Here is a 144,179-nt window from a genome sequence, read left to right as displayed (position 1 = left end):
ATTAATTGAAGTAGAAATAATTCTTTCATTGGTACCAACATTAATATATAGATTCCAAAAAGCTCCTGAAAGACCAACTGCATCTACCCCCAACATCCCCATCTTGTGAGGATTTTTAATCTTGTTTGACAACTCTAGAAGTGAACATTTTGTTTCCATAAAAAATATAATATCCGATTTTAATTCTCAAATTACTCTTTCTAAGGCTTGAGCTGTCAAGGGGGAGCCCAACATTGTGGCTGTGGGGGCTGAGAAAGGGCAGCCACTAACACTCTATTATTCCCAAGGCTATAAAAAAAATTAAATACCCCACCCAAACCAAAATATCACCCCCACCATTGACAATTCTTGGCCATAAACTATCAGATGTATTCACTTCCTATTGGATGTTGCAAGAAAATCTTGCGACCGCGGTTGCAGGAGATGTGGGGGCATCCCACTACTTACATTTCTAACTACAAAGTACGCTCACCTACTTCTATAGAGTAGGTCTGTTAATGATACTAGAAAATTTGAGGTCCGATCCAACATCTAATCTGATTATATCAGATTTGGATGTTGTATTTATGTAATTGGATTGAATTCGGATGATACGATCTACATTCGATTAATAATCGGATCGGATTTGGATTTGACCCCATCCAATCCGATTAAAATCCAAATATGATTATATTATACTATTTATTAATTTTAATATATAATTATATTTTAAATTATAAAAATATATTCTATATATAAATTTAGTATGCTATATTTATACTAATTTATTATATATAAAAGTTGAAAAATAAAATAAAATTTTAAATTTTTTGATATTTTAGAAAATTTAGAATGAAAATTGTGAACAAATAGGTCCAAATTCATTCTCATTCTTACTATAAGAAGAAGATTCCAATTATAGTACAAAGAAATGAATACATGGTCTACACACTTTTCATTGGTTCTTGTTTCACAAGGTATACTTGTCAATCATGTTAAAGACTTTTACAATGTTAAAAATGTCAACCGAGACATCTCACTTTATTACTAATTCATATTTTTGCTTCACAGTGCAGCTTTGCACCATAGCATTCGCCCATGAAGGATTAAGGCTTAATCCAAACAACTTTTTCTTATTCTACTCATTCTTGATCAATATTGATAATTCTAGAATTTCATTCAGTTCAAGAATGAAGAAAAACCTTAGCTGAATCAAACATGACTTTACTCTCATCTATCCAACAAAATACAATAAACCCGATGAGCATTGCCTTTGTTCACGCTGGGGTTTTCACTCAGCTGATCTAGTAGGGGTAGGGCCTTTGTATTGGTGAGTCCCAAATCTAATATATATACATTAAAGGAAAGCCCTCATACTAGAGAGCTTCCCCTAAAACAAGTGAAATCATATTTTTGGTTACTCCTACTTTCAAATAAAAACTTCTTTCGTTAGACACGTGTCAAAAAAGAGCTTTAAATGGAAGTTACCTTTACTAAAAAGGAAAAAAAAAAAAACAAAACTTATTTTAAATAATGTAGGATCCATAAAGTGGATTATTATTTAGAATAAACCTTGATTTAATCTCTTAAATTAAATAACAAATTTATATAGAAAAAATATCAAATAAAATAATAACTTAAAATTTTAACATAAAAAAAATAAAAATGGGCATCAAACAAAATTTATAAGAACAAGTTATTGGGGCTCTAGTCCCCATATTTATACATGGATCCCTTTGTCCAAAGAAAAAAAAAAACAATATTATGAACATATTGTTAACAAAAGAACATTATATGGATTCTTTCCCCTAAAAAAAATTCTCTTAATATACCTACTTCGCTCTTAGCCTGTTGGCTAATAGTTTGAGCTGAAGATAGACCTGTTGGCTAAAGTTTGACCAATAACATTTTTATTGGCCAAGGAAATAGCCCATGAGCCGCCTTGTGGCCTAGCCTCTTGATAGGTCTGTAAACGGTATCTAATTGTCTAAATTCAATTTTTTTGGTAAAAAATTAGAATTTGATCCTATTAAGGATGATTCAAATTTGATCCATTTACTAACAAAATTGGTCTGAATGTTGTGTTTTTAATTCATTTTATTAATAATATATTATAGGGTAAATTACAAAGACCTTCCGTCCAAAAAATCCATTACAATATTTTTTAATCCCCATACTACCCTTTAATTAGACGAGAAAAACACTGTTCATCTTCCCTGACCTTCCCATACTATTCTACAGTTCGAGTTGCAGACATAATCGAGTCTATATCGATTGGTTATGGTGGGCTGGCCAGTGTAGAGCAGATCAGGAGCGTTAATGGGGTTGATGGCCAGGGACGACTGTGGAGTGGTCAGAGCCTTGTCAATTTGTTGCCATGCACATGCTTCAATAACACTAGTAATGGCATTACGACGATTTATTTGTCTTATTTAGTGCACGCAGGGGAGAGCTTAAGCAGAATCGGAGCAACGCATGGTACGACTATAGCAGAGTTGGTGTCCGTTAATGGGTTAACACATCCATCCTTTAAACTTCAAAGCTTCAACACACCCATTGTTGAATTTAAGACGGCAAACGAGCAGTAGCACAGAACATCAACAGTTTGGTCAGATCAAAGGATCTGCAGGTGGTGGAGCATTACTTCCTAACGATAAATGCATCGTTCTGCAACTAGAGAGCGAATTCATTAAGATAAGTACCATGTCACCATCATTTCCAATACGTAGACATGCTTTGGTGCTTTAGTTTGAGATAAGTTTTTGTTGTTATTTGGTTCATGAAAAGGCAAAAAAAAAAATCGACTCTTTGTATTCTTGCTTTTTTTTTTGAAATTATATTGTTTCTGCTATTCCAAATCCAAAACCCAATATGAGTTTGTTGGAAATCTTGTTAACTCCCCTTATGGAAGTGGTAAAATGCGTACTAATCTCTGTCAGGAGCCCTAGAAGAACCAGGCAGGTCTCACCGCGCCATGGGTTGCTCCTCCTCCCTTCCAGAAACCACGTCTTCTGGACGGTTGGATGGTTTCAGTACTGAGAATGTTGAAGCAACTGACTCAAAAAATTTACAAGTGAAGCTGGTGCTTTTAGGGGACTCTGGTGTTGGTAAAAGCTGTATTGTTCTTCGTTTTGTTCGTGGTCAGTTTGATCCATCACCCAAAGTGGCTGTTGGAGCTTCATTTTTATCACAGACAATAGCATTGCAAGATTCTACAACAGTCAAGTTTGAAATATGGGACACTACAGGGAAAGAGAGATATGCTGCATTGGCCCCCCTTTACTACCGAAGAGTTGTAGTTGCGGTAGTTGTGTATGACATAACAAATCCACAGTCATTCAACAAAGCTCAGTACTGGGTTAAGGAGCTACAAAAACATGGGAGCCTCGATATTGTCTTGGCTTTGTTAGGGAACAAAGCTGATCTCCAAAAAAAAACGAGAAGTATCCATTGAAGATGGTATGGACCATGCGGAGAAGAATAGGATGTTCTTTATTGAGACACCTACAAAGACGACATATAATATTAATCAGCTATTTGAGGAAATTGCTAAAAGGTTGCCTCGTGCTCCCTCTTCATCATTGCAGAAAGGACACCAATTGCACTATAGATTACAGAATTCCAATACCTATCTTTCTTCTGCACTGTACTTCTGAATTTGTTTATATCGTGAATTACCCTGTTATCTTTGATCTATTTATAATGGGTTTTCGGTATGATTCAAAAAAAAAAAATGTCTGTCAGGAAGTAGATTGGTTATATTTTTCATTATAGAAGGAACATCAACAACCTTAATGAACTTACAAAAATCTTAATTTCGAGGAGAGATCATATACAACAGCTATTGAGTGCAGCTCAAACGAGAGGAGAGGAAGCCAACCGGTCGGTAATGCAAACCTAGGTAGAAAGAGTGGATGCCATATTAACACAAGTTCATAGTTGGTTTCCTAACCCTGACAATGCAGAGAGAAATAACAGTGAATGTTTTATTGGATATTGTCCTGCTCGTTACGTTTTGAGTAAAAGAGCAGAGTTGAAGACAGTGGAGATCAATTCTTTAATTGGCAAAGCAAAACTGTTTATGAATGAGAGTTGAAGATAGTGGAGATCAAGCAAGATAGTGGAGATCAATTCCTCCGTCCTTTCAGTTCGGAGAGTTGGGAAAGAGAAAGAATGAGAGAGGATTGTGAGGGAGGGGAAAAGAAGATAAGAAAGGAAAAACCATAGGTTAAATAGGTTTTAAGAGAAAAGGGTAAAAAAAGAAGTTAGAAAAAGTTTAATGGGGGTATTTTGATAATTTAACGCATTCTGTCATCTAACTTAACTTAACGGTAAAGGGGGGTCTTTGTCCCATACCCATAGTACAGGGGGTTTTTGTAATTTACCCTATTATATTTTGATGAATTTTAGTTTAATTTATTATTACCATTCTATCGGGTTCGGTATCCTCTTTTTTAATAACCAGTTCGGGTTGAGGCAAACCGTGTCAAACCCGACCCATTGAATCCCATGAAGGGCATGCATGATGCATGATCCACCCTCCTCACATTACAATATGCCAAAACCAATTTGGCAATTTGGGATTTATTCGACTTCGTACCGGAGAAGGCAAGTTTCGGACTTTCGGTATTATCCGTAAACACGGTATCATAGTCATAGAAAGCTGTAAATTTGTCTGCTTTGGAATTGGAGGTCACGGACTCAACTCTTCCTATTAAAGGGCTTTCCTTTCTCCTCTCCGTTCGTGCTCGTCTTCTCTAATTCCCTTCTCATTTTCTCCATCCGATCTCTCTTTTTCTTCCCAAGGTATGCCTCTCTCATCGCTTCAAATTCTTTCTTTTCTTTGTCCTCTGTTCTCTTTCGATGATTTTTTCCTGTTTATTTGATTGTTTCCCTGTAATTACTGTCATATGTTCTTATTTTGTTAAGTGGATTTTGTCTTTAGATGGCGATTGGTTTGCCGATGTCTTCTTTTCTTTCTTTTTATTCCTTTTTATTTTGATTGATGGTCGTTGTGGATTCATGCCTTGTTCTCTCAGATTTTATTGTTCTGGCTTAATTTAGATGTTTAGGTTTTGATGAATGAATTATTGTAGGCATTTGAATTGTTCAGAAATGTTTTGTTTCGTCAAGTTCTTTTTCTCCTCTGATAGATATGTGATTCGTAAGGGTTTGTGATCTTGTTGGTTATCCTCCATACTCGAGATTTCAATCGCTTCTATGTGTTTTTGAGATTACCGATCTTCTGGGATGAAATTCGAAGTTAGGGTTTTGATCTTTTAATGACGCTTAGCAATATGGGTTTCCATCCTGAAGGGATCTGTGCATGTGATGGATATAACCCTCATGATCCTTTATGTTATTGATTTGTCGTGGTCTTAGGGATTACTGTGGGTACGGCTATATTTTTATGAAATTATTGGACATTCAAATTTTCTTTCCTTAGCTTCCCTATCTGTATACTTTGATAATTTTCTTTACTTTAAATGGTGCTTTATTCTAGAAAATTAATCTTATTCATTTAGTTTTTATTAAGTTGGTTGATTAGTGGAGATCATGAATGTTCAGATCTACGTTTTGATATCGTTTTCATGGGGATTCTGGCATTGATTCTTCAGTTCTGGTTTTTATTTGATTTGTAGTTCTGTGGGAGGGTGAATTAAAAAAAAAAGGTATATTATTTTCTATGAATGGTTTGGCAATTGGTTGAAGGCTTGGGAGGTTTTTTTAGCCTTTACCTTATTATTTCTAATACTGGGTTTTGGTTATCTTCCATTTTTTGTCTGGATTGAATTTAGGTTTTCCTTTGCTACAGATGCAAATTTTCGTTAAGACCCTCACAGGAAAGACCATCACTCTCGAGGTCGAGAGCTCTGATACCATTGATAATGTTAAGGCAAAGATCCAAGACAAGGAGGGAATCCCCCCAGACCAGCAGAGGTTGATCTTTGCTGGAAAGCAGCTTGAGGATGGCAGGACATTGGCCGATTACAATATCCAGAAGGAGTCTACTCTCCACCTTGTTCTTCGTTTGAGGGGAGGAATGCAAATTTTTGTCAAGACTCTCACCGGAAAGACGATCACTCTTGAAGTTGAGAGCTCTGACACGATTGACAATGTCAAGGCAAAGATTCAGGACAAGGAAGGCATTCCCCCAGATCAACAAAGGTTGATTTTTGCTGGGAAGCAGCTTGAGGATGGAAGGACCCTGGCAGACTACAACATCCAGAAGGAGTCTACCTTGCACCTGGTCCTCCGTCTCCGTGGGGGTATGCAGATCTTTGTCAAGACTCTCACTGGAAAAACCATTACCCTTGAAGTTGAGAGCTCTGATACAATTGATAACGTGAAGGCGAAAATTCAGGACAAGGAAGGCATCCCACCAGACCAGCAGAGGCTAATCTTTGCCGGGAAACAGCTCGAGGATGGTCGGACACTTGCTGATTACAATATCCAGAAGGAGTCTACCCTGCATCTGGTTCTTAGACTTCGTGGGGGCATGCAGATTTTTGTTAAGACCCTCACAGGGAAAACCATCACACTCGAAGTTGAGAGCTCGGACACAATTGACAATGTCAAGGCTAAGATTCAGGACAAGGAAGGCATTCCACCAGACCAGCAAAGGCTTATTTTTGCTGGAAAGCAGCTGGAGGATGGACGGACTCTTGCAGACTACAACATTCAGAAGGAGTCCACTCTTCACCTCGTCCTCCGTCTTCGAGGTGGTATGCAGATTTTTGTGAAGACCCTGACTGGGAAGACCATCACTCTAGAGGTTGAGAGCTCAGATACCATTGACAACGTGAAGGCAAAGATTCAGGACAAGGAGGGGATCCCACCAGACCAGCAGAGGCTGATATTTGCTGGGAAGCAGCTGGAGGATGGTCGCACCTTGGCTGACTACAACATACAAAAGGAATCCACATTGCATCTGGTGCTCCGTCTTCGTGGTGGGATGCAGATCTTCGTGAAGACCTTGACAGGGAAGACGATCACACTGGAGGTGGAGAGCTCTGATACCATAGACAATGTGAAGGCTAAGATTCAGGACAAAGAGGGGATCCCACCTGATCAGCAGAGGCTCATCTTTGCCGGCAAGCAACTTGAGGATGGTCGCACCCTTGCGGACTACAACATTCAGAAAGAGTCCACCCTTCATCTTGTCCTCCGTCTTCGTGGCGGTCTTGACGATTTGGCCTGAGTAGTGCCTTCGTGTCTCCTCCAGTCCAGTCTTATATGAATCTCGGTTTGTTATGTTTTGATTTTTCAACTTTGAACTTCGTAGCATCCATTAGCTTTGGCTTACTATTATAATATTCTATTACTCGAAAGTCGAAGCTGTGCCTTATTTCTATCCTATGTTCAAGTTTGTGTGTTAATGGGTGATCAAGGAATTCACATTTAAGTATCAATTGTAGTAATTTATGGTCATGGTTATTAGTATCTTGTTACTAACATCTTTTCTATGTGATGATGCTTAAAAACAAAGTATTAGTTAAAATTCTGCTTCTGCTAAATGGCTTAAAGACGAGCACAGGAAACAGTTTTGGGGAACGGATATTTTGGTAGTCGGTGAACGAGGTTAGGACGATGAATGTTCTATTGGTATTTCCGACTCAACGTTTCACCCATTTTTCTTCGTTACGTAAAATGTTATGAATTACTTTGATTAGGTAAATAACCTTCAGAAAGAGAAATGAAGCAATTATTTGTAGCGTATACGTTATGAATTACTTTGATTAGGTAAATAACCTTCAGTAAGAGAGATGAAGCAATTATTTGTATGTTATGATGTACTCAATTTATTTATGCACGGTATTCCTTACTAAACCAAAGACATTGGGATATATCATTATGCATATATATGGTGAAAAGAATTAGGGTGCAGTGATGCACATTGATGTTAATAACTCAACTTCAATAATAAACTATTAGGACTCACTTGAAAAATGTCAAAAAATTATGGAACATTTATTTTAAGAAAATAAAAAGAATTAAATGTTAATTCTTGGGGGATTAATATTGTTCTTACTAGTATTTATATATTTTAAATGAATATGCACAAACAAAAATGGATTAAATGTTAATATGTAAAACAATTTTACGCATGCTTTCACATTTATACTAGACTTACAGTGGTGTACTTTGTCTTGCAGCCTATTTATCGCATGTTTAAGTCTTTTGCTTCTTTGTAGCCTTTTTATTAGACGTGCCAACAAGTGAGTGTTAATAAAGGATACATAAAAAAGAGTTGCATGGTATGGAACATTTTATTTTACCCTTCACATAAAAAGATTTCAAATGGACCATCGTTGTCACTCGATACTCTCCAAATTCAAGAAATCTGTTGTCACACATCACCCAATACCTTCAAACCCCATCAAAACCTCCTGATCAAACAATTGATCAGATTTCAGACCCTAAATGACCATTTTATCCTTTACATAAAAATATTCTAAATGGACCATCTTCCTCGCCCAATACTCTTCAAATTTAAGATATCCGCCACCATCCTATATATCCAAACCCCATAAAAACCTCCTGATCGACAACACAAATTTTAGGTCCTAAAATGACCATTTTATCCCTCATCCAAAAAGATTCCAAATCAAAGGCTCTTATTGGCTATAATTATCCAAATTCAAGATTTGCATTACAGTATGCCCTCCGATATGCCTAGACCATACCGTCACCTTCCTATACATTTTGATCGACCATCTTCATTTTTTTAGACCCAAAATTGACCATTTTACCCCTTTATCAAGAAAGATCTCGATTTGACGCCCCCATTGATCGATACACTCTAAATCATGATTTCCTACTCTAACACACTCCCTGAGGTTGTCAAATCCAATCACTGCCCTTTTCAAACACCTTAGAACTCCCATGGAATTTTTTGTTACAAAATTCTCCATTTTACCTATCCATCCATGAAGATTCCAATTCATGCGATCTCATTGGTTGAGACAAACCCTAACATCTTGAGGTTTAACCTAAGCCCTTGAATCCTGCACACCACACCCCTTAGACTTATCCCTTCATTGCAAAAAACCCCCTTGCACTTTTTCATTTAGGTCCATGCACATTCTTAGAAATCATCCAAAGTCCTCATCTAAGGGTAGAATCAATCCTAGCTCTAAATTTGAGCCCACACTTTCTCCACCCTAGGGTTGGCTCAACCTCTAGCAAACACTCCCCAAAACTCTAAAACTCAAAACCCTAGCCACCTTTCTCCATATTTACCTCTTAGTTTTGAATTTTGAATTTCAAATTTCAAAATTCAAATTTGAATTTTAAACTTTAAAGCTCAATAAATGGAAGAGACAAGGGGGAGCCTTTTAAGGAAGGTTGTTTCCTAGTGTTAATTGTGGTCAAAAGGGAGAACCAATAGGAAAAAAAGGAAAGAATAAAAATTAAAAAAATCTAGAAGCCTCTCACCCCTTGGATTGGAACCAATAAATCCCAACCTTCTATCTTTTGGACATTTCACACTAAAAGCTTAAAACCTAACCATACACTAACAAAACTCCCCCCATTCAGTTCAAACTCAACCAACTCATCCCAAACCAACCCAAATCAAACCAGCCCCTCACCCATTTGGTTTGAAGAAAAAGGCCAATAAAAAATCAAAAGAAAAGAAACAAAAAACCTAAAACTAAACCAACCCAACTGAACACTAATTCATACACACACCTTCTCTCACACTCACCTCCCACCAGCGAACCAAGCTCTCTCCATCTTTCCCATTATCTTCGTCAACCTCCCTCTGCCCTCCATGAAACTTCTCACCATGACCTGAACCAAACCTCCATCCTATCAACCTTCATCTACTTTCTCTCCATCCACTATTTTCTTCCAAAAAGAACAAAAAGAAAAGAAGAAAACCCTAAGAGAGATCGGCCATGGGAAGAAGAAAACAAGAAGGGTGAAGAAGAAAGCAAAAAGGGAGGAAGAAGAAAAAACAAAAGGTAATGGAGCAAGCTCCTTCACCATTTTTTGACCAAGGTAAATCTTCTCTCTCTCTCTCTCTATCTATCTCTATCTCTCTCTCATGAAACTCATCTCTCCAACACCCAACCAAACCCCACTCTCAGACTCTCATCTCCTTCCCTCTCTCCTCCCCTAAAATACCATGACCGAATCCCTCTAGCCTCCATCTTTCCCTCCAAACACCACCTTCTTTTTCTCCATTATCTTCCATCATAACAGAACCCCCAAGCCCTTCATCTTCTTTCTTCTCTTCCCTTCAAATAAATCTGAACCCAAACCCTAGAGACGTGCCCCATTCAACCATGTAAATCAAACCAAAAAGAAAGAAGACAAGCCTTGGTAGAGTTCAGCCAAGAGAGAAGAAGAAGAAGAAGAAAAGGGAAGGAAAAATGAAGAAATCCGACCCAAGAACCCTAGGGCCAAATCGGTCCAAGGTAGAATGCAAAAAAGAAGATAGGGAATAATCAATAAGTAAGGGGAATTCGAGCCAGATCCCTTGCCTAGTTGATTCAAACAAGACCTCACTCAAAGTGGACTGAGAACATTTCAGCACCATCTTTTCTAACAACTTTTGTCATTGCCCTCAACACATTTGCTTAAAGGCCACAAAGAGTACTTTTATTTCCTTGAATCTCATTAGTGTTCTAGGCAGTCCTTTATTTTCAGCATTAAATTATCTCATTGCTGGATGGTGTATGTCTTCTTTTGAAATCAATTTCATTATTATTATGTGTAGGGTATATGTTGAATAACTTAGAAGAATCAAATGAATATTGTATATCTTCATCAATGTCTCTTTAATCTAATTTAGATCATTATCATGCTCAAATTGTGTAACATATATTGGAATCACTTGTCTAGGTGTTAGAATTATGCTAGGCCAATTTAGTTTCATTTACCATCTTCTTAGCATGTCTTAGTTGCATAGAAAAGTGTAGGAGTGCATTTGATTTTGGTTTTGGCATAGTATGTTTCTTTCTATTTATGTGTTTGCTTCTTTATCTTTCTTGTGGAGTCAATTGTGTAAAGTCTTCTCATGATGGTAGTGAGTTCCTTGAATATCTAATTCACTTTACTCACTTGTAGAAAGTCTAGGAGTGGATAAAAAGGGGTTGAGAGAAGATCTCTCCATCACCTTGCTTCAATGTGTTCATCATTCTTTTGATATGAGAAAATATCATCATAGAGTGAGTAAAAGTCTTTGGTTGCTTTAATTTTTCTCCTTGCTTTATTTCTAGGGGAATTGGTACTACATATTAAGTATGGGACTGGGGTGCCATATAGCCATTTGGTTTGAAGAAAAAGACCAATAAAAAAAACAAAAAACTCTTGACAATAAATTTGATTGAAATATGAGAAAGTAGAGAAGAAAAGGAAAGAAGAGAGAGGATAAGGAAGAAAGGAAGAAGAAAAAAGTTTGGAGCAATAGAACTGTGCTGGTGGCACCAACTTTTATTATATTATATAGGGCAGTAGAAATAAGAAGGGAAAAGATCCTCGTGCCCCTGCTGTAAGTGAGTATAATATCAGACATAACAGAAATAAAAAACGCTTTAACTAGACAAACAAACCCTAACACAAATAACTAAATTATTTCAACACTCCCCCTGAAGTTGGAGCATACATGTCAATCATGCCCAACTTGTCACACAAATCATTGTGCCGCACATGATGAATACCTTTGGTGAAGATATCTGCAAGTTGTTCTTCTGAGCTGACATATGGAGTACACACTTCTCCATTTACAAGTTTCTCTCTAATAAAATGCTTGTCTACTTCAATGTGTTTCGTCCTATCATGTAGGATTGGATTAGCAACAATATTGATGGCAGCTTTATTGTCACAGTAGATTGACATAGGATTGTTCACTGCAAAACCCAGTTCACCTAAAAAATTTCTTATCCACATGATTTTAGCAACCCCATGAGACATCGCTCTATATTCTGCTTTAGCACTAGATCTAGCCACCAATTTTGTTTTTTACTTCTCCATGTGACCAGGTTTCCTCTTACAAAGGTACAATACCCACTGGTAGACTTCTAGTCATCAACTACTTCTGCCCAATCAGCATCAATATATACTTTCACCTTTAAGTGACCATGTTTCTGGAACAACAAACCAGCTTCGGGAAACTTCTTGAGGTATATAAGGATCCTCTCTACAGCTTCAAAGTGAGTTGTCCTAGGATTGTGCATGAACTAAGGACACCCACTGCATAAGCAATATCAGGCCTGGTCATAGACAAATACAAGAGTCTCCCTACGAGTCTTTGGAACTTCTTCACATCTTTCAAAAACTCTCCCTGACTATCTCCCAGATGATGATTAGATTCAATTGGCGAGTCAATTGGTTTTACCCCAACTTGCATGTATCTTCTAGTAGATCTAGTACATATTTCCGTTAGGAAATAAAGATGCCCTTCTGAGAGCGGGCAGCTTCAATTCCAAGGAAATAACGTAAGGGTCCTAGATCTTTCACCTCAAATTGAGTGGCTAAGAATTTATTTAGTCTTTGTATTTCAGCCTCCCAATCTCCTGTGGTCACTATGTCATCCACATTCACAATAAGAGCTGCAATTTTTCCTTCACCTCTTATCACAAATAGAGTGTGATCTGACTAGCATTGTTTGAACCCCATCTATTGAACTGCTAAATGGAACTTACTAAACCAAGCCCGAGGTGATTGTTGCAACCCATATAAAGATTTTTTTAATCTGCTCACCTTTTGTTCACTGCTTTTGGCACAGAAACCTGGAGGTTGGGTCATGTACACTTCCTCTTCCAAGTCACCATTCAAGAAAGAATTTTTTATGTCCAATTGGTGAAGTTCTCAGTCAAGATTTGCTGCCAATGAAAAAAGGATTCTGATAGAGTTCATCTTGGCTACTGGAGCAAAAGTCTCTACATAGTCCACTCCATGTACCTGTGTAAAACCTCTTGCTACTAGTTTAGCCTTGTACCTTTCAACAGTTCCATCAGTCTTGTGTTTCACTGTGAACACCCATTCGCAACCCACTGGTTCCTTTCCTTCAGGAAGGTCCACCAACTCCCAAGTGCCATTTTTGTGTAATGCATCAATTTCTTCCTGCATTGCATCTATCTATTCAGGTTTAGATAAAACTTCTGCCACATTCTTAGGAACGGGGACACTGTCCACAGAAGAGAGGAATGCACAGAATGAAGGTGAAACGTGATCTTAAGACATAAAATTAGAGATAGGATGATTAGTGGTACAAGATCTAACACCCTTTCTCTTAGCAATAGGAATATCAAGATCATTGATGACAGGTGAATCAACATTTAGAGGAACATGCATATCAATAGGAGCAAGTGTACCTGGCTGATGAGACAGATCTGCCTTTGGTGAATCCGATGGTATTAGTTGCATAGTGTTAGGTTCCACGACTCTTGAACTCTGCTGGCTTTTATAGCGATGATGAAAAACCCGAAATGGAGGAGGATTGGGTAAATGAGGTAGTTGAGTTTGAGTTGCCTGTTTCTCCTCAATTGAGTAAACTTGCGAGAGATAGGATCATAGTAGCGATACCCCTTTTGAGATAAAGGGTAACCAAGGAAAACACAAGGAATAGCCCTAGGATCAAGCTTACCTCGAGTAGGGGACAAGTTATGGGCAAAGCAACGACACCCAAAAGCACGCATCGGAATGGTAGACAACGGAGCTGTAGGAAACATAAGCTGATGTGGGGCCTTATACTCTAGTAACTGAGATGGCATACGGTTGATGGTGTATGTAGCACACAAAACTACATCCATCCAAAAACGCTTTGGCACATTCATATGAATTAATAAGCCACGAGCTACTTCGAGAAGGTGACGGTTCTTTCGTTCAGCAACACCATTTTGTTGGGGTGTCATGGCACAAGAGCTTCGCTAAAGTGACCCACTCGAAGTAAAAAACTCTGTGAGATCACTATGAAAGTATTCCTTCGCATTGTCTGACCGGAAGATATGGATTTCAGTTTGGAACTAAGCGAACACCATGCATTGAAAGTCTTTCACAATTTTAGGCACTTCATCTCGAGATCACATAGGGTAAACCCAAGTGTATCTAGAGTAATCATCAATCAAGATAATGAAGTACTTATATCCAGTCTCAGTGGGTAGAGTAACAGGGCCCCAAACATCAGAATAAACAATATGAAATGGAAATCCAGATCTTTTATTTCTCAAAAGGTAAAGAACTTCTACAATGTTTACTCAATTGACATGTCTGACACTATAACTGACTCACTTACAATGACTCAAACAACTTTGGGAACATAACTTTTAATGACTCAAAAGAAAGATGACCTAGACGACTATGCCATGAATAGGCTTGACTCTCACTTGACAAACTCATGGACTCTGTAGCCACAAGACCAGCTTTATTCTCCAACACGTAGAGGCCATCCACCATGCTTCCTCTACCAATCGTCTTCCCCGAGGCCAAATCCTGAAACACACATGAAGACGGAAAAAAAGTGACTGAACAGTTCAAGGAGTGAGTTATACTACTAATGAACAACAAATTAATAGGTAATTTCGGAACATGCAGTACATTAGAAAAGGTAAGGCCGAGTGGGAGAGGTATGGTACCTTGGCCAGCTATGGTAGAAAAAGAACCATCAGCTAGTCTCACATTCTCTCTCCCAGAGAGAAGGTTATATGTCTGAAATAAAATTGACTTACCGGTCATGTGGTTTGAGGCTCTGGTGTTAATAACCCAAGGAGAATCAGTGGTATGAGATAACACATGGAAGGCAATGGCAGCGTTACCTGCTGTAGACGCGAAAGAGGTAGAGGGAGTAGGACCATAATCCATCTGGCGGAGAGTCCTACTATACAATTCCAAATGGTTATGAAAGGAGTTAATAATTTCTTCCTTAGGGTCAGAATTGGGATGCCTCTCCTAAGTTACCAATGGATAGTCTCTATCGACGCCATATTAGCTGAGTTATACTTTTTCTGATTCTATTGGCTTGGTTTCTTGCCTTGATCAGGTGTTGACTTCTTACCCAAATCCTGTGCCCATTTAGGTTTTCCATGGAGATCCCAACATGTATCTCTCGTGTGTTGTGTCTTCTGGTAGTGAGTGCACCAAAGTTTACTCTTATCATCTGTTCTTTTCTAAGAGTCATCTTTCTTAAAAGCACCTCCGACATTTGTATCTGAATTTCCCCGGACAGCTAGGGCAAGTGACTCCCCCTCTACACAATTCATCACACTTCTTCTACTCTCTTCTAACTGCACTAGGGCATACACCTCCTGAACTGATAGCAAGTCTTTACTACCCAAGATCTACACCCTGATGGACTCATATGAAGGATTCAGCCCTAGGAGAAAGGCAAAGACCCGTTGCTGAGATATAAGTGACTTATACGCCTTTGCATCTTCATCACACTTCCAATTCACATTTTGGTAGTGATCAAGTTCTTTCCACATCGATGTCAAATCAAAATAGTACATCGAGAGACTCCTCTCCCCCTGCTTGCAAGTAGAGGATTCAACTTGCAGTTGATATATCTTGGCATAGTGTCTCTGCTCTGAATAGGTGGACTTTGCTTGTTCTCATATCTCATAAGCAGTTTCAACCCACATAAAAGTTTTCCTTACCCGTGGCAACATGGAAACCAAGAGCCATGACATCACCATACTATTCTCTTGGTTCCACCTATCATATTCAGCACTTCCATTCGGTTCCTTCATTCTCCCATTGATGTATCCTATTTTCCCCCTAGCAGTGATGTAGAGTTTTATTCCCCTAAACTACTCAAGGTAGTTCAAACCATCAAAGGGAATAACAACCATGGGGAAACTCATATCCATTCCCCCACTCACTCCATTGTGGCTCCCTGGAATCTCTGAAGTAGTAGAATTCTCATATGACATGGTAAGCACAAGTTTTTTTTTTTTTTATCTAAACTCTCAACTTAGGATCCCTCCTTATATCGACAAAAAACTCCACACACAACAATTCAGTTCTGGACTTAATCTGAGCACTAAAAACAAACAACACCAACTTCCAAAGAAGAACTATGACGAAACTGATTTTCACCACAACATTAATCAATAACGTGTAAGTTCCACCACAACATTAATCAATAAGAGTGATCCTAATACACATGAAATCAAACTAACGAGCAGAGAAAACATGTCATCTACGACCTACAGTGATCCAACAAATAACAGATATAACCCTCACAAAAGTCTGTCGACATTTACCGGATTACACGATCCAACAAATAAAAGATATAACCCTCACAAAAGTCTGCCGACATTCAGTGGTTTAGATTCATTCACTCTCCACTTGGTACACAACCAAAGAAAGAAATAAAGGAAGAAAGAAAGCTATAGGGTTGTACTAGTTGCAAATCTGATTTGATTAGCCCAAATTCAGTCCTCTGTTCCGCCCAGATTCAGCAACTTGAAGAGAGAAAACTTGGTCACCCAGATTCAACAGACTTGCTCTGATACCATCTTGACAATAAATCTGATTTAAATATGAGAAAATAGAGAAGAGAAGGAAAGAAAAGAGAAAGGAGAAGGAAGAAAGGAAGAAGAAAAAAGTTTGGAGCAATAGAATAGTGTTGGCGGCGCCAGATTTTATTATATTATATAGGGTGGAAGAAATAAGAAGGGAAAAGACCCTTGTGCCCCTGCTGTGAGTACAATAACAAACATAACAGAAATAAAAAATAAAAAAAATGCTTTAACTAGCCAAACAAACCCTAACACTAATAATTAAATTATTTCAACAAAAACCTAGAACTAAACCAACCCAACTGAACACTAACTCATGCACACACCTTCTCTCACACTCTCCTCTCACACTCACCTCTCACCAGCGAACCAAGATCTCTCAATCTTTCCCATTATCTTTGTCAACCTCCCTCTACCCTCCATGAAACTTCTCACCATGACCTGAACCAAACCTCCATCCCATCAACCTTCCTCCATCTACTTTTCTCTCCATCCACTATTTTCTTCCAAAAAAGGACAAAAGGAAAAGAAGAAAACCCTAAGAGAGATCGGCCATGGGAAGAAGAAAACAAGAAGGGTGAAGAAGAAAGCAAAAAGGGAGGAAGAAGAAAAAAGAAAAGGTAATGGAGCAAGCTCCTTCACCATTTTTCGACCAAGGTAAATCTTTCTCTCTCTCTCTCTCTCATGAAACTCATCTCTCCAACACCCAACCAAACCCCACTCTCAGACTCTCATCTCCTTTCCCCTCTCCTCCCATAAAACACCATGACTGAATCCCTCTAGCCTCCATCTTTCCCTCCAAACACCATCTTCTTTCTCTCCATTAGCCTTCCATCATAATAAAACCCCCAAGCCCTTCATCTTCTTTCTTCTCTTCCCTTCAAATAAATCCGATCCAAACCCTAGAGACGTACCCCATTCAACTATGTAAATCAAACCAAAAAGAAAGAAGACAAGCCTTGGTAGAGTTCGACCAAGAGAGAAGAAGAAGAAGAAGAAAAGGGAAGGAAAAATGAAGAAATCCGACCCAGGAACCCTAGGACCAAATCAGTCCAAGGAAGAACAAAAAAAAGAAGATAGGGAATAATCAATAACCGAGGGGAATTCGAGCCAGCTCCCTTGCCTGGTTGATTCAAACAAGACCTCACTCAAAGAGGACTGAGAACATTTCAGCACCATATTCTCTAACGATTTTTGTCATTGCCCTCAACACATTTGCTCAAAGGCCACAGAGTTTTTATTTCCTTGAATCTCATTAGTGTTCTAGGAAGCCTTTTATTTTCAGCATTAAATTATCTCATTGTTGGATGGTGTGTGTTTTCTTTTGAAATCAATTTCATTATGATTATGTGTAGGGAATATGTGGAATAACTTACTAGAAGAATTAAATGAAATTGTATGTCTTCATCAATGTCTCTTTAATCTAATTTAGATCATTATCATGCTCAAATTGTGTAACATGTCTTGGAATCATTTGTCTAGGTGTTAGAGTTATGCTAGGCCAATTTAGTTTCGCTTACCATCTTCTTAGCATGTCTTAGTTGCATAGAAAAGTGTAGGAGTGCATTTGATTTTGGTTTTGGCATAGTATGTTTCTTTCTATTTATGTGTTTGCTTCTTTATCTTTCTTGTGGAGTCAATTGTGTAAAGTCTTCTCATGATGGTAGTGAGTTCCTTGAATATCTAATTCACTTTACTCACTTGTAGAAAGTCTAGGAGTGGATAAAAAGGGGTTGAGAGGAGATCTCTCCACCACCTTGCTTCAATCCTAGAATGTTCAAAAGGAGCTAACCCTTGTAGAAGATTTATTGCATAAAAAAGAGAAGGGAGGAGACCTCAATCTTTCTTTGTTCCAATGAACTCTTTGAAATGGTATTAGAGGATTGGAATGTTCAATGTGCTCATCATTCTTTTGATATGAGAAAATTTCATCATAGAGTGAGTAAAAGTCTTTGGTTGTTTTAATTTTTCTTCTTTCTTTATTTTTAGGGGAATCAGTACTACATATTGAGTATGGGAGTGGGGTGCCTAACACCTTCCCTCTTTCCCCTAAAAGGTACTTACAATTGCTTTATTTTGCGCATATAAGAGTCATGCTTGCTTTCTTGAACATGGGAGGCTCATCACTCCCATGTTTCTATTCTAGGTGGGTGGTGGGTCCATACATTTCAGCCATGGAGTGAGCTCCAAACTAATTTGGATATCCACAACAAGAAGACAAATTGTTGGTCAAATCTTAATAGCCAATGAAAATTTAGAGGATTTTAAGAGTTCATGAAAGAAAACGAGTGGTTTATAATCATGATCTAGAGAAAACTTTTGACTTGGTGGATTGGTCTTTCTTGGTTGAGGTGTTGATGAGATTTGGGTTTGGAGATAGGTGGTGCAAGTGGGTGATAGGGTGTGTTAGACATTGTCATTATTTTGTGTTGGTTAATGGGACAATAGCGGATTTCTTTCCAGCCTTGAGGGGTATCAGGTAAGGAGACCCCCTCTCTCCTTTTTTGATTAGCTTGGTGGCTAATGTTTTAGGTAGATTGATCTCAAGGAAAGACTCCAAGATTTTAGTAAGAGGTTGGAGAGTGGGTAGGGAAGGGGTTCCAATAACTCACTTGCAATTTGCATATGACATGATACTCTTTTGTGAATGGGGGATTTGAGTTGGATTAGGAACTTGAAGCTTACTATCAGGGGCGGAGCCATGAATTTTTTATGAGGGGGTCCAAAACTTATAGATGGACCATAGGGGGGCCATGGCTCCTTTGGGTCCCCCCTAGAATCGCCCTTGCATACTACACAACTTTTTGAATAGTTGTCTAATTTGAAGGTGAATGTTGAGAAAAATTGTATAGTCAAGGAGGTAACTGAATATGTAGTTATTTTGGGGTTTGTAGTGTCCAATTGGCGACCTTTGATTTATTTAGGATTGCACCTAGGAGATATAACCCAAGGAAAGGAAATTTTTGAAATCTGGTTGTGGAAAGGTTTAAAAAGAAACTTGCATCTTAGAAGAAGAATTATTTATCCTTTAGGGGAAGAGTTACTTTGATCAAATCAACTTTAGTTAACATGCTTGTCTATTTTTTGTTAATTTCTATGATTCTAGAAAGGGTGGGAAGAAGATTGGAGAAGTTAATAAGGAATTTTCTTTGGGATCTAGGGAAGAGAAACACACCCATAGGGTGAAATGGGAGTTGGTTTGTAGAAACAAGCCTAGAGGTCTTGGACTTGGAACTATTTAGAAGATGAATTTGGCTCTACTAGAGAAGTGGTTATAGAGATTTTCTCTGGAGAAGGAAAAGTTATGGGATAAGATTGTAAAGAGCATGGTTGTTAAGGCAACTAAGCATAAAAAAACTTAATCTTTGAGGTTTCACTTTGGCAAAAGAATCGAATTGAGGAAGAGGATAGAACAATAACACTCAATTTCCACATAGTCCTCTAAGTGAAGGTAAGTTAATCGTTTTCTTCTTCTTCTTCTTTTTGTTCTTTATTTTCTTTCTTTTTGTTGGTCTAAAATAGTGGTTACACCCCATTTTTATCATCTTCCTTTTTGTATCTTTTCCCCAAGCTTTTTGAATCATTTTATTAGACTAAGATAGGGGCTTTGCCCCCTTTTTTTGTTCTTAAATTTCTTGCATTTTCAGATTCTTTCCCATTATTGGTGTCAGAAATAGGGGTAGAATAGGGGCTCCGCCCCCACTTTTCTTCTTCATTTTCTTTTTTTATTTTAGTATTTGTTACTTTGATTTTTCTTGATCTAAAACTTCTCATTTTCTTAAATTTCTTGCATCTCCAACTTTTTTTTCTCATCGTTGGTGTCTGAAATAGAGGCTCCACCCCTTCTTTTCTTCTTCATATTTATTATTTTATTTTAATATTTATTCACCAACTTTTTTGGGTTTAGAAGAGGGCTCCACCCCTTACTTTTCTTCTTCATATTCTTCTTTTATTTTAATATTTGTTCACTAGCTTTTTTGGGTTTAGAACAAGGGCTCCGCCCCCTTCTTCTTCTTAGGTTCTTTTCCTTTCTTGGTCTAAAATAGGGGTTACAAACCCCATCAATTCTTTTTAAGATTAAATTGTAAGTTGTAACTCTAATATTTTTTGTTTTGCCTACTTGAAGCAACACTCTAAGCAGCACAAGCACAAAAGCAAGTGTAGAAGCATAAAACCAAAAAAACTAGTTCAAAAGGGAAAAAATCCATTGGCTTATTATTTTTAAATTCCACCGCCTAGGCGAAGGCTAGGCACCTAGGCACCCCATGGTCACTTAGTCTCACCTTGCCACCTTGAAAACTATGGTAAAAAATATTCATGGGCTTGCGGATAATGGTTGGGATGTTGGAATTTTGGTTAAGACTACAAAAGCTTCACCTTGGAAAGCCATACAAGCTATCTTGCCATGGATCAGGTATGATTTGCACTTTCATAACTTATTAAATTTTGGGAACAAGTTTGGGTTGGGGACTCCCCTTTCAAGGACTAATTTCCTATTTTTATTTGCCTTATCTAACTTGAAGATGAGCCTATTGCCATTCCATTCAAATTTGGTCTCGGGGTTTGGTCTCCTAATTGGTGTATTCTGTGCAAAGCTAATGGTGAGAATGGCTATCACTCATTAATCTCTTATCATTTTGCAAATTGTATTTAGGAATAGATCTTTTCATTGTTTGGTTGTAGTTGGATCTCATGCGCATGTGCAAAGTTTGCTTGCTTCTTTTTTTTTTTTTTCAAGTGGCTTGTGCAAATGAAAAGAATTATCTGAAGTATAAGGGCTCCAACATGTTAGATGATTTGTGAAGAAAGGAATTTGAGAATTTTTGCTGGTAAGGAGAGAGAACTACATTCCATATTGGAGGTGATTCATATCAAAGTGGTGCATTGGCTTAAGTCTTTAGAGCTGTTTAATGACCTCTCAAATGATGGTTTGTTAATGAATTGGAAGGAAGCTGTAGGGTCTACTCCACCTATTGTTTTTTCCACTGTTTTAAAACCTAGGTGTACCAAAAGGTTAAACCATTTAACCCAAGAACTGGTCATGTTTTCGGGTCCATTTTTAAATTGGACTACTTTAAAAAAACATTGATTTGATCAAAAAACCATTGACCTAGACGGTCTAACTGTAGGGTCTACTCCACCTATTGTTTTTTCCACTATTTTAAAACCTAGGTGTACCAAAAGGTTAAACCATTTAACCTAAGAACTGGTCATGTTTTCGGGTCCATTTTTAAATTAGACTACTTTAAAAAAACATTGATTGGATAAAAAAACCATTGACCCAAATGGTCGAACTGTTAAACTGCTTGAGGGATTGAGAGTTTGAGACGTGATCTTATATCTAAGACTAATTGGATGTGTAAGAGAGAGAGAGAGAGAGAGAGAGAGAGAGAGAGAGGTGAGATGTCAAATCTAAGATCTCAGAAAGAGAGAAATGAGCTAGATCTTAGAAAGAGAGAAACAAGCTAGATCTCAGATATGAGATCAAAGAAAGGTTGTCGTTGCCATCTCCATCACTATTGCCATTGCCTCCTCCTTTTTCTTTTTTTCTTTCTTTCTCAACCAACAACCATCGTAGCACTAACTCTCTCTTTTTTCATAAAAGAAGAGAGATAGAACCCTAAACCCTAATATTCTAAAGGTCAAACCACTTGAACTGTTCGGCCTGAATGGGCGAACTGTTGACCCAAAAACCGATGGTCAAAGTGATTCCGTTTTCGAATTGGTTTTTAAAACCTTGGTTTCTTTCTTTTGTACATGTTTGGGCCCCTCCTAGTGGGTTCATTAAGTTGAACTTTGATGGGAGTAGCTTGGGAAACTCAGGGCCCTCGAGTATTAGGGAGTATTAAGGAATGATGATGGGAATGTGATTGCTCTCTTCTCTATCTCAATAGTTGTGGGTGACTCTAATAGGGCTGAGATTTTGGTGGCTTTGGAATGTGTACAAAGGGCCCAAGACTTGAACGTTAAGAAACTCATTATGGAAGAAGAAGTGCAAATTCTTTTGGGGATGGGTTAGCTAAGCAAGGGGTAAATAGGGATGTTTTCTTTTGGGCTCATATTTCCTTTGGTGGGGAGTTAAGAGAGTTTATCTCCCCCCCACCCCCCATCTTGTTGTGCCTCTTCTTATTCTTATTCTTTTAGTGAAAGTTATTCTGTTATTGATAAAAAAAAACTATCAAAATGAAGAATAACAAAATGTAAAAATGGCATTTGATAAAAGTAACTAGCCTTCTCAATAAAAAAGGGAAAATTCCCAATCAATACCCTATACTTTGGCTCTAGTGACAATTTGGTTCCCAAACTTCAAAATGTGACAATCCAGTACCTACCATCATGTGATACCATATGTGGATTAAATAATTAGAAAATGTCAAAATTACCCTTGTTAATTTTTGAACCATTTTACCCTTTCTCTTTAAACAAATAAACGAAGGGAAAAAGACTCTTTCCTCTTCAATCTTGGGTTGGAAGACTGACGACGGAGGATCTCCAATCTTCATTGCTGAGCATGCAGAGGGCTCCCTATTGCCTTATCCTCAATTTGCAGTTGCTTTGTGATAATATTATGGTAAGCTTTTTCCATCATTCCCGAGCTTTTTTTTTTTTCTTTTTAGTGCTACTGCAGAGGGCTCCCTGTTTCCTTTTTGCAGTAAGTTCTTACCATCACTCCTACGAAGGGACGGACTAACGCCTGATGGTTGACGGAGGATGATCAATAATCACTAGTTAGGCATTAACTTCTAATTCTTTGCACTAAAATTATTAAAATACTTTTTTTACCATAAATTTAACTCTCGAGTCGACCTGTTTTCCTTCCTGGTTAAACAACTTGACCAGAAACCCAATACATCCTCTCATCCTCTCTTAAGCATGACCTACCGTTTTATCTTCTTCGCATCTAATGGAGCTCCTCAAAACCTGAGTTTGCCATAGTTCCTCACTCATCTCTTCCTCCTAATGCAATGCAGTTGCACTTGCACAAACCCAGATGATTCTTCTCTTTCAGCCTCTTCCTTTTCTTCATCTTTAGATTCATGGAAAGAAAGAACTTCTAAATGGTCCAATTCAAGACTCACTGGCCGATTATCCCTAAGGATGCCGAATGATTGATGGAGGATGGTCAATGCTTGACCAGTGACCAGTGACCATCCTCTGTCAACCATCACCCCAGTAATTAGTTACATAGAAAAATAATAGAAACAAAATAGCAAAAAAAAAACTTGTTTGTCTTCTCCGACGCTAGCAACTAGCGTTCGTCTTCTCTTGCGCTAGCAATGGCGGTAAATGATCTCCAGCTATGTTTTCCCATTGATTTCAGATTTTCCAGTGTTGTGGGGAGAACTGATCTGTTTGGAACACTAGAGCAATGAACAATGGTTCCGACTCGCAAGGAAAAGTTAATATGGTAGAGGTCATTTTCATCATTTCAAAAAATCATCCCAATCAGTTATTGAAAATGTGATGGATAATCATGCTTGTTTACATCCTGGTTAATAGTTAACGGTCACATTTCGGAAGTTCGGATATTAGATTGTCACATTTTAAAGTTCAAGAACCAAATTGTCACTAAAGCCAAAGTATAAGGTATTGATCGGGAATTTTCCCTAAAAAAACGAGGTTAACCTATATACATTATAATTATTAAAAAATAAATTTAAAAGTTAGATTTATGATATAAAACATTTCAGACTAAGAAAAATGGGAAATTTCCCACTTTTCCATATTTAAAATTATATTAAAAATATAAAATATTAATATATATCTTTAGTTAAGTCATTCGATTTTGGTTGGTTTACAAATGGCCAAAGTGAAAACTGATCCAACTTGGTTGAATTGGAAAATTTTTTAACCAAAGTTGACTTAAAATACTTGAAAACCGACCTACTCAGGTCGAGTTGATCGGGTTGGTTAGTTTCAACAGTTTAATGAATAAACCTAACTGAAATTAATTATTGTTACTTTTGTATTATAAAAAATTATTAAAAATAATATATAAAATATGAATAATTATTAATTATTTAAAATTTTAAAAAATATAAAACAATTGTACTCTTATGTGTTTCTATTAGGGTCCTTTACTAGAACACACCTTATGGTTTCACATTTACTTAAACCTACCTTATAGTTTTCATTTTACTAAAACATCTCATATATTTTACAACTTATTTACTTAATCAACATTTCATTAAGGAGTGTTTGTTTTGCCATTAAACCCATGATTTTTATTCCAAAAATACCCTTAACACTTTCTTTTACAAATAACAAAGTTGACCAAATATATCCAATAGTGTTTTTCTGTCTTATTAAGGGAATTTTATTTTATTTTATTTCGATTAAATTTATTTAAATGAACATTAAGGTCAACACTGTCATTTCCACTATCATCTAATTGAAGATTGATTAAATCCATTGCAATTTATAAGTGGTGTTTTAGTAAAATGCTAACTAATAGGATAGATTTTAGTAAATCCATAAAACTATAATGGGTATTTTGGTAAATGACCATTTTTATTATTTAGCTTACGCTTAATAAATCCCATGCATCACACGGGTCCCCGCTAATAATAGAATATAGAAAGGATAATCGATTTTGCTAAAATTAAATGGGATGAAAATCAGGACGCAAGCTTAAGATGACTAATTACACACTTTGATTTAAATAGATCAGCTTTAGGTTTAATACAAGGTTCTCTCTGTTTTTCCATGTTGGGCACTAAGATTTCTTATAAAGGGGGCATAGCCCTAATATCACTCGAAGAGTACATGTCTAAACACAAAATCGTCTCCATGCTTTACCAGAAAAAAAGAAAAAAAAAATCATCCCCATGCTTTGGCTTCTGTGATAACAAACTGTGGGTTCTGTCTTTTCACTAGGGATGTGCCAGTTCAAAAATGGATATCAGTAATCTCTCCATTTCCTTGGCTACATTCATCATTGCTTCAACTCCAGAACCTGGTGGCGAAGTGACGTAAACTCTGGTTTTGTTGGTCATTGCAAACTCCGCTGATACATAGAAGACGACTACTTTGCACTTTGAACCATGCCAAATTTCAGACATGGCCTTGCTTTTGAACAAATAAAGTGATATGCTCTTCACATGATCATATCTACTTAGTTTGCTCAAAGTTTCTGGTTCATGGATTACAATTTCATAGATGATAACAATAGTACTCCTCAATGAAGAGAAGATAAATGGTTAGTAAAGAAACTTAACCATAAACAAATGCTAAGAGACTGAAGGTGTGCTGAGGTCATCAATTACCTCTTTGTCTTGGCATCTCCTGAGGAATTTAAGTTGCTGTCGCAAGTGCAGCACCTGTCACAACCATAAACGACAATGAGAATTCTACAATACACCATCTCGTCTGATTCAAAAGCAAGCAAGTAAACCAACGTGAAATTCTCTTCTTTGCATATTTCTTTTCTGGGTTTGGGTGGGCAATGCAGTTTTTGTTATTTCTTTTCTGGGGTTTCATTTTCTTTTACATTCAATACAGAACACATGAACACCTAGAGAAAGCTCAAGAACATCTTAACACCAATAAAAGGTCATGCTTAAAAATAAAAAATTAAATAAAGTTTATTTTTTAATCTGCAAAAGTGGACCTGTCCTTTTGGTAAGTGATTTAAGTTTTGAAATCCAAGTTCTGTATAATATTGATACAACCAAGTTGCCAACGAACAAAGATGAACTAACTTGCACAAACTTGTAGAAGCTTTAAGGCCAAATTGCATTAAGGGAGATATTAAAGATGAAAGGACGGAAAAAACTAAAATCTTTGTGTGGGGTGAAAGGTAGGATGGGGACAATTACATCTCATGAACCGAAGGAGAAGATGGTGCCTTGCCATCAAAACAGAGGAAAATCCCTTCTCTTGATGCATACTAATTTGCAGAGTGCCCCTCTGTACACTCTATTAATTTAATAAATCAGTTACTGTTATTCACCAAAAAAAAAAAAAAAACTAAGTTGTAGAGTGAAAGGCCTTCAATACCTATTATTTCAATAAAGATGAGGAAGTGTGTATATGGCTTTCATAGGAAAAAAAAAGAGGGGAGTGATTTTAGCACATCCCTTTTTATGAGGGAAGCTACCCCTTACGATTAGTCAAAAGACACTTCTATTAGATAAAAACAATCCCGTGTTTTGACTTTTGTTATATTTCTTTCTCTTTTTACCATGGTGTGCATGGCTTTTAAAAATGGGATGTTTAACAAACTCCCCAAAAATAAAGGTGTAGCAAGAAACCCTAGCTTGTTCAACAAGCAATCTCTTTAAGAAAACTAGTAATTTGCAAGATTAAAAAGGATGATAAAATATCTTGACAATGGAGTCAATAGACACTGCATGGTTCATCCTTTTTCTTGATGACAGAACTCTGCATCCACTTAATTGTGAGTATTGGATGCATATTCATGTAGAGATCTTGAATCAACATAATTAGAAGTCTGCACAAGTGATATGGTGTCAAACAACCACTCATGTTCCATGAGTTGTATCTAAGTTGGGCATTGAGAAAATTTGCCTGATCTATTCCATCAAAGTTAGGATCAAGTCAGAGGGTTCCCAAATGGCCAGATCTTGACCAAGCATAGTACAATAGTTGTCAAAGTTCCCCTATTTCAAGTTTCAATATAACCAGACAAGAAGGAAAAATAGAAGCCATCTTTCAAGCTCTGAGGAAAAAAAAAAAAATCTGGGGCAGCCTCTATTCTGTTCTAACAGATGAAAGACAGATAAAAACTAAAGGTCTCCATAGTGAGAATGGGCCAAATGGACCTTAGTGTTTTTATTTCTTTTAAGTCCAAGTTTATGTTCTTTCAGTTATGGGCCTCTTGTTTTGTTTTATTAACTCTTTAGTGCTGGCCTCCCTATTAAGGGCATCCAGGGAATTGTACTCATTTTAGAATTAAGAGAATAAAAGATGTCTTGGGGGTGGGGCTAGAGAGAGGATCAAACTCTTCTCTTCTTCTTCCTTCTTTCACAAGTTTACACTGAAACTTATTTTCCTTCTTTCTTTTCTTCTCTTTTCTATATTTTCTAAATTATTGCAAGTGTGTTTTACAGCTTAGTATCAGCTTAGTTAGGGAGATTTTTGGAGAGTTTTTGTGGAGATTTTCATCCTTAGTTGAAGCCCAAGGCAGGTTCTAGGAGATTTTTAACCCTATATAACTGAAGAAATCTTGAAACAGGTCTCCTAGAGACACTTTGAAGCTGGTGCTTAGGGATCAAAGGGGAGATCTTTGATTTTTATCAAGGGTGGTTTGTGTTGGATAGAGTTCTGGAACCTCTAAAAGAAGCAATTGAAGTTTCTCTCCTCCCATTCTATCAGGTCCTATGAAACCCTAGTTTTGGCCTTTTGGGTGGTTGAAGAGTAGTTCTTTGCTTGGAATAGCAAATCTAGTTTAGTAAAACCCTAATTTGATTCTTGTTTGCATCTATTCATTCAATGGAGCAAACTGGAGGAGAAACCAAATATCCCACAGATTCCAGGTTTGAATATGGAAGGCCAGTGGAGACTGTTAGGAGCAGTAACCACTATGAAGCTGGATGGAACCAATTATTTAGCTTGGTCTCGGTCAATTAAAATACATGTATGTAGTAGAGGGAATTGGGGTTACATTACCGGGAGAAAGAAGAAAGGGGCGGAGGATGACCCCAGATATGAAAGGAGGATGCAGGAAAACTACACAATAGTGGATTGGTTAGTGAACTCTATGCAACCACATACTAGTCAGCATTAAATGTGGATCGAAACTGCAAAGGAAGTGTGGAATAGTGTCACGAAGACCTAATCCCAAAAGCTGAATGTTGTTGCCCAAGCCTACAAATTGAAGAATGATGTGAATAATCTAAGACAAGGGGGAGAAGACCTTAGCTGCCTACTTCTCCATGCTGAAATCTCTTTGGCAGGAGGTTGATTTAATGGAGACTGTTGTTTGGGGTAATACAAAGGATATAGACACACATAGGAAGTTGGTGGAAAGAAATTGGGTCTTTAAGTTCGTCACCAGACTCAACCTGGAGTACGATATTGTGAGGCAAAATGTTTTGGCAGAGGATGAGGTGACTTTGTCTCAGGCTTATGCCATGGTGAGTGGTACGGAGAGCAAAAGACAGGTTCAGTTTGTAAAGCCACAGGTTGATCACTATGCGAATGCCAGGATGAAGCCAAAGGTCAACACTGGGAAGAAAGATGTTATCTGTGAGTATTGCAAGAAGCCTAAACATAGTAAAGACACCTGTTGAAAGCTACACCTAGAGCTTATTCTTGCCAGACTCAAGAATGGAAACAGTGGAAAAAGGATTGAGAATGAAAAGGTGGAAATGCAAATGTAGCCACCTCCTCATAGAATGAATAGGGGCAAGGTGGTGAGAAATCAGTGAGAGAGCAACTTTCAGTTGTTAGGACTAAGTATGAGAAGTATTGCCGAATAATCAATCATCTGATGTCTACTGCTACAACATCTACTTCATCAGAGAAATTCCTTCCTCTACATATGCACACTCAGGTATTCGTGCCACTGCAAATCGTGCTACTATTTGAGGTACTTATAAATTCCCTTGGGTAATTGATTCTGGTGCCTTTGACCATATGACCAACATTTCACATTTATTCACCTCTTACCAACTCCTTTTTGGCGAGACAAGATATCCCTTGTTGATGGCTCCCTTGCTCTACCATGAGAAAGGGAGACATCAAGGTCTTACATGCCTTGACCTTATCATCTGTTCTTCGTGTACCTAAACTTAATACCAATTTGCTCTTGGTAATTTGACTAAATCCCTAAATTGCAGGACTTATTTTCCCTTCATATTGTGTTTATCAGGACAATGAAATTTCAGTAGGTGATTGGAAGTGGCCATGAGGCGAATGGGATATATCTAGACATGTCTGAACAGAGCCAAGTACAACCTCAGAGAACTATGTTTGTTTCAAAGTCCACTAGTCGTATCATGTTATGTCATAGTTGTTTAGGTCTGTTGAAGTTCGGCCTGCCCTAGAAGTCTGTTTTGTTTGTTAGCTGAAAAGTAAAGTAAACAGCAAGAAGGAAGAGAGGAAAGAAGAAGGAAGAAAGAGGAAGGAGAACAGAAAAGGTCTGGTTCGAAAATAGGAAGAAAGTCAACCCTCGTTTCGGCCAGACTTGTTATTATATTATTAATGTAATTGGAAAAGACATAAGTGCCCTTATTCAGGTATGAGGCACTCGAACTAACATAATAGTACATATCAACACTATCAACATGTACAAAGACCGAAATACCCCTTCACTAACACTCCCCCTCAAGTTGGTGAGTATATATCATATAATTCCAGCTTGTTACATATGTAGTCCATTCTCCCCCGACTCAAACCTTTTGTAAACAAGTCTGCCCACTGATTTCCCATATTAACATATGCAGTCTCTATCACTCCATTCAGCACCTTCTCTCTCACAAAATGACAGTCAGCTTCGATGTGCTTGGTTCTTTCATGGAACATCGGATTGGAAGAAATATGAACCGCTGCCTAATTGTCACAATAGAGCTTCATTGGAGTACTGATGTCATATCCTATCTCCTTTAGAAGGTTCCTTAGCCACACTAATTCACAAGCAGTATGTGCCATGGCCCTATATTCTGCTTTTGCACTGCTTTTGGCCACAACTATTTGCTTCTTACTTTTCCACATTACCAGGTTACCCCCCAAGAAGGTACAATAGCCTGTGGTAGATCGTCTATCAGACATGGAACCTGCCCAATCAGCATCAGTGTATCCTTCTACTTCTAGTTTTCCACCACTTTTGTACAGTAACCCACAGCCAGGAGCTTCTTTCAAGTACCTCACAATCCTTAGCACTGCATTCCAATGTAGGACCAAAGGTTTCTGCATGAACTGACTCACCACACTAACCGCAAATGAAATATTTGGCCGAGTAAAGGTTAGGTAGTTTAGCACGCCTACAACACGTCGGTATCTGCCAGGGTCTTCAAATACTTCACCTATATCACTGCTCGGCCTATATTTGTTTCCATAGGTGTCTCAGTCGGTTTAGTACCCAACAAACTTGTTTCTTCTAGTAAATCAAGCACATATTTCCTCTGACACAAATTAATGCCATGCTTAGATCTTGCTACCTCTCTGCCCAAAAAGTATTTCAATTTGCCAAGGTCCTTTGTCTGAAAGTTGTTCCTAGGAATAGCCAAGGAACATACACTTAAGGGGTCGCGCATCTAACTTGTCAATCCCGAGACCCAAATTATGAACGAAGCAAACACACTCAAATACCCAAGGAGGAAGCGGAAACAGAGACATGTTGGGTAACAAGACACTAAAAGGAGAACGACCATCAAGAATAGACGTAGGCATCCGATTAATTAAGAAACAAGAGGTGAGCATTGCATCACTCCAAAAGGGTTAGGGAGCATTCATGTGGTGCATGAGTGAGCGTGCCGTCTCTACAAGATGTCGGTTCTTTCTCTCAACAACCCCATTTTGTTGTGGGGTGTAGGTACATGAAATTTGGTGTATAATGCCATGTTGGTCCAAGTATTCTTGAAAAGATGAAGACAAGTATTCATGGCCATTATCAAAACGGAAAATTTTGATGTGAATGCCAAATTGATTGCGGATCTCAGCATAAAATTTCTGGAAGATGGCAAATAACTCACGTCATTCTTGAAAAATCAACAAAAATAACAAAATATCTGTGTCCATTATATGACATCACTTTATAAGGACCCCATGAATGAATTAAAGAAAAAGGACTCGACACACGGTTATCAACCCTAGAACTAAAGGGAACACGATGGTGTTTCCCAAATTGACACGACTCACAATCTAGAACAGAAAGTTGACTCAATGAAGGGACCAAGGACTTCAGCACTTTCAGCGAAGGATGACCAAATCTGAAATGCCACTAGAGAGGAGAAATAGATGACTGAAGGGTCGTTGACGTTCTTCCACCACCATCAAGATAATACAGTCCACCGGCTTCATGCCCTCCACCAATCTTCATCCCCATCTTGAGATCCTGAAAAACACACATAGAGGGGTAAAATGTAACGGAGCAATTAAGGGACTTGGTTAGCTTACTAACAGACATAAGATTAAATGGAAGCTTAGGTACATATAAAACAGAGGATAGGGACACAGGGTCTAGGTCAACATTACCAACACCACGAATAGATGATGTGGAGCCATTAGCAAGGGCAACAAATTGTGATGTTGAGCAATGAGTGAGAGATGAAGACACACATGGAGTTCCCATCATGTGATCGGAGGCTCTAGAGTCAATAATCCAGGGATTGGGTGTGGATGCCAAACAAGCCATACCTGAGTGTGCAAAGGTAGTTGTGTTCTGTTGCGACGTGGATTGAACAAACCTTTCATACTCATCACGAGGAACACTCACCATCTCCTTGCCTGGACCATCTGAAGAGGTAGAAGGCATCTGGTCAGCTGACCGGTTCTCCTGTCTAAAGCTGGAACTAGTGTCACTAGTCATGGCATGGTTGGCCCACGTCGAGGGTGGACCATGTAAGTCATAGCAGTAGTTAATAGTATGTCCATCCAAACCACAACGAGTACACCTCTGTGGACCCAAGCCATGTCCTCTACCACGAGCTCCCCCTGAATCTCTACCTCCAATACGACCACCACCACGAATATTTGTAGATCCACCACTACCACTCCGGCCATACACTGGACCACTACTACCACCACAGCCAGGCTGGGCTCCTCGAGCCCCACTTCTGCCGCCTCGTCCTCTTGACACTGCAAATGTTGATTTATCTGAGATATTAGAGTTGTCCATAGATGGAAGTCCTCCGAAGACGAGCAAACACCTCCTCTAAAGATGGAAGGGCAGATTCTCCTAGTATTTGGGCTCGTACTAGTTCATACTCAGACTTCAGCCCCACTAGCAACCGAGTCGCATCAAGCTGCTCTCTCTGTTGTTGTTGAACCTTGACATCAGAAGTGAGAGGGTGATAGACATTTAACTCATTACGAATATTTTTCATACTGGCATAGTACTCCTCAAGGCTCTGATTTCCCTATTGCAGATTGAAGTATTCCTAATACAGTTGATATACCCTAGTTTTATTATCCTGACCAGAATACAATTTCTTAGCATGATCCCACACCTCTTTGGGTGTGTCAAGAAACATGAAGTTCACACTGATTCTGGGTTCCATACTATTCCACAACCATGTGATGATCTGTGCATCTTCCTGTTCCCAATCTTCATACTCCTAAGAACTAGTGGGGGGTTTCTCCTCTCTTATGTGCTTTACCTTCTTCTTCGCCTTTAGAAAGACCTCTACAGACTTGGCCCAAGGGACATAATTCTCTCCATTTAGTTTAATGGAGGTCATTTGGACATTCAGGTAGTCAGTAGATATCATCACACTACGTTTACTATCACTGTTATCTACCATTGCCGAATTCCCTTATCACTGAATCCTAAGCACTACACACTGCACACAGACACTTCACCGAAATCTGCACACTGATTTCAGCAATAACAAAGGCTAAAGCCATACTTGTAACACCACAAACCCTACTCTATAGCTACCGGAAGTTTCATCATTAAGTAAACACTACTTCCCTTCGAATCACACACAAACCAGCATAAACCCTAGCATAAACCCTAGCATACTGCAATCTGAAAACCCATGTTATGGGCCTGGGCGACTCCTAGCCTTCCCTTGCCCTTCCCTTTGCGTGTTGACCCTATTGTGGCGAACGAGGGGGTGGTTTGTCCAAGAGATCACCCTAACTCTCGTAAGCTCTTTTCTTCATAAAAAATTCAATGTCTTTTCTTCAATTCGTGGCTCCTTAAATAGGAGATTACAGAAGGAAATTCCTAATTAAACTCAAACTCCTAATTACCTACTCCTAATGGTAACACAACTCTTACTTAAGATAAGATAAGATAAGGATAAGGATAAGGGTTGAGGGCTGGTGTAGCTGGCGGCGAGTTGGCGAGCAAAGCTGATGTGGCAAGATAAGTGTGGACCCACCCTGATGAGCTGTCATGTGGGTCTCGCCCTACCGCTGTTGCCTGGCGGCACACGCGTCTCACAGTGCTGCTACCGTGTGGTGCGTGCTGCTGTCGTGCGGTGTGTGCTACGCGCTGCCGGGCGGTGCGTGCTGCACGCTACTAGGCGGTGCGTGTTGCGCGCTGCCGGGCAGTGCGTGCCGCGCTCTCTCAGGCGGTGCGTGCTGCCGTGCGGCGTGGCCGAGCGATGCGTGCTGCTGTGCGGCCTGTTGTGCGTGCCGCTTCCTGTGACTGCGTCGCAGTGTGCTGCCGAGTAGTGTGTCCATAACATCACACCCCTCTTGGACAACGAGCTTGTCCTCAAGCTCGAGGGCTGGGTAGGAGTTGTGAGGGTCGGTCTATGGAATTCAGGTGGCCTCCACTGAGGGTAATCCTTCCCATTCTACGAGAACCTCAAAGGTACCCTGATTGATGCGTGACCGGACAAGAGCTCGAGGGTGGAGGATGGGTCTACCATCCTTTAGAGGGGGTAGAGAAGGCACGTGCTCAGGGAGAGTCCCTGTAAAAGGCTTCAGTAGGGACACATGGAAGATATCATGGATTCTACTGTGCTCTGGTAGCTCGAGTTGATAGGCAACCTTCCCAATCTGCCGTAGAACCTTGAAGGGTCCGTTAAATTTTGGGGCTAGCTTGGGGGGGCCTCGACGCCGGAGGGAGAGCTGACGGTAAGGCTGGAGCTTCAGCCAAACGAACTGACCAGGCTCGGAGGTGACTTCACGGTAGTGCTGATCGTAGGCTTGCTTCATGCGCGCCTGTGCCTGCTGTAAGCATAGGGAGACTTCGGCCAGGAGGGCGTCGTGGTCTTGGAGACTGCGCTCTACTTCTTCCAACCGTGTGGAGCCTGGTTCGTAAGATAAAAGATGGGGTGGTTCTCGGCCATACACAACCCGAAAGGGAGTCATGCCAAGGGAGGAGTGGTAGGACGTGTTATAGCAGTATTCGGCCCAAGGAAGGCAATCCACTCAGCGTCGTGGTTGGTCCCCTATGAAACAACGGAGGTACATCTCTATGGTATGGTTGACAACCTCTGTTTGCCCGTCTGTTTGTGGATGGTAGGCAGAGGAGAAAGCTAGGGTCGTGCCCTGTAATCGGAACAGCTCCTTCCAAAAGGTGTTGGTGAAGATTGCGTCCCTGTTGCTGACGATGGACTCGGGCAACCCATGCAGGCGAAAGATGTGTGTGAAGAAGGCGTGGGCCACAGAGACTGCGCTATATGGGTGGGACAACGGAATGAAATGGGCATACTTGGAGAAGCAGTCCACCACTACGAATAAGATTGACTTCCCTCCGACCTTAGGCAAGCCTTCAATGAAGTCCATGGAGATATCGGCCCAGATCTGTGTTGGAAGTGAGAGGGGCTGCAGGAGGCCTGCCGAGTGTAAATTCTCCCATTTTTGTTGCTGGCATGTGGAGCAGTTCTGGATGAATTCCCTAACTGAGCTGCGCATACCCTGCCAATGAAAATCGGCGCGGACGCGGTGTAACATCTTCTGAACCCCTTCGTGGGTGGCATTGTGGATGCTGGCGATGATGGCTGAAATCAATGGGCAATTTGTCGGGAGATATATCCTCCCTTTGTACAGCACAAGTCCCTCGTGGAAGGACTAGTTCGGGTTGGTTGTTCCAGACTGTAATTCTTGCACCCGATCCCTCCATGTTGGTGATTGGGGCAGTATGCTCCTTAGGTTCTCCAATAGGGTAACACGGGGCTGGTAGATCACGCAAAGGTGTATCGTCTCTTCATCATGCCTAGATAGCGCATCTGCGGCCCGGTTTGAAGACCCTGCCTTGTGGTCTATGCGGAAGTCAAACCCTAGCAGTTTACTTGCCTAGTGCTGTTGGGGTGTAGTAGTAAGCCGCTGCTCTAGAAGGTACTTGAGGCTGTAATGGTCTGTCTTGACGACGAAGGGTCTGCCCCACAAATATGGCCTCTAGTGTTGGACGGCCTTGGCAAGCCCGATCAATTCACGCTCGTAGGCTGGTATCTTTAGGTGCCGGTCTGCTAGCTTGCGGCTGAAGAAGGCTATGGGGAGCTCTTGCTGTTGCAGCACTGCGCCGATGCCTATGCCCGAAGCATCACACTCAACCATAAACTCCTGGTTAAAGTTTAGTAATTGCAGCACAAGGGTTGAGGTGAGTGCATCTCTTAAGTTTGTGAAGGCGGTGTCCGCTGCTTCATCCCACTGGAATGCATTCTTCTTTAACATCTTGGTTAATGGGGCCGCCAGGAGTCCTTAATCCCTTACAAACTTGCGGTAGTACCCGGTGAGACCTAAGAACCCGCGGAGAGCCCTAGTGGGCTGAGGCTTGGGCCATTCCCGAATGGCCTGAATCTTGGAGTCATCTACCGAGACTCCTTCCTTGCTGATTATTCCTAGATAAAGGACCTGTTGCTCTCCGAAAGAACATTTGGTTCGTTTTAGGAAGAGCTTATGTTGGCGTAGCAGCTCCAGAACCGTCCGTAGGTGACGAACGTGCTCCACCCACGACGTACTGTAAATCAGGATGTTGTCAAAGAATACTAGGACGAATCTGCGGAGGTGGGGTCGAAATACCTCATTCATCAAGGCCTGAAATGTGGATGGAGCGTTGGTGAGACCAAAAGGCATAATCAGGAATTCAAAGTGGTCGTGATGCGTTCGAAAGGCTACATCTTCGGGGACCATTCGAACCTGGAAGTAGCCTAACCTAAGGTCCAGTTTAGAGAAATATTGAGACCCGTGGAGCTCATCTAGCAGTTCGTCCACCACAGGAATCGGAAACTTGTCCTTGATGGTCCTGGTGTTGAGCTCCCGGTAGTCTACACAAAACCTCCAGGTGCTGTCCTGTTTTGGCACCAGCAAGACTGGCGAAGAGAATGGGGAGCGGCTTGGGCGGATAATACCCTGCTTCAGCATTTCTGCACACTGGTTCTCGATCTAGTCCTTCTGAAGGTGTGGGTAACAGTACGGCCGAACGACCATGAGTCCAATCCCTAGCATTAAGGGGATCCGATGGTCACATGATCGGACAGGAGGAAGGCCCTTGGGTTCTAAGAACATGTCTGGAAAATCGACAAGAAGTCTCTCCATATTGGTCCCTTTCCATGTGACTTGTTTCCCATGTAGGTTAAACGTCATGCTCAAGGCGTTGAAATCCCATAGGATAGGGCCGAGGGTGATGAGCCACTTAATTCCCAACACTATATCGACTCGTCTAGGGGCAATACAAACAGATCAGCGAGGAATGGCTCAGAATCCACTCGTATTTGGATGTTTCGGCAGATCCCTGGGCTGTGAACTCTCTCCCCATTTGCTACGGCTACCTGAAGCCGCGGTCTATCTTCCACTGGTAGGCCGCCTACCATTCAATCCTTACCTCATCGCCTAAAGGCCAACCACACGAAGGAGTGAAACACCATTGTACCACACGCACCAGCCCTATATTAATTAGGGGAGGGCTTAGAAACCACGGCAACCAATCACCAACGACACCACCGGAAGCATAGAAACCTCCAAGGGAAGAGAGCGATCACTCCTTTTCAGCCCGTTTCCCAGTCTCCAACCAACGGCTGAGAAATCCAAGAGAAACCCTAGTTCAAATGCGCAGAAAACAGAATTCTAGCAGGTCTGATTTGTTTAATGTTGCTCTGATACCATGTTGAAGTTCAGCCTGCCCTAGAAGTCTGTTTTGTTTGTTAGCTGAAAAGTAAAGTAAACAGCAAGAAGGAAGAGAGGAAAGAAGAAGGAAGAAAGAGAAAAGGTCTGGTTCAAAAATAGGAAGAAAGTCAACCCTCGTTTCGACCAAACCTGTTATTATATTATTAATGTAATTGGAAAAGACATAAGTGCCCTTATTTAAGTAAGAGGCACCGAACTAACATAATAGTACACATCAACACTCTCAACAGGTACAAAGACTGAAATACCCCTTCACTAACAAGGTCATTTGTCTTTCTCTTCATTGAGTTATTTGTTTCTAGAACTATTTAAAGGAATAAGTCAGTCGAGTCTACATTGTGAGTCTTATGAGTTCTCAAAGCATTGTAAGAATACTTATTGTTCAAGTAATAAAAAGATCGACTATTCCTTTTAATATTGTTCACTCTGATGTGTGGGGGCCTTACCATTTACCTTGGTTATAGATATTTCGTCCTATTTATTGATGACATTTCACAATATGCCTGTATTTACCTGATGCACTCTCATGCTGAAGTGCCTAAATTTGTGTTCAATAATTCCATAAATATATACTCACTCAGTTTGATACCTACATCAAAATATTCTGATTGGACAATGCTAAGGAATACTTTGAGAAGGATCTTATCTCATACTTTGAAAAATTTGGGGTTGTTCATTAGAGTTCTTGTGTCCCTACTCCAAAACAAAATGGAGTAGCAAAGAGAAAAAATAAACATATTGTGGAAGTTGCAAGGAGTATTCGTTTTTCTATCCATGTTCCTGTGAAATTTTGGGGTGAAGTAGTTTTAACAACCACTTATTTTATTAACCATATGCCTTCTGGAGTCTTGGGGTTAAAGACTCCTTTTGGAGTCCTCTTTCTTGATGTTGAGGTTTTCGTCATTCCTCTGCCTATCTTTGATTGCACTTGCTATTTCCACAACCCCAGTTCCAAGAGACATAAGTTTGAACCCAAGGCTCAGAAGTGTATCTCTCTTGGTTATGCCTCCGCACAAAAAGGGTATTGTTGTTTTTATCCCATAAGTGGCACCTGGTTTGTTTCCATGGATGCCACCTTTGCAGAGTTAGTCCTTTCTCATAGTCATCCTTCTAAGGGGGAGAGTTCTCTTGAATTGTTCTCTTCATCCCTACTTTTGCTAGCTCTAATTGAGTCTTGTGCTGAGCCCTCCACAATTACCTCCACTCTCGTGGAGGGATCATCTCCTTCGAGGTCTTCCATTCCTGCTCCTCCCCCTCCTCCTATTGGTCCTCTAGTTTTTACCACTCATCTTATTGTCTAGAGGTGGTATCAATGGCAAAATCTAAGGAAAACATAGGTTGATCCCACATCTCTAGTTGAGTCTCAAGTGCTTCCAATCACCAAAGAGAGGGCAGGTCTGACATCTCCACCACTAGCACCCTCGCTTTCAAACATTGACCTACCCATTGCTTTAAGAAAGGGTAAGAGGAAATGTACAACTCATTGCATTTCCAAACACCTTTTTTATACCTTATTGTCTCCATCCCAAATTCAGTGACTAATGCCTTAGCCAAACCAAAGTGGAGGGATGCTATGAGGACTGAAATAAAAACACTTCATAAAAATATACTTGGGATATTGTTGACTTTCCAACTAGGAAGGAACCTGTTGAGTGCAAGTGGATTTGCACTATCAAGTATCATGTAGATGGGTCAGTTGAGAGATATAAGGCACGTCTTATTTCCAAGAGATATACCAAGGTGTATGGGATAGATTACATAGAGACCTTTTCTCTAGTTGCTAAAATGACTTCTGCGAGGGTTCTTTTATCTTTAGTAGTGGGTTGTAATTGGCCTCTTTATTAGTTTGATGTTAAGAATGCATTCCCGAATGGTGATCTCATTGAAGAAGTATATATGTTCATCCCTCCTAATATATATGGTAAGGAGATGCATGGTAAGGTGTACAAATTGAAGAAGTCACTTTATGGATTGAAACAATTTCCACATGCTTGGTTTGACAGGTTTAGGGCTGTTTTGGTTCAATTCAGCTACACTTAGACTCGATCAGATCATACCGTCTTTGTTAAGAGGAGAAATACTCGAATCACATTTCTTATCATTTATGTGGATGATATTATTGTTACTAGCAGTGATACACAAGAAGTTAATGATCTCAAGAAGTTCCTCAATTATGAATTTGAGATTAAAGACTCAGGGGAGTTGTGGTATTTTCTGGGCATTGAGGTTGCTAGGTCCAAAGAAGGTATCTTTATTTCTCTGTTGGATCTTCTTACTAAGACTGGAAAACTTAGTGCTAAACTTGCCTCTACCCCTATTGATGTGAATCATAAACTCACAACTAATAATGGAGAACTTTTAGCTGATAGGAGAGTGTTTTAGAGATTACTGGGAAACTTCTTTACCCATGTATGACTCGTCTAGACATTTCATATGCTGTAAGTATAGTCGGTCAGTTCATACATGCTCCCAGAGACACACATATAGCTGCTGCAAAAAGGGTATATACTATTTGCTAAACATGGTCATATGAAGGTAGAAGCATATACAGATGTTTGATTAGGTAGGTAATGTTGATGATAGGATCATAGGAGGTCTGCATCAAGCTATTGTGCAATGGTAGCTGGGAATATTGTTTCCTAGAGGAATAAAAAGCAGACAATGGTTGCTAGATCTTTAGCTGAAGTAGAGTATAAGGCTATGGCCCATGAGGTTTCTATGTTGTTATGGCTTAGATATCTCCTTGATGAGATGGGTCTCTCATGTGACAAGTCATTGATGTTATATTGTCATAATCATGTTGCTATTAACATTGCCTACAACCCAGTTCAATATGATAGCACTAAGCAAATTGAGGTAGACAAACACTATATACGGGAGAGAGTGGCTTCAAGAGAGGTGTGCCTTCCTTTTATTGCATCAAAAGAGTAGCTAGAAGATTTTCTGACTAAGGGAGTTCTAAAAGCAAAGCTTTAACATTATGTAAGCAAACTGGGCATTATTGACATCTATGCACAGCCACTGATTTAAAAGGCACACCTAGGTGCATAGGAGAGGTGTATTTTAGGGTAGATGCCTCATCCAGGTCCTAGGCACAGCCCTTTAAAAAGGCACATGCCTGGTGTGCCTAGGTGTGCACTTGATGTCCTTTCAAAAGGCATACACCTGGTGGATGTGTTTGGACTTGTCTCGAGGGGTGTGACACATAGGCGGCTCATAGAATCAGGAATGTAATATGTTTTACATCACATTAGTTACTTGAAGTAATGCAATTGAGGAAAAAACCAGATTGTGGATTTGACATGCTTGAAAATTTTTTATATGTTTGCTTTTATTTTTAAATTCTCATTTGAATATGCTTTACATGTTATGTTTATGTATTTTAATTTTAGATAATAGGTTTTTTAAAACATTTATTTTAAATTTTAAATTTATATTTTTTATTAATAGTGTTTAATATTTTTTAATATTTTTTGAATTTTTGGCTTTTTTATTTTCTAACATTTTTTTTTTATTTTTTAGCATTTTTGTTAATTTTTGCGCCATACTTCAAAAAGGTATGCGCCTCGCCTTGCGCCTCGTACACAAATTGACCCCTATGCCTTTTTTGCACCTTGCCCTTTTAAAATATTGTGCTCAACTTAAGGGGGAGTGTAGTGAGAATGGGCCTTAGTGTTTTTATTTCTTTTAAGTTAATGTTCTTTCAATTATGGGCCTCTTTTGTTTTGTTTTATTAACGCTTTAGTGTTGGACACCCTATTAAGGGCATTCGAGGAATTGTACTCAATTTAGAATTAAGAGAATAAAAGATATCTTGGGGAGGCCAAATGAGAAACGAATTCTTAGAAAATGAGAAGAAGTGCAACTAAATGGCATAAGAGAAATAAAACTAAATGGCATAAGGAAAGAAAAAATGAATTTAATGACAAGAACATTTAGATCATAATAGTGAACAAGGTCATAATATTACAAGTAGAGGGAATCTTACAGTGGTTATGAAACTTGTGAACAGACTCGTAATAAAACTGAGTAGCACAATTACAAGGACTTAGGAACTGAAAAACGACTTGGGAACTCAAAATATCACTTCTACAAACACTCTAACACACCAAAACAACTCAAGAAAACAGGCACTCCTCTATTGAGGTTCCTCTAGAGGGGCATGGCACATAGGCGGGTCGTAGATTCAATGTAATATGTTTTACATCACATTAGCTACTTGAAGTAATGCAATTGAGGAAGAAAAGAGATTGTGGGTTTTACTTGCTTGAAAATTTTTTATATGTTTGATTTTATTTTTAAATTCTCGTTTGAATATGCTTTAAATGTTATGTTTATGTATTTTAATTTTAGATAATAGGATTTTTAAAACATTTATCTTAAAATTTAAGTTTATATTTTTTATTAATATTATGTTTAATATATTTTTTGCATTTTTTGAATTTTTGCATTTTTTTTATTTCCTAACATTTTTTTTTTGTGCCTTGCTTCAAAAAGGCGGGCACCTCACCTTGCGCCTCGGGCGCAAATTGACCCCTGTGCCTTTTTTGCACCTTGCACTTTTAAAACACTGTGCTTAAGTTGAGGGAGAGTGTAGTGAGAATGCGCGAAATGGGCCTTAGTGTTTTTATTTCTTTTAAGTTTATGTTCTTTCAATTATAGGCCTCTTTAATTTTGTTTTATTAACTTTTCAGTGTTGGCCGTCCTATTAAGGGCATCCGGGGAATTGTACTCAATTTATAATTAAGAGAATAAAAGATATCTTGGGGAGGCTAGAGAGAGGATCAAACTCTTCTCTTCATCTTCCTTCTTTCATAAACTTCTACTGAAACTTTTCTTCTCTTTTTCTATATTTTCTGAATTATTGCAGGTGTGTTTTACAACTATCTCAACTTCTGTTCTAATCATAGAGAGAGGTCATATTGAATAGTTCTGCTGAGGGATGTCATCCTCCCATCTCTTTTTTCCCAAAAGATGCCCAAAGTCTAGCAGACTAAAGCTTGTGAATTTCCATAAGCCCATAAACTTCTTCATTTCATTTGGATAAGCCCATAGAGCTGCAAATATATTCTGTAGACACCATAACTTTCAGTCACTTTCAATGATTAATCCCATACATGTTCACGTTCCTTGTCTGCTGTACTTTGTTTAGTTTTGTTTCAATTCCTTCTGCTTTGACAATGCTCATACCAATCAGAAGTTGTGGCTTAATGAGATAGCACTTTCTAATGGACAAGGAATTTGTGAGAATGGGTATTCTTTTGTTGATTTAGGTGCCAAATATGGAATTGTTGACAATCCTGATTAGGTGTGGAAGGACACTGCTTTCCAAACTGGAGGCAATTCATTAATGATGGATAGTGGCAGAGACATTCCTGTGAATGTTGGTCTAAGAACGTAAGAATTATTAGGTTTTTGTATGAAATATTGAACAAGACCACTTTTAGATGGAAGGTTAATGAGGATGAAAATGAAGAACAAAGGAGTTGTTGAAATGAAGATTTAGGAGAAAGAAGATGAAGTCAAAAATGGCGAATGAAATTAATTAACTAAATAGAAAGATTGATCTGGAGAAGGTTGTTGATACAGAGGTCCATGTAGCTAAAAATTTGGGCTTGTTCTTTTGGGCAGGAGAAAGTGTATTTTCAATTGGAAGAGAATGACAGAAACTAAGAGAAGTGAAAGAAATAAAAAGATAAGGCAGGGATTATAACAGGTATGGAGATTTATGACAAATGGCAGGGGGGGATGCAAGGCGGTGGCGGGGGTTGAGGAAGTTAAAATGTTTGATGGAGTTGTGATTGAATTGCTTGTTTATGGACAGAATTGGGGGATTTAAGAGTGGTAATAAATGGAGGGATTGGAAGTGAAAAAATTAGGGAGAAGAGGAAGCAGTGGAAATTGATGATGTGGGAAGGTGAAGAAATTAATAGAGGAGAGAGATTAATAAATTTCTTGATGAGGGGAAATGCAGATGGGGGATCTTGGTTTTTTTCTTTTGTTTTTTTTTTATAAGTATATTTTATTGAATGTGCTACTTCAGAGATGCATGCCTGCAGCTGTCTTCATTGAAGGGTTACATGTGGAGTATTTAAACAGAAATTATCATGTTCAGATTATTCTTGTCTAGATGGGCAATTTAGTTGGAGATTGTGTTCAGGATTTCTTTACATTTCTTTTATGATTTTGAGTTCACAGAGATTTTGGTTTCAGGGTGGGGCCAGGTTTGTGTAGGAATTAGAAATTTTGTTTGTGTCTTTTTGACACGCTTTCTTCTATATGATTGTAATAACATTGTTAATTATCAGCAAGCATCTAAGAGTAGAATATATTTCCTTTTTATTATTAAAAAAAGAAAAAAAAAGAGGTGGGAGTCAACAGTTCTAGGTCGGATTTGCACAAGTACATTTAGACTTTACCTAATTAACATCAGGGTGTAAGTTTTTTTTTTATCAGCAATCAGGGTGTAAGAAAATAGAACCAATCTACCCTAATTGTGTAGGATTTGTACATAAGACTTTACAGGGAATTCAACCAAATATTAGTATTACTCAGGTTCAAAAAGATGGACCAAACCAAATTGGTTGGTTGCCAATTGACACCTAAAAATAAAACAAGGTATAACAAATACCTCTTCTTGAAGCAACAAGGGAAGACTTTCAGTTGAAACAAGGCTAGAAATTTCTTGTTTTAACTTCTCTTCTTTGATACCAGACCATGTACGTGGAGGCAAGGCCAGTAACAGAACAGTTACAACATCATTGCTCACTGGATGCATCCCAAAATAGTTACTTGAACTAGAACCACAGCATACCCTGCGCCTTGTTGGAGATGAAGGAACCAGCAATTCAACCCCTTGCTCACGGCAACCTGATAAAACTGTCCCTGAGACAACTGTAACAGGCATGTCACCATTAGCTTTCAGGCATTTCACACATGTTTCCTTACAGCAGAACTCATTAGAAGTGCTAGAGTTTCCTGTCAAAAGTTCTGCTCCTTGGCAACAAACACTTGCCGCAATTTGAGACAAAGTGTCATCACCATCCAAAAAAGGGATATTTTGGCAACATGAATTTGCAGAAGAGAACCATTCTGTCACATGCTTATATAGTCCAGCTTCACGTACTTGTTTCAACACCTCTTCCTGAAACCAAAAGGATTGGTGTTTCAAGCTTGAAAGTATTACAAATATGACAAACTTATGATTCACCAAAAATAGATGAGGAAACTGAGAAGGGATTAAAAGTGAAACTAGACCTTGACTGCATGTCTCTCTTTCTCCTCTGTACTTAAACTTGAATTCCCATCTTCTTGTCTCCTAACTTCTGCAACCCACTTGATGAACTCCCCAAAGTTGTTAGGAAGTGATGTAAATACAACAGAGAGAACCTGCTGAACATTTTTTATATCCTCTGATTCCAGGAGGAGGGGAACATCATCCATTAAGTACTTTGAAGTACTGACCCAACTCTCATGCTTACAGCTCTGGAAAAAAAAACAACAAAAAAAGAGGTAAATATGTTGCTATTATCATTTACAACCACAATCTGTTAGCAGTTTCAGATAACTACAAGTATCCAGCAATGCTCAACCAAATAAGGTTATAGTAATGGCATAAACTGTATCTTGTACTTCACAATATGAAAACTGCGATGCAAGGCAAACAAAAGAAGGAATGGGTAGTTTCCACTTTTCTACCATAGTTGGGGCACCTTAATGTAGGTAACTAAGTATTCCACACATCTCTCGAACTTAAACCTAATCTGATCCCTATGGCCAGTGTCTTACCAAGTACCAACCAAGAGGAGTGAGGCAACAAAATCTCACCATTGTAGTGGAAGCGTTATACCTTTATAATACAATTATAACCATTATTTTTGAAAAAGTAAGGTTTTGTATTGTATTAATGTCAAAAAGGAAGGCCGTATATATCCAGTGATTAGCAAAGTTATACAATTTGTTAGCTAGACATTAACAAAGAAACAAAATGTCCTTGTCAAAAAATCTGTGATAGTCCAGCAGACTGAATTCCCTATGAGATGACAACCATGAGCAAAGCATCCCTTTGATGTTGGACAGCAGGGTTTGATAACTTTGATCATCTGAACTCATATTCTTAAAGATCTGAGCATTCTTTTCCCTCCAAATATGCCAAAAAACAGCCATTGGACTCAGAATCTATTAAATTTTACCTCCCACTCAAGCCTTTCAAAAACCAGCTTTCAAGGAAGGAGGATAGATGATGAAAAGCAGCCTGACCAATCAAAAGTCCCCAGAACTACACTCCACACCCTATATGCATGCTGACAGTGAAGAAAGATGTGATTAGCTGTTTCTTAATAAGCAGAACAGAAAATACAGCCTGCCTGGTCCAGTGTCAGCCCTCCGTTCAGGAGCTTATCCTATGTTAAGCATTTTCGCAAAGCAGGAGCTTGTAGAAAGACTTCACGGAGAAGAAACCATTATCCTCACCCACCCATATTTTGGAATCTTGTGAGTCCAAATAGGGAGAGTGGTGTTGCAGCAGATGGAGCATTTCCATCGTCGATCAACTCCCAATTATTCAAATTCCTTCGGAAAATTAGAAACCAGTTGACTACACCATTGGAGATAGAGTAGCAGTCCCTAACCAGAACCCCCCATCCTGAGCAGCCAAGAACAAAGCCAGAAAGACCTCCACAAAAGGTTGCTGTTCACACCATTATCCAACTGGAATTTGGTTCACTCTAACCCCATGAGAAAAGGATGGGTAGAGCTTTTCTATGCCTTTCCAAACCGAGGTACCATATATTCATTCTTATTGCAATGCATTTTATAAAACGATCTGATTTATTGATATAATAGCAATCTCAAACTACATATTACATTGAAAAATAAAAGGATTTTTTACTCTGACAATCCTTGAACTTTATAAAAAAGCCACTTTAGACCCTAAACATTGAAAATAGCCATTTTCACCCTTAATCTATGATAGAAAATCCATGTTAAGCCAAAAATGGACGACGTTAGAGACGTCGTTGACAGTTCCGTTAAACAATTTATAAAATAATAAAGCATTGAATCTCACACATGACCAAGAATAAAAACAAATTTTTTTTAATGTATAAATTAAACACCTGTTAGAATTCAGAGCTATCTAAATTCCAAACCACCTTTGCAGCTTAGCCTCCATTTTATTAAATACTTACACGGGTTCTCTATTATATTTACAATTGATTAAATTTTAAAGAATTTGTGTGAGACAACTGTCTTTTCCCACAAACAAACCAAAGCAGGACCTTTACACCATCCCAAGCTATTCAAGCTGGTTCACCTAGGGAAAAACTGGCACTGAAGGAGTTCTTTGATGGCAGCTCCATCTCAAGAACATCCAAGATATACAAGGAGTACAGGGGTTTGATTCACATGGTGGTACACAAGTACTTGATCGGTAATGTATGTTTGATTCACATGGTGTTTTGGTTATTGGAAAAATGACGATTGATTAATTTTGGAGTTCCAGTGGAGGATTTGTTTGGTCTGGTGATGAGAAGTTGAAGGGTAGAATGGAGGAAGGACACCCAATGGAATTCTAATGGTCTCTGTTATATGTGTCTACTATTGGGAGATTTGTAATGTCTAAGATGCTTCAAAAATGAAAATTATGGGGAAAGAATGACAACAGATGATTCCTCCCTACATTTTCAAGATTATCTGGCACCCATAAACAGTAAATTCCCTATGCAGCTGTAGGCTGTGTTTGGTCACCTATCCCTAAGGTCTTTCTCCTTGCAGAACTTGGGTTATGGTCCGTATTGTAGTGGGGTTTACATGTTGACCAAACATGCCCCCTGCATATGTGGTGGATTATAGTATTAATTTTGTTCAATGAGATCTTATGCTCTTGTATTTCTGTTGACTGTGGATCTACCAAAAAGATACATAGATCCAGATTTCAGGACCCACCAACCCCACCATTTACTTTCTTCATTGTTTCAACACTATTGGTATGCCTTACAAACAAACATCTCTTGAATCCCTAGTTATATTCTTCCTCTGAGATGGGGAGGATCTCTGGCTCTTATCCACCAAATCATTCTAGCAAAAACTGCTTTTACTATTGGTGGTGGTTTCAGAATTGCGGAGGTAGCGGTGGGGGTGGGGGTGGAACTGTTTGGATTGGTGGAAATCTGCAAAGCCCTTCAAGCCTGGAAATCTGCAATAACAGATGATCCACTTGGAATTCTACACGGTTGAGTAGGAAATAATGTCTGTTCGTATAAAGGGGTTTTCTATGTGGATCCTAAAGAAGAAATGTCCAGAGCACCGGGGCTTGTTGGTGCAGGAACAGATTCTCAACCATGCCAACCTCCAAGGCACACTAGTCAAGGAATTCTCTCTCCTCTCAGACGTAAATCTCCTTCACCTTAATTTTTGTCTCTTAGTCACGTGTGAGATTCAATGGTGGGAGTTTCAAGTGCGATCCACCTGTAATTTCTCAGATTTCTTGACTTGAGTAGTGCCAATATACATTTTTTTTATCAACAATAAAGATTGATTTATTAAGGAAAAACATATGGGATTAGTATAAAAAGATGATCAAACTGTCATCCCCAAGAAACAAACCCAGAATTACAAAGAGGCCCAATATAGATGCTGCCTTGCAGATCCTCGTTTGGCTAAAGTATCTGCTAGCCCATTCACACTCCTTCCAGATTTTAGCAGCAGGTATATCAGCTCAAGTTCCATCTGCTAGATTTCTGGCAAAAGAACTCACTGAAAAAAGCCCATCTGCACTCCAGTTCCAGGTCCATGTGTCTTCTTCCAACAGATTCAGATTGATTGGACAGCAACTCAAACAGCTCAACCACTTGATCAATTTCCCAGTCTCGAAAGTGACTTCTGAAAGAAGGGCTCCAGGAGATGCTATTGTCTCTTACTTCACAGCAATCAGCCACCATTGCTTCCTGATTCTCTGAAAGTTGGAATAACTGGGGGAACAACTCTGCTAATGGCCTACTATTACACCAATTATCCTTCCAGAAATTCAGTCTTTGTCCATTTCCCAACTTTGGAGATAAGCCTCTACTGAGAAATGATTTTTCATAATTTTCTTCCATAGGGAGCACCCAAAAGAGGTGACATTAGTAGTTACCCAATCACCTCTGTCTGTGTCATATTTGGCTGCTAATAATTTCCTCCAGCAGCTCTCCCTTTCTTTTCCAAATCTCCAGATCCACTTCCCCAAGAGGGCCTAGTTAAAAATTTTCAATTTCCTGACCTCCAATCTTCATCTCTTTTGAAGCACAGACTTGACCCCAGCTGACCAAATGGATCTTCTTTTGCTCCTACCCATTCCATAAAACATCCCTCTATAACTTTTCCATTCTTTGAGCCACTTTTGTTAGAATTGGGAATAGAGAGAGAGATAGTAAGAGGGTAGGTTAGATAGGAACCTCTTAAGGAGAGTGATCCTACCACCCAAGGAAAGATATTTGGCTTTCCAAGAGGCCAGCTTCCTTTCTGATTGTTCAACCACAAGATCCCACACTAAAGAGGAAGTGCACTTAGCTCCCAGAGGAAGCCCTAGATATAACAGTAGGAAGATTGCAGAAAGCCAATCTGACAAGCTAGCACCTCTGCTTGAGCTTCTAAATTCTATATCCTTCCTACTGGAATTAATCTGCTTTTGGACCAGTTAACTCTCAAACCCGGCACTACTTCAAACCAACTCAGAACCCCTAAAATAACTCCCAACTGATCCACATCCACATTAATGAAGCAGAGAGTATCATTTTCAAATTGGAGCATTTGTACCTTCTCCCCCTGGACTGGACTCAAATCCATTCCACAGACCCCCTTCCCCTACTCGGTTAACAAAGGCAGCTAGGATGGAGAGAATGGCCAAGGGTTGGATAACTTGAAAATGGTGATTAAGCTTTTAGAAAGACTCAAATTTGAAGGTAAATTTGGAGAAAAGTGTGGTAGTGGAACAAAATGCAGAGAAGAAATAGACTTAATTGTTGAATCCATGGGGGGTGTTACAATATCACAGCCAATAAATTATTCATGTCTCCCTTTAGGTGCCAATCCTTGGTCTAATACGTTTTGGGAGCCATTGTTAAAAAGGATTGCTAAAAGGCTGGTAGTGTGGAGGAGAAATTATATCTCCTTGGATGAAAGGGTAACTCCTATAAAGGTGATGCTAGCTGATCTTCCAATTACTACATGTCGGTGTTTAGAATGCCTCAATTTATGGTGAAGAGAGTAGAAAAGGTAATGAGAGATTTCCTATGGGGCACGAGGGAGAGTAAAAGAAACCATCTAATAAAGTGGAAAAAGGTGTGCACTAGGAAGGAACTGGGTGGATTGGGGAATGGGAATGTAAATAAGAAGAATGTGACTTTGCCAAGGAAATGGCCATGGAGACTGCCAATTGTGAAAGAAAAATTGTGGCACAAGGTGGTGGTAAGAATTTATGGGCTGAATAAAAATTGATGGGATGTTGGACTCTCACTTAGAGCTACTCTTGCCACTCCTTCGAAATCTACTCATGGTATCCTTCCTATATTTTCTAATCTTGTAATATTGATGTTTGTTCTGGAGATAAATAAAATTTTGGGAGGATTTATGAGTAGGGAAGTAAACTCTGAAGGATCTTTTCTGCTCTACAAGAGACAAACAAGTTTGACATCTGGTCATTCAGACATTCTGCCCATCCAATTATGTGGTCCTTTCTCACTTCTTTGTAACTAGGTGCTAGGTGCATGACCATGCCATCAAGAGAAATTTCAGTCAAAAGACCTATGCAATACATTAATCAATCACAAAAATTTTGCATAAACACATATTGTCTTGTAATCTTTTGGAGTTTTCCATGTGCTGTGTACATCTCATGTACCTCCTTGTTATCTAATGGAAGTTTGTTACTCTTTCTCAAAAAAAAAGGTACAAAGTTTGACTAATAGCATGGCTGATGCTTTAGCCAAACAAGGGGTGGGGCAATAGTTTTGGGCTCAACTGTAAAGGGATAATACGGGCTTGGGAGTGGTTATTTTTTACCCTCCTTAAAGATCTCTTGTAATCTATGGACGTTATGTTCATAATTAATGCAAGTTGTAGTTACTTATCAAAAAAAAAAAAAAACATAGTCTTGTCCTGCATTTATGGGTGGCAATTTCTCACCCAACCCATTGAACCCACCCAACCCGCCCATTTACTTGAAGTTGGAAATGGGTTGATCACCCATTGGGTCAATATAAATGGGTTGGGTTGGGTCATGGATAACCATTGGGTTAACCACTAATGGTACAGGTGAGAATTCCTTAAGCCATTTTCCTTTAATTTTCTTCATTTGAGTGAAATAATTTATAATTAATGCATTAATTTTCTATTAGTTATTAACTAAAATTATTTTTTACTTGAACCAACATAGTTCACCCAAATTGACATAAATCCAAATCAACCCGACCCAAATCCGGACTGGTCCACCTCAGTTCAGCTTGGTTTGAATATGAACAAACCCGATCACCTCGGTTTGATCCGTTTGGGTCGATCGGCCGAATCCAAACCCAACCCGAATCCGGGCTGCATGGGTTGATTACCTTGACCCGGTGCGGACCGACTGGTTCAGACCCGAATCTTGCAAGACCCCATATAAACCGGTCTAACTCAACCCCGGCTTGTTACCTTGACTTGGTTCGGACTAGCCGACTACATCCAGAACCCTACGCAACCCAATATAGGTCGAACTAGTTTGGACTGCCCACATTGACCCGGTTCGGATCGGCTGGCTCAGTTACGAACCTTTTGCACAACCCGATATGGATTGTTCAAGTCAACTCGTCATATAGTGAACCTGTCTGATTTGGTCTAACCGGACTGATCGAATCCAAATGGTTCAACCACTCTTGATGTAATTAGCTCAAAGATAAATCCAGTTAGATAATTCAAGTCAGTCTGACCAATTTGAACCTAAGTGGTTCGGTCAAACCTGAAACCCGAAAATAATCAAATGGCTTCAAGTGATTAATTTCTTTTTATTCTCCTTGTAAAAAGGATATGCATATAATATGATTTGAACCTTCACCACTTGTGTAAACAATAGCTTCCATGACCACTAAGCTACGACCAACTTATTTGTGAAAAGGGAGTTAGTTTTTACTTTTAAGTACATAAATATAAGATTAATGGGTTTGGGTGGGTTGGATTGGGTCAAGGTGGGTTTGGGTTGAACCTAACCCATTTAATTTTATATAACTGGGTCATTAATGGGTTGCTGGGTTAGATGGGTTGGGTTCAAGCTCAACCCAAACCAAACCCAGCCCAACCTGCCCAATTGCCACCACTACCTGCATTGTCCACACAAGGATAAGAGAAGGTATCAGTATCAGTTTGGCAACCAGCATAACCCACTGTGGGAGTGGTTATTTTTTACCCTCCTTAAAGATCTCTTGTAATCTATGGGTGTTTATGTTCATAATTAATACAAGTTGTAGTTATAAAAAAACATATTGTCTTGTCCTACATTGCCCATATCCATACAAGGATAAGAGAAGGTGTCAGTATTAGTTTGGCAACCAGCATAAACCATTGTATACATGTTTAAGAGAGTTATTTATCCTTTTTTTCTCTTTACTTTTTCTTGGTGGGGGTGACTAGAATATTAGAACCATACCAGAGTATAAAGCAACGATGGTGCTCTGTGCAGCCTTGAAATGAGCATGAACCTGAGAAAAAATGAAAAATGTTAGGCATATAGGTAAGTGGAAGATCACTGGAAACATGAACAGTTGAGAATTATACCCATACTAAAATTAGAATTAACATATAATAAGTACAAAGCAGTGTCATAGCATAGCCAAACTTAAGTAGTGTTTAAGTTTATGTTTGTTAGTTACTAGCCTTAGTTATGGGCCCTTTTTGTTCTCTTTAATTAGTTCTTTAGTGTTGGCCGCCTCATTAAGGGCATCCTAGTAATTGTACTTAGTTTTAGAATTAAGTTAATAAAAGTTGATCAAGAGGGCTAGAGAGGAGAGATCAAACTCTTCTTTTCTCTCTTCCCTTCTCTTCTTCTTCCACAACCTATTGCTGAAACCTCTTTCTTCTTCTTTCTCCTCCTCTCTTCCTTTTTCTTTCTTGCATTTTCTGAATTACTACAGGTGTATTTCTCAACTCGAACATTTACAAAACACAGGTTTTCTAGCAGAGTCATTTGGAGAAGAGTCTAAACAACCCATGGACTTTTTATTTATCAAAGGTAAAGTGTAGTTGATTTTTTTTTTTTTTGATAAATGAGTCATATTTTATTCAAAGGAAAAAATATGATGTTACAATACAGACTGCCCGAGGAGAGGCACAAGCTGGTACCTCTCCTCAACAACAACAATGTACTACATCAGACTCGGAAATTAAAGTTTACAGAGCTGCCCAGAATAAATGTTCCCTTTTTCTTAGCTAACCCATCCGCTATGGTATTAGCTGTTCTACCCACCCACTGAGAATTAACAGTCATGTTCCTTGAAAACCAATTAACTTTCCTCATAATGTCCCTGTAGTACCAAATAACTGAATTTGGATTTTTTAACCAACTCACAACTTTGGAGTCTCCTTCAATAAGCAAATTCTGAACTCCTAACTGATCTGCAATCTGAATACCTTGTACCGCCACTAGAAGCTCAGCTCTAATAGTCTCCTATACCCAAGGAGCCTGAGAATAAAGCTAAGATATTGCTGTCTTTATCTCTCAGCACTCCTCCTATCCCTGAAGGACCTGGATTTCCTTGGCTGCTACCATCAAAATTCAGCTTTGTCCAGCCTTCAGAAGGAGGCACCCACACAGCTGGTACCCTGTTCTTCCTAGTACTGCTACTAGCCACAACTATCCAATTCCTCCAAATGTCATCAAAGGAGTATATTTTAAAGGAATCCAATGACCTCACCCAATGGATTGCCCTAGTCAAAATACAATCCTTTACAGTCTGAATATTTCTCTCATTCTCTTGGAAAATCCTCACATTTCTTTCTTCCCAAATTGTCAACAGAGCAGAAGCTCTAATGCACCTCCACATTGTTTTACCATTTTTTGTGGGCCACACAAAGAAGGAAGGGTCAAAGAGATGATCTACAGTTGTAGTCAAATTCCACCTACACCCAAACAAGGCAAAGATCCAACCCCAAATAGCATCAGAAAAAGAAGTTAAAAGTGACAGCAATCCTCACCATTAGCCCTGCAAAGTACACACCAGTTAGGAGACAAACACATGGAAGGCCTTCTCTTCTGCAATAAGTCTGAAGTGTTGATTTTCCTATAGAACACCTCCCAGCAGAAAATAATGATTTTAGGAGGTACAGGTCTAGACCAGATCTCCTTAGCTGGAAAACCCAATTGTCCCAAGGAAGAGCAAAGGGACATAAAGAAGGACACACACGTGAAATAACCTTTTGGATTAGGGGACCAAAGTCTCACATCAGATCTGAGAGGGTCCAGAAAAAAACTTTCAAGTAGTGACAAAAGGTCTGAAACACAAGAGAGTTCATGATCCCTCAAGCCCCTACGAAACCCAAAGTCCCAATTCAGAGAGGAAGGAGAAAGAGATGTTGGAAGAAAGTGTGAGATTGCTTTATTCTTGTAGCAAGGGAATAAAGAGAAGGGAAACTATCCTTAAGGGCAGAATTGCCCACCCAGATGTCTTCCCAAAATAAAACAGAAGTACCAGAATTGACATCATACCTGATAAAGTGGAGGAAAAACGGGAGGATACTCTGAATTGCTTCCGAAGGAGTTGCCAACGTGGCTTGACGCGATACACCAGCATCCCATCCATTTCCCGAACTGCCATGTATACTATCTATAACCTCATGCCACAGCCTCTCCTGTTCTAAGGGCCACCTCCACAACCATTTACCTAAGAGAGCTTTATTCTTCAAAACTAAGTTCCCTAGTCCCAGCCCACCCTCCTCTTTCCTTCTACACACTATTTCCCAGTTTATTAGATGACCCTTTTTTTCCTCCCCTGGCTCCCAAAGAAAATTTCTCATTAATCTCTCCAACTTCTTGGCCTCCCTAACAGGAAACTCGAACATAGAGAAGTAATATATCAGTAGATTTGCTAAGGAAGCTTTCAGTAAAGTTACTCTACCCCCTAAAGAAATATAGTTCCTTTTCCACGAAGCTAACCTTTTCTCAAACTTTTCCAAAACCGGGGCCCAAAAGGTGCTCTCCTTAGGGTTGGCTCCAAGTGGTAGACCTAAATATTGTAAGAGCCAAGAGGAAATGGGACAACCTAGAAACTTAGCCACAGACTCAATAGCCCTCTCATCCAAATTCACACCCACCACGCAACTCTTATCCATGTTTATTTTCAGATTTGATACTCTCTCAAAGTACTTTATCAGAGACTTAAGGTTCCTTACTATTCTCCTATCATCACCCCCTTCACAAAAGATTATTAGGTCATCAGCAAACTGTAAGTGGGTCACCTTGATTCTGTTCCTTCATATCTTCCAACCCCTCACTACTCCTTCCATGTCTGCCTTAGAGATCAAACCGTTGAAAACATCTGCGACTAGGGTGAAAAGGAAAGGGGAAAGGGGGTCACCTTGCCTTAATCCTCTAAAAGATGGGAAAAAATCCTTGACTACCCCATTAACCAAGACCGGAAAATGGCAAGAACTTATGCAGCCCTTTATCCAATTACACCATCTAACTCCACAACACCCTAGGACCTCTAATAAAAAACTCCAATTCACAAAATCATAGGCCTTTTTCTAAATCCAGCTTACAAACAAAACCTTGATTTCCAGACTTTCTCATATCCTCCACACACTCATTAGCTATTAGGATCTGATTTGTTATTTGTCTCCCTTGCACAAATGCTCCTTGGGCTTGACTAATGATGGAGGGTAGCACTACTTTAATCCTCAAAGATAGCACTTTAGCCAGGATTTTGTAAGTGCTGGTCACCAAGCTGATTGGCCTAAAATCTTTAGGATTTTTTACTTCTTTCTTCTTAGGGATTAGAGCTATGAAAGTAGCATTAAATCCAGGACTTAATTTGTTATTGTCCTCAAATTCCTTAAACACAGCACAAAGGTCTTCTCTTACCAAATTCCAACAGTCCTAATAAAAAGCCATGGTGAAGCCATCTGGCCCAGGAGCTTTGGATCTGTCCATTGAAAACACTGCTTGCCTAATTTCCTCTTCTTCAAAACTTCTCTCTAACCAGATTGCTTGCTCTTCAGACAGCCTGGGCCAATCTAGACCTTCCAGCCTTAGTCTATTATTCAATGGCTTCCCTACAATTGATTTAAAGTGATCCACCAACACTTTGGCTATCTCATCTTGGTTTGTTACTTCCTCTCCATCCACTTCTAATTTGGCCATACAGTTTTTTCTTCTCCTCCCATTAGCCAACGCATGGAAAAATTCTGTATTGCCGTCCCCTTCTTTGATCCATTTATGTCTTGACTTTTGCCTCCAGGAAATCTCCTCTCTAAGAAGAACTTCTTCCAATTCCTTTTTTAAGATTCTTCTCAAATTCCTTTCTTGCTCATACATGATTCGTTGGGATTCTTTGGAATCTAGATCATCAATCCTAGACAACAAATTATTCTTTTGATCCTCTATCCTTCCAAAATGCTCCCGATTCCACTTAACCCCTCTCAAGTCTTCATTCCACCATTCACCCACCAATTGTTCAAAGTCCGAATGAGTCAGCCACATATTCTCAAATTTAAAGGGTTGTGGTCCAAAGCCTAGAGTTTCTTGACCTAAAAGGATAGGGCAGTGATCAAACGTAACTCTAGGAAGAGTTCTAGCCACCAAATTCCTCCAATGATCCTCCCACTCTACAATAAAAAGGAACTTATCAAGTTTGGAGCACAGGGGGTTTTCTTGGAAATTAGACCATGTAAAATTAGCTTGTAGAAGGGGTAATTCCTTTAGACCATAGGTGTTAATTAAGTAACTGAAATTTCTCATGCTTGTAGTAATCGTTCTTTGGGGATTATTTGATTTATTACAAAACCTGATTACATTGGAATCCCCCCCAAGCACCACGGGCCATCCCACAAGCCTTGTATTCCATACAACTCCTCCCACATTTCCTTCCTTTCTCTATAACTATTTGACCAGTAGACATTAGTTAACACCCAAGTGAATCCGTCTTCTACATTTCTGAATTTTAAAGACACAGAGAATCTCCCTATAAGTTCTTCCACTGATTATACAACATCCACCCTTCACAAGGTAACTATCCCTCCCGAGGCTCCCCAAGAAGGAGCTAAAGTCCAGGAAACTCCTCTTTATTTCCACACACTTCTGACCCATCTTCTATCAAAATCTGCCAACTTGGTTTCCTGTAACATGACTATATCAGGTTTCTCTCTTCTCAGCAAGTCTTTAATTTCCCTTCTTTTTCTTGCACTCCCTAACCCTCTCACATTCCAACTAATGATTTTCATTGTAAGACTCCTTCCTGACACCCCTTACTAACCCGGTTCCATCTCACAAAGAACCCTTCCTTCTCTCTCCCCTTCCACTAAACTCGATATCACCCTCTATATCTGAGATTAGCCTCTCCACTTCTGATCTCTTTTTCTTTTTCCTTTGCACATCCCCCTGTCTTTTTAGCTGACCCACTGACTTCACCCACCTCCCCCCCAACCTAGAGCTTCTGTAACACTCCTTGTTTTGAGGATTTGCTTCATGTTCCCCGCCATCTAATCCCTCCTCCTTTGCTTTACATTCCTCCAATAATGCACAGATCTGCTCACATATTCTTTCTAACGCTTCCTCCCCTCCTAATAATTCCTCTCGGGACGCTGGAGTATCTGTTTCAACCACAGGAAGAGCATCAGTAACTAAAACCGAATGAACAAAAGTACCTACGTTGTTGGGGGCCAGGTGATCATCTTCCAAGGGAGAGGGACCAGCATAGGGAAGCAAGTCTAATCCTGTTTCCTGTGGTCTGATCTGCAATAGGAGGTTTTTCGTAGGAGATCAACACCTTGTCACCTTCCACTGCTGTCTGGCTTCAAGAGATACATTACAGACCATTCCGGTAGTCTTTCCTTTCCAAACCAAAAAACTGTTCTTCCTGGGATAAAGGGCTGATCTCCCTTGCAAGTATAGACATAACGTGAGTCCCAGCCGTAGTAGCCTTCTGTCGTTCCATCGTAAACTTCAGGTCTCCCTCAACTTTGAGAACCAGCTCCCTCCTCCTCCTGAAATAATACTTCCGTTCCGAAGTTGTCTTCCCCAGTGATGTCCTTCGATCTGCATAGGTCGATGCTACCCAGGCTCACAGAATCGTCTAATTCTGAATCGCTAAAGTCTTCATTCTCAGAGAAGTCCTTCCTTCTTTCCTCTAGATCACTTCGTCTAACACATCTTGGGTTACGCTTTTCTGGTGACGGTTCTTTTAATCTTGTCGTCGCAATCCACTTTTTTTAACCTCCAACATGCGTAGAGGTCAAACTTCCTACTACTCAGTCTGTTGAACTCAAAGAGGAAGAAGATAGATGGTAATAATCATCTATCGAAGGCACACCCTTAGTCACGTGCCTCTTTAAAAATCTCTTTTTAGGTTGGGCCCCTGAAATGGTCTCCTTGTGTCCACCTGACCCACCTTATATGGGCTTGAAGTTTGCGGCCCATTGAAGACTTCCGCCCCTGATCTTTCATATGGGCCTCCTTTAGAAAGCCTAGTACCCACCACCCCCGGTTTAGCCAGCACAATTTTTAAAATTCTGGGCCCCCCAAATCTAGAAGACCAGAAAGGGTTAGGAAAATATGCTGAAGTGTAGTTGATTTAATCACAAGGTCCTTTGTACAATGAGAAGCTTTGCAAAAAAAACTATCGAGAAGGACCTCAAAAAAAGGTCATCCTCAAAAAAGTACAATCAGATGTATCATCTTTAAAATCTGTATGAATAGACAACCAACTCCTAACAAACCCTGTTGCCATATTGATGACGTTGGCTTCAGAGAAGGCTTTGTGATAAAAAATCCTACTGTTCCTTTCCAGCCACACAGCCCAAAGAAATGCCAAATGAATGGAGGACTAGCAGACTCTTCCTTTCTTTTTCATCCGGGGTATGTGCCATGCCTCCAAGCAAACTTTCATTAAGGCAAGCATGCACCAACTTAACTTCAAGGTCTTCAAAAAGTAGCCCCAAATTTTGGGGCCAAACTTGCAGTGTAAAAACAGATGATTAACTGATTCCATCTCAACACTTCAAAGGCTGCATCTCAGGTCATTACAGTTAAAGCCTCTTTTCAGCAACATATCTTTTGAAGGAATTTCTCTAAAGCTGCAACCCAGACAAAAAACTTGACTTTTGAGGGTGCCACTGTCCCCCAAATGGCCCAGCTAGGAAAAGGGGCTCCATTCTCTCCTAAAAAGCTGTAAAAGGATTTGACCAGGAATTCTACTGACTTGTTCCACTTCCACACTCTTGTATCCTGAGTTTGTAAATTTAAAACCTACTTTTGGAGGAGAGCTAAAAGATTTCCTACCTGATGAATCTCCCCAATCATTAACATTCCTTCTAAAAGGAGTCCAGCAAATGCTATTATCCCTCCGCACAAAAGAGTCAGCTACCAGCACCTCTTTATCACTTGCCAAATTGAACAGAGTAGGGAACTACTCCTTGAGAGTGCTCTCCCCTGTCCAAGGATCTAACCAGAATCTGATCCTTCTGCTATATCCTATTTTAAATTTGATGCAACTTCTGAAAAGGGTGGAAGCCCTACAAATTCCTTTCCACAAGCTGCACCCATATGTCGAAGGGGGAGAAGAACCACTGTCCCAACCATTATTGTCTAGCCCATATTTCTCAGTTATTACCTTCCTTCATAGGTTATCTGGCTCAGTAACAAACCTCCAATACCAACTACCTAATAAGGCTAGGTTAAAGGACTTTAATTTCCTTATCCTTAGACCCCCTTGTGATTGGGGTTTGCAGATCTGCCCCCCAATTCACAAGGTGATACTTGTGAGAGTCTTTCCAACCCAGCCAAAGAAAATCTCTCATTTTTTCCAACTTTTCCAATACCTCCGAGGGTATAGGAAAGAGAGCCATAAAATAAGTTGGCAGGCTTGCTAAAACACTTTTAATAAGAGTCGTGTTCCCACCTTTTGAGAGATACCTTGCTTTCCAAGAGGCCAGTTTTTAATCCATCCTCTCTAAGATTGGATTCCAGATGGCTTTGGATGTACATTTGGCACCTAGTGGCAGCCCCAAGAACTTTTGATATTTTTAAGGGCCAAAAAGTGCCGTATTTGATTTCTTTCTCCATCTGTTATTCATGGGCAAACATTTTAAGTTCAAAGAACCTACCAGGTTCCTAAAAAAAAGCTGTTATCCGAACAACTTTTGGAACAAAAAACATGAACTTAGTCAATGAAAACCCCAATGCATCTAGTGTGATGTTGACTGGAGAAGTTAACACATGTTCCTCTATCTGATGGCCAATAAGGATTTGCCACATTGTCCCACAACATCACAGAAATATGGTATGTTTTGCAGAAAAGAAGTTTCATCAACCCTATTTGAATATATTCTTCCCATGTATTTACAATTTTTAACCTTGAAAGAGGACAGAATAAGGGTAAAGTGCTAAACATGCCTTCATAATTGAATGAAATGTCACTCATCAAAAAAGAACTCAATGAAATATCATAATACAGAAGAGTCCCCAAATGGGTTACAAAAAAGATGGCAGGAAGCAAATGATAACCAAGACCACTTCCAATCAAATTTAAAGAAACACTTAGACTACTAGAGTGAAATGCTACAGACTTCTCAAGTGGATTGTCTAGAACGTAGCTTCCATTAGCCTCACAACCACTTCCAATCATAGTGACACCTAGGCGACAAAATGAGCTTAGTGGGGACACCTAGCCTAAACATCATGACTTGGATCAAAATAGGCCCCATCTAAGTGACTAGGCAGATGCCCTGCTTCCCAGGTGATAAGGTGATTTCCGGAGAACAAAACACACATACACACACATAAGGATACATGTTATTAATATGGTTGCATGTTTGTTAATACATCCTATCATATAACACTGTCTTATATCCAGAGTTTGAAGCATCATTAACATCCTACTTTTTTCACCTTGAATAAGAGAATATGCCAGAGGTGGTGGTGGGCTGGCTAAAAGACCCAGATTCAGTGATGTGGTGCTATCAAGACGAAATTAAGAAATTCAGATGGTTAACACAGCAGATGAGCTTGATTAAACAATGTCTGGGTGGGAAGCTAATGCTATGGCTGATTCATTGTATAAACAAGGGGTAACTAGGGATCAATTGTAATTCTTGTGCTGTTTTTTCTTTATTAGTGATGCTGCATCTTGTGCCTCATCAGGGAAGCTTGTAACAGTTAAATATCTTTACTGATTTAATGAAATATTAGAATTTTTACTTATCAAAAAAAAAAGGAGAATGTCAGAGGAAGACTAGTAACCAAATGACTCAAATATGATGTCATGTAAAATTACACTCAAAATTTAGACCAATAAGGTATCCAAACACCTGATTCTTCTCAGCTGGATTCTTATATTACTTGGGAATCATTAACGTCTGTCCACCCCATCACCTCATAGTGATCAATTTCCTCCCACAAAGCCTATGGAGAAAGCAATAACAGGGATACGGACTCCACCTGCCATATATTACTAACTTCCCTTCTTGACTGATAGACCCCTCACGATGTTTTGCACTTGGGAGTAGGCTTCAGCCATCCTATCCTAAACCTCCTTCATTATAGAGAAGAAATATATAACTCCTAGCAATTTATGGCTGCATAAAAACAAATTAACCATAATATCACCTCACCATTAAAGTTTATTGTTCCCATTTAGAATATAATTCTTCTAACTTAGGTCGGTTCTCCTTTCCAGTGAGGCAACCTAGCTTTTGATCTACCACCCACATAAAACCCAGTTGATTGAGACCATTACAAAAGAAATATTGTCATTAAGCTAAACTAAAATAATCTGGATATTAAGCCTGCTACTGTAGCCCATTGAAAGTTCCAGAGTCCAGACCTGCCCCTTACTCTATTCAGCGATAAACAAAAATCAGCAAGTATCCACCCACTGACAAAAGGCAACTTAACATCAGAATTCTCTCAAACTGTAGACCTATATAAAGTCTAGAGGAGGCAAATAATAGGTTGAACCCATATTAACAGATAAGCAACAAAATAGGACCAATGCAAACATCCAAAGAACATTATCTCAGGCCAACATAGAGACCATGGAATACCAGAACCTCAACTACCAGATCAGCACCACCAGAAATAAAACAAAAAAAGGATGACCTATAAGAAGTTGTTACTTTCCAAGCACTAAAAACAACTCCAAACTATATGAAACTTGCTCCTATGCTTGTATAAAAGGCAGATAAACCAGAAATTTCAAGCTCCAAGGACTCAAAGCTTACACAGATCAAGCACCAATCTGACTTATCAAAACCTCAAAACTGAACTTTTCCAAATATCAAATCAATTGAAATCTGCTACTCCTTAAATTAACACACCAGGAGAATCTAGGGCTTTTCATCAAAACTAGCAACCTGACCACAAGACCATATGCCTGCTAATACCATTCTATGACCTGCTGATGTCAGTAGGTTCTTCCATTCACTCAATCAGCAACAGTAGAAGAATAATCCTCCTCTAATACCAAACTGTAGGATTGAGAAAGTGAGAAAGGAAGAGAAGGTAAGGAGGAGGAAAGTTCAAAAAAGCATATGGCTCTCAGTCCATAGCTACTTTTTATAGAACCAATTGGACAAAAATACCCTCCTAAGGTACAACATACTAAACAAGAAAAGCAATGCTTGAAATTGTTGAGCAAAAAGGTGATGTTTATTGGCATGGTAGTGATCTAGTACTAAAAGCACTAGTTTTAATTGTCAACTGTCAAACCTCTATTTTTTTTACTTTCTATGGTCGTATATGTGTGAAGATTAATGTTCATTACTTACAAAAAAAAGGCATCACTAGGTTGTCAATAGGAAATATAATATTGCCCGTGTACAGTAGATAATTTCCGGTAGGCACAATAGTATATCTGATCTGATAAAATACTGAGATTCAGTTACAAGGAGAGCACCCTCTATAGTGTCCTGTTGTCTCATCAACAGTATTCATGGCTTCCCAAAGAATCGGAAGTGGAACCCAATGTGGAGGATACTTAAAACGTGCAACATCTAGAATCAGAACCATATCCCTTCCGGCATGATAACCACCAATAGGCGAAAAGTGGCCACTCCCAGTCTGCACAAAAGAGTGAGACAGTTTGATCTACGAGAAATAATATGGCCACAAATGAAAGCCATTTAAAATTGCACAAGACAAAACAATGCATTGATGATAAAATAAAAAATCAGATATATGTACTGTAATCCATAATTAGTTATAACAGACGTTTCTGATAATATTCCATTTATAAACTTAACATCTAGGCACAACCGCACAACTTCCAGTATCCCACAAAAAGGCCTGACAGTAATAAATAGTCCAATCATCAAATGCCAAAGTGGTGATCAAACTTATAGTTGACTGAAAGATCCAAATAAAAATGCCAACATGCTGAAAAAGAATTTCAACATAAACCTAGATACAAGATTAATAGAAAAGGAGGGAAAAGTCTAATGGCACATATCACAAAGATGATTTCAGTTATCTGTATTGGTAGCAGCAGCTAGTCAACTTCCAAACACATCCACAACTCAGCCAACCAGCCTGACCCCTACAATACCCAGATCTAAACATATTGGTTCTTTTTATTCTTCATGAGTAATGAATTCCATCAATGAACTCATTTTCTTTTATCAGTAACAATCAAAAAATTTATTAAAGATATAAAACCATGGTTTCAAATGTCGCTAATGTCGCCCGACATATGTCGATGTCAAGGCTCACCGACATGAAAATGGATAGTAATATAAAAGTTGCATTATTTTGGTCGACATTTCCTATATTTTGGAAATGTCGACCAAATCGGTCCAAATAACCAAAAAAAAAGACAGTTTTTCCTATTATGTCAACAGGATGTCGACTAATATACATTAATAATATAATATATTAGTATATTATGTTAACATAAATTATTCCATTAATAATTTTTATTTAATATTTCAAATAAAATATTTACAAAAAAGAATTAACAAAATATAAAAACAAAAGAATAAATTAATTACTTTATGATATAAAACATAAAATATTTTTCAACTAATAAAATATTAACTAGTTAGTATTTTTTAAAATATTTATTAAAATCAGAAAATGTTTATTAAATTTTACAATAAATCATATTCTACATTTACTATAAAAAATCAGAATAAATTTATTAAATTTTATACTAAATCATAATTTATTATAAACTTCGTATTAAAAATCATAATAAATTGACTAAGTTTTATAAGAAATCAAAATTTATCATAATCTTAATACTACAAAAAGGAGAATCAGTTTATTAAATTTATAATAAAACACAATGTATTATAACTTTAATATTTAAAAAATCAGAATAAATGTATTTCTATTTACTAGTGTGAAAAAAATATATTAGAATTTATAATAAATCAGAATAAAAAATAAGAAAAGAAAATATCAGATAACCTTGTAAAAACATCAAATGCAATAAATCAGTAAATCATCATTTACTAATTTGTTATTAAGCTTAGTTTCTTAGCTTTATATAATGGTTGGGAATAAGATAATAGTCTAGAAATATGTATTAATGCTTCTTTTATCATTTTACAAAATATCATTGCATATTTCCACATATTTCATAATATTTCCACAATGTCTCTAATTTTTACAATATTTCCCCTCGACATTTCCAACATATGTCCTATATTTTGGTAAGTGACATTTCCATCGACATTGACATTTTAAACCTTGTATAAAACAGAATATACAAATGTACAAGAGAAGGTAGACTAGCATGTGTTATCTACTCTATTATCTCTTACATTAGGTTCACCTCGGCACCCACTTCTATCAATGAAGACTTAGGACACACTAAGGGGCCATTTGATAATAGTTGAAAATGCAGAATATGTAATAGTGTTCATCATCTTACAAAACCACTCTACAGATAACCTTGCTAAGTTCACCCAAAATGAAATGTGTAAGAAAAAGAACTGAAGTCTTTGTTCCATGCAGATATTTATTCATGTGGGGTGGAATTGGGGAAGGAAGAAATATCATTTAGTGAAGTGGAATTGGATTTGTACTTTGTAGACCAAAAAGTGTGGGGAGATAAGATTTAAGAAGAATTAGAATTATAAACAAGCACTTTCCAGAAAATAGCTTTGGAGGTTTAGTTTGGAAAGAGAGACATTATGGAAAATAGTGGTAGCATGTAACTTGAAGTGGTCAGCTACTCAGATTTTAGTGGGGTCATAGAGAAGTGTACTTCATTGAAGATGTATGTATGGATGGAGATTGTGCATTTAAAACTTTTTTTTGTGGGATTTACAAAATTCAAGGTGGGCAAGCAAAATTCAAGGTGGGCAAGGGGTCCAGGGTGAGATTTTGGGAGGACGATTGATGTGAGATTGGCAAGCTGTGTGAGTTATGTCTAAGATCACACAGCAGAATGGAATGCTATGGACCTATCGTATTTGGAACACAAAAAGCTTTCGAAATAGGGTCAATAAACTGATGGTTGAAGGATATTCAAAAGTAGTCATCAGTTGGCTGAAACAGTCTGCAAAAGCCCCATGGTACTTTCAATATGAGATCAAAAAGGTCAGAAGACTGTCAAGAAACATGCAGGTGGATTTCCATTGGGTACCAAGGTCAGCTAATAGTCTTGCAGATCAACTAGCAAAGTAAGGGGTTAACAGGGATAGTGTTTTTGGGCTCCATTATAATGATTAAGATCATACTTATTGGTTTGCCTTTCTTGTAATGCCTATCTCGTAATGGGGTAGCCAAGGCTACCCAAATTTGTATCTTTTCCTCCCATTAATTAAATCTTTGCTTGGTACTGATCAGAAAAAAAAAAAAAAGATTATACAGATTGTGCTCTAAAGACCTTTGAAGTAAGAGGCAATAAGGTGATTTCACATCCCAAGTTTAGAAGACCTTTGTTGGACAGGGAATATGAAGAATATATATTTTTTCTAAGGTTAAAGCACAACAAGCTGCACCTTCAGAACTCGATTCTAGATGGTGGAAGGAATGTAGTAAGGGATGTTTTATTGTTAGATCCTACTACAATGCAATTGTTCAGAAGTGCAGAGTCTGAATATTAGAGGGGTTTGGGGATATCCTATTCCTCCAAGGATGGAAGCATTTGCACGGTTGGTTGCTCTGGATAATATTCTTACAATAGATCATTTGAACAAGAGAGGCTTCAAATGGGCTAGTCTAAGTTACATGTGCAGTGACATTGAGAATGAAGAGGTTATCAGGCATCTGGCTATCCATTGTGGAATGACAGCTTTTATTTGTGGTTTCTTCTTTTCATTGTTCAAGGTTCAACTAAACAATCCCTGGGAATTCTTTTGATTGGTCAGATCTGCAAGGAAGCAAAAAGGCAACTCTTTCCCTGGAGTTCTGTTCCTTCTTCCATTTGTTGGGGAATTTCAAAAGAAAGAAATAGAAAACTGCTTGATGGAAAGAAGAGATGCTGAAAAAATATATGCTGATATTGGCAACATGATTGTGGACTGGATTTTGGCTTTTACCAGAATTTGTAGTGGCTTCTAAAGACTCTTTTGTCCTACACTTCTGGTCTACCCTTGAATTGGATTAGTTTGTACTCGGATATTTAGTAATGTCTGCAGTTGATGTCTGCTCCTTTTTCCTTGATATTCTGGTTGTAATTTTGTTCTGTTTCTTTGTGGTTCTCATTGTACTTTTTGTTTGTGGTGTTATCTCATCACCCTATCACCTGTTCTACACTTTTTTTTTTTAATTTCAATAAAATCCTCTTTTGAATTACTACCATTAAAAGAAACTTGTTATTCGAGAGTAAATGCAATGTAACATTGCAAGCATAGAAATTTAACCATTTGCATTGTGAATACAGATTATGACAGGGTAATTATTTGGAGTTCTGCCTGGGTAGAGACTGTTTCTGAGATTCCCACTAAAGAAATCATAAATTCATCAAGGCTACAATTGTTTCCAAGTCATGTATATATGCTATAAATAGCCAATACATTTCTAGGCAAGGAAAACAAGATTCCCTTTTGCACACAACAATATTATTTTGATTTTGCAAAGCATAAAAGAGTCAAAATGTTTTTATTAACATTTAGACAGCTAACAAGGCATCTGGATCATAAAGAACAACTCTGAGAAATAACAGAGGCAGCTGAATTATCCTTTGTAAGGCTAATGGTGAGAGCTGCTATTACTTATTAATTTCCTGCCCTTTTTTTTTTTTTTTGGTATTCGCCCTTATGTTTTTTTTTTCGGTATTTGCCCTTTTGTTTTAGTTATTTGGAATTGGTTTCTCTCTTTGTTTGGTTGCAGAAGGATACCCCCACAAAGTGTACAAGGTCTGTTTGCTTCTTCCTTTCTTAGGTGGCCAAAGGAAAGGGGCAGAATAATGTGGAGGTGTGTTAGAGCTGTCATCTGCCAGACAATTTAGGAAGAAAGGAACTCACACATATTTTCTGAAAAAGAAGAGGAGTAAAGAGGACATCATTGAAGCAGTCAGTATTTGGGTTGCACATTGGATAAAGTCATTGGAGGTATTTGAAGGGGTAACCACAGATATGTTGTCAAGGAGCTGGAAGGAAATGGCTAATTCAGCCCCATTTCAAATGAAGACTCCGCCAGCATCTAGTTCTTTGATGGAAGTAGTAAGGGCAATCTGGGACCCTCAGGCATTGGAGGAACATTCAAAGATGAGGAAGGGAAAGTTATTGCTATGTTTTCAGGCCCAATTGGTGTAGGGGATTCACTTAGAGCTGAGGCTATGGCAGTAATGGAAGGGTTAAAGAAGGCTAAAGAATTAAATATCAGAAAGTTAATTGTAGAAGGAGATTCAAAATTGGTTATATGCTAGTTGAACGAGGAAAATTAATTATGGAAGTTCGCAAACAAAAAAAAAAAGAAGGTTCAATTCACTAACTCAGAATGTAGAGATTCAGCTACAATAGGTTAAGAGAAATGCTAACTCTTTTGTGGATGCTCTTGCTAAACAAGGGGTGGGAAGGGATCAAATGTTCTGGGCTGTATTGTAATTCTGTTTTCTGTATTTCTCGGGGAGGGTTAAGAGATTTTATCTCTCCTTCCTTCTTCTGTATCTTTCTATTAATTCTTTAATATAAGTTTCTGTTATTGATAAAAAAAAAACAGAGGCTGATAAATTGGAGAATTTGCCAACTAAAAGTAGAGCAGGTCATCTAGAAAGTATAGAAGAACAAATAACAAAGAAAGAGGTCCCAAATTCACAGAAGATAACCAAACAAATAAGTGGCTTAACTACTAAACACAACATCAAACATGTTCAGTATCATCCGAGGTTTTTTCTTTTTATTTATTTTTTTGTTGAAGTATCATCCAAAGTTAGTTCCTCTTAGTCATACAAATATCAACTAGAGAAAGTTAATTGTATTGAACCACTAACTGACCTCATAATTGCTTAAAAGAATCAAATTTGCAACACATTCTAACTAAAAAATAAATCAATGACAAATTAGAGGAATTGAGACTAAAGCACCTTCAGGGATTGAAATATAATCTCAGGTTAAGTTATCCCTGTATTGTAAATTCAAGCAAAAAAAAACTAAAAATTGGAAATAGATTTGCTAGTAATGCATCTCATTAAATTAAGACTATAACTTCGTCAATATGGATGCAGAACGCCATTGATTATGCCAATCAAAATGAAATTTGCTAAAGGTTTATCCCATAAACAAAATTAGAGACATGAGAAACTGGTAGAAAGGATCATAGACTTCTGCATGATCCTCCACCTCAATGTATCAAGAAGTTAAAGCATCACCAATAAGTATGCATAAAAATTTAAAAAAAAAATTGAAAAACATAAGAGAAGAGAACAACTAAATGTTAAACCGAAGAAGAAGATATAAATTAACTAAAGCCAAAATTAATTGAGATAAGTAAAAACCTGCTTAAAAGATGCTCTGTGGTAGGACGTGATTACGTGATTATCTTCAGAAGAAGTACACGTTATGACATGTTGACGGAAATCATTTAAAGTGCTCTGGTTTGTGCGAAAAGCTTCAACTTTAGCACCAGCACAGTGAGCCAGACATACAACCTTTCCAAATGTGATGCCTTTAGCTTTAATCTTTTCCAAAGGTTCACAGCAATCCAACATAGATTCATCAAACCATCTCCAAGGACCTAGAGAGAAATCTATCATCAAACCATCTCCAAGGACCTAGAGAGAAATCTCATTGATTATATGGGGCTATGAAAGTGACATTCCAAAATAAAGTTCACTGTCTGGGAGTTTGATATAGCATTTAGAAATGGGGATTCATGGATGATTAAAATAGGCCTTTCATGGAACTTTTTGCATTTTCTAACATTATATATAGCTATTGGTACTTTAGCCATAGAAGTTCATACATGTGTAGTATTATGATTTGCAGATATTCTTGAATGTCCTAGATTCTCCTACAGAATCATCATTAAATTAAACATTCATCTTTTGTATGATCTTCAATATAATTAGAAGACATAGGGCCACTTCACCATTACAATGTCTTTAGGTCTTTCAGAATGTCATTTACAGAAGATGGGTCATTTCTGAATTTAGAATTATCTTTACTGGATTAAGTTCAAGAGATCACATTACCATTCTCTGAAGATGGCTCAACAAAATTTTACTAACTGATGTACCTCAGCCTTCTAAACCAATAAAAGATGCAAAAAATCAATTTCTAAATAGATTTGACCATCCCAAAGTTACAAAAACATAGTTTCTACTTTAAAAAAAAATAGCTGTTATTTTCTTTAGGAGTTCCTGTTTTTTGTTAGAAGGTATACAATTAGTTATTTCCTATTTTGTCTAGTAAACTATTAATTTAAATCAACTACTATTTTGCTGAGTTTCTAATTTTAGGAGTTTCTAGGACTAGATGCATTTTTGGTAATAGCCAAATTTCTATTTCAGTCAAAGCTTTGAGGAGTTCTATTTATAATGTATATCTGTCCAGGACAACAGAAGTTGATTTCTTCTTTTTTCTGTTTTATCTTTTAGTAGTTCTCTGCTACTAGTCTAGAAGAACGCCAGCAACCATTCTCTAGATTTCCCCCAGATTTAGAGCATACTTTGCTAGATTTTGAAGCAAGGCTTCCCATCAACCTTACTTTCTATTTACCAGACCCTACATTATTAACGAACAAAAGGAAAGAGGGAAGAACAAAAGAAAAGCAAATCCCAGTCCATAAACCAACAAAAGCTGGGATAAGAAAGCAACAGTTAAAAACTTTATAAGCAAGCCTGCAATATAGAACTCCCAAGAAAAAAAAAATACTCCTTCCAACTTCACCCCCAATGAAGTGGTAATAAGTAAGTTAACTAACCTAGTAAAGTATGAACAAGTCAGCAAAACAAAGGAAAAGGGAGGTCTAGGATTGGGGAACTTAGTTCACAGAAATGCTTCTCTGTTAAGAAAGTAGCTTGGAGGTTTCCATTGCAAAGTAACAGGTTGTGGCACTGGCACAAGGTTATAGAAAGCATTCACGGGCTGATGAACAACGGTTGGGATGCAAAGGTAGCCCCCACATCATCCTCGAGCTCTCCGTGGAAAGCAATACAAGAGGTATACCCAATCTTTATTAATCTCATTAGATTTGATGCGGATTGTAGTTCTAGGGTCTTTTTTGGGATATTCAGTTTCTGACTACAAGTTATTACCTATATCAAACTGTCACTTTTTCTCACTTTGGACCAAGTTGGGATTTTTCTTTCAAAAGGGGTTTGAGAGATAATGAGTGTGAGTCCCTTATTTGTTTGCTTGACAAGCTTAAGACAGCCTTTTTGGTTCAATATTTGGAGGACACTAGATCTTGGTCTACTTCATTTGATGGCACCTTTACATGTGCTTCCTTTTTTAATACTCTTGTGCAAACTCCAGATGGGGGAGAGCATTTCCTAGTGAAAGAGATTTGGAGCAATCACATTCTACCAAAAATCCAAGCTCTGTGATGGGAGATTTTTCTTGGGAAGGTGAACACCTATGACATGCTTCAAAAAAGGAGTCCAAACAAATGCCTCTCCCCTCATATGTGCATTCTTTGCTCTACAGATGGTGAATCCCTACCCCATTTACTGATCCATTGCCCTTTTGTGCTCTTTGTTTGGGAGTCTTTTGTTCTCTATTTGGTTGCAAGTGGAGTACTCCCCATGATGTAGTAAGCCTCTTCAACCCAAACTTTTTAAGGCAGCCAACAAAAAGAGGAAGAGTTATGTAGAAATCAGTTAGGGCAGTGGTGGTATGGACTGTATGGGAGGAAAGGAATGTAATAATTTTCAACAAGTACAAGTCAAGTGAAGATCTAGTGGAGGCCATTAAGATAAATGTTGCACACTATGTGATAACACTTGAGCTCTTTCAAAGTTTCTCGATTATTGATATAGTAAGAGTAGAAGTTCAGGACTGTTATCAGTCTTGAACCCTAATGGATTTCAGGATCGAAGATAAGAAGAAAGGTAAGAGGAAAGAAGAGGAAGAGGGAGGAGAAGCAGTAGAACACAAGGGTTGAAAGGAGGAGCAGAAGCTTAGTGTTCTGCCGCCACCACTTTAATTAATATTTATAGGTTATGCTCATTACATGGAAAGGACAGATCTGCCCTTAGTCTTTACATAACAAATAGAGCAAAAAATAAGATTGAAATAAATAACTGAAACAACTAAATGACCAATAGCCAACCCTAGGCAGACTAGAACATCTTCTACCCTACAAACACAGTGGGACCGTAGCTGTGGGGCCCACATCAGTGTTCTCTACACTCCCCCTCAAGTTGGGAATAAATGTTTATCATTCCCAACTTGGATAGATCTGCCTCTAGCTTCTTCCGTGGTACAGCTTTGGTGATGATATCTATCAGCTGCATATTGGAGGTGATGTATGGGAGACACACTTCTTGTGATGAGACCCTCTCTCGTACAAAGTGTCAATCAACTTCAATATGTTTAGTCCTGTCATGCTGCACTGGGTTGTGTGCTATATTAATAGCCGCTTGATTATCTCAATACAGCATCAGGGGCTTCTCATACTCAATACCCAACTCCTCAAGTAGTGATCTCAGCCAAAGAATTTCAGCCACTCCATTAGCCATTGACCTGTACTCAGCTTCAGCACTGGATCGGGAGACAACACTCTGTTTCTTACTCCTCCAAGAAACCAGGTTACCTCCCACAAGAGCACAATATCCAAAGGTAGACCTTCTGTCATCAACACTCCCAGCCCAATCGACATCCGTATAGACTTCCACCTTCATGTGGTCATTGTTCTTGAACAGTATACCTCTACCCGGGCATCTCTTCAAGTATGCTAGTATTCTTTCTGCTGCTAGAAGGTGCGTGGTTCTAGGAGAATGCATGTACTGACTGACAACACTAACGGCATAACTGATATCTGGCTAGGTGAGGCATAGATATAGGAGCTTTCCCACTAACCGCTGGAACATAACTTTGTCTTCAAGCAGCTCCCCACTCTCTACACTAATCCTGTGGTTCTGTTCAATGGGTGTATCTGCAGGTTTGACACCCAGCTTTCCAGTTTCAACCAAGAGATCTAAAACATATTTCCTCTGAGAGACAAAGATCCCCTGCTTAGATCTAGCAACCTCAATACCCAAAAAATACCGTAGTGTACCCAGATCTTTCACCTCAAACTCTTGATGAAGGAGCTGTTTGAGGGACTCAATCTCATGGTTGTCATTTCCTGTCACCACAATATCATCAACATATACTGCAAGTAGTGTCAGTGACGACTCCACCCTCTTGATGAACAGTGTATGATCTGACTAGGCCTGTACATAACCGAACTTCCCAATGGCTAGTTTGAATCTATCGAACCAAGCTCTAGGTGACTGCTTCAAACCATACAATGCCTTATTGAGCCGGCAGACCTTCTTACCTGCCTTTGTATCACAGAATACAGGAGGCAACTGCATGTAAACCTCTTCCTGCAAGTCCCCATTCAGGAAGGCATTCTTAACATCCATTTGGTACAAAGGCCAAGTGTAGCTTGCTGCAAGAGATAATAGAACCCAAATGGTGGTCATCTTGGCTACCGGGGCAAATGTCTCCAAGTAATCTATACCATAAGTCTGAGCGAACCCTTTTGCAACTAGCCAAGCTTTGTACCTCTCAATGGAACCATCCGCATTGTGCTTCACAGTAAATACCCACATGCATCCAACTGGTTTCTTTCCTTTGGGCAAGTCAACTAGCTCCCAGGTATTATTTTTCAACAGGCCATCCATTTCAACTTGCATTGCACCTCTCCACTCCGGGACTGATAGGGCTTCTTGCACTGTTCTCGGAATAGGGACATCAGCAACGGAGGTGAGATAGGACCTATAGGAGGGAGAAAGGTGATCATAGGACAAAAACTGGGAGATGTAGTGGGCTGTAGAAGTGGTGCAATGCTGTTTTCCTTTACAGAGGGCAATGGGAAGGTCAAGGTCATCTGCAGAGGGTGAGGTAGCAACAATGGAAGGAGTCTCTGTGGGCCCTGGGACTGTAATATCTGGACTTGGAGCCGCAAAAGAGTTTGGAACTGACCAGGACTGCTGATGACCGGGATCAACCTTCCTGCATCGCCCGTGATAGATTCTCAACTCCTGATCCCTCTAACCACCCTCGCTACTACAGCCCTCATCACCAACTGGAATAGGTAAGGGAACAGCCCCAAAAGTATTAACCCTGTCCTCACTGCACTCCCCCTAAAGAAAAGGACACAAATCTCCACGCTCACTACTCTTCCCCTGAGGAGAGACCTGAGAATAGTAGGGTGTCTCCTCAAAGAAAGTGACATCCATGGATACAAACTTCTTCCCTGAGACAGGATCATAACAACAATAACCCTTTTGAGTTTGTGCATAACCAAGAAATATGCATTTGGAGGCCTTGGGTTCAAACTTGGAGTGATGGGGACCGAGAAACTGAACAAAACAGGTACAACCAAATGTCTTGAGGGGAATAGTGAACAACTCCCCATTAGGGTATAGAAGGGAAAAATTAGGTTTCATATCAAGAACCCAAGAAGGAATCCGATTAATAAGATATACCGCCGTAAGGATAGCATCACCCCAGAAGCGAATAGGAACATTGGAAGTAAACATAATACTTCTAGCCACCTCCAATATGTGCCTATTCTTCCTCTCTGCAACCCCATTCTACTGAGGTGTACGAGGGCAAGTGCTCTGGTGGATAACCCCATGATTAAGGAGGTACGATGCCAATGGCTTAGCAAAGTATTCTTTTGCATTATCAGATCTAAGCACTTTGATCCTAGCATAAAACTGGGTTAGGATCATTTGATGGAAGTTTTGGGTCAGGGCAGGCACCTCATCTCGTGATCGCATAAGATAAACCCAAGAAAACCGGGTGTGGTCATCAACAAATAACAAAAAATACCTGTACTCACCCATAGAAGGAATGTGATATGGCCCCCAAACATCAGTATGCACAATATCAAAAGAACTATTACACCTTTTATTACTCAACAGACTCAAACAAAGTAGGAAACAGACTCTTCAAGGACTGAAAAGATAAATGACCCAATCGGTTATGCCAAAGCATAACCGGACTCACAACCTGAGAAACAAGTAACTTCTTATCTACTAACTCTTCCCGACGAGAACTCTCCCCGAGTAGATAGATCCCATTCGTCTCATAGCCAGTCTCAATCACCTTCTTCGTCTCCAGGTCCTGAAAAACACATCGGTCAGGAAAGAAAGTTACTGAGCAATTCAAATGTTTGGTAATACTACTAACAGAAAGGAGGTTAGTATCCAGTTTAGGAACATGCAAGACAGAGGACAAGGATATAGTATCCGACAGTTTGATGTCACCCTTGCCAGAAATAGGGACAAGAGAGCCATCAGCTATAGATACTTTAGCCCTACCAGAAGATAAGTAATAAGTAGTAAACAAAGAGGGCAAGCTAGTCATATGGTCGGATGCACCTGAATCTATTACCCAACACAGTTCAGTAGTACCTGGAGCAGAGGCATGGTAGGCTGAGGCTCGAGTACCTAAGTGTGCAAAGGCCGATGTGGCCGGAGCTGACGATGACTGCGATAACTGAGTTGAACTGCCAACTTCCTTCTCCAATTGTATTAGAGCAGCCCGAACTGCAACTAAGGTCTCTAATGGTGTGCCTCTCGTGCCAGATGAGGATGCTGAATCAGTAGTCATAGCCACATGAGCATTACCCTTTTTATTTCTCAACTTTGTTGGGACCAAATGTGGATGCAGCTTCCAACATTTTTCTTTTGTGTGTTTAGGTTTCTTGCAATGCTCACACACCACATCCCTTTTATCTTCCTTCTTTCTGTCCCTCTCTGAATCACCCTCTGTTTTCGGTTTGATAGCTACCAAGGCAGGTGTAAGCGGCTGAGGTTGCATCATGACTTTCCTCCTGGTCTCTTCACTGTGCACTAAGGAGTATGCCTGAGAGAGGGTCACACTATCTCTGGTCAAAATCTGCTGCCTCACAATATCATATTCTGAATTCAGCCCTGCCAGGAACTCAAACACTCTATTTGTCTCGATGTGCTTTCTATGTATATGAGCATCTTTGGGACTCTCCCACTCAAGAGTCTCTAAGTGATCAATCTCATGCCACAGGGACTTCAAGGTAAAGAAGTAGACCGACACCAGTTTCTCTCCTTGTTTAAGGGAATTCACCTCACATTTCAACTCATATGCTCTGGCAACATTAAGGGGTTGGGAGCAAGTCTCTTTCATCACATTCCATATCTCCTTGGCTGTCTTTGCCCACAAGTAATTTCGGCTGATATGGGGCTACATAGGATTACAGAGCCATGTCATAACCAAGTAGTTTTCTTTGACCCACTTGGTATACATAGGGTCTCCCTTGGAAGGTTCTGCCACATCTCCCAAGAGATACCCTACTTCGCCCCTTCCCCCAATAGCTATCATGGCTGATTGGGCCCATTCCAAATAGTTTGATCCATCAAACTTTATAGTTATAATCTGAAAACCTATCTCAGAACCACCACCATAACTACTGTTCCCAAAACTGCCTTCTGCCTGATTCTTAAACTCCATTTCAGTCAAGAACCAGAAGTCTCAAAATTAGGGTTACTACATTCAAAACCAGCACTAGGACTACCAACCACAATCACAAAATCATTATAGAACCAATCTGTACTCAGAGTAGATGTGCATGAAACATGTATAAAACTGATCTGAAATCAACAACCACACACAATAACAACAGTCCAAATTATTTTCACCCCATTAGAAGTGTTCGAAACCCCAAAAGAAAACTGAAAAAACAGTTTGAAGAACAATCTGATATGTTGAAGCCAATTTGAGGTTTTAATCAGTCCTAAAAGCTGTACACTCCAGACAGTACCGTACGGATAAGGTTTGTATTAGGGTTAATATGAAACCTTAAAACTGATCAATCTGATATGCTGAAACCCTAAAACTCAACTATTAGGATTTGCCGTAGGGATAAGATCATAAGGTTCAGTCCAATACTAGGGTTTGCTGCAGGGATAAGACAAAACCCTAGAGAATAGAGAGATAAAACCCTAGAGTGGTTCGGCCACCCTTGCTGGATAGGTCCAACCTATCTTCTCTGATGTTACTTCTCTCAGAAAATAAAAGACTTACAATAGGATGTAGTTCGCTGCCTACCAAGGTTACCCGAACCCTAGCCTTCTCTGATTCTTCTTGATCACCAACTCGCTGCAACTGTGGCACTTCTTCAAACAGTTGCTAATCCTCTAGAGATCTCCAAGAACCAGTCAACGAACTCTGCTTTCTCAGCTTCCAGCCTTAGATGGTTCTCATGTGGTCGGCTGGACTAGACTCACATGAGAAACCCTAGCTCTGATACCAAGTAGAAGTTCAGGACTGTTATCAGTCTTGAACCCTAATGGATTTCAGGATCGAAGATAAGAAGAAAGGTAAAAGGAAAGAAGAGGAAGAGGGAGGAGAAGCAATAGAACACAAGGGTTGAAAGGAGGAGCAGAAGCTTAATGTTCTGTCGCCGCCACTTTAATTAAAATTTATAGGTTATGCTCATTACATGGAAAGGACAGATCTGCCCTTAGTCTTTACATAACAAATAGAGCAAAAAATAAGACTGAAATAAATAATTGAAACAACTAAATGACCAATAGCTAACCCTAGGCAGACTAGAACATTTTCTACCCTTTGAACACAGTGAAACCGTAGCTGTGGGGCCCACATCAGTGTTCTCTACAGTAAGAGCATGGAAAGAAGTGACACACTCTTCTGAGAAGAAAGAAAGAAAGGTGGTGTGGAATCCATCAGGTCTCAACAAATTCAAGCTGAATTTTGATGGGAGCTCTAAAGGAAACCTGGGATTGGAAGGCACTGGTGGTGTGATTAGAGATTCCTCAAGCAAAGTTTTGGCTATGTATTTAGGACCTTTAGGGAAAGATGATTCTTTAAAGGCTGAACTGTTAGCTCTGCTATAGGGGTTAAAACTGGCCAAGCAAGCAGATCTTAAGAATTTGGAGGTAGAAGGGGACTCAAAAATAGTGATATCTTGGACTAATTCAATGGTAATGCTCCTTGGATTTATAGAAGGGAGATTGAAAGTCTAGCAAGGGAACTCACGCCTTGTTCACATGGATCAGGAGAACTGCAAATGGGATGCCTGATTCATTAGCCAAGAAGGGAGTCCATAGGCAGAAGCTTTTCTAGGCTTTATTGGAACACTTGTTGTGCAATGTCTGCTTTCTATTTGCAGTAATGTTTGTTTTCTATTTGCTGTAATCTTGTAACTGTTTCTTTTATTTGAATAAAATTCTTCTTTGTTGATAAAAAAAAACAAAAATTCATGATAAATAAGTTATTTTTATTAATGATGGAAATAGATTAAAAATTTATGACAACTCAAAAATAAAACTGCTTTTCCATCTAACCAGTGGTAAATAGTCCATAGGGATGCAAATTGGGCAGACTCAACTTGGCCCTGGACTGATCCATCCCGCAATTTTAACCGGATGGCATGAAATTTCGGTCCTTAGGCTTGGCCTTGGCCCAAAAGTTTGGACTTTTCTATCTTTCAAGCTAGGATTATGTCTAGCTCTTAGGTAGCTCAAGCTTGGCTTGACCATACACATATATAAACGTAATTAGTTAATTACATACATACATGCATACATATACAAATACATTTGTGTCATTTTTAAGTGTGATCTGATTGACCAACTTGAGCTTGAGCCCAACCCGAGCGCATCAAATTCTAGTGTGGGTTGGGCCCAGGTTCGACAGATCAAGCTTGACTTTAGTCTCAATCCTTAGGCCCAATGCATAGGGTTGGGCCTAGGTTGAGCTTAAACCCAACCCAAACTTACCAACTTACACTCTAACAGCCCAATCATTTGAGTAAAATGGGTCAAGCAATGATTTCATAATCAATAAAAATTAAAAAAATAGATAGGAATTAGAAATACAAAAGTTATACAAATAGAGATTTAATAGAAACTTTTGGCATATTTCAAGTATTATTAATTTATCATACTAAACTTAGATAAGTGTGATAAACAAGAATTATTTCTATAATTATTCATAAAATGGAAAAAAATTAAAGTTGCCCAAAAAATGAGATCCGTCTTTCTTTCAAGTCAAATAGGTCAAAAAATAAATACAAAATTTTATCAAAAAGATTGTGCACATTTTTAATATTATATATTTATCATATTAAACAAAAATAAATATGATAAGTGTGAAGCATTGAACAAAATGGTAGATGTTAAGGAAGTCTTTGTGGAGTCAAGCGACGGAGTCCTAGAGAGGGTTTGTTGGCTAGAGAAGTGCCTAGTCGGATGTTTTGCTAACACTGATCTTGACAAAGTGGAGAATTCTAAGATGGGTTAGCTCGTGGTGGAACGTGAAAGAGAAAGTCCAAATGAAGAAGATGCATGCAGGTTTGCAAATCTACTAAAGTCAAGCAGGTGGACCTTAGGCTGGGAAAATGGAATCCATTAGTGGCGGCAATCAAAGATTGGGTGCAAAGAGCCTCGTGTGGATCAATGCCTATGGAATTCCTCTAAATGTTGCAACCTACAAACCTTCAATGAGGTGGGAAACGCTTGTAATTCGTTTAAAAAAGTTGATGCTCAAACGTATTGGTTGAAGAACCTGGTTTCAACAAGATTATTGGTTGGTATGCTGGCCTTATGGGAAGAAAGAAACTCCAGGATCTTCTCTGAAGTAGAGAGAGGTGCTGAAGAACTGAGAGAAATGATCCATATAAGGGTTGTACCATGGCTGAAATCCTCAGAGCTGTTCACAGATTAAACAGTGGATGACATGTTGAGGAAGTGGGGTGAGATTGCAAGTTGCACCCAGACCAAAACAGTAATAAGTGTGTCTTGGACCCCTCCATCAGCTGGTTTCTTAAAACTAAACTTTAATGGGAGTAGTAGAGGGAATCTTGGACACTTGGGGATTAGAGGTGTGTTTAGGGACAAGAATGGGATTGTTTCATCCCTGTTCTCAGGCCCAATTGGAGTGGGTGACTTTCTCAGAGCTGAGATCCATGCAGTTACGGAAGGAGGAAATTTAGGTGGCTGGTTCAAGAGATGGAAGTCAAGATCATTTGGGTGAAAAGATCAGCTAAATCTTTTTCTGATGGGTTAGCTAAACAAGGGGTGAAGAGGGAGTCTATGCTTTGGGCTCAGGTGTAATTCTTGGGGGCTCAAGCCTCAGCTGGAAGATAAGAAAGTTTATCTTCCCCTTTGTAATTATTTCTATGATTAATTAATGAAACGTGTTATTGATAAAAAAAAAAAAAAAAGATTATTGATTGAAGTTGAAGATGTGCATTTGGTTCCTTCTTGCTTAGCTTTTAATTTTGTAGGGGAGTGGTACAATCTGAGGATGGTGGTTGAAGGTTGCATTTCATCTTGTTGGGTGGAGGAGAACCCCAACGCTCTTGCCTTGTTACACTCAGATGCTCAAATGCCTAGCAGAGGAAGGAGGGGAGATGCTGGTGTAGAAGTTCAATGGGCTGGAGGAAGATAATGGAAGTCGAATAGTCAATAGTGGGGTAATGTTAGCAAAGGATATAAGAGAAAATAAGAAAAGGGCAAGGGGTAAAATAGTAAATTTGGGAGGAAAAGTGAAGAGCTTTTTAAATAGGGAGGAACACATGGCGAGCAAATTTAGAAAGGAGGAGATTCACGAAGGAAATGAAGAGGCTTGGGTGAGTTTAGGTGGGAAACTTTTAAGCGGTGGAGCCCATTGCGAGTGGAGTTTGATTAGGCCATTAGGTCATTGATGCCATTAAGATAGGGGTTTAGGGTGATGATCTTAAATAAATTTAAGAGGGGTGGAGCCCGAGGTAAAGTTAAAACAAAGTTTGGCCATAGAAGGAAAAAGGATAAGGATTGGCGGCGGTTAACTCAGAGTTCGAAGTGCACCTCTGACCATTCAATTACTGCAATCACTGGTCTGTCGAAGGATGCTTTTATTGGCTCGTTGGCAGGGTGTGATAGAGAAGTAGTTCGTGAGTCACCTTCAATGCTTGATTATCTTCTGCAAGCTAAGCAGATTACATGTCGCTCTTCTGACTCTCTCGATGGTGAGCCAGGTACGATATTGCTAATTTCTCAGGAGTTCTGATGTAAGAATAAGGTCTAGACTCTAGTTCGAATAGTGAAGGTTAGGCAGCTATGGAGTTGGGAGTGGAGGAGAGTGGCTCTGATTCTTCAGCTCACGAAGTTGTCATTGGAAGATTAGGCATTGGTTTGGGTCGTAGAAGGAAAGAGAATGATGGGGCTATTAAAGGCGATATTTTGGAGATTCCAAGAAAATTCAAAGCTTCAAATAAGTCTAGAATGTTCATGTTACAAAAGTTTTCTCATGATTGAAAGATGATCTGGTAGGTGCAAGACCAACCAGCAAATACAAAAGAATATATAAACGAAGAGAAGCAAAAGCTAGAATTTTTTGTGTTGAGAACCCCCAAAAGGAGAAGCGATCTTTCGATCTTTGCAATTTGAAGACGGGAACAAGATTCATCTGGCAAATCTTGAATTGACAAAACAAGAGGATTCGGGGGTGGGACTAAAGGAAGGGGATGATATAGTATTGGGTATGGAAAGGAGGAAGATTCAAGAAGGAAGGTTAGGGGAGAAGAGGGTAGAAATCAAGAAGTTAGTGGAGAGTGTGGTCAGGCGAGCAATAGAACAATTTGAAAAAAAAAACAGAAGAAAAAAATAAAAAGAAAATAGTTGGAGAGGGAGGTGAGAAATGGACCGAAAGGGAGGGAAGGAAAGACGATTGGATTGAAGAAGAGTGAAGGGGGATTCGGAAGTTTAAGTTAGTAGTTAGGGGAGGGGTATCTTGAAATGTGGGGGTCAAAAAAAAAAGTTTAAGGGAAGGGGGGAGGAAGAATCGTTGTGGCCATCTTGAAATGTGAAGGTCCCTAGAGCTGGTAGACGTTGGGGGCGGCTGTGGGCAAATCCATTGCAGTTGGTCTTATTTCTGCCAGTGCTTCTCTCAGCACTAAGAGAAGTTTGAAGTGTTTGTCTCTAGGAGATGGTGGAAATTGAAGTGTTTTAAAAGCGCAAGGCACAAAAAAGGTGCAAGGGCCAATTTGCACCTGAGGCAAAAGGCGCAAAGCGAGGTGTGCATCTTTTTAAGAAAGGCGCAAAACTACAAAAACAAAAGCTAAAAAATCAAAAATTAAGTCAGAAAATTCAAAAAAATGCCAAAAATATTTAAAAATGTAAAAAAATTCAAAAATATTAAACATGATGTTAATAAAAAATATAAACATAAATTTTAAAATAAATGTTTTAGAAACCAATTATCTAAAATTAAAATACATAAACATAACAAGTAAAGCGTATTCAAATGAAAATTTAAAAATAAAAGAAAACATATAAAGCATTTTCAAGCACGTAAAACCCACAATCTCTTTTTTCCTTTAATTGCATTGCTTCAAGCAACTAATGTGATGTAAAACATATTGCATTCTTGATCCTATGAATCGAGGCAAACCCGAACAAGTCTACATTAGGGTTTGAAATTCTTATTTCTCACATGAAAAATAATGATTTTATAACTTTAATTGCCTTTTGAAAGGGGTGTGCCTAGGACCTAGGCGAGGTGCATACCCCAAAATGCGCCTCACCTGTGCACCTAGGCGCGCCTTTTAAATCACTCAAATTGTAATCTGGAATTTAATATTCTTCCTAGTCTCGGTGGTTTAGGTGCTACCTTATCACCTATCCAGATTATACTCTTTTTCTTTTAATGAAATTTTCATTTTACTTATCAAAAAAAGTACTTTTATTAACAATGCAAATTAAATAAATTTTAAATCCACCAGCACACCCTACTTTGATAACTTATGTTTTTCAATGGGTTCTAATAAGGAAACTGAAATTATTATTGTTATCTAAAACCGCGGCATGTAATGCATGTCCACATTTACTAGTATCTAAAAGGTATCATTAAAGTTCAAATACTACACTAGGTTTTTTAATTTTTTTCCACCATTCCATGAAAAAAAAATGCAGTTCTCAACAATTTGACCCATAATCCTTCTAACCCCTCTTAACCAAGAAGGGCTTTAGTCTTGAAGCCATTCCAGTCCTACATCAATTGGTACTAAGCCAACTAATATAACCCATCCAAAATAAAACTACATATGAAACATGAAATGTCAAGTATAAACGAAATAAATGAAGAGTTAAAAAAAAATAGTGCAAATAATAAGGAAGCTTATGTAGTATTAAAAAAAAATCATTGATTAAATAAATAACATAAAGAGAATTCATGTACAAAACCTGAAATCCAATGGATTCTACCAAAAGATTATGATTTTTCAATTTCCAATTCTTCAAGTTTTTTAAACTTACAATACACAGCCATGCACTTAAATATATTAAAGGCTTACCTTTCCATTTTCTTCCAGGATCAATTGCAAGAGCATTTAAGACCATGGAAAGACTGGCCAATCCACAGTATGCAGGTTCTGATTGTGTTTGGAAGGAAGAAATTAACTTGAAGAAACCTTCCATGTGTCCACTTTGAAGAGCTTCAGAAAAGAGTTGCTGCAAGTCACAAGGCAGGAACAGGAAAGGTGAATGACAGAAAAGCAAGGTTCAAAGTATCGACACGTATCAGCCCGTAATGGCCAATACATATCGTTCCAGCACCCCACCGGTATGCCCCTACAGTGGGTGTATTGTGGTTTGACTGGTTCAGGGTGTGGCGAAGACCTAAACCGGCTCCCCTGAACCAGTTGGCGAAAAAAATAAAAAAAAAAAAACCACGAAAATAAGTATCGATTCGCCCGATATGCCCATACTGGCGTATCAGGCGTATCGATATTTTGAACCTTGCAAAAAAGCACATATTATTCCAAGCTGCAAAAGAGCATGTGCATATATGGTGACATGTGCATATAATTTTGAATACAAGATAAATGCATAGATTAATGGGGAAATGAATAATTTTTTCACCATATGAGATACAGATTTTTTTTAGTTTTTGTACTATAGCAATAATATGATTGAAACCACAAACCAACTCTAAAATTTGAATGTCTTCTACTATCAAAATGAACCAAACGAATTTATTCCATTGTAGGTTTGGTTGCTAGAATACAAGGGAACCTTTCAACTTTGTTTGGCTCTACTTTCAGCTGACCAATTTCTTTTAAGCATGGTGAATAGGACTACCTCCTATCACCCCAACTTATATTAAGGGTGTTTGACCACCTCTAATCACAACCCAAATAACATCTTAAAATAACCTGTCAGACCAATAGTATAAAGCAAAAACAATACCACTAAAGTCGCATCATTCATAATCAGAATACATAGAAAGTGATCAATTTAATTAACTGTTTTCCTTTGATTTATTTTTTTTTTAAGTCCTAAAACATTTAGGTAAACAGGAAAAATACTGTCCTCAAGGTGCTATTTGTAAAATTAAAATGCAAAAGTGAAAAGTGAAAAGTGTTCATCTTACTCTCATTAAAATCATTAACAGTATGTAATTATATATGGGAAATGTGCAGCTACAATCCAAAAGGCAACACCCTAAAACATCCCACAAGGGATGACAATTTCTAAGCCAACCCACCTGACCGGCTGACCCACCCAACCCATCCAAATCCAACTATTTAAAGTGCGGGTTAAATATGGGTTGAGACACCAATTGGGCCAAATAAAAAGGATTGGACTGGGTTAGGTTATGGCCATCCACTTAGGTCAACCATACAAAAGAAGATATGTACATCACTCCATCCTCAATTCTTACTCACTCTCTCTTCCACAATTTTTTTTCAATAAGTAAATAGAAAAAAATATTAAAAGAAAAGAAGTTACAAATGAGGGCGATAAGTCATCACCCAAGTACAAAAACCATCTTTCAAACTAGATAACAGGCTATGCATTACATATCTGATATCCCAGGACCTCTCCTAACCTACTCCCAAAATCCTCCTTTTTTCGTTGACTAAATTCAGGAAGAATCTTTCAAACTAGATAACAGGCTATGCATTACATATCTGATATCCCAGGACCTCTCCTAACCTACTCCCAAAATCCTCCTTTTTTCGTTGACTAAATTCAGGAAGAATCAGCACCCATTCTACCACTGTCTGCCCACAGCCGCAACCACCTTCTCCATGTTACAAGCCTTGTCTTTGAAAGTCCTATTTCTCTCTGTTAAAGTTCAGCCTGCCCTAGAAATCTGTTTTGTTTGTTAGCTGTAAAGTAAACAGCAAGAAGGAAGAGAGGAAAGAAGAAGAAAGAAAGAGGAAGGAGAAGAGGAAAGGTCTGGTTCAAAAATTAGGAAAATCAACCTAGTTTCGGCCAGACCTGTTATTATATTATTAATGTGACTAGAAAAGACATAAGTTCCCTTATTTAAGTAAGAGGCACTCGAACTAACATAATAGTACACATCAGCACTCTCAACAGGTACAAAGACCGAAATACCCATTCACTAACACTCCCCCTCAAGCTGATGAGTATATATCATAATCCTAGTTTGTTACATATGTAGTCCACTCTCCCCCGACTCAAACCTTTTGTAAACAAGTCTGCCCACTGATTTCCTATATTAACATACGCAGTCTCTATCACTCCATTCAGCACCTTCTCTCTCACAAAATAGCAGTCAACTTCGATGTGCTTGGTTCTTTCATGAAACACCAGATTGGAAGAGATATGAACTGTTGCCTGACTGTCACAATAGAGTTACATTGGAGTACTGATGTCATATCCTATTTCCTGTAGAAGATTCCTTAGCCACACTAACTCACAAGCAATATGTGCCATGGCCCTATATTCTGCTTTTGCACTACTTCTGGCCACAACTGTTTGCTTCTTACTTTTCCACGTTACCAGGTTACCCCCCAGGAAGGTACAATAGCCTGTGGTAGACCGTCTATCAGACATGGAACCTGTCCAATCAGCATCGATGTATCCTTCTACTTCCAGTTTTCCACCACTTTTGTACAGTAACCCACGGCCAGGAGCTCCTTTCAAGTACCTCACAATCCTTAGCACTGCATTCCAATGTGGGACCAAAGGTTTCTGCATGAACTGACTCACCACACTCCGCAAATGAAATATCTGGCCGAGTAATGGTTAGGTAGTTTAGCTTGCCTACAAGACGTTGGTATCTGCCAGGGTCTTCAAATACTTCACCTATATCACTGCTCAGCCTCGTATTTGTTTCTGTAGAGAAAATGGGCCAAATGGCCCATAGGTTGTTACTGTATATTATCTTTATGTTCTTCTCTGTAATGGGCCTTATTCTGGGCCCATACTCTTTTATGTTCCTCTTTTGTAATTTCTTGTCCAACTAAGGACCTCTCTTGTAATTACTAAAAGATTAACTTAATAAAAGTGTATTAGAGAGTTAGAGGGAGGTTATGTTCGAACTCCTCATCCTCTAACTCTTCTTGCCGCAGCTCTCTCTTCTTCTCTAATCTTCTCTTGCTAGTTTTCTTTGTTTCAAACACAGTCCCTACTTCTAAGACTGTTTTTTCAACTTGGTATCAGAGCAGGCCATTGCTTGGCGTGTCCCTCATGTGGTTCTAGTTCAGCCAACTACATGAGGAGGTTCTAGGGCTGAGAGTTTACAATCATCCGCCTGATTCTTGGAGGTCATTGGAGGGTTCCCAAGCTTCTACACACTTGGAGAAGGATTCGGTGACCAAGAAGAATCAAAGAACAAGTTGCTTTGCCTGACTTAAATTCAGAGAAAAGGGTTTTCGAAGTCATCCTAAAGGACAAGTGTCCGGCCTGGTTTATAGTTCAAACCAGAGACTCTCTTACTGTAAGTCTTTGCTCAATTGTTTCTGGGTTAATTTTTTACTGTTCTGGACTGTTAAAAGTCCGAAGTTTCTTTGGAAACAGTACAGCTATTTGGCTATCCTCTGGTCTGATTTAATCCAGAGATTTCTGGGTTGTTTTTCATTTCTTTTCTGGACTGTCAAGTAGCCGAAATACCTCTGGAATCACTACTGCTAAGACTGCTTCATTCGGCCACTGTTGCTGGACTGCTCCTACTCAGAAATTTTTGGGTTGCTTTGGAGGTCCTATTCGACTGATTATTGGGTTGGGAAGTTGCTGAGACTGTTTTAAAACTAAGTTATACTAGTCTCATCTTCATTCCAGCCCCTTCTTGAAGGCTGAAACAGTAAATAGTGCCCTATACTTTGAAGGCTGAAACAGTAAACAGTGGGCTGTTAAGTATTGCACACTGAGTGTTCGATAAAAGGTCTCTTAAGGACTGTGGTCTTTTGTCTTCCTCTTTGGGACATCAGCTGTTAGAATCTGAAATACCTTGTGATTGGAGGTTGCTGGGTGTCTTTTTGAAGGCTGAAACAGTAAAGAAAGAACTACCACCAAACTTTGCATGATGGATTTCTCAAACTTTGAAAACAAGAATACTGCTGAATATGGGCAGATTTTGGGAACCCCAACCGATTCTATGCTGGCTGTAACTACAGTCAAGCTTGATGGGACCAATTACTTGGCTTGGTCACAATCAGTGAAAATCCATATTTGTAGCAAAGGAAAATAGGGTTTTATTTCTGGGAGCAAGAAAGCTCCTTCAGAGGATGATCCATCTTATGAGAGATGGGTACAAGAAATTACAAAAGAGGAACATAAAAGAGTATGGGCCCAGAATAAGGCCCATTACAGAGAAGAACATAAAGAAAATATACAGTAACAGCCTATGGGCCATTCGACCCATCTTCTCTACAGTTTCCGTAGGTGTCTCAGTCGGTTTAGTACCCAACAAACCTGTTTCTTCCAGTAAATCAAGCACATATTTCCTCTAACACAAATTAATGCCATGCTTAAATCTTGCTACCTCTCTGCCCAAAAAGTATTTCAATTTGCCAAGGTCCTTTGTCTGAAAGTTGTTCCTGCAGGAATGCCTTCAATCTGTCAATGCCCATTTTATCATTCCCAGTCACAACGATATCATCTACATACACCACCAGTAGTATTTTTCCTGCCGGAGAGTCATGACTGAAGACAGAATGATCAACTTGGCACTGTTTCATACCAAACTTCTTGACCACCTCACTGAACCTACCAAACCATGCTCAAGGGGACTATTTAGGTCCATATATAGCCTTCTTAAGTCTGCATACCTTACCATCCTCCCCCTGAGCAACAAACCCTGGTAGTTGCTCCATGTAGACCTCCTCGAGCAAATCACCATGCAAAAAGGCATTTTTGATATCTAGTTGATGTAGCGGCCAATCATACATAGCTGCTAGGGAGATGACAACACGAACTGATCCTATCTTAGCAACCAGGGAGAATGTCTCTGTGTAGTCAATGCCCTAGGTTTCGGAGTACCCTTTTGCAACCAGTCGCGCCTTCAGGAGCTCAACACAATCATCTGGCAAGTACTTAACGGTATACACCCATTTACAACCGATAGCCTGCTTCCCAGGAGGAAGAGCAGTGAGGTCCCAAGTGTGATTATGATGGAGGGTAGAGAGCTCTTCTTCCATAGCACGACACCACTCTGGAGAGGTAAGGGCTTCCTGAACATCCTTAGGAACAACCACGGAGGATAACAAGGAGATGAACTGGCGATGGGAGGCGGAAAAGTGAGTAAGGGAAACAAAATTGGAAATAGGGTGAAGGGTGCAGGTGAGTTTACCATTCCGTAAGGCAATGGGGAGATCAAAGTCAGAGGCTGGTGTCGAATATAGAGCCGGATCTGTCGATGGTGATGAAGCCGGAGGAAGCGTAGCCGGTACATGTGGGCGATGTGTATACATGTGACGAATAAGTGGACGGTCAACGGACGGTGGCACCGGAGGCAAGGACGTAAGCACGACTGGAACCAGAGGAGGAGGATCAGCCACAGGAAGGGGAAGAGGAGGAGGTGATGTGGAGGAAGCAGCATCACCGGACCCCACGAAGAACAGAGTAGACTCGAAGAAAGTAACATCAGTACATGCCAAAGAACGACGAGAACTGGGATGGCAACACTTGTACCCTTTCTGAGTCTGGGAATAGCCAAGGAAGATACACTTAAGGGGTCGTGCATCTAACTTGTCAGCCCCGGGACCCAGATTATGGACAAAGCAGACACACCCAAATACCCGAGGAGGAAGCGGAAACGAAGACATGTTGGGGAACAAGACACTAAAAGGAGAACGACTATCAAGAATAGACGTGGGCATCCGATTAATTAAGAAACAAGAGGTGAGCATTGCATCACTCCAAAAGGGTTTGGGAACATTCATGTGATGCATGAGTGAGCGTGTCGTTTCTACAAGATGTCGATTCTTTCCCTCAGCAACCCCATTTTGTTGTGGGGTGTAGGTACATGAAGTTTGGTGTATAATGCCATGTTGGTCCAAGTATTCTTGAAAAGATGAAGACAAGTATTCACGGCCATTATCAGAACGGAGAATTTTAATGTGAACGCCAAATTGATTGCGGATCTCAGCATAAAATTTATAAAAGATGGCAAATAATTCACTACTTCTTTCTTTCATTAAATAGAGCCACGTCATTCTTGAAAAGTCATCAACAAAAATAACAAAATATCTGTGTCCATTATATGACATCACTTTATAAGGACCCCAAACATCTGAATGAATTAAAGAAAAAGGACTCGACACACGGTTATCAATCCTAGAACTAAAGGGAACATGATGGTGTTTCCCAAATTGACACGACTCACAATCTAGAACAGAAAGTTGACTCAATGAAGGGACCAAGGACTTCAACACTTTCAGCGAAGGATGACCAAATCTACAATGCCACTAGAGAGGAGAAATAGATGATTGATGGGCCATTGACGTTCTTCCACCACCATCAAGATAATACAGTCCACCGGCTTCATGCCCTCCACCAATCTTCATCCCCATCTTGAGATCCTGAAAAACACACATAGAGGGGTAAAATGTAACGGAGCAATTAAGGGACTTGGTCAGCTTACTAACAGACATAAGATTAAATGGAAGTTTAGGTACATATAAAACAGAGGATAGGGACACAGAGTCTAGGTCAACATTACCAACACCACGAATAGATGATGTGGAGCCATTAGCAAGGGTAACAGATTGTGATGTAGAGCAATGAGTGAGAGATGAAAACACACCTGGAGTTCCCGTCATGTGATTGGAGGCTCCAGAGTCAATAATCCAGGGGTTGGGTGTGGATGCCAAACAAGCCATACCTGAGTGTGCAAAGGTAGTTGTGTTCTGCTGCGACGTGGATTGAACAAACCTTTCATACTCCTTACAAGGAACACTCACCATCTCCTTGCCTGGACCATCTGGAGAGGTAGAAGGCATCTGGTCGGCTGACCGGTTCTCCTGTCTAAAGCTGGAACTGGTGTCACTAGTCATGGCATGGTTGGCCCACGTCGAGGGTGGACCATGTAAATCATAGCAGTAATTAATAATATGCCCATCCAAACCACAATGAGTACACCTCTGTGGACCCGAGCCACGTCCTCTACCACGAGCTCCCCCTGAATCTCTGCCTCCAGTACGACCACCACCACGGAAATGTGTAGATCCACCACTACCACTTCGGCCATACACTGGACCACTACTGCCACCACGGCCAGGCTGGGCTCCTCGAGCCCCACTTCTGGCACCTCGTCCTCTCGACACTGCAAATGCTGATTTATTTGAGATATTAGAGTTTTCCATAGATCCAATGGAAGTCCTCCGAAGACGAGCAAACACCTCTAAAGATGGAAGGGCAGATCCTCCTAGTATCTGGGCTCGTATTGGTTCATACTCAGATCCCAGTAGCCACACCAGAAACCAAGTCACATCAAGTTGCTCTCTCTATTGTTGTTGAACCTTGACATCAGAAGTGAGAGGGTGATAGACATTTAGCTCATTACGGATAATTCTCATACTGGCATAGTACTCCTCAAGGCTCTGGTTTCCCTGTTGCAGATTGAAGTATTCCTGATACAATTGATATACCCTACTTGTATTATCCTGACCAGAATACAATTTCTTAGCATGATCCCACACCTCTTTGGTTGTGTCAAGAAACATGAAGTTCACACTGATTCTGGGTTCCATACCGTTCCACAACCATGTGATAATTTGTGCATCTTCTTGTTCCCAGTCTTCATACTCCTAAGAACTAGTGGGGGGTTTCTCCTCTCTTATGTGCTTTACCTTCTTCTTCGCCTTCAGAAAAACCTCTACAAACTTGGCCCAAGGGACATAATTCTCTCCATTCAGTTTAATGGAGGTCATTTGGACATTCAAGTAGTCAGTAGATATCATCACACTAGGTTTACTATCATTGTTATCTGCCATTGCCGAATTCTCTTATCACTGAATCCTGAGCACTACACACTGCACACTGCACACAGATACTTCACCGAAATCTGCACACTGATTTCAACAATGACAAAGACTGAAAGCTGCACTCGTAACACCACAAACCCTACTCTACCTACTGGAAGTTTCACCATTAAGTAAACACTACTTCCCTTCGAATCACACACAAACTAGCATAAACCCTAGCATACTGCAATCTGAAAACCCATCATACGATCTGTACCACCCCTCTCATGTGTTCCATAACAGAAAATATGCATAAAAAAAAAACTCCTTACCTCATCGCCTGAAGGCCAACCACACGAAGGAATGAAACACCACTGCACCACACACAACAACCAATCACCAAACTCCTTACCTACATTAATTAGGGGAGGGCTTAGAAACCACAGCAACCAATCACCAACGACACCACCGGAGGCATAGAAACCTCCAAGGGAAGAGGGCGATCACTCCTTTTCATCCCTTTTTCCAGTCTCCAACCAACGGCTGAGAAATCCAAGAAAAACCCTAGTTCGAATGCGCAGAAAACAGAATTCTAGCAGGTCTGATTTGTTTGATGTAGCTCTGATACCATGTTAAAGTTCAGCCTGCCCTAGAAGTCAGTTTTGTTTGTTAGCTGTAAAGTAAACAGCAAGAAGGAAGAGAGGAAAGAAGAAGGAAGAAAGAGGAAGGAGGAGAAAAGGTCTGGTTCGAAAATTAGGAAAGTCAACCTAGTTTCGGCCAGACCTGTTATTATATTATTAATGTGACTAGAAATTAAGAGGCACTAGAACTAACATAATAGTATACATCAGCACTCTCAACAGGTACAAAGACCGAAATACCCCTTCACTAACACTCTCCTTCCAGATGTTCCAACATATTGCAAATAGGATACAACTCCATAACATCTTCACCTTCTTACTCCCAGTCAACCTAGGCCTTGTAGAGAAAATCTCTGCTGTTGGAGTTGGATGAAAGCCAAAGACCCTGAACATGGGTGTAAACACTTTCCACAGAAAGCTTGAAAATTTGCATAAGATGAATAAATGAATAGCGTTCTCCTCCTCCTCACAAAGGCAGCATCTGGTAGCCATATTAAAACCTCTGGATTTCAAGTGATCACCTGTCAAACTGTTGTCCATTGCTATCAGCCAGGCCAGAGCCTCAACTCTTGGAGGAACTGGGTTTCCCCAGATGCCCTTGATATGACTTAAATCTGAATTACACCTTCTGAGAGCCAAATAACATGACTTCACTATGAACTTGCCATTCTTGCACTCTTTCCGCCAGAGCTTATCTCTGAACTGAATTGTAGGTTTTACACCCTCCAGTTTTTCTAAGAGAGAGATGCACTCTTCAACTTCTTTATTCAACAAAGGCCTCCTAAATTTCGGACTCCAAATCAACTGATCTCCCCTTCTCTCATAATAGTCATTGATAGCACTTTCAGCCTCAGATAACCTATACAGCCTTGGACATAAGTCACAAAGCCTGCCCACCCCACACTACTCATCCTCCCAGAACCTGATTTTAGATCCATACCCTACAAAGCTGGTTACATCTCTGAATTTTTTGTTAAAGGTCATGATCCCCTTCTACACACTCACCCCATAGGAAGCCCTCACCTTCTTTGATTCCCAACCGTATCTTACCACTCCATATTTCCCCACCACAGCCCTCCTCCACAATGAACTCTCCTCCCTTCCTAAGCTGAACCTCCAAAGCCACTTCCCTAACAAAGCCCTATTAAAAATTCCCACTCTCCTTATCCCTAGCACTCCCCTCTCCGTTGGCCTGCACACCTTGTCCCAGCTCACCAAATGAAATCTTTTGCCCCCTCCTCCCCCTCTCACCCCCTCCCAAAGAAAATCCCTTTGGAGCTTCTCAATCCTTTCTGCCACCTTAGGTGGATTTTTCAACAAAGATAGGTAGTATGTTGGAAGACTTGATAGAACACTTCTAATTAGTATCACCCTCCCCCCACCCAGAGATAAATACTTAGCTTTCCACCCATCTAACCTCCTTTCAATTCTTTCCAAGAGTGGCTTCCATAAGTTTACTTTCACTGTACCACCAATCGGCATTCCCAAATATGTGAAAGGGAGCTCACCAGTTCTGCACTCCACTCCATCAGCACTTCCCTCCCAACTTCCCCAACTGCAATTATTGTGCTTTTAGATAGATTTACCTTCAGCCCTGGTAACATCTCAAAACTTGCCAAGATTTCCCTCAAATTCAGAATTTGTTCTACCTTTGCATCCAGGAAGATTAGAGTATCATCTGCATACTGCAAGTGAGAGATGTGAGGTCCATCTCTACCTACCTTAAAACCTTCAATTAAGCCCACTTGTCCACTTATTTCTAATAGCAGGTTCAAAATCTCCATCACCAAAACAAACAGCCAAAGGAGACACAGGGTCTCCTTGCCTCAAACCCCTAGAAGCCTGAAAGATTTCTGATGAGATCCCATTCAGCAGAATTGAGAAAGAGACAGTAGACATGCATGCAAACATCCAAGCCCTCCACTTTTCCCCAAACCCTACCAGGCTTTGAATTTCTTCTAAGAATCCCCACTCCACATGGTCATAGGCCTTCTCAAAATCAATTTTACAAATCAGACCTGGTCTACCACTCCTTAGATGGCAATCAATGCATTCACTAGCCACTAAGACCCCATCCAGTATTTGTCTCCCTTCTACAAAAGCCATTTGAGATTCCCCAACCACCTCGTGCAACACATATCTCAGTCTTTTGGATAGGACCTTAGCCAATAACTTATAAGGGCTGCTGATTAAGCTTACAGGCCTAAAGTCCTTCAGTTCTACTTCTCCTTCCTTCTTAGGGATTAAGGAAATGAAGGTGGCATTCACCATCTTCTCTACATTTTTTACTCTATGAAACTCCTTGAGCCATATTCTCAAAGTCTTTCTCAAGCCACTCCCAACCAGCCTTGATGAAAGTAAAGTTAAATCCGTCCAGGCCAGGTGCTTTGCCCCCAATGATGCCTTTTAGAGGTTCTATGATTTCCTCCAAACCACTCTTCTCTCAATCCAGTTTGCTGAGTTTTCACATAACTTTTTTGGTACTAGCTCTCCAAGTGACAGCTCTTTCCTGAAATATTCGAACCAAGACTTCAAATGAAGCTTATGGGGAGTGGAGAGGTCAACAACGCCAGAAAAAACAAATCCGAGGTACTTTAGACAGATCCATGAGGAGTCTGATGGTAAGGCGGATTGGGAGAATCTCATAGACATTGATAAAGAGGAAGATGACCAGCCTTCAAGTATAGGAAGTGTCAGTTTTACAAGGGCTTGCAAGAAAGAAAACTCTGACTATTTGGGAACCAAACTGTTATTTGAAGAAGAAGAAGACACTGTAGCTCTGGAGTTAAAAGAAACGAGTGGGGAAGAGCCAACTGCGGATTATGGGGATTCTACAGAAGCACCAAAAGGAGTTGGGTAGGTAGGAACAGGTCAAGTTCAGGAACAAGGTGTCAATGTTGGGGATGTGGGCCTCTGAAGGAACCCAAATCGAGGTTCAACTGAGGAATAAATCCAGTTAGTGGTCCAGGCTGATGCTGAAGAGGAAGACAACCCTTCACAGCTTGCCTTTGGGCAGGGATCCCCTCTTCCATTTCAGGGAGTTTCTTCATCTATTTTTGCCTCCCCTTGTTCTCCTTTGCTTGTTGCTCCTCTTGTGCTAAATCTGCTGATCTTGTTTGTTCAGGTCCAATCATGGAAGCTACACCTGATGCGGAATTGGGCCCGAGTGTGCCAGGAAAACCAGCAGAAAGCGAAAGTGTGGATATAGGAGAAAATGAGATTATGGATCTAGTCTTGGGGAAATTAAAGGCCTTAATTGAGATGGAAAATTCTGCTGAAAATAGAATGGAAAAACAGGAATTAGAAGAGAGTGAAGCAGAGGGGGAACTAATATTGATAGAGCAAGAGCACTGAGGGAGCAGCCAAAGGGGAAAGGAAGGAGACCAAAAAACCCTGGGAAAGAGTAGACAAAATTCAAAGTCTACCTTAGGAAGGAAGAGTGTGTAGATAAAAAACGGAAGAGAAAACTGAGTGAAGTGGAAAAGTTAGTGCGTGGGGTGTCTTATGAAAAGGCTAAAAGCAAGAAGAGGGAGAAGAAAGGAGGCAACTAGAAGCTGGAAGTAGAAGGGGCTTACAAAGAGAACTGAAATGAAGATTGTGTGCTGGAATTTGAGGGGATTAGGTAGTGCTAAAAAGAGGAGAGTTATACGAAGTGTATTAAGGAAAGAGAAAGCGGAAATTGTAATGATTCAAGAAACAAAACTCTCAAATTTAGATAGAAGGTGGATAAGAAGCATTTGGGATAGCAGAGGATTGAGTTGGTCTTTTGCCCTTTCTTGGGGTGCTTCTGGTGGCATTCTCATAATGTGGAGGAATGAGGAAGTGGAATGTGTAGAAGAATTAATTGGGTTGTATTCAATATCAATAAAAGCCAAGACAGTAAGGGATGGAAGTGAATGGGTATTAACAAATGTGTATGGCCCTAACTCATATAGAGAAAGGGCCTTGTTCTGTGAGGAACTTGCAGCAATTAAGGGACCGTGGGAGGGACCTTGGTATTTGGGGGGAGATTTCATTGTCATAAGATATACAAATGAAACAAATAACCCAAAGCAGACCATAACCACTAGTATGAGGAGGTTTAATGCCCTGGTAGAGTCTCTAGAGCTAAAAGACCCCACCTTTTGCAAGCCTCTTTTACCTGGTCCAACTTTTAGGAAAACCAAGTTTGTTCAAAGCTGGATAGGTTCCTGTTCTCTGTAGAGTAGGAGGAACTTTGGGGAAGCCTAGTCTTGAGAACACTTCCTAGGGTAACCTTTGACCATTGTCCCCTAAGCCTTAGCCAAGAACACTCTTTTGGGGGTTCCGCTCCTTTTAGATTTGAAAACATGTGGTTGGAAGTCCCAAAGTTCATTGAAAAAATAAAGGAATGGTGGATGGAAGATGGAATCAATGCCAACAACAGAGGGGTGAGCTTCATGAAAAAATTAAAGAGGTTGAAAGAAAGGATTAAGGATTGGAATAAGGAAGAATTTGGAAGAAATGAAGAAAAAAAGGAATTAATTGCTAAAAGGATAGAGGAGTTAGATTGAAAGGAAGCCCAGAGAGTGTGTACTAAGAAAGAAAGATCGGAAAGATGGTACCTAAAGGTGGAATTAGAGGAGATTTTGAGAAATGAGGAAATTTCCTAGAGACAAAAATCAAGATGTAAATGACTCTTAGAGGGTGATGGGAACACAATTTTTTCACTTGGTGGCAAATGGAAGAAGGAAAAATCAAATTTCTAGTGTTGAATCTGAAGGCCGGATGATAACATCAGAGGAAGAAATTACAAAGACCTTTGTGGATCATTTTAAATCACTATTTTCCACAACACTAGCCCTCCCAGAAAGGCACTTCAATGTGGAAGAGGTTCACGAGTCAATTTTCTCAATGGATAGATCCAAAGCCCTTGGACCTGATGGTTTCTCAATGGATTTTTTTTAGGATTGCTAGGAAATAATAAAATCTACTTTGATGGGAGTCTTCACTAAGTTCTGCATCAAAGGGAAGATTTCACCAGGAGCAAATGCAACCTTCATAACCCTAGTGCCCAAGAAAAAAGATGCCAAATCTCCAAAGGATTATAAGCCAATAAGCCTGGTGGGCAGCTTGTACAAAATCATTGCTAAAGTCCTAGCGGGATGTTTTAAGAGCATCTTGCCCCAGGTAATCTCTCAAAATCAAGGAGCCTTTGTGGAAGGGAGACAAATAATTGATCAAAATCTCATGGCAAATGAATGTGTACCAGAAAGGAAAAAACAAGGAGGCAAAGGCTTAATTTGTAAATTAGATCTAGAGAAAGCCTATGACATGGTGGATTGGTCCTTTCGCCTATGTTTACTAGAAAAGGTTGGATTGGGTGGAAGATGGAAAAAATGGATCAAAGGTTGTATCAATTCAGGTCATTTCTCAATTCTAATCAATGGTGTGGGAAAAGATTTTTTTTCCCAGCAAAAAAAGGGCTAAGGCAAGGAGATCCCATTTCCCCCTTCCTTTTCACCCTGGTTGTGGAGGTGCTAAGTAGGCTGATTATAAAGGTTGACCTAGAAAACCAATTTAGAGGGTGGAGGGTAGGAAGAAATCAAGTTATGGTAACCCACTTACAATTTGTGGATGACATAATCATATTTTGTAAGGACTACTCAGAATCCAGCTTAACAAACTTGAAGATCCTAGTAGAACATTTTCAGTAAGTCTCAAGCCTAAAAGTCAATTGGGAAAAGAGTTGCGTGGCAGAAGTAAACTTGGGAGAGGAAGAAACTGACTTGTTAGCGCAAGTACTAGGTTGTGAAGTAAAAGACTTGCCCCAAGACTATCTCAGGATAGAAAGATTTTGGAAACCCATAATAGAAAGATTTTCTAGGAAGCTAGCCATGTGGAAGAGGAACTACATTTCCATGGGGGGAAGAATCACTTCGATTAGATCCACTCTAGCCAACCTATCCACCTTTAGAATCCCGGTAAAAATTGCAAAGCAATTGGAAAAAATAATGAGAGATTTCTTGTGGGAGCCAGGAGATGAAAAGAAAGACCATCGGGTAAAGTGGGAACAGGTATGTAACGGCAAGGACCAAGGAGGACTTGGCGTCAGAAATCTAGTTAAAAGGAATACAGCTCTCTTGGGAAAATGGCTTTGGATATTTCCCCTAGAAAGCAAAAGATCGTGGCATAAAGTCATTGAAAGCATACATAGTGTAGCGAACAATGACTGGGATGCAAAACTAGTACCTCAAGCAGCTTCTTCCCCTTGGAAAGCAATTTTTGAGGTACTTCCTTCTTTCCTTAATTGTATTCGATATGATGTGGGGTGTGGAAACAAAGTCCTTTTTTGGGAAGACCTCTGGCTGGGGGAATCACCCCTTAAACAGCAATTCCCTTCTCTCTATATTTTGTCAAACTATAAGACTAAGCCTGTTGCTAGGTTTGGATTACTCTCAGAGATTGGTTTAAACTGGGACTTTGGCTTTAGAAGGGGTTTGAGGGACAACTAATGTGATGCCCTAGTTCTTCTTTCAAATTTGGAACAAGTCTTCTTGGATCAAAATTCTATGGATAGGAGAGTCTGGTCTCCATCCCCAAATGGTCACTTCTCTTGTGCCTCCTTTTTCAACACCCTTACCCATTCAGATCCCTTGGGGGAAATTTTTCTATTAACAGAAATTTGGTGTAATCCAATCACTCCCAAAGTGCAAACCCTATGTAGGGAAGTGTTTCTTGGAAAGGTTAATACCTGTGACTTGCTTCAGAATAGAAAGCCAGTTAAATGCCTCTCTCCTCATGTTTGTATCCTCTATTTGGCTAGTAGTGAGACCCTACTTCATCTACTAATCTCTTGCTCTTTTGTATCTTGCATTTGAACTTTTCCTCACTCTTTGGCTGCGGAAGGGAACCCCCACAAGATGTGGTTAGCTTATTCAACTCTAATTCTATGTGGTTTCAGGAAAAAAAATGTGAAATGCTTATGGAAGGTAACAAGAGCAGTTGTAGTTTGGACCATCTGGGAAGAAAGAAATCAAAGGATTTTCAATGAGAAGAGCATGTCAAGAGAGGAAGTAATTGAAACAATCAAAATCAGATCTGCACACTGGGTAAAAACTATTGAATATTCAAAGATATCTCAATAAATGATATAATGAGAAAATGGAAGGAAGTGACACAGATGGGAACACACAAAGAGATTACTAAGATGGATTGGAAACCTCCAGAACCACATAAATTGAAGCTGAACTTTGATAGCAGCTCCCTTGGAAACCTTGGGAGAGCAGGAATAGGGGGAGTATTCCATAATCACTAATCACAATGGGGAAATTGTGGCCTTTTTCTCAAGACCAATTGGGTATGGAGACTCGGTTCAGGCAGAGACAATGGCACTCCTACAAGGCCTGAAATTAGCAGAACAATTTGAAGCCAGAGAATTGGAGATGGAGGGGGACTCACTTCTGGTCATTGCTTGGGCTAAGCAAGTAAACTCAGCACCATGGAAGTACAGATTTGCATTCAGGGAGATTGATTCTCTTGCTAAGAGATTTAACTCTACTTTTGGATGGGTTAAAAGGACAAGGAATGGACTGGCAGATACTCTAGTAAAACAAGGAGTTGATAGACCTACTTTATTTTGGGCTAAATTGTAGCTGGCTGTATCACAACAGTGGGATGTTGATCTACATAATCTGGGTTTATTTGTATATTGTAGTACTCTGGAGTGCAGAGTAGATAAAGTAACTGTAATCTGTTTTTCAATTTAATAAAAAGCTAAATTTTATTTTTCAAATCAAAAAAAAAAAAAGCTTCTTCTAACATCCGGTGGATGTGGGAAGGACTCAGGAGTCACAGCAAATAAATCTCAACAGGGTATCTGCTGTTTTCAGTTCAGTAACAGCTTCAACAGGTCTTAAACTTTGTCTTTCTCTTTGAGACTACAGTTGTAGGTTGCTGTTAGGAGTAGAACATGTCCACAATATCAAGGAAAGTGTCCGCTAAGGACAATAGGACTGGTGGGAGATCCTCAAACCAGGAAAATCTAAATCTGCATAGTCTGCAAATCACCAGTGCGTTGTTGGATGAATATAACTTCAGAGAATGGTCTGTTTCAGCCAAACTTTTCATTACTTCTTGGGAGCTTATGGGTTATATAGATGGAAAGAAGGAACCTAAAGAGGATGATGCTAAATACTCAACCTAGTGCAAGGAGAATGCTATTGTTATGTCCTAGCTGCTTGGTTCAATGACTCCAAGGGTAGCAAGGACTGTTCAGCACTTCCCTACAGCCTTTAAGATTTGGGAAAAGGTGTCTAAAACCTATGGACAGCGAAGAACAATGCAAGAATTTATAGACTAACACAAGATATTGTTGCATTAAGGCAAGAGGATTGTCTGTTGCAACTTATTTTGCAATCTTGGAAGGATTATGGGAAGAGTTGGACCACCATCGTGTACTTGACTAGGAGAGTGCAAGAGATAAGGAGAGGATGATAAACAGATAGAAGAAGACAGAGCCTTTAAGTTCTTGGTTGGCCTAGACCCGATATATGAAAGTATAAAATCCAAATTTTGGGAAGGGATGAGCTTCCAAATTTACAGCATGTTTACTATCTTGTAAGGAACGAAGAGGCTAGAAGGCAAGAGATGCAAGTACACACCCAAGTGCAGCCTATTCAGCCTTGATTTCTTCAAACCAAAAAATGGGCAAGGATTCAGACAAGAGGCACCTCAAGTGCTCTTATTGTGGAGGAGACAGACATTTGAACGAGACTTGCCAGATTCTTTACCCTCATCTGAAACCAGTTGCATTAAGAAAGGACAAGAAGCCTCAGAAGAACCAAACAACACGTGGAAATGTTGTCATAAGTAACAAAGCTGAAAGCCAAAAGAACACGCCCACAGTTGCTCCTCTTCCGACGGGACAGACCACTAGTTCCCACACATCAAGGTCTTTTTTGAATTTCACAGCTGATGAGGTAGAAATCTTTAACTTATGGCTCGGTTGAGCAACAATCCACTTACATCCACCTCTCTTGCCTAATCAGGTACTATCTTTGCTCACAATGTGATTGGTCCTATAGTAACTCTTGGATTATTGATTTCGGTGCTACCAACCATATGACACACATGTCTTTTTTATCTTCTTTTTATCGTTTGATGTCTGGCCAAGATAAAATTAGAGTAGTTGATGGTTTCTTCTCCACCATCTCTAGAAAGGGGGAGGTTAACCTAGGCAAGGATCTCTCCCTTAAATTTGTTCGGCATGTTCCCAATCTTGCTTCAAACCTAGTATTTATTTCTAAGCTTACAAAAAACTTAAACTATAGCATAACATTATTTCCTACTCATTGTGTTTTAGGACAGATTGACGAAGAGAACAATTAGGAGTGGTCATGAGCCTGGAGGTCTCTATTATTTTGATGCAAACATCAGTTCAGCCTTACAGTCATCTACTTTCAGTAGTCAGGATAATGAGGAGTCCGTAACTAAGTTGCATTTGTAGCATGCTAAGCTAGGTCATTTGTCTTTTTCTTTGATGCAATGATTGTTTTTTGAGTTGTTTAAGTGTGTTTTGAGTTAGAGTTTGGTTTGTGAAGTGTGTCAGTTGTCAAAACAATGTAGAACTCTTTATCCAATTTCTAGTAATGAAATTCAAGCTTCTTTTGATTTAGTCTATTCTAATGTGTGGGGCTCTTCACCCCTTGTTTCTATAGATGGCTTTCATTATTTTATTAGCTTTATTGATCACTATTCACAATGCACATGGATCTACTTGTTAAAAGGGCATGATGTTCCACGGATAACCATAGTATTTTATAAAATGATTGAAACTCAGTTTGGCAAAAAGATTAAGCAATTTCGCTCAGACAATGCTGCTAAGTATTTTGAAAGTTCCTTGAATCTATTCATGGAGGATGTGGGTATCTTGAATCAATCATCTTGTGCTAGTATCCCTCAACGGAATGGGGTTGTTGAGCGCAAGAATAAACACTTATTGGAGATAGCTCGAGCACTACTATTTCAACACAAGGTTCCCAAGAACTATTGGTCTCAAGCAATCCTTACTGCATTGTATCTAATAAATCGAATGCCATCTAGGGTGTTGGGTATGAGAACTCATTTTCTGTCATTTATCCTGACCTTTAAGATTTTCCTCTTCCTCCTAGAGTCTTTGGTTGTGTGTGCGCTTCATCCATGTCAAGGATCCTAAAAAGACAAAGTTGGACCCTAAGGCAATACAGGGTGTCTTCCTAGGGTACTCTCCCACATAAAAATGTTATAAGTGCTATGATCCAATTATCAAGAGAAAGTATGTCACCAAGGATATAGTGTTTTCGAGTCTCAACCTTATTTTCAGTCCTCCAGGAATCCTCTTCAAGGAGAGACTAGTAGGATGGAAGAGGATCCTTCCTCTCCTTTTTTGTGCAACTTTCAGCTTTGAGTCTTCCACCTTCGCCTCCTAATCCTCCTAATTCTAGCTGTCTAGGTGAATCTGGTGAGACTCCTATTGAACCTGTTACTACTCCAAATGTTGAGAAAGGGCCTGCTGTGGCTAATAGACAATAGAGAGATATGAGAATTGTCTACAGGAAAAGGAAATGAGATCCTCCAACTTGTGGCAGCAATCAACTGGACTCGGATCAAACTGTTTCAGTGGATCCAGGCAACCCAATCACAGCTGCTATCATTCCTACTTCTGACTTGGATCTTCTCATTGCTCTTCATAAGCTTGTCTGTTCTTGTATACTCGACATCCCATTGCTAAATATGTCTCTTATTCTTGTGTATCTCTTTGTTACTACTCCTTTGTGCCTACTCTTTCTTCTGTCCATGTTCCTATCAGGTACTCAGAGGTTTTGTCTGATTCAAGATGGAGAGAGGCAATGAATGAGGAAATGAAGCCTTAATGAAAGACAAAACTTAGGACTTAGTGGATCTACCAAAAGGGAAGAGCACAATGAGGTGTAAGTGGGTGTTCACTGTAGAGCACAAGGAGGATGGCTCCATTGAAAGATACAAATCCAGGTTGGTGGCAAAAGGGTTTACTCAAGAGGGGATTGACTACAAGGAGACTTTTGCTCTAGTTGCAAAGCTTAATACAATTTGGGCTCTATTGTCATTAGCTACATTTTTTTCTTAGGAGCTACATCAATTGAATGTGAAGAATGCTTTCCTGAATGGGGATCTATATAAGGAGGTATTTATGAATCCTCCACCTAGCTATGACTTTCATGGGAAGGTATGCAAGCTAAGGAAAGCATTATATGGGCTTAAGCAAGTTTGAGAAGTTTTGTGGGGCCATAAGAAAGCGGGATACACTCAGAGTGGTGCAGATCGCACCTTGTTCATAAAGAAACAAGGTAATATGCTTATAGCTCTCATAGTCTTATGTGGATGATATGGTAATTACAGGGAATGATCTAGAAGAGATAAAAAGATTGAAAGAGTTCTTGGCATCTGAATTTGATATTAAAGATCTAGCCCATCTAAGGTACTTCCTTGGGATTAAAGTTGTAAGGTCACAGGAATAGAGCAAAAAAAGGTACACCAATAGATGGGGAGTAGACTAACAAATACACCAATAGAGAAAAACCATTGTCTCCAAGAGTCAGTTGGTGAGGACTACTCATCCAGTTCATGCATTCTCCCAAGATTCCTCACATGAAAGCAATTGAAATGATCCTTAGGTATTTGAAGACATGTCCAAGGAAAGGAATTCTATTCAAGAGGCACAATAAACTTGAAATTGAAGAAAATACTAATGCCGATTGGGCTTGATCAATTGGAGATAGGAAGACTACTTCCAGATATTGCACATTTGTTGGAGAGGAACTTGGTTACTTGGAGAAGTAAAAAAGCAAAATGTGGTTGCAAGAACAAATGCAAAAGCTGAATATAGGGCTATGGCACATAGTGTTGCAACAAAATGTGGTTGCACTATTGTGGCTTAGGATTCTCCTAGTCCTAGGCAAGCTAGGAATGAAAGTTGATAGTCCCCTTAAGCTATATTGTGACAACAAGGCTGCAATCAACATTGCAAATAACCTAATACAGCATGATAGGACTAAGCATATTGAGATTGTCTCAAGTGAACTTTGCATTCCTTACACACCCTCAGAGATGAGATGCAGATTGCTGATGTTTTGACAAAACGCATGTCTTCAATGAGGTTCCTAAGCTTACTTGGCAAGCTAAACATGACTGGCATCCATGCTTAGCTTGAGGGGGAGTGTTTGTGGGCTTATTTATCATTCTATGTTCTAGTTTTATGTTCTGTTATGAGCCTTTAGTTATTGGGCCTAAACTTGTTTTATTTTGTACTGAGGGCCGACTAAGAACTTATATATATATATATAAGTTTCTAGTTTCTAGGGCCGGCTTAGAAGTTATTGCTGCCCATACATTGCTCTCTTCTCTCCTCTTCTCTTCTCTTCTTACTCTTCTACTTCACCACTTCAGCAAACAGTTTTCATCTAGGAGGGGCTAGTTGTATTTTCTTTTTCCTCTTTTTGAATGGTAACTTGTAACTTTATTAAACTTTAAGAAAGAATAATAGTTATGTTCATACTAGTAGGCTTTACATTTCACGAGATTTTAGGTCAGCTATCATTGCCTAACAACATGTTCACGTTACGTCTTGCCTATAACACTTCCATTTCATTTACCTTTTGAAAGCCCTAAACAGTATACCCAACCCTTGTCTCTTTCCTGGTTTAGAGCTCTTGCCCCTTTGGCAATAAGACACTGATACTGTACCATCAAAGAGACAACTAAGATGATCTGCCACCAAGAACAATATTCCACAAATAAACCATCTCAAGGCCAGTTCAGTCTAGACTATGGTCAATCTCCATGAATGTGATCATGTGAAGAGGGCTATTAAAGCTGGCTATAGGAGAGCAATAGGGAAAGAGTGTTCAGTGAAGTCAGGTTCTCATATGATTAGTGCCAAGTAGTGTTCTTGAGTAAGAGTGGATGGAAGGCATCTAAATTCACATGTGGTGTTGGATATAAGAATGAGTTGTGTGGTCAAGTTCACCCATCAGTGCCTACTGCTTTTTAAGAACGTAAAGATGACTTGATAGAATGAAGAATGTGCTCCAACTGAGAGATGGATTTGCCTGGTTGAAAAAATAAACTAGCACTAATCAATATCCAAAACCCAACAGTATCACCGTATGCTCTCTCCATGTTGCTTTCCATAAGAATAACTCATGATTCAAATAGACGATGGGTTTCGCTGGTTGAAAATAATCTAGCACTCTTTCCCTGTTGCTTTATCCAGAAGAACCACTCATGATTCAAATAGACGATGGATTTGACTGGTTGAAAATAAGCCAGCACTAATCAGTTTCCAAACTCAATAACAATATCTAAGATCTTCCAAAAACCACCAAAGTCACTGATTTGGCAATTGGCGCATGACCTCCGTTGCAAGCTATGGATTCTGGATCTAAGACAGTATAGATTCCATAAGCAAACCCATCTTTGAGTAACTCCACATAAATAACCCCCCCCCCCGAGGATAAGGGTTGCCGATGCCTCTTTTTTACTTTGTCCACCAACATCCTCTCACGAACTCTCGGTTTACGTGGAATTGTATACCATCCGAGGGTACAATGTGAATTCCAGCAGATGCAGATTCATTGCTCGAATATGTCAAATTCACATAATTGAAGTATATAGCCATGTATTGTCGTAGGAAGTTTGGAACCCATACAAAAGCAATTCCGCTTTTTTGCCTTTCCCTCCTATGAACTTTTTACCTACTCACTGATTGAATCTAATACCAATTAACAATCCAATCAAAACCAAGAGGTATAACCATTACCACAATATTCAGAAAAATTCCCTAATTGTAGAAAACCTGAAACACAAGTCATCACTCAGTCTCCGAAACCAAGTGAAATATAAGTAAAATAAGAATTGTAATTTACATGTTTGGTTAACAAAAATACGGTCAATGTACTTCTGTGAACATGGATTCTTTTCGTAATGAAACGAAATGTAACAAAGATATGGTAATCATACGACGAAAGACAGATAGTAGAAACCGAAGGAACTATAACTAACCTTTCCTTCCGACGATGAGAATTCGATCGCAGGAGGAGACGGAAGCACTCGCCTGTATAGACCTGCCATCGCCATTTCTCTCTCTCCACCACCGACCGAAATAGTGTAGGGTTTCACAGAAGTAGGAGATGGAACAGTGAAGTGGATGAGAGCGCACTTACTTTTTAGCTTCAGTGGAAGAGAGCGCACATGAATCCCGATGTTTTCTGAGTTGTTTTCTGTGTCCAAAATATGACGACAAAGCTTTCACGTAGTTTATACCGTGGTTGCCGTTGTTCCCGATGTGCGGGTGATACATCCGGATACGAAGTTAATAGCCCGGGTTTGGCTGAGTTCAAATCTGCGCCCCACCCAGTTTTCCCCACAAACGCCCCACACGCTCACCATCCGCCACCTGTCCTTTCACACGAGAGACGCGAAACAGCGCGTGCGAGGCTAACGGACGTTCCGTTATTCCTCAAAAGTCCCATTTTACTCGTTCAAAACTTTCATTCGACAGCTTCGCCTGACCCTGATCTCCCTCGCCAGAGCATCTTCTTTTTTTCCGGCACCGGAACTTACAACGGCAACCGGCGGCAGAATCTTCTCTTTCTCTGGCATCGGCACCTACAATGGCAACCAGCGGTACTCTCCATCCCACCTTTCACCTCATTGTTTTTTTTTTTCTTTTTTTCTGATGTTTTCGTTTTCCAAATATCAGAAAAACCGGTCTCCTTCTCCCGGCACCAAGATTCCCGGTACGAAACCAACCCCCTTTGAGGAGGGAAAATGTCGAAGGCGATCTGGGAGACGACGGGTTGGAGCCCTGAAATAGTCGGGGGCTTTTTGTTGTCACCGTAGTCTTGCATTGGAGCTTGGGACTGTTGTCATGCGAAGATGGTGGTGGCACAGTAGACCCTGCGGTCGTTCGGCACCGCAAGCTGGGGCTTGAAACTGGTTATGATTGCAAGCGCGGGGTGGAGGGATTGGACTTCAAGCGCGGTGTTGAGGGATTGCTACCGCCGGACAGAAAAAGGGCCAACTTTGTACAGCTTCTGGGACGGGGGCTGGGGCTGGTAGTGCGGGCTTGTTGCTGCTTGTCTGCAACTGTGTTTTCTTTGTCTCGAGGGATGGAAGTACAGAAGGCTCTCCGCCAACCAGTACCCATTTTGAGAGGTACAGGCCAAAGAAAGAAACAACGACTGGAGGGGAGATGGTGCTATTCTTCTTCCTCTGTAATGTTTGTGAATGCCGCCCTCTGTTTTTGGGGATTTGTAATTCTAAAGAACAGTTTTGTTGTATTGGGACTGCAAGGCAAAAGGGTAGGATTGGGTAGAGACAAAGGAACATAGATGGATAGAGAATGGAGACAAGAAGGGGATGATTGGAGAGATTGCAGCCTTGCAGGGAGACGTTTATCTTCTTCTTCTTCTTCTTCTTGCTTGCTTGCTTCTGATGTTTTGCGCGGTGTTTTTTATTCTTTCTTTGCTAATGCTCCCTAAAAGTATCACTGCAGCAGAAGCTTTCCCCGTTCTACCAAAAATATTTAAAAGATGGATGGCATGGAAGCCTGCATGCATGTATACCTGAATTATTAATTGGATGGCATGGAAGCCTGCATGCCGGTGTCGGAGAAGGAGACCGGTTTCTCTGATATATGGAAAGCGAAAACATCAGAGAAAAAGAAGAAAAAATAAACAATGAGGTGAAAGGTGGGATGGAGAGTACCGCCAGTTGCCGTGTAGGTGCCGGTGCCGGAAAAGGAGATGACTGCCGCCGGTTTCTCTAATATCTGAAAAACGAAAATATCAGAAAAGAATAAGAAAAAATAAAAAATGAGATGAAAAAATGGGTTAGAGAGTACCGCCGGTGCCGGTGCCGGTGCCGGAGAAGAAGAAGATGCTCTGGCGAGGAAGAAGTAGTCAGGGTCAGGCACTCGAGAGGGAGGAGAGGGAGAAGAGGGCTTTGAGAAGTGGGAAAAACCAATGGGTTGGTTGGGGGTAACGGAAGGCCTGCACGCTGTTTAGTGTCTCTCGTATGAAAGGACAGGTGGCGGATGGTGAGCGTGTGGGGCGTTTGTGGGGGAAATCTGGGTAGGGCGCAGAGTTGAACTCGGTTAGGCTACGGTGGTCAGTGGACAGTGGACTCATATCAGTAAAGTACGGATAGGCCTAATGTATAACTATAAACATTTAGAAGGTCCATTCTCTCAATTTTTTTTGTATTTTTGTCATTTTTAATTCTTTTAATATTTAATTATCACATCCTAAGTTGACTCATTTGATGTGAATGATTTATATTATGTTTGGTGAATAAAAGGTTCTTAAAAAAGTATTTATTGTATAACTTTTTTAGATGTGACTTGTTAAATTATTTATTGAGTTTTTTATACACTTATTGGATGAGGATGTATAGTGAATTATTTTTCCATAAGTGTTTATATTGGCATAAATAACACTTTTAGCTCTCACTTCATTCATACAAAAAAATACAATATGAATTTAACATCACCAAATAATATTTACCAATAAATAAAATTTTGTATTATTCAAAAAGCATAAAATAGGATAAAATTTATTATACAAAATAATAATAATGCAATAATTGAAAATTCGAATTATTTAAGAAAAATAAAATAAGATGACTAAATTTGGATTATTCAATAAAAATGAAAATTTGGGTCATTCAAAAAATATTCAAAACATCACCAACAAAAATTCATGAAAAATGAAATGTGAATTTAACATCACCAAATAATATTTACTAGCAAAGCTTCACCATTACATTTAATAAATAAAAATTGCAATGTATATTTAATAAATATTCATATAAAAATTCATGAAAAATTGCAATCACAATTTTGAAAAAATTTAAACATTTAACTAATTATTAATCACAACAACATATATAAAACATAATAAATATTCATATCAAATTGTTAGGACGGTCTCGAGAGGAATCGCGCAGTGAGGCTGTCGGAAGATCGGTCTCAAATTCCACGGCTTCGAAACCGGTTCCTCTACTTCTTTTCCTTCTTCAGCAGCAGCAGCAGCGTCAGTTTTGTTCTTCAACGCGGATTCTTCCCTTCCTCCAGGCCGAAGACGAATTAAGAGTTTACTCCTACTGTCTTCAGTTCCGGCATTCCTTCTTGCAAAGGCGGTGGGGCTCTTCGGCGACTTTTCCATCAACCAAGTGGTGGAACATGAGGCGAACGGGAAACGATTCTTAACACTTCGAGATCTGATCAGTAACTTCCAATCCTCCGAATCATATTCCTTTTTGCGGAGGGAGGCACCATCGGGTTTGGACTCGGAAGCCGAGGAACAGTGATCATGCAGCAGGGATTCTCGGGTGGTATCGGCTGGTTTCTGGCAGCGGTGATTGTTAACCTAGTTCTTCCCCCACTTCAAGAACGAAATGGAGAAATTGTGAAGAGGCTGTGAATTGACGAGCGTAGTGACCATGGATTTTCTCTGCAATGTCATAAGGTAAATTGCCAACATAGAGTTTTGCCTCTTTAGGGAGTTCCGGATAAGACTCACGAACGTCCGGATCTTTAATGGATTTCTGACGAGTCGAAGTTCTGCGATAGGTTTTAGAGAGATCGGTTCTCTGTCTTTTGTGGCAATTATGCAACCAATTGTAGGTTTTCAGACACAGTAGTCGGTATGGCTAAAAACAAAGAAAAAGGTCGTGGCGGCCAAGTCAATGCCAATACAACCAAAGTCTCTACGCAAGGCAATGCGTCTTAAGGAGAATCAATTGATGCAGCCAAGACTGGGTTAAATGGACTAAGTAGTGAGTAGTGGACCATGTTACTCAACCTTTTGAACACACAGAAAGAGGGGAGTCAACGACTAAGTGGTAAACAAAAATTGTCAGAGTGGATAATAGACACAAGGGCCTCTCATCATATGACAGGAAGCCTCGAGTCGATGAGAGACATAAAAAATGTCATTCCATGCTCTATCGGACTACTAGATGGGAAAGCTACAATAGCAGAGAAAAAATGCACAATTGCACTAGACGATCATCTAAAATTGACTAATGTTTTATATGTGCCTAGTTTGAATTGCAATTTAATTTTCGTATCGCAATTGATTGAGGAGTCGAGTTGTATTGTTCAGTTCACTAATAAATTATGTGTTATACAGGACCGCACTACGAGGATGCTGATTGGAGCGGGTGAGCAGGGAGAGGGACTCTATTATTTTCGGAGCATTGCATTAGCAAGAGCAATGAAGACTACAGAGAACATGACGTGTGATATTTGGCATCAAAGGTTGGGACATTCTTCTCATAGAATTGTTAAGTTGCTACATTTTATTAGTACTAAGAATAATAATGATGACAATATTAAGGGTTGTGATGCATGCTTCCGAGCTAAACAATGTCGATAAGAGTTTGTTTCTAGTGATAATAAAGCATCCGATATTTTTAAGTTAATTCATTGTGATTTATGGGGTCCTTATAGAACTTTCGCTTCTTGTGTTGCTCATTATTTCTTGACCATAGTATACGACTTTTCCAGAGGTATTTGGATTTATCTTCTGGTTGATAAGACGGAAGTGGGACGAGTTCTTCAAAATTTTTTTGCTATGGTTCAAAGGCAATTTAACAAACCTGTAAAGGTGATTCGTACTGATAGTGGGACTGAGTTTGTCTGCTTGGCTAGTTATTTTGCTGAAATGGTATTATTTATCAAACCACTTGTGTCGGGGCCTCTCAACAAAACAGGAGGGTTGAACGCAAGCACCACCACATACTCAATGTTGCCTGAGCCTTGCACTTTCGAGCTAGCTTGCCTATTGATTTTTTGGGGGAATGTGTCTTGACCGCATGTTATTTGATTAATTGGACACCGTCCATTCTGTTGAAAGGAAAGACTCCCCATAAATTTTTATTTGAGCGACCTCCTTATGATAATATGCGAGTTTTTGGTTGCTTAGCATATGCACACAATCAAGGATATGGAGGGAATAAATTTGTCAGTTGAAGCTGACGATGTGTTTTTGTTGGGTATCCTTTTGGAAAGAAATGATGGAGCTTGTATGATTTAGAGTTCGACATGTTCTTTGCATCAAGAGATGTCACTTTTATAGAGCATGAATTCCCTTATGCACGCAAGGAGGATGCACAACCAAACAAAGCACAATGCCAATTTAATTGTGGAATAGGTGAGACAGATGAGGTGTTGGTGCTGCCCACTTATTTACCTAGACAAGCAAATGGCGAGATGGAGATTGACCAGCGAGGTGAATTCGCTGAAGAAGGAATCCGTGTAAAAGAAGGAACCCGCATAGACCCGAATGCAAATGTTGGTGAACCCATGCATCCTTGTGACGCCACCACAGGAAATGCAAGCGAAGACAGTCCTGACATAAGGGGGGTGGTGATATTGAGCAACAACAGCAATCTGAATTTCATTTGGGGCATGGGCATCGACAGAAACAACAACCCATAAGGTTGAGAGATTATATGCTTCACACCGCACAACGATTGAGTCCCTCTTCGCGCCTCTTTGCAACAAATTTTCTTGTCAACGTTGTGCTTTCTTGGCAGCTATTACTATAGGAGTTGAACCTACTTCTTTTATTGAGGCCGTAAAGGATGAAAAATGGAGAAATGCAATGCAGAAAGAAATACAAGCACTTGAAAATAATCTGACATGGACTGTGGAGCCTTTGCCATCCGGAAAACGAGCCATAGGATACAAATGGGTGTATTGAATCAAATATAATGTTGATGGGATAGTGGAAAGATACAAAGCCTGTCTCGTGATTTTTGGGAACAAGCAGGTTGAGGGAATTGATTATAATGAAACTTTTGCCCCAGTTGCAAAAATGGTTACTATCCGCACCTTTCTTGCAGTCGTAGCAGCTAGAAATTGGGAGTTTCATCAAATGGACATGCATAACGCATTCTTGGATGGTGACCTTCATGAGGAAGTCTACATGCGAATGCCTCCTGGTTTTCAGTCAGATAAACCAAGTATGGTGTGTCGGTTATGAAAATCTCTATATGGCTTGAAACAAGCATCGAGATGTTGGTTTGCTAAATTAGTTGCAACCTTGAAGACATATGGATTTCAGAAATCATGTTCAGATTACTCCCTCTTCACCTTTCGTCGAGACAAGGTGCATGTGCTTGTTCTCGTATATGTAAACGACATTGTCATGTCAGGTAATGATCGTATGGCAATTCAAGTCTTCAAAAAATATTTGAGTGACTGCTTTCATATGAAAGACTTGAAACCATTGAAATATTTTTTGGACATTGAAGTTGCCCGAAACTCAACAGGAATTTTTCTCTCTCAACGTAAATATGCTTTGGACATTATCTTTGAAGTTGGACTACTTGGTGCAAAACCTGCTCCTTTTCCTCTAGAGCAGAATCACAATCTAGCCTTGACAAAAGGGCATCTCTTATCTGATCCTGAGCGATATAGGCGCTTGGTGGGCAAGCTTATTTATCTCTCAGCAACTCGTCCAGAGTTGTCTTATTGTGTTCATGTTCTGTCACAATTTATGCAGCAACCACAGGAAAGACATTGGGAGGCCGCATTGCGAATGGTGCGCTACTTGAAAGGAAATCCTGGTCAAGGAATTCTCTTGCGTTCAGACTGTGACTTGCAGTTATATGCATGGTTTGATTCAAACTGGGTGAGCTGCCCTTTGTCCTGACATTCTCTGTTTGGATGGTTTATTCTACTTGGGAACTCGCCTATTTCCTGGAAAACTAAGAAACAACACATTATGGCTCGTTCTTCAGCGGAAACAGAGTATCGTTCTATGGCCACTGCCACGTGTGAATTAAAATGGTTGAAATGATTGTTATTGGCTCTTGGAGTTACGCATCCAAACCCAATGCCATTATATTGTGATAGTCAATCAACCTTGCATATTGCAACAAACCTAGTGTTTCGTGAGCGTACGAAACATATTGAAGTTGATTGCCATTTTGTACATGATGAGATTCAAAATGGTTGCATTCATCCTGCTTATGTGTCGACTACCGTTCAATTAGCTAACATTTCTACAAAGGCACTGGGTCGTAGAGAATTTTAGTACTTTCTCCGCAAGTTGGGCATTCACAATCTGCATGCTCCAACTTGAGGGGGGGTGTTAGGATTATGCTGAAATTAGAAATCCATATATATCTTCTTATCTCCTTTCCCGTGTATATCTCATTTCATGTATAGTTCAGATAGGAAAGTTATGTAGTAGTTGGCATAAACTTAGGAGATCTAGTTGCCATAAACTTAGGAGATTGATGGTTGTAGCCATGCATATATATTTGAGTTTTCTCAATAAATAAAACAGAAAAGAATCAACCAACCAAGCTCTGGTTTCACACAAATAAAGAAAAAAATGTAATTACAATTCAAGAATGCATGTAAGCATTAATCAGAATTTAAAAAATAAAACATCACAAATATTCACACATCAAAATGCAATGTGAATTTAACATCAAATATTTATCCAACTTCAGCAAATTTTTTGCATGATTTTTAACAAAAAAAAAGCCCAAAAAATCCTACTTATGCATAGGAACCAATTCATAGACAATGCAAAAAAAAAAGCAAAAAATATTTGGATTTCCCATATGGAACCAAAAAAATTCGAATAAGACAAATAATAATCCAAAAAATTAAAAAAGAACACCAAACATGGAGGGGAGGAGTTTGGGCGAACTAACCTTCTAGTCACTAGTGGCTAGACGGTGGGATTGTCGTCATTAAACTCGCCCAAAAGCATATTTGCGAACACAAAGAAGATGGGAGTTTCAAACTTACAAAAAAACCCAAGAAAATAGCTTCAGATCAATGAAAAACTTGACAAAAAACACAAAAAAGGGCAAAATGGCAAGTCTGCCGACTGTTTTTCCTCACTACCGATTGTCATTGGTGGACCTACAACTGAAGGCGCCACTCCTTGGTTTGCTGTGTTTGAATGAGAGGAGAGGGAAGAAAACACTCATGTGGAGGCATTTTGGGCATTAAAAAAATTAATAGGGGCTGGTTCATCTCATTTGATTAGAAGAAGCACTTGGAAAAAAAAACAACCTTAAGGTCACTTTTTTAAGAAGTGCTTCTTTAAAAAAAAAAAAAAAGTACCACTTCCTCACCTTTTTACCAAACACATATAAGCACTTAATAACCACTTAATGTGTGGCCCCAATTCTTAAAAGAAGTACTTGTTAAAAGAAGTACTTTTTATAAGTGAAATCAAAGGGTATATCTTAATCATTAACTTGCCACCTAAATGGAAAAATGGTTTTATTTTATTTTAATTTTTCAAATTTTGTATTATTGTTTACATTATTAATTAGAAAATTTTTGTTTATCACACTTTTTTTGTTTACTATGATGAATATATAATATTGGAGATTTGCAAAGTAATGAATCAATTTTCTATATACATTTATAATTTTTTGTATCGTTATCTATTTTGAATTTTATTTAATTATGACATTGCAGGTATATCTATTGGGCATGGATGATGTAACTTCCCCCCACCCTAATAGGAAAATGGTTTCATTATTAGATTAGTTTTAATTTTTTATTCCATTTTCATCACCAATAAGATATATATATATATATATATATATATATATATATATTAAAGATGTGCTCAAATTTTTTATATACTTTTGTATGTTTTTATTTCTATCTATTGTTCAGATATGTTAAATTTTTGTAATTCTATATTTTTTACAATCATTACATTCAAATATAATATTAAAGATGTGCTCAAATTTTTTGGTTAATATGACAAATAAAAACTATCAAAGATGTGGATATCTTTATTATTAACAAAAATCTCTATATTTTTTTTGTAAACTTTTTATATTTCCATCTAATTTTAAATTTGTATTATTTATTCGCGTCGTGGATTGGCCCATTTAACCTAGAGTGAAAAATGGCTCTTAAATTGTTGATTTAGATTTTCTATTCCATTTCCATCATCAATACAAAATACAAAACCCTGGCCATACTAGAAATGATAACCCTTACTTTTGACAATTTTTTTACCTTGAATGGTCTTATCATTTCATATCAATAAATGATAAATGATCTTGTTGTAAATACGTGTGGTTTGGCATCATCGGCGATGCACCTACGATGAGCATGGAAAGTCCCCCAAAGCATGCGGTGAGCATAAAAACGGGTTTGCATCTGCCCTGCACAGAGTTGCCCCCCAAATACATCCCACCCGTTGTGGGCATGCCACGTGCCTGCTCACATGCAAACTAAAGAAACTCATGTAGAGCTAATGGGACGACCGTTAGCTTTGCCCCGTTAGCTCCCACTCGCCCCAAAACACCCTCTGGGATGGATGCGAACCCCATAACAACACCCTCTGGGACTTGTAATGAGCAATAAACATCAACACAGAGCAGCGATGAATGCGAGTTGATGCCACTATCTTTAACAAATCCGAGCACGCCAACTGAACTAGAACCTTGTCATTGACACGTGGCCGCAATAAAACCTCTAAGGGGATGTAGCTAGCATGTGCCATGTGAGAATTCTCGAAAGAAATGAAACTTTATTATTGAGGATCTCACCGAACATGTGGAAAAATCCAATGTCATGGTAGTCCTACGGTCATCAGTGTAAAAGACAAAAATTCCCTTTCCTAGTAGGAAAGGTCTATTTTATAGATCCTTCCTTTAGTAGCCTTGGGATCTTCCCTATAAAGGGGAGAGAAAGGTACAAACGGAAGACACTTTTATTAGCTTTTGAGACCCCCATGACTCCCAAGCAACCGATAGCATACTTTCATTTCAAACTTTAAAATAATTAATATTTGAACTTTAAATTTACATTGAATTATAATTATAGCCCATATAAATTTCATTTCAAACTTAAAAATATAATTTAAAATCCACTTAATATACTTCCATTTAATTATAATTATGAATAAACATGTATAATTATTAGAAAATTTTTGAACAATTATATATTCATTAAAATAGAAAAAATAATTTAGCGAATTACTGAAATAAAAGAAAATAATTATTTATTGTTATTATAGATAAAGTTAAATGCTTTATTTATAGAATAAGAATAAATGAGTTAACAAAAAGTAGTAAGATCAATAAATTAATAAAATATTTTTTTTACTAATATAATTTATTAAAAACTACATCTTGTTAAATTAGTAAAATTTTATTATCTTAATAAATTATTAAAAACTAATATCCATTAAAAATTTATTTAAAGTTAATAAAATAATACAAATTTATGAGTTTTGAAATTTGTTTTATTTAAATTAAATTCCATAGATGTTGGTAAATCTAAACATCAATAAAATTATTATTGGGTTGGATTTGGATTGACTCGGCCTACTAGTATTCTTAGAATGCTTATATGACTCGAATTTAAGTGATGAATTAATAAAATTGGAGAACTAAAGGTCAAAGGAGTTTGTGGACGGTTGGGGAGAGATAGGGGTGCAACTTGGGAGGGCTTAACCCGAGCATAAATCGACCCAACTTGTGAATTTACATAGGTTGGGCTTAGATTTTATGTCCTCGAGTTGGGATTGGGCCAAAAGTTTGGGCTTTCTAAATATTTTAGCTTTGCTTGAGCCTAGCCCTTGGACATCCTGAGCCTGGCCCATTTTATGCCAACCCAAGCTCAGCTCAACTATATAACATCCCAATCCCAACCCATCAGTTTAACGCTTTTCGTCTGATTCATTAACAGAAGGGAGGCTTTTGTCGATTTATTTGAAAATGGAAGGGAGGATTTTGCTAAAGTTAAACTAGAAGGGAGGTTTTTATTATTGTCAGAAACTTCAGGGATGGTTTTTGTATTTTACCCTAAATAAATATATGTACACATATTTACATAAGTACATATATATGTGCAAGTTGTGTGGTTTGGGCCGGGTTTATGGTCAATCCGAGCCCAAACTGTTCTCAAGGTCAAGCTCGATCTTTCCAATTCAAGTCTAGCCTGCACTGTAATTTGATGCATTGGGGTTGGGATCTGGCCCGGGCCTGAGCCGAGTTGGACAATGGCCCAGGTCAGAGCCCAACCCCAATGCATCAAATTACAGTGCAGGCTGGACTCGAATTGAAAAGATCAAGCTTGACCTCGAGAATGGTCTGATCTCGGGTTGACCATAAACCCAGCCCAAACCACACGACTTGCACCCATAAAGTAGTCGTAATAGAATTTTGGGTTCATTATATCATAGCTTTTCCATGGAACATCCATTGAAAACCTAGATCCTTGTTTTTGCTGAGATAGGTTTGTGCCATGCTGCGGTTATCCATTGCTATCAAGAAAAGTCCTTAAGAGAGAGTAGTTCAGTACTTCAGTTTGTCTTAGCCCCGTCCTAACGTTGGCAATTTGATTCACTTCTTTCAGGAATCCAATCTGACAAGAGTTCTAATCCCGGTGAAGAACCACGGACTAGTAGAGCTGTTTCTTACCAAACACGTATCTGGATTCTCCTTCTTTACCTTGCAAAATGTCGATCCAACCCATAAATTCAATTACAAAAAGCGGGTTTGGGTCCTTATCCAGTGACTCGAAGCAGAAGATGACCAGACCTGACCCTGAGTGACGGATCATCACTGGATCACCTATTTTTAAACCAACTTTTTAGAATCGGTGTTCATCAAAACTAGAGGTGTAATTTGGGGCGTACTTTGCGCGGGCCGCAGGCGGTCATATTCTGCCCGGCACGGCCCAAGCCCGTGTGGGCTTGTGCCTAGACCTGTTCATGGGCCAGGTGGCCTGACGGGCTGGCCCGTAATAAATTCGAGTCGGGTTTGGGTTTTGTCATAATAGCCCTGCCCGACCTAATATTAAACTTAAAGTTAGTTATGTGATTATGTCCATTTGAATAAATTTTTTGATTTAAGAATGTAAAATTATGTTTTAAAATATAAAAGAAAGGGAAAAATACCATATTGTAGGCCCATTGTTCATTTAAATAGAAAAAAAATACTATCTAAATTTTTAATTCTAATTTGAATAGGGAATTTTTTTTTTCAATTAGGTTGGGTTTCGGGCTTTTTATCAGGGCCGGGCTCGGGCCCAAGTTATAGGCCCATTGGTTGGGCCGAGCTTGGGCTCGGGCCTAGTATATTTTCATTAGTGACAAGTGAAAGCCCAGACCGAGCCCGGCCCGGCCCGGCCCATGAACATGTCTACTTGTGCCGTGCTGCGGGTTTGGGTCGGAGGGACTGTAGGTCGTGTTGTGGGTTTGGGCCATGCCAACTTGGGCCATAGGCCGGGTTTTGGGCATGGGCCGAACTTGGCCATATTGGTTTTTTTTTGTTATTTTTTATTTTTTATTTCTTTGCTAAGTAAAACTAAAATATTTATTTTTTATTTGGGAATTATTTGAAAAAATAAAAAATCTAACAAAGAAATGAAAAAAATACTTAATCAAAAAAGAAGTCAAAGAGACAAATACTCAAAGTGAATAACAAATTAGAAGAAAAATAGGAATTTTATTTCATTTAAATTTGAATGATACAAAGCATACAATGGTTGGATGAATGAAATATGAAAATTGGAAAATGGAATAAATTAATAAAATATAAAAATACAATATAGTTACAAATTTAAAATAAAAAATAATATTATTAAAAATATCAAATAAATTAAATAAAATTAAAACAAAATTTACAATAATTTGAAAAAAAATACTATACAACTATTGAGTATACAAAAAATATTGACTTCATCATTTTCTCCTATTGTTCTTGACTTTGACCATTACAGGAATTGAAAATGGTGGAGGATAGGGCTATTTACAGGAATTGTTGAATTGGTGTGCTATTTATAGGAATTGAAAATAATTCAATTGCCCAAAATACCCAAAAAATTAGCCATTTTTTTAGTTGTTGGGAGGGGTATTTTGGTCATTGTAAAGTTATTTATCACTTTATCCAAAATACCCCTCAAACTAGCTGTTAGAGGGCATTTGTGTCTTTCTTTCTCCCTCAAAACCAAAATACATAAATACCCCTATATAGCTTTTGGGGGGTATTTCTATAAAAAAACTCCTCTATATAACTACGGGCCATGCTGTGCCAACCTGTGGATCGGAACCCCAATCCCAACACGGCTCGGATCATCATGTCGGGCCAGGCATGGCCCACGTGCCGTGTCATGCCGGGTTGGTCCAAATTTGAGCCGCAGACGACACAACCCAATTTACACCTATAATCAAAATAGTTGAACCATTCAAATCATTTGAACCAAAGAATTAATCTTCTATTGTTTGATTAAAAATCATTGACTTGGTTAAAAAGCAACTCAGGAGTTAAACCATTGACCCATCTGACCCGTGGGTCAATCCTAAGTCTTAACCTGAGTAGCCTTTGCTTGGATCAACCTAAAAGGTGACTTGACTCGAATAAAGTTTGACCCAAATCGGAAAAGGCTGACCCACTTTGTGTGAAGCGTGCAAAAAAGTCGACCCAACCAACAAATCCAACCCGAAAAAAGCTGGTTAGGGACCCTATCTAGTGACCTGATACTGAAGGTGGTCTGATCCGACCCGACCTGATTCAGGTTGGGTCGAGTCACAGGTCACCACTGGATCACCTGTTTCCAGACCAACGCTTTCGAATTGGTGTTGGTCAAAGCAGTTGAACCATTCAAATCATTTGAACCAGAGAATTAAAACTTGTATTTTTAGTAAAAAATCGTTAACTTCATAAAAAACCATCTGACTCCGGCAGTTGAACCATTGACCCACCTGTCCCGTGGGCCAACTTTACCTGAGCCTACCCTTTGTCGGGTCAAAGACAAACCGACCCGACCAGATTGCCAGGTCTAAATATTCCTTTAAAAAAACATAAAAGAACCGAGAAAATGTCGATCGATTCAGTACTTGAGCACACAATATGAATGAGTCCAATGAGTTAGTTCAGTACTTTTATTTTTGTGGGTAGGTGACGCATGCATTTCGTGTTCGTCCCTAATTGGCCAGAAAAACTTGAAGAAACTTTGGTTAATGGCTGACGAATACAATAGGCCTCACTGCTCTCGCATGATCATTTCCCCAAGTGTTTTAAATTTCATCTGTCATGCACTGGAAATGATCTTTTCCTTCCCCACACTGGACTAAGATTTATAAGATTATTCAAAATACTTGATAATTTGGTTGTAGATCAACTTAGTCACATAGTTTGTTATGGCCCAGTACCGTAATGCCTCAATGGAGCAGCAGGAAGCCGTAGTTGTCAGTCATGAGGACACAGGCCTCCATCAGCAGCCTCCAATGCTTGGCCAAGAGCTCCACAGTTTGGTGATGGCCGACGGCTTCACGGCCGATGACAATATAGATACAGTCGTGGATCAACAAGTGAAGCCATTCTCGACCAATGGGTTTTCTCCCAAGGACTCGAATTATCACTACCAGCAACCATGGCTGCTGCCTCCGACGGCCGTGGGAGATAATTTGAACTTGCCGTGGGATCTGAGCGCCGAACAGGTTAGCCTCTGCAGCTCTACCAAGAACTTGTTTGGTGGGTCGGCGCGTCAACTTGCTTTGTCGTCGGAGAACAGACCCAGAAGCGATATCTTCTTCGAAGGTCCGACACCGACCCACCCAGTTGTGTCAGATAAACAAGAAGCAGTTGAACATGGGTTCCAAGAGATGGTTGCACTCCAGCAGTGTTTACTGGCTAATGGGGATAGCTTATTACATCCGTCAATGTTGCCGGAGTCTACCCCGAATAAGGAGGATCTCGGGCATGACAGAGATTCCGTCAAACTGGAGTCAGGTAAAGCAGATACTGTCTCAGATTGTAGTGATCAGATTGAAGATGAAGATGATCAGAAGGTCGTCGGAAGAACATCTGGGAGGAAGCACCAATCAAAGAATCTGGTCGCTGAGAGGAAGAGAAGGAAGAAGCTGAATGAAAGGCTCTATTCCCTAAGATCCCTGGTTCCCAAGATTAGTAAGGTAAATCCATTATCATAGTTAGTGTTAGAGAATAAAAACCCATTAAATAGTTATCCAACAATTGAATTTCTTTGTATATCGATTTTGCATTGATTTCTAATAACTCCTCTCTCTTGATGATCCTAATTAATAATTAAGATGGATAGAGCTTCGATTCTGGGAGACGCAATTGAATTTGTAAAGGAGTTGCAGAAGAAAGTGAAGGATCTCCAGGACGAGCTTGAGGAGCCATCAGATGATGAAAGAGCCAAGGGAGCTACTGGAATTGGATATCATGGTAACGACAACAGAAATAACAGCTCGAACACCGCAGCAACTGATCAAAATGGATCAGTTTACAACAACCTGGCTAACCCAGAGAACGACAAATTAGTAATGGGAATGTCGACGTTGGGAATGATCGATCATGGAACAGGCCGCTCATCATCAGTTAGCAAGACAACTGAAGCCTCCACACAGAATCCTGATTCAGTTATCACAGATGATAAGACGACCCAGCAAATGGAGGTAGTGAAAATGGTATATATGTATTCTGCTCAAACTTTGTTTTCTGTTGTTGTTATGAGATGACTGACACGCCCGTACGTAGGTTCAAGTGGAAGTGACCCAAGTAGATGGAAACGAGTTCTTCCTCAAAGTGTTCTGCGAGCACAGGACTGGTGGGTTTGCGAGGTTGATGGAGGCCATGAATTCTCTAGGACTTGAAGTAACAAACGCCAATGTAACCACTTTCAGAGGCCTGGTTTTAAATGTTTTCAAGGTTGAGGTGAGCTTATATATACTTCTCCTCAATCACCATAAATAAGACCAGAGAGAGAGAGAACTAATACATGGTCTGTGGGTTTGTGTAGCAGAAGAGGGACAATGAAGTGGTTCAAGCAGACCATGTGAAAGAGTCGTTGCTTGAGCTAACACGCAATTCAGAGCCGGTTGCATCATCGGAAAATGGGCTAATGGCGGATTATCACCACCACCACCACCGCCGCCATCTCCACCTCCATCATCTGCAAAATCAGGCATAACAGCTCTAAAGTTCAAGTAGACCGTTTCCTATTGAAATCTATGAATCGATCGATCTTTTATATCTTCACAAAACTAGGCTTATCTCTGGCATCAAAGCCATTTTAGCTACCTACCAGTAAACTTTTATTTGTTGAGTTTATAATTAATATATTCCATCTTTCTAGTTTTGTGCATGTATTAACACTTTTGGCCTAAAGCCTCAATAGAATTGCTCCTTTACTGAAGACATCGTAAGCCAATTTCTGAAAAACGGGGGAAGCTTCAAATCATTCTACAACGTATAGGGAAGATTAAGGCCAAGTTTGGAAGTGATTACAAAATAACTTCTTATTTAAATAAGCACTTATTTTGGGCTGGGACCACGGACCACACCAATAAGTAACACTTATTTGTGTTTGGGAAATAAGAATAAACACTTATTTGAGAACCCAAATTTTAGGCTTATTTGAGTGCTTATTCAATTAGCACTTTCAAACTTATCCTAAGTATTTTTTCCTAAAATTATTTACTATTTTATTTGTAAGTGTCAAGCTAACTAGATGTTTAAAGGAGAAGCTCTCTTGCTTGAGTTGAAGATTAAGAATTAACAAAATATAAATGCCTTGGATCTGCCACAAATCTTGTGATTGTTATTTATTTTCAGCCACTTTAGTGTTATTAGATGGCCCCTAAGCCTTCTAGCAACTATATGGGATCTACATAAATCCTGTTTTGCCATTTCATTAATTTAATACTTTTCAGTAAATTATGAATACTTAAATTATTATTATTATTATTATTATTATTATTATTATTATCAACTTGTAATCTTCAGATAGATATATAATGTTGTATTTGAAATTATAAGAATTAAGGCATCCTAGAAACCATTTGGACTGTTGGTTTTCAATTCTAGTAGAGGGAAATTTTTGGTCAAGGTTATCCGATCCAGCTCAAGACTGAATTAGTCATCCAAAAAGGGTAAAAGCCGATCAACTGGTCATCTATCTATTCCTCTATTGGAGATATTTGGGTTTTGGTATCATATATATAGTTAATACTTAATTGCATTCTATAAAGTATAAACGAAGGAGAAATGGACATTAGACATAAACGAAGAGCTCTTTATTGGCCTGATAGAGTCCTAGAAATTAAGACAATGAGAAATAGGCAAATTTATCTTGTAGAAATTCTAGATCAACAAGGATTATCTTGAGAGGTTCTATCTCGTGTAAATCTAGACTCTTCAAGAGTCATGCTTGAGCAGTGTGAGTCAGACTTAGAGTGATTTATCATATAACTTATCACACCCGCTCAAACATAATGTGCATGGACCTGCATTAATTTGTCCACGAAGCTGAGCAAGTGGACTGATGGATAACATCCCTTGGTAAATATATCCACCTGCTGGTCATCAGTATGAAGACAACGAACGACAAGTTGACCTGAAGTGACTAATGAAATGGAAATTAATTTCTACATGGTTAGTATGAGCATTAAGGACAGGATTCGCAGCAAGGTATGTAGCTCTCAGATTATCGCACCATAACGTTGGTGGTGGTAAGGATTGTAGCCACACTACGGCCCTGTTCGGTGTTTCTTGATTTCCTAACGCTGACGTGATTTACCACTTTCAGTGATACTGTACTAAAGAGGCGTTGGGTGCCTAAAGACCCATGATGTGTAAAATATAAGGGTAGGGGTGTCATGGTATTTGAAAATCTAATTTCGAATTCGATATCGATATTTGATATAATCAAATCGAATTTGGATAATTCGAATATCTAATCGTTCGAATTTAGATATATTATTCATACCAAATAGTTAATCAGATTCAAATTCAGATATGCCCTAATTTGATTCGATAAATATTCGAATTCAATCGATTATTTAATTCTTATATATAATATATAAAGTATTTTATATAATTTATATATAATAATTAAATTATATAAATATAAGGAATGCACCGCCATTATATATATATATATATATATATTTATATATATATAATTTATATATAAATATGAAGAAGAAGATGAACAGTGTTTGAGCGGATTATGGAGTTGCTGAGAGTAAAATAAGTATTTTGGAAAAAAATTGATCATCTCTTTAACATTTTCCATCTTGGTCATTGACAGAAAGGAGGCATTTGTTGAATTTTTCAAATATATATAAAAAAGAGTTTTTGCTAAAATAAAACTGTAGGGGAGGTTTTTATAATTATCAGAAACTTCAGGAAAAGTTTTGTATTTTACCCTCTTATTGAGAAGACAAAAAATATAATTAAAATAATACTATTAAGTACATTCAATTTGATTTTAATAATATGTAATTATTTTATATATTATTTATTAAGTTTACTTTTTTAGATATACAATATAATCAAAATTACATAATAAATAATTTTTGATGGAACCATGGCACTAGATCCAAGGGCATGATTTTCTGGTATTTGATTTGAGTATTCCTACGACATAGATAACACAGATAACACATAGATAACACAGCTTTAAGCTTGTTTTGCATTATTGGCTCAACATAGATAACACAGCTTTTTATGTTTTGATAATTAAAAACTCTTGTTTAAACTTTTCGATCCTCAGTAGTTTTAATCAATTACATTAGTGGCAACCAATTACGTTGGTCATATTTGATTTTTCTTTTCTGGTATTTGATTTGAGTATTCCTACGACAGCATATCTTTTACCCAAGCAACGATGCATTTGCAGCCAAGCCAACCCGTCCACAGCCCAACTTGTACCCACGGACAAATAATTTAGCCTGCCCTCTCCTACCATACTTGCGCACCTACTCCCTAGCCCTCGGTCCCCATCGTGGCCCCATCTACACTTCGACCTACTATTTAGCCCTTCTACGGATCCCCATCCCGGGCTCACAACCTAACTCACATTGGCCAGCTTAATCCTTCTATGGCTGCAGCCGAGGCTGTCCTACCAAGCCTATCATAAACACACACATACAACTGATCCTACCCTGACCATGCTCGAGGTCACCTAAGACCGTGCGACCCATAGTACCTTAGTTCACCACGATTGCGCTCCATCCTTGTTTGTTCGTAGCAATGTCGCCTAGCTTAGCCCATGGCCTAATCCTAGCCCCGACCACACTCCATTTTAGCCTGTTTGTAGCACTACCACCCAAGGTTCAAAATATTGATACGTCCAATATGTTGGTAGAGGCGTATCGAGCGAATCGATACATTTTTTTTTTTATTTTTCGAAACTGGTTTAGGGCTCCTCCACCCCTTGAACTGGTCAGACCCCCGATACACCCACTGTAGAGGTGTATTGGAGGGGTCCCGAAATGATATGTACTAACCGATATGGGTTGATACATGTTGATACTTTGAACCTTGCTACCACCTAACCCTGCCCACAACCTAGCCCTAGCCTCGACCACACTCCATCCTAACTTGCTTGCGGAACTACTATCCAGCCCGGCCCAGCTTGTAGCATAGCCCATGCCTTGACCGTGCCTTAGCCTATTCTACCCATGGAAATGTTAATCAGATTGTGCCCATGGCTAAAACCACTTCCCAACACCCTTAGCCCAAGACCATGCACCCGCCCTCAACCAATGCTCAATCAACTTGTCCCAGTCAGCTAGCCTGCAGCTTTGTCTGTCCACAGCAGCCCATGCCTACCTGTGTTTATAGGTGTCAATGGACCAAATTTGGGTTGAGACCAATCTAAATCAAAACAAATTTGAACAAATTGAGTGGTTCAGACATTGAATTGGACCGATCCAAAATGGTCTAAAACATTCATTAGATTGGATTGGACCTGATCCATTTATAATGGATTCACATTGGACTAGATCGGAATGGACCAAATCCAGTCCACCTGACATCCCTACTTTTTGCTAACAATCCTTCATCGTGCTCCCTACTTTGTCATGTCCAAAACCTTTATCCACAGCCTAAACCACACTCCACACCTAGTCCCACCTTAGCATGTCCTCGCTTCTACTAAGCCCCGACCTAGCCTTGGCCCTAGATCATCCTGTCCTGAGACCAACCCGACCTTGACCAGCTCAGCTCAACCCATGGCCTAAACCAGCCTTGGCCTCAGCCAGCCCAACTCAGTGCATGATCGCCTACGCTCTACTCAAACTGAGGCCTTTTCTCTTGTATAAACCTTTAACTTTACAAGGAACTCCATACCCACCTTAGGGGTCAACCACATTGGAACAAGGAACTCCAGAACAAGTGAAATGTTATAGTTAAAGTAACAATGTACAACGAAAAAACAAATTTTAAATGTACGTCGCTTTTTTCTTTTAAATGTAGTTTCTCATTTTATACAGATTGAGTAGATGCCTCGTAATGTGTAATAGATTTTTTTTTTTACAAAATTTAATTAAGAATCTTCCTTTGTTGTTTTGTGGTATTTCATTTCCTTGTCTTGAATTTCGTTACCATCTCACTCTTCTTCAAAGCATATAACTTTAGGTTGTGTTGGGTATCATTTCTACTTGCAGCATTTTGTATAATTCAATATAAATGTTTGAGACATTGTTTTGTTACATCATATCAAATACTATTGGATTAGATATTAGCATTTATAATATAAACGTCAAATTTGATCTTTTCAAGAAATAATAATGGTACCCAATGTTTATTGATAAGTCAAAGCATTTGTGGTAGAAAAAAATATATTGTAAGTAAAAGTGACAATAATACCAAAAACAACCTTAATCAATCAAAAATATTGTAAGTAAAATTTGTATTAATCAATCAAAAATATTGTAAGTAAAAGTGACAATAATACCAAAAACAACCTTAATCGATTGCATAAAGTATCAGTTAACTCTAACAATGCAATACATCTCTTTCAAACAAAATTTCTCCAAGTATACAGTTTCATCTCATTGCACCATTCTACCATTATCTCTATAACTCGTTGATGAATCAATTTTTGGTGAAGTACCAATTTTTTGTGCTAAGTACCTTGTCATTCGGTCTGCTTCCAAGTGGTCGATGGCTCAGTCGAAGTAGAGAATTTTGCTGGGTGAGTACCTGGAGGCCGAGCTGACCAGAGGGCCGAGTTGCCTATTAAGTGCCGAGCTGACCAGAGAGCCGAGCTACATATTAGGTGACGAGTTGACTAGAGGGCCGAGCTACCTATTAGGTGCCGAGTTGACCAAAGGGTCGAGCTGTATATTAGGTGATGAGCTAACCAGAGGGCCGAGTTGCATATTAGGTGACAAGTTGACTAGAGGGCTGAGCTGCCTATTAGGTGCCGAGCTTACCAGAGTGTCGAGCTGCATATTAGGTGTCGAGCTGACTGGTGGCGAGTTGGATTGATTGTTGAGCTTCGTAGTTCTTTAGAGACATATAAGGAATCAATGTCTGAGGACCCGGGGTGGCTAACCCAACGAGATCGCTCTGATGCTTAAGTCAGTACTCTCATAGTAGACTATGAGCTAAAGATCATAAAGTATGAGAGCTAGAATATGCTTACTTGCCCCCTATGTCATTGGGGTTGGTGCCTTTATATAGGCATTGTTTGAAGTGGGCTTCACACACCACATCCAAGATTTCCGAGAGGTCACCTAAGTGGTTTGAGATTCCCGGAGGCAACCGCCATGCACATTGACCACCCTCCGGAACATTTGGTACATGGGCCAACTTCCAAGGATCGTGGGAGTGTTGGGATAGGCATGTCGATTTTGTCGACGAGCACGTCTCGCAGGTCACCATCTATACCTCAATCAGGCTGGCATGTCCTTGAGGGAGGTCGCTCCTTGCGTCGAGGTCACTTCGGCTAGTGATGAGGTGTTGCAGGTCGGCCCTGGACAAAGTGCTTCTTGCCTACCCGAATTGTGGTCGAGGTCGCCAGTTCGGTGCCTGTACCAGGCTGCCAAGTCGCTAGGTTGGCGCTTGTGCTAGGTCACTAGGTCGATGCCTATGCCAGGCCGCTAGTTCGCCGCATGTGCCAGGTTGCCAGTTCGGTGCCTATGCCAGGTCGCCATCATCTTGACTAAGGCAAGTTGTTGCTTAAGTGGTTCCGGGTGTCACCCAGTTGTTCCGAGAAGCCATGTGTCACAATGTCATTGGAGGGCCAAATCTGCCCTCATCAATTGCTCCCCACTCCCGAGCTGAAAGTAACTCGGCAAAGGGAGTAGATTGCTCCTTTTGGTTTGGAATCTAATTCGATGAGCTCGTAAGCGTCGATCCAATTTGCTTCTCAGGTCGGAAGAGTCCACGCATTTGCAACCTTGTGTAGGACCTCACCATCTTTATTTTCGGGGCCCAAGAGTGAATTCATCTGCTCGAGGAGAGGTAGAGCAAGTACCCCGAGGACATCTACCTTATTAGGGATGTGACCATCAAGAGGTTCTACGATCTCACTAAGTACCTCAAGAGTGAAGCTCATCATGCCATCCTTAAGAGGGGGTTCTATGTGATTGCTTTATCAGGTCGCTCCACCTAGGTAGACTTTGACGCAGCGTTCTTCGAGCTAGCCCTAACCAGTGAGTTTGATGCGAAGCCTGCAACCAATGTGGAGTTCGACTATGAAGAAATCAAGTTTGCATCCATCGTGGTGCTGAGTGCGAACTAGTCTTTCTTTTGTTTTCTTGTGTTGAATACGAACTACTTTAGCCCTTAGGCTCTAGGAGCAACTCGCAGTCCACTCTTCTTACCCTTGGTTTTGCCCATGCCGAAGAGGCGACTGGGTCTTATGTGGTGCCGAGGTCTTTTATCAGTTCGACACTTTAGCCCTTAGGCTTTGGGAGCGACTCATAGTCCACTATCCTTGATTATGCCCATGCCGAAGAGACGACATGGTCTTATGTGGTGCCGAGGTCTTTTATCAGTTTGGCACTTTTAGAGCTACGACTGCGTTGCATCAACCTCATTAGTGACGCCTGCCACTTACTCCTACAAGAAGCTACTGGGAGCTCGACCTAAGGGGGCAGCACTACTAACTTTAGGTCACCAACTCGCACGGGAGCCTTGGAAGGCTCGACGGACAAGGGGCGACCGTGCAGTCCGTTGGCCGCCAATTCCCATGGAAGCCACGAAGATCTCATCTTGTAGAGGGTACCTCGCGAAGAAGACTGATGAGGCTTTATCTGAGTTGAAATATAAAGTCGGCAGAGCGCTTAGTCTGTTGGCCGTCAACTTCCTACATAGTCTTTGAGTTCATAAAAAATGGAAACTAGAAAGTGAGAGCTTTAGTTTCTAAACGGTGAGAACTTAGCTTTTTGGCAGAAGAGGACTTTGCCGTTTAGAAGATGAGAACTTAGCTTTTTGTAGTGTTTCCCACAGATGGCGCCAATTGATGAATCAATTTTTGGCGAGGTACCAACTTTTTGTGCTAAGCACCTCATCATTCGATCTATTTCCAAGTGGCTGATGACTCAACCGAAGTAGAGTATTTTGCTGGGTGAGGACCTGGAGGCCGAGCTGACTATTAAGTGCCAAGTTGACCGGAGGGCCGAGCTGCCTATTAAGTGCCAAGTTGACCGGAGGGCCGAGCTGCATATTAGGTGATGAGTTGACCAGAGTATCGAACTACCTATTAGGTGACGAGCTGACCAGAGTGTCAAGCTGCCTTTTAGGTGACGAGCTGACCAGAGGGCCAAGCTGACCAGAGTGTCGAGCTGCCTATTAGGTGTCAAGCTGACCAGAAGGCCGAGCTGGCTTGAGGGCCGAGCTGCATATTAGGTGATGAACTAACTAGAGTGTCGAGCTGCATATTAGGTGCCGAGTTGACTAGTGGCGAGTTGGATTGATTGTTGAACTTTGTAGTTCTTTAGAGAAGGAATCAATGTCAAAGGACCCAGGGTGGCTAACTCGGCAAGGTCGCTCCAATGCTTAAGTCAGTACTCTCATAGTAGACTGCGAGCTAAAGATCATAAGGTATGAGAGCTAGAATATGCTTACTTGCCCCCTATGTCATTGGGGTTGGTGCCTTTATATAGGCATTGTTTGGCATGGGCTTCACGCACCGCATCTGAGATTTCTAAGAGGTCACCTAAGTGGTCCGAGATTCCCGGAGGCAACCGCCATGCACGTTGAGCACCCTCCGTAACGGTTGGTATGTGGGCCAACTTCCAAGGATCGTGGGATTGTTGGGATAGGCATGCTGAATTTGTCAGTGAGCATGTCTCGTAGGTCACCACCTAGACCTCAATCAGGCCGACATGCTCTCATGGGAGGTCTCTCCTTGCGTCGAGGTCACTTCGGCTAGTGATGAGGTGCTGCAGGTCGGCCCTAGATGAGGTGCTTCTTGCCGACCCGAATTGTGGTCGAGGTCTCCAGGTCGGCACCTGTGCCAGGTCGCCAGGTCGGCGCCTATGCCAGGCTACCAGGTCAGTGCCTATGCCAGGTCGCCAGGTCACCAGCTCAGCGCCTGTGCCAGGTTGCCAGTTTGGAACTTGTGCTTGGTTGCCAAGTCGACGCATGTGCCAGGTTGCCAATTCGGCGCCTGTGCCAGGTCGCCAGGTCGGTGCCTGTGCCAGGCCGCCAGTTCGGCGCCTGTGCCAGGTCGCCAGTTCGGTACCTATGTCAGGTTGCCAATTTGGTGCCTGTGCCAAGTCACCAGGTCGCCATCATCTTGGCTAAGGCAAATTTTTGCCTAAGTGATTCCGGATGTCACCCAATTGTTCTAAGATGCCACGTGCCACAATGTCATTGGAGAGCCAAATCCACCCTCATCACTCGTTTTTTTTTTTTTTTAACATTAGAAAACAGAGAAAGTATGCAATTTGAGTTCAGATCTAATAGAAACACAACCTTCTTTTCTAATTAGGATTTCAATATTCCATTAAATACGTATTTCAATATTCCAATTCCAAACACCTTGTATTTCACTAAACAGCGCCACTCTACAGCATAACCTACAAAGACATCTTTTCAAGTATAAACATTCTTTTATGAAAAAAAAATATATGTGATCCAAAACATATAACAACTTTCTCATGAAATAATTCTTGCATACTTGTGATTTAAAAAGTGATTTCCGTATTATTTCCAAACACTTTCATTATCATATTCACCGCAATTTGCAAACAAATACATCATATACTTTTGAAAAATGTGATTACCTTCTCATGAAATTCATAAGGCTCAGTTTGAAGGAGTACAAATACAAATGCATACAAAACAATACAAATTAGAAAATTTTGCACTCTACATATTTCTATTTATATTCGTTCCAAACTGAGCCTAAACATTACTACCATTTTTAGAGACTTCCAACAACTAAATGACTCTCTTGCACAACTTCATTTGCAAAATATTGTATATGTTTGGCATTGATGTTGTAGTATTTTTGTTTGAAATTATGCTGCCAAGTAGGACGTTTCCTGGAGCAACAACTTTTTCTGTTTGGTACCATTGCTCCAGAAAACATTTTCAACACTGGTACCCATTATCCGGTGCCACATCAGTGCCATATCACTGCTCTGTTGGCAGCAATGAATTGTAGCTCCAGGAAATGCCAAATTTAGCATTGCTCCAAGCCATGGTTTCCCGATTTTTGAAATGTGACTTAGAGCACCGTTTTTTTTTTATGAAAAAATGATTTCAAACAAATGTCCGTTTCTTGGAGCACCGTTTTTTCTGATGTGGTGCCGTTGCTCCAGCAATGGTGCCAAACAGCCCCATCATTTCTGAAATTTTACATACACGTGCTACTAATATTGCAACTTATCATGTTAGGCTTTTCAACATCCTGTATGAGGGCATCACCCCTCAGCGGCATTCATTCATAACGCCTCAATGGTTCCGGCCTCTTACGACCTAAATCTTAGTAACTCTAGGGGTTTCGACTCAATGGTAATCCTTTAAGCACTCATATTGTAGGGCCTTGATGACTCAGGCATCCTATGACTCAAGTCCTAGTAACTTTAGGGGGTTCTGACTCGATAATAATCCTTTGGGCATTGCTCATATTTGGCATCCCATGGCCCATTTGTAGAGGTGTAAATGAATTGAAGTCAAATCAAATTAGACAATATCCAAAATTGAGTCTGATTAGAAAATTCGATATCCAAATCGAATACTCAATCCTATCACTCAGCTAGCATTGGGATTGATTTACTTAATTTTTTTCGAAAAACATTGGGAGTCGATTTGCTTAAAAATTTCAAAAATTTTGATGACCGGTTTGCTCAAATTTTCTGAAAAGGCTGATTTCAATTTCCCTTAAATTCAGACACTAATCACTTGTAAAATTCCTTATATTTTTGGGGTTTAATAATTACCAAAGTAGTAAAAATGTCAGGCGCAAAGTAAACAACAAGCAATCTGTGAACATCATTCTACCAAAGTAGTAAAAATGTCAGACCCAAAGTAAACAACAAGCAATCTGTAAATACCGTTACAAGGTAATATGAATCCATAATTAGGCCTGAAAATGCGATATTATATCTGATATCCGATCCGATTATCTCAGATTTAAATGATCTATTTGCGTAATTGGATTGGATTTAGATGTTATGATCTATATTCGATTAATAATTGGATAGATTTAGATTTGACCTTATCCGATCTGATTAAAATCTGAATCTGATTATATTATAATATTTATTAATTTTAATATATAAATTTTATATAATTATATTTAAAATTATAAAAATATATTTTATATATTATATTATATATGAATATATATAATAAATTTAATATGTTATATTTATATTACTTTAATATATATAAAAATTAAAAAATAAGTAAATTTTTAATTTTTCTAATATTTTAGAAAATTTAAAGCGGAATTAAATTAAATCTAAATATAATCCGAATCTGTTAAGATTCGAATTCGAATCTGAATCTTGAAATCCAATTAAATTTTAGATTGAATTCGGATGTAAGTTCTTAGTAATCGGATCGAATGAGATTTTGCTATATCCGATCTGAATCCGATCCATTGTAACCCTATCCATAATTCACAAATTCGTTTTATTGCACGCAATTCATAAGCCCATAAAAAACAAACTCGTGGCATTCTCATATAAAAAATGTAGACTGTGGATAGCAAAGTTTTGCTCAACTTCGCTTACAAGCAACTAAAGTTAAGTGGGGGACTAATGTAAGAGGATGACATTGCATAAATACGTATACCCGACTGACATGGGTTGAACTCAAGTCAAATCAGGCTACTTTTTAGACCGATTAAAGTGTTATATGTTCTAGAATATTAATTAATAAACATATTTTAATTAAATGCCAAAATATTGTAGAATTTGAGTATTCTAGAATGTTTGTTGATTAAACATGTGCAGTGAATAAGGGTAAGACTGAACAGGAAAAGAATGAATTATAGTCCAATAAATTTCTGGAATGCAAGTCACCCAAACCCTATAAATAGGGGTTTCATACCCATTTCAAGAACTCACCCATTACTCACATTGAGACCCACTTTCCTTTATTCCATCCTCCATTTCTCTCTCTCCCTATTTGTGCTAGTTCAATTGAATAACTCCCAAGGTTCAAAGTACTAACACTATAACCCCTCCGATATACCCCTACAATATCAGGAGTCTGATCGGTTTAAGAGGTAGAGGAGCTTTAAACCGGCCCCAATAAATTGGTTGTAAAAAATTAAGAAAAAACAATAAAAATAAGTATCAATTCACTTGATACACCCCTACTGACATATTGGACATATCGATATTTTGAACCTTGCTAATTCTTCAAATCTTCGGGACATAGACCATTATCTCCATAGCCTTATATAAATGCTATCATTGAGTATTTTTTTTTTCAAGTTCAACATTGTTTAGGGAATGAGAATAAAAGTCTTACTTATGAAGACAATTTTCATACTTGATTTGGCTTAAGTATTAATATATGTTAATATTTATTTATATTAAAACTTAAAACTTAAAACTTTTATATTTTATATTATATAACGGACTTGACTACAATGGTAGAAATATATGATACTAAGAAAACATACAACCGATCAACCAACATCATAAGACTAACCAATCAAACTAGTTTTCATCAAAATTTACGAAGGGTTGTGGTAGGTTAAAATCTTTCTAGTACCGTGGGCCAGAATAATCACCTATACGCTAAGACAATTCCCATCCCTACCTTCTAGTGGGCTGGGCCGGGCCGGGTAAAGAATAATGATCACCCTTACGCTAAAGGCTAGGCAATTGCAATCCCTACCAGGCTACCACATTGCTATTGGTATTTTGGTAATTGGCTGGTTTTAATGAACCCATACTGATGCCATGAACTGTCCAAATAAAAACATGACAACTCGGTTGACATTTGTTCACATGCCCACCGACTGATTCGAATTCAAATCAGCCCCACCAGATTGCCCCTCACAACATCCCACAGCATATCTTTGTCCTGTATTATGAATATCTCTTAATGATGATATAATAATGATATTATTATTTTTTGATATTATTATCGGAAGATATTTTGAATACACCGCGGAATGTATTGTAAGACGTTGTAATGGGAGGCTGATTTACTCTCGATTGATATTTTTATCCGAATAAATAATACCGAGTAAAATAATTTTTCCCTATTCTTCATATAAATTTAAAAATAAACGAGATTTTTTATTAAAAACCAAAGTTCTATTAACTAATTTTTCCGCTTTCAAAATCTAAAAAAAGATTTCTTAGGATTTTGGCCGAGAACCAAAAACCCTAAGATTTTTAGAGCTGGACTGAACAGTTAAAATCCCTTAAAAAAACGCCCCCAGATGTTTGCTGCGATAGCCCTGGCCCACTAACACGTCCATTTCGATAACCCAACGTACTGTTTGAATCTCCATTACTCCTTTTCGTCCTCCACCAGACCAGACCAGACTGACCCTGAAGCTAAACTACGCCGGCTGCTCAGGTGGGCTTGTCCTCCTTTTCGTGGGCCGGGCGGCTGGGCTGGCATCAAATGTCGTATGATGGGATGAAATGATTACCCTCTCATTTCCATTGCGGGTGGGGGTGACCCCGCCACCTGCGTACTCGCACTATGCATCCAATCTAACCATTAGATCAGCATCACACGACAATGCATTTCTAATGGGAAGCCTGCAGGGATAACTATGGTGTTTTAACTTTTCAGTCGTATCAAGCAAAAGTGATCGTCGTCAACCATCTAATCACAGCAGCCCTAACGGTTATAAAGCTGGATTTGATCTTACCACTATTATATTATAGTTATATACCCCTCACCAATCCCCACTCCATTTCAAAATCCAAGGGCTATGTGGGACTATGTTTATCATCACTTCTGTACAATTATCAACAGCTTGCCAATTTCTCACGACAGTGATTCTCGGAGTATTATTGGAAGCTGTCCTAAGCACCATGAAATGGGCCCCACTAAAGGTTGATATTTGAATCAGAACGGCAGTGGCTTACAACGGAGACGTGGTCTGCTGCCACGTAGGCCCAATGCATTTGTACCGCCCTGGTGGCGGGCTGCATGCAGGACGTGGTCGGCTACGCCTTCTCCCTTCTCCCTCTGCCACACTGCCACCGCAGCATCACGTTTTCCGACACCAGTTCTCCCATCTCGGCATCTCCCTTAACGACCCCCAACCTTATCAACGCATCCCTCGATCGTAGTCGTTCATTTCATTGAAACATGCTCGACGTTTAAGCCAACCTGTTTCTCCAGTAATCCTGTCTCTTCTGAACTGAATCATTAGCCCAGGTCCCAACAACAACCCAACTCCACTGTCGCTTCATGCGAAGTGCGAGAAAACTAACTACTCCCAAAAGACCAAAACACTCTTTTCCCTTCGGAGACAAAAGGGGGAATTACGCTTATATTGACGGATGTAGCCATGTTTACAAGGGTAAATTCCAATTTGTGCGAGGTTAAATTGGTCATTACATAGTACTAGAGAGAAGAATTTTCTGGCTGAGCGCTAATTGGCGAGCGAGTGAATGACGAGTGTACCTTCCAATTTAGGAAATCCAGCTGTCTAACCCCCATTTCGAGGAGATCAGCTTGTCCAGGAGGTGGGTCCCTCTATTTGGGAAGGCTAAATCAACGGCTGAGATGGTAAAGGACTTTGATTGAGACCATTTTCGGTATTTCAGACAAAGAGAATTTCTGTTCGGTAGACGATTAATAAAAGAACAATCTGACGGGGAATGTACACTCATTAAAATTTTGACAGCGTCCAGTTCTTGGTCACCAAATGACACTATTACCCCCTATCTGAGTTGACCCGACAACGAAGCGAGAAGGCGTTTTTCGTCATTTAACAACGACAGTGGCAACCATGTAAATAACTCGAGAAGGATTGCAATTTTCAAAAAGCCTTACAATAATTCGTCGTCTCCTCGTCTCCTTCCATTCATGTCTTGATAGTTGTTTCATTTCTTTCTCTGGTCAGAAACCTTCGTAGGGTCATTTTTTGCCATTTACTAAAAAGCTCCTTACTGCGTCTGTGTCTCCCATGGCTATTTCTTCTTCGTTGTTTTTTCGTTTTCCGGTCGTCTTTCTCGTCGTCTTCTCTCACGCTGTTGTATCTCAGCAAATTTTGACTCTAAGCTCCGACGAGCAGGAATCGGTTTACCAGGTGCTCGAGGCGATTAACTCGGATATTCAGTGGCGCTATCTCTTCCCTGATGACCTCTGCAGCTCGGCTCCGCACGGCGTTGTCTGCGATTATTTCACGGATGAAAGCGGTAATGGAACTGTCCACATTACAGAGCTAAGCTTCGGCTACATCTCGGACTACTCTCCTAACCCTCCCTGTGATTCTAATTCCACCTTTAGCCCCCGCCTCACCTCCTTCGCTCACCTTCGTAAGCTGTTCTTCTATAAATGCTTTAATGAAACAGAGGTTTTGCTTCCTGGGTTTCTCGCGAACTTGAGTTCTAGCTTGGAAGAACTCGTGTTCATTGAAAACCCATCTCTGGCCGGGACTCTCAACGGCAAACTCGGCAACTTCACCCGTCTAAAGAAGTTAGTTCTCACTGGAAGCAACGTTTCTGGGGAAATCCCAGATAGTATTGGTGATATGCTCGAGCTCGAACAGATTACGGTCACGAGAAGCAACTTAAGTGGAGGAGTTCCGCTCGACATAGGGAAGCTGAAGAAACTGAAAATTCTCGACCTCAGCTACAGTAGGTTTCAAGGACAACTCCCGGACTCAATCGGGAACTTGACAGAGCTTTTGAAGCTCGATTTGGGTTCTAATTACATCGACGGGCGAATCCCTGAAACTCTTCTTGGGTTGCAGAAACTGGAGTTTCTGGACTTGAGCTATAACCTTTTCGGTAACTTCGGGATTCCGCTATCTTTAGCGGAGATGCCCAGCTTGAGAGAGTTGTACTTGAGCGGTAACTCCGTGGGAGGACAAATTCCGGAAATCTGGGAGAAGCTCGGGGGCATTTTGCGACTAGGATTCTCTGGTCTGGGACTGGTCGGTAAAATTCCTGCGTCAATGGGGGTGTTCTTGACAAACATTTCTTACCTAGGGCTTGATAATAACAAGCTTGAAGGTACGGTGCCTATGGAGTTTGGATTGTTGGAGTCTGTGAACGAGATTAATTTGGAGAACAATCGGTTGAGTGGTAGACTTCCATTCTCTGCAAAGTTTTCCGCTCAACTTGAAGGAAAACTCAAATTGGGTGGGAACCCTAATCTCTGTGTTGATGCGAGCTTCAGTTCTGCTATGAGTAACAGTGGTTTGGAGCATTTGAAGTTATGCAACAAAACCGCCATTTCCCATCATGTTCTCTTCTCAGGGTGCTCTTCACTTCGGTCATCTTATCTTCTTAGCTTCCTGGGGTTACTGTTTTGTTTTTGTGTTTTGAAGGTGTGATACAGATTACAGCATACATAGAAACAAAGAAAGAGAGAAACAGAAAAAAAAGAAAAAGAAAAAATTTCAGAGCTTGAGTTTCATACATCGAAGAAATTTCAAAACCAAACTTTCTTTTTGGAGCCAAGTATATATAGTGCATATAAGAGAACGAATGTCTTGATTTCAGGTTTCAACTAAGCAAGGCTAACAGTTAAAATTGTTAGAACAAGAAGATTCAAGAAAACACGGGTGAAAAAAAAGGAATTTGCCGGTGGAAAAATCCGAATGAGTCTTTCTTTCTTTCTTTCTTTACAAATTTTGAAGAAACCCCGTCACGTCACGTCCTTTCGTCTTCATCTTCTTCATCTTCTCCATGTGGATTTGAAGCTGAGGTTGGATATGGGTCAGTGCTCTGCAATTCAGACCCAATCCCATCGCCATTTGCTGGAGCTTTTGATCTAGATGGTTTTATAGATGCGCCTCCGCCACCACCCTTGGACTTCTTACGATGAGCCTTCTTTGGGAGACCAGGCGGGTCCGACGCTGATGGATCCCCAATAGAGCCTGTCCTTTGGTGCCTCCTTGATTGTTTGGTCCCATCGGTTAAATCCGGGGCGGAGTCCATCGAGCCACCCATGGACGGACGACGCCTTGAACGCCGTGATCCCTCGCCACCCTGCTCCTGGCTGGAGGAATTGAATGAGGATATTCCGGTTGAGTTGTGACGCCTCGATGGCTTTGGCAATTCCAGCGGCACGTCTTTGACCTTTGAATCTGTCAAGAAGCCCAAACACCGTATGCATAATTACTGTATGAGCCGATCATCACAGGCTTGAGAAATAATTCAGAAAGGGAATGGAAGTGCAAAGGACTGAATACAAAACCTTGAGAGGTTAATTTCGGTGCATTGGCCTTTGATTCTGTCAAACAAAATAAAACACCATATGCAGAATTACAGTATGAGCTGATTATCACAGGCTTGAGAAATAATACAGAAAGGGAATGGGAGTTAATGCAAACCTTGAGGAGTTAATTTTGCCGCATTGGTCTCCCTGTCTTCTCCGGCAATACTTGCAGGTGCCGAAGACTCAGGCGATTGCTTAAACTCGTTCATCTGTAGAATTTGGCATCACAAATTTTCACACTCAAAGCACTAGTATGAAACCCAACGTAACCCAACTGTTTAAATTCAAGCCAAGAGTAGAGTCCCATTGAATCTTCAATTATCAATGGAGATCAGCTTACCCAGCTAGGAGAAGCTACGGATGGACCATCCCATCCTATGTGGGCGACATGCTTTACGTCCGTCGGATAGCCAATCTGCATTTCTGGCTCCTTATTATTTTCTGCATTAATGAATGCCTGAAACATTAGTTTTGTTCTAGTTTGACCCCATAATGGGAAATCAGCAATTCTGAAACTGAAAAACTCTTAACCAGAACAGCTTTAATACCAAAAATTTGTGAGAAGTATCTCAACCCTTTCATAAGGCCCTTCATCTTTGCTGTAATGCACGCCGGAGAAGATGACTCTGTGAACCGGAAAGCATCCAACGGAGTAGCCTTGTTGTCTGGACGGAGATTCTCAACTTCATATTCACAAAACAGAGCAGACAATAGGGAATTAGATAGAAAACTGCATTCCATATCAAAATCCTTAGTCTAAACTCTAAAATCACACCTTCTGAAGTATAATTGCTGCACCTACAACGCCACCAAATTCCTGAATGGAGCAAAGCCGGATCTACGCTATATGTTCTGAGCGTCCACACATGGTTCGACTCAACAAACATAGTTTCATTTCTTACAGAGAAAGGAGTGAAGGAAGCATCAAGAATGGAGAAGTTTTGGAAAGAAAAGACCCAAAGAAAACCTAATTATTTCATGTATTCTATCAATGAGAAGATGAAGAGAAAGAGGATGAAGGAAATTCATAGGTGAAGTTTAAAGCAGAAAGCTTTGGAGGGATGCTCCGATGGCGACGCATTGTTTGTTAGAATCGCCTGTGTTTGAAAACCAGTACCTGGCCGAATTCTCAGGTGAGGACCCAAATGGGGTGGACCGAATAAGCCGGTCGTAGTTCGGAGTTTTCCAGTCGATGACTATTTTAGGAAGTTCCAATTTCTAACGGGTTTCGGGAAGACGCGAGAAGGTAAGCGGTTGGGGAATTCATAGGTGGATGGTCAGTTATCACCCTGTTATCTCGGGCTCGGGGGGCAGGAAGTGGGGTTAACTTTGGCTGTTGGGGTCGAATAGCATAGGCTGTTGAGAAGTTTCTGGCTGCGCACATTCTGCGCAGTTCACCTATTCACGCTCCCAACGACTAAAGTTTTTCCCAGGAGTCAGCCTCATACAAGTATCCCTCCCATGAATGATTAGTAGTTGATTACCATCTCAAAAGTGGGGTGTCAATGGGACGGGTTTGGGTCGGACCCCATCGCATCAAAATCAATTTGAATGGTTTGGACGACCAGACATATTGAATTCCCCGTCCACTTAATGGTCCAATATATTTATTAGATTGGATTGATCCCGGTCCATAGATTGGACCACAAAAGAGTATGGGTGTCAATAGACCAAGTTTGGGTTGGACTTAATCTAAATTAAAATCAATGTGAACAGATTGGATGGTCCAAATAATGAATTGGACCAATCTAGAATGGTCCAAAGTATTCATAAGATTGGATTTCATTTGTAATGGATTCATATTGGACTGAATTGGGTTGGGCTAATATCTGCTCCATTGACAGCCATCCAATCAATGAGTACGAAACATGTTTGAATCATGTTGGAAGTTGTGTTGTTATTTGGTAGGACTTGTTAGTAGTATATCTAGACTCGCCAGAAAATCAGGAATCCCATGTCCCAGCTTCCTGTGTCCACCAATAGCAGAGTTTGGATCTGCTACTCACAAGAGTCAAAATATTACCCACACCTCACCTACAAGACATTACAACCATACATTGAGAATATATCTTATATGCTATCATTTATGGGGGGATATGTTTGTCATGTGCATAGGGTGCGACTTGGGTGGACCTAATCCAAGCCCGAATGAACCCGGCGTAAGGAGTTATAATTTCATGCATACATGCGTATATGTTAATACGGCCAAATATTCATTCCCAATCAGAGTTTGACATATGGTAACCTCGGAGGGTAACATTATCATTTCATAGGCCTCGACGGGCGTTGTACCTCATTTAATGCTCCCATAACACCTGGCTACGTGGTACTAGTCCTTAATGTGGCATGCACTCCGTGTCAGCCGATGTGAGGAAAACATAGCGACGAGACCAGATCTGCTCCTCACACCTTATGCCCCATTGGCGCCTCATTGGCACATCCTATCATGCATCGAAAACATTTCCCATACTTATTAGTGAATATTCATAGGAGATGTTCCTAATGTACATGAAGGGTATTTGTTGTTGGATTATGAAGGGTAGATGTCTCATTTAGGTGAATTCAGATTTTTTACCCACAAGAATCCTACTCACATGGAGATTGGATTTGCTCCTCACATCTCACGCCTCACACACACATCCGATCATGCAAAAGGAACATCTCTCGTATTTATTAATTATTATTCACAGAAGATGTTTCCAATGCACGGTAGATGTACCTGTGAGGCGCCCATTTGTGAGGAGCGGATCCTGTCACACTCACATGACATTATAGTTTTACATTGGTAACATTTTCTATGAATGATAACATATAAATAGGAAATATGTTCTCAATATACGTAGTGAGGCGTGGATAGGTCTGGGCAGGAGATCCGGATTCCGCTTAGTGTTGTATTAATAGTCTCTTTTAACAAAACCACGTAATTCTTTTCTCTCTCTCTCTCTTTGAATAATGGTGTTACATCATATTCTTCCTCGAAGTCTCCAATAGTCCACTCCATATATGATCAGATTCAATTGAATATAATTCACATATTTCGAGTGGATTTTAAAGCTGTATTTGGAAGTGATGTAAATCAAGAATGGATGTAAAATTTACATTGGTTTGGCTTTGTAAGCCTATGAAAGGAGCATGTAATTATGATCAACGTAAAACTCTACTCTGGTTCACTTTTGCATGTGTTTGGATGGAGTGGAGTTTTACATTGTAAGCCAATGTAAAACCTCATCAAGCATAAAGTTTTACATCAATAATTGATGTAAAAACTACATCGATTTTATCGATGTAAATACTATATTGATTTCATTGATATAAAACTTTATACTTTTTATCACAGTTTTCATAATGTAACGGTTACTTATTATACGGTTTAGTGTAAAATGTCATCAATGTGTTTTCACACTAATGATGTTTTACACTGGAACCAAACGAAGCCTAAAAGTTATCTTTCACTATCACAATTGAGCGAGTGGACTTTTAAAAGTTAAATCTTTCACTATCACTAGTGTGAGGGCAGGTGCTATGCAAGTGTGCAAATATTCACATATTCGCTGCTAATCGTCTTGTAAATACACATATTCATTGCAGATTGTATAAAAAAAAGTTTAGGTTATAGTTATAGAATCAAGTTTAATTTTTATGACGTGAACGATGCACCAAAAGGAAAATATCGGCTTTATAACAATAGTATTGGAACCCATTCTTACTTTTGAGAATATTGATAATGTGCGATTTGGCAGCTCTTTGCTGGTAGGTGATTTGGATGTTGAGCTAGACAATTCCTTGTTAGATGGTGATTCAGATGTCGAGCTGAATAATGATGACCTGGATAGTTTACTGGGGTGACCTGTAGGTTGGCAGTATTAGAGTGTCCGGGTTATTATACTCGGGATGGGCACTCCAATGTCTAAGTTAGTGAATTGGAGATTTTTGAGAGAGCTAGAGAGCTAAATTGTACGTACCTTTTGAGGTTGGAAATGATACTTTTATATAAGCATAGAAAACTAGGAGCTTCCTGTAACGTATCCAAAATTCCTGGGAAACCGCATCCACCATGTTCGGAGGAGAGGGATAGAGTCTGTTCAATCAACTCCGATGCGGACAATATGGAAAAACTGGTGTAACAGATGAGTGTCATGGTCCCAAAGAAGTCAGAAAATAGTAACTTGCTTAAGGAAGAGGTTGACGAGCATGTTTCGCAAGTCACCACGTGGACCTCAGTCAGGTCAGCAAGTCCTCGAGGAGGTTGCTCCTCACACCAAGGTCCCTTGGACTGGTAACGATGAGGTATTACAGGCCGTCCCTGGAGGAGGTGCTGCTAGCCGCTCTACCGAGTTGCCTGAGTTGCGTATGAGAACGCTAGATGAGTCTTGATCAAGTCGTTAGCTAGGTCTCTAGTAGGTCACTGGAGGTAGGTTGCTAGGTTGGTGGAGGTAGGTTGCCAAGTTGGCGGAGGTAGGTTGCTAGGTCGGCAGAGGTAGGTCACTAGTTGGGTCTCCATTAGGTTGTTAGAGGTAGGTCTTTAGGTCGATGGAGTAGGTCGGTGGAGGTAGGTCGCCAGGTTGGTGGAGGTAGGTCACTAGTTGGGTCTTCATTAGGTTGCTAGAGGTAGGTCGCTAGGTCGGCGGAGGTAGGTCGCCAGGTTGGTAGAGGTAGGTTGTCAGCTGTTCTGAGATGCCACATGTCATGATGTCAATGGAGGGCCAAATTTTCCCTCATAAACTGCCCCCAACTCCCGAGTTGAGGTTAACTCGGCGAAGGGAGTAGCTTACTGCATGTCCTTTGGCCTAGAATGACTAGTTTGATCAGCTCATAAGTGTTAGTCCAGTTTGCTCTCCAAGTCAAAGGAATCTAGGGGTTGAGTGCAATATTACGCAAGAATTTGCCATCTTGACTATCGGGGCACAAGAGCGAACTCGTTTGCTCGAGGAGAGGCAGAGCAGGCACTCCGAGCACATCTACTGTACTAGGGATGCAACCACCAAGGAATTTTGCAATTTAGCCGAACACCTCAAGAGTGAAGTTTGTCATGTCATTCTCAAGAAGGGATTTAAACTGCGTGGTTGCCTCCTCAGGTCACTCCACTTATGTAGACTTCAATATAATGTCCTTCAAGTTGATCCTCGAAAGAGTAGTTAACAAGGTCGATGCGGAGCCTAAAACCGAGGTGGAGGACAACTATAAAAAAGTTTACCAAGTTTACATGTCTGCCAATGTCGGCTTAGGGGCCTTGATGTTGAAAGCGGTTTATTTTCCCCTTAGAGTTTGGTTTGACAAAGTTGCCAAAGCGGTTACTCATAATTTCAGCCGTCAAAATGATGTCGAGCTGTCGAACTACCGATGTATCCCAAGGTTGGCATAGAGGGCCTTAGCTAAAACCAGTTTGGCTTCCCCTTAGTAGATTTTCACTAACGTGCGTGTATTGTGAGTTAGCTTGTCCAAGTCGCCAAAGCGGGTCTCAATCAGGTTGTCAAAATTTTAATAGGCCAATTTGCTCTTAGCACCTTGGCCTATAGACGCCTCATCACCTCGACAGGGTTGACCTACAAGGGTGGCTCCATAGTCTGTTGGCCATCAACTCCCATTGGAACCGTGGAGGGATCAACCTGCAAGGCGGCCTCACAATCAGGGATGAAAGATTCTGTGCAGGTAAGAATGTTGGAACTTGTCAGGGCTAATCATTCTAATTTTGTTGGCGTTAAATGGTGGGTCGGTGCCATGGCTACACTGTGTTAGTCCTCGGAGACATTGGCCGTCTACTCCTACCATAAGCCACAAGGAGCTCAACTTGTGGCGGTGGCTCGACTAATTGTACGTTGCCAACTCGCATGGGATCCTTGGAAGGCTCAACCCACAAGGGCAATTGCACAGTCCGTTGGCCGCTAACTCCCACAGGAGCTGTGAAGGACTCGACCTGTAGAGGTGACCTCGTGAACAGAGCTGAAGGCTCGTTCGGGCTGATTACCATTGAGTGAGGATTTAAAATGAGTTGAAAACCTGGCTTTTAAGTAGTGATTCCCACAAATAGTGCCAATTGATGATGCATAATCTGGTAGCTCCCTACTGGTAGGTGACTTGGATGCCGAGTTGAACAATTCCTTGCTGGAAGGTGACTCTGATGCCGAGTTGAACAATTCCTTGCTGGAAGGTGACTCTGATGCCGAGCTGTGTAATTTACTAGGGCAACCTGAAGGGAGACTATTAGAGTGCCCGGGTTGCTTTACTCGGTGTGGGCACTCTGATGCTTAAGTCAACAAACTAGAAATTTTTGAGAGAGCTAGAAAACTATGAGAGCTAATTTGTGCATACCTTCCAAGATTGGAAATGAGGCCTTTATATAGGCATAGGAAACCGGGAGCTTCTTGTAATGCATTCAAGATTTTTGAGAAATCGTGTCCACCATGTTCGGAGGAGAGGGATAGAGTCAGTTCAATCAACTCCGATGTGGACAATATGGAAAAATGGGTGTAACGGATGAGTGTTGTGGTCTCGAAGAAGTTGGAAATAGTAACTTGCTTAAGGAAGGGGTTGGCGAGCATGTCTCGTAGGTCACCACTTGGACCTTAGTCTGATTGGAAAGTCCTTTAGGAGGTCGTTCCTCACGCCAAGGTCCCTTGGACTGATAACACGAGGTATTATAGGCCATCCTTGGATGAGGTGCTGGTAGCCGCTCTGTCGAGTTGCCCGAGTTGTGTATGAGGTTGCCAACTAAGTCTCCATCAGGTCAGTGGAGGTAGGTCGCTAGCTGGGTCTCTGGTAGGTCTCTAGAGG

At 39.7% G+C, this 144,179-nt stretch overlaps 5 protein-coding genes, 1 long non-coding RNA gene and 1 pseudogene across 12 annotated transcripts; 4 read left to right on the top strand and 3 right to left on the bottom strand.

Annotated features, from left to right (window-relative positions):
• The first annotated feature begins 2,932 nt into the window (after window positions 1-2,932).
• On the top strand, window positions 2,933-3,635 carry LOC148865039 (ras-related protein RABF1 pseudogene; annotated as a pseudogene).
• Window positions 3,636-4,723: 1,088 nt separating this feature from the next.
• LOC148865038 (polyubiquitin-like) lies at window positions 4,724-7,434 on the top strand. 2 transcript variants are annotated; one of them, XM_088981380.1, is made up of 2 exons: window positions 4,724-4,785; window positions 5,795-7,434. In XM_088981380.1, the coding sequence occupies exon 2, from the start codon at window positions 5,795-5,797 to the stop codon at window positions 7,178-7,180; it is 1,386 nt and encodes a 461-aa protein (XP_088837506.1). In that variant the 5' UTR covers window positions 4,724-4,785; the 3' UTR covers window positions 7,181-7,434. The 2 variants fall into 2 exon arrangements, with proteins under 2 accessions (XP_088837506.1, XP_088837507.1); XM_088981381.1 differs by having other exon boundaries at window positions 5,778-7,434.
• A 17,651-nt stretch (window positions 7,435-25,085) lies between these two features.
• Window positions 25,086-105,089, bottom strand: LOC148865037 (glutathione gamma-glutamylcysteinyltransferase 1-like). 3 transcript variants are annotated; one of them, XM_088981378.1, is made up of 9 exons: window positions 104,805-105,089; window positions 82,261-82,417; window positions 68,261-68,499; window positions 62,270-62,433; window positions 51,814-51,865; window positions 44,415-44,642; window positions 43,789-44,301; window positions 25,715-25,768; window positions 25,086-25,625 (listed from the first exon to the last, which is right to left on the bottom strand). In XM_088981378.1, exons 1-9 carry the CDS (start codon window positions 104,877-104,879, stop codon window positions 25,602-25,604), a joined length of 1,506 nt encoding a protein of 501 aa, XP_088837504.1. In that variant the 5' UTR covers window positions 104,880-105,089; the 3' UTR covers window positions 25,086-25,601. The 3 variants fall into 3 exon arrangements, with proteins under 3 accessions (XP_088837504.1, XP_088837502.1, XP_088837505.1); XM_088981376.1 differs by having other exon boundaries at window positions 25,461-25,768; XM_088981379.1 differs by having other exon boundaries at window positions 25,461-25,768; window positions 68,261-68,536; window positions 104,805-105,023.
• An 871-nt stretch (window positions 105,090-105,960) lies between these two features.
• Window positions 105,961-106,766, bottom strand: LOC148865036 (uncharacterized). Its single transcript, XR_016110846.1, has 3 exons — window positions 106,648-106,766; window positions 106,512-106,575; window positions 105,961-106,433 (listed from the first exon to the last, which is right to left on the bottom strand). It is a non-coding gene; the product is annotated as an uncharacterized LOC148865036 (long non-coding RNA).
• A 12,066-nt stretch (window positions 106,767-118,832) lies between these two features.
• On the top strand, window positions 118,833-120,924 carry LOC148865035 (transcription factor ABORTED MICROSPORES-like). Of its 4 annotated transcripts, none has more exons than XM_088979493.1 (4): window positions 118,833-119,728; window positions 119,867-120,247; window positions 120,318-120,494; window positions 120,580-120,924. In XM_088979493.1, exons 1-4 carry the CDS (start codon window positions 118,955-118,957, stop codon window positions 120,748-120,750), a joined length of 1,503 nt encoding a protein of 500 aa, XP_088835619.1. In that variant the 5' UTR covers window positions 118,833-118,954; the 3' UTR covers window positions 120,751-120,924. The 4 variants fall into 4 exon arrangements, with proteins under 4 accessions (XP_088835619.1, XP_088835621.1, XP_088835620.1 ...); XM_088979495.1 differs by having other exon boundaries at window positions 118,842-119,728; window positions 119,867-120,235; XM_088979494.1 differs by having other exon boundaries at window positions 118,844-119,728; window positions 120,583-120,924.
• Window positions 120,925-134,824: 13,900 nt separating this feature from the next.
• LOC148865034 (uncharacterized) lies at window positions 134,825-136,648 on the top strand. The gene has a single exon (XM_088979491.1). It carries the CDS (start codon window positions 135,148-135,150, stop codon window positions 136,519-136,521), a length of 1,374 nt encoding a protein of 457 aa, XP_088835617.1. The 5' UTR covers window positions 134,825-135,147; the 3' UTR covers window positions 136,522-136,648.
• LOC148865033 (uncharacterized) lies at window positions 136,618-138,827 on the bottom strand. The gene is made up of 6 exons (XM_088979492.1): window positions 138,184-138,827; window positions 137,957-138,091; window positions 137,749-137,849; window positions 137,524-137,617; window positions 137,388-137,423; window positions 136,618-137,277 (listed from the first exon to the last, which is right to left on the bottom strand). Exons 1-6 carry the CDS (start codon window positions 138,293-138,295, stop codon window positions 136,841-136,843), a joined length of 915 nt encoding a protein of 304 aa, XP_088835618.1. The 5' UTR covers window positions 138,296-138,827; the 3' UTR covers window positions 136,618-136,840.
• Between the last annotated feature and the right edge of the window lie 5,352 nt (window positions 138,828-144,179).

The sequence above is a fragment of the Nelumbo lutea genome, chromosome 3, assembly GCF_056320005.1.
Source record: "Nelumbo lutea isolate HS-2025 chromosome 3, American lotus-T2T, whole genome shotgun sequence".
NCBI lineage: Eukaryota > Viridiplantae > Streptophyta > Magnoliopsida > Proteales > Nelumbonaceae > Nelumbo > Nelumbo lutea.
This window is presented reverse-complemented; position numbering and strand designations above follow the sequence as displayed.

What these genes read in the sequence shown, in the direction of transcription:
- LOC148865034 (XM_088979491.1), top strand. Translation starts at nt 135,148, where the DNA reads ATGGCTATTTCTTCTTCGTTGTTTTTTCGTTTTCCGGTCGTCTTTCTC.
- LOC148865033 (XM_088979492.1), bottom strand. Translation starts at nt 138,295, where the DNA reads ATGTTTGTTGAGTCGAACCATGTGTGGACGCTCAGAACATATAGCGTA. An exon ending in CCGTAGCTTCTCCTAGCTGG is followed by an intron (nt 137,618 to 137,748) that starts GTAAGCTGATCT and finishes CAAATTCTACAG; the next exon opens with ATGAACGAGTTTAAGCAATC. An exon ending in ACCGAAATTAACCTCTCAAG is followed by an intron (nt 137,278 to 137,387) that starts GTTTTGTATTCA and finishes GCTTCTTGACAG; the next exon opens with ATTCAAAGGTCAAAGACGTG.
- LOC148865035 (XM_088979493.1), top strand. Translation starts at nt 118,955, where the DNA reads ATGGCCCAGTACCGTAATGCCTCAATGGAGCAGCAGGAAGCCGTAGTT. An exon ending in AAATGGAGGTAGTGAAAATG is followed by an intron (nt 120,248 to 120,317) that starts GTATATATGTAT and finishes GCCCGTACGTAG; the next exon opens with GTTCAAGTGGAAGTGACCCA. An exon ending in TAAATGTTTTCAAGGTTGAG is followed by an intron (nt 120,495 to 120,579) that starts GTGAGCTTATAT and finishes GGGTTTGTGTAG; the next exon opens with CAGAAGAGGGACAATGAAGT.
- LOC148865037 (XM_088981376.1), bottom strand. Translation starts at nt 104,879, where the DNA reads ATGGCGATGGCAGGTCTATACAGGCGAGTGCTTCCGTCTCCTCCTGCG. An exon ending in TCCTGGAAGAAAATGGAAAG is followed by an intron (nt 68,500 to 82,260) that starts GTAAGCCTTTAA and finishes ATTTCTCTCTAG; the next exon opens with GTCCTTGGAGATGGTTTGAT. An exon ending in ACAACAGGACACTATAGAGG is followed by an intron (nt 51,866 to 62,269) that starts GTGCTCTCCTTG and finishes ATTTTTTCTCAG; the next exon opens with GTTCATGCTCATTTCAAGGC.
- LOC148865038 (XM_088981380.1), top strand. Translation starts at nt 5,795, where the DNA reads ATGCAAATTTTCGTTAAGACCCTCACAGGAAAGACCATCACTCTCGAG.